This window comes from Pseudorasbora parva, chromosome 3 (assembly GCF_024679245.1).
Source record: "Pseudorasbora parva isolate DD20220531a chromosome 3, ASM2467924v1, whole genome shotgun sequence".
In the NCBI taxonomy this organism is placed as follows: domain Eukaryota; kingdom Metazoa; phylum Chordata; class Actinopteri; order Cypriniformes; family Gobionidae; genus Pseudorasbora; species Pseudorasbora parva.
In genome coordinates, this window is record NC_090174.1 from 28,063,180 (window position 1) to 28,207,358 (window position 144,179).

The window sequence follows — 144,179 nt, forward strand, 5'->3', positions numbered from 1 at the left end:
AGTGCACAGATGTTATAACAAAAAGAGATTAATCTATAAAATGTAAATTCTCATTTTTACTAGTTACAGATTATTTTATTGCAATTATTATTATAATTATACTGCAATCTAATATTTTCTTTTTACACAAAAACCAATGCTTATATTTTAAGGATTTTGTTTTTCAACACAAATTACAGATAAGGCATCCAAAATACAATTTATAACTTATTAATATATATTATTATGTAAAATTTATATTAGCTATAGAGACAGAGCGACAAGTCATAATATGAAAGCCACGCCCACCGGGGTGAGGGGAGGGGGTGGTGTAGGGGAAACAAACCGTCTCCATTGACTTTCTATTGCGGGAAGCGGCCTCCTTGTCATTTCAGACCTATTGCACACACAAAAAACAATGTCTAAAAGCTGATATGTGAAGAGGTGTACAGAAAACAAGCTAAAAAAAAAACCAGGAACAAAAACCCAGATGTTTTTATAAGCTGTTGACCCAAAAAAACAAGTTTTTAAGGACTAAAGTGTATACAGGCACTTGAGACAGAGCGCAACATGCTGTATTACACTAAGAACTACGCCCACTGGAGGGGAAAGTAATCAGCGACAGGAAATATAATATATAATATATAAAACTGACATTTGGATATTTGAGAAAAGGTTTACTGCACACGTAGGCATACTGAGACATACTGAGTGTCAGGATCCCAAAATTGACCCATTCTTCTTGCTGAAGCTTCACGTCTTACTGCCTGTATCTACTTTTGTCTCCTTAAACGCTCGTTTTTTAGGGTCGACAGCTTATAAAAACTTATGCATTTTTTTAGCTTGTGTGCTATACACCTTGTCACATATCAGCTTTTAGACATTGCCCTGTTTTTTGTTATAAGTAAAAAAAGACAAGGTGACCGCTTCACGCAATACAAAATCAATGGAGCGTTAGAATGTTTCCTCCCCCCGGTGTAGGCGTGGCCTAAATACGCTATGTCTCTATTATTGTTCAATAAATAATATTTTATAATATTGGCATACCTGATTTAGAGAAACAGTCAAGTGTTTTAGTCTGTTTCACACTGGTACACTAAATAGATGTATTATAGCAAACAAAGTTTAGTCATGTTTTCTGAGTAATATCTGCATGCACCTAATTCTGCAGAGGACATATAATACACCATTAGACAGCAATCCATATGAGAGAGAAGTCTGGTGTGAAAGGTGGATCTGGAACTGACTTCTGTCCAGGTTTTCACAACATCTCTTGTTTATCTGTCTTCACAACCTGCCATGAAATACAATTCAAACATCAACAAGGATTGTTATAAATATAATGTGAGGTTCGTACATTCACAATGCTCATTTGGCCTCGGTGGTGCAAGTGTGCAGAAAATTCTGCCGGACTGAAATTTAGTCTTTTAGTCATACCCTTCTTATACTAATGGTAACAACTTTATAACACAACAATAATTCACTCTCAAAACTACCTCTCTTTAATACTGCAAATACCACGTAGAACCAAGCATGGATGAAATCCATGTCACAAATGGAATTTACTGGATTAAGCAGAACGTTACAGAATTTGGAAATATTTTTTATGTTTAAATCAAAATAAGGGCTCTACAATGAATCAGATATTGATACAGACTAGTGTCTGAATATTAAAGCTCAAAAAGACTGGAACTGAAATCTGAAGTCTTTTTTCTGCTATGTCTATAGTATGTGAATTAGCGCTGCAGTTTTAACTACTACGAAGGCCTACTTAAAGGGGGCGTGAAACACTCAGTTTCAGTCAATCTCATGTCAATCTTGTGTACCTATAGAGTAGTACTGCATCCTTCACATCTCCGAAAAGTCTTTAGTTTTATCATATTTATAAAAGAAATATGGGCTGTACCGAGTCTTTCCAGAAAAAAACGAGCGCCTGGAAGCGTATTGTGTGGGCGGAGCTAAAGAATGACGATCGCGCAAAGCAGTGACGTCCTCAAGCGTGGAGAAACCCAACGCTATCGATCTCAGCTAATACATATATGATCCAGAATCAGATTCGGAGGCTGAAATATATTGAATAGGAGAAACAGCAACAGCAGGACGTCCGTCTCTGTGGTATGTACTGTATTTAGGGGCCTGTCAACATTTGTGTGTGTTTACTCGCAGTTTATCAGGACATGATTCGGTTTATGGACTATTATGCGACTAAACCTTAGCAGTAGCAAGCAAAACGGTTTTGCACATCAGACTAGTGTAACGCTATCCATACAAACAAAAATAGAGTCCGTTAGCGCATTTGAATGACGAAGCACGCGATAGTGTCGTTTACTGATGTTTACTCACGTGACGATAGCCAACAGCAGAGACATTTGAAGCAGTTTTACTCACCGGCTGCTTCCAAAGCAGGACCGAACCTTTATCGCTGGGACCGCTCCGTCAAAAACACACTTCTTTGGTATGATTTGGTAAAGTCCTGACAGCAGTGAACGGTGGAGATCCACTTTGCGACGCGACTAAAGCGATGTTGTGAAGCTTCCCGTCATTTCTGCGTTCAAACAGTGCAGAAACAGTGTTCACGGACGACTGGATCTGCACCTGAGAGTGTTTATGGGCGTGCATTTCCTCTCTCGCTCTAGTCGCGCGCGCACCCTACCGGGAGAAGAGCCCATACGGCCCATACAAGGACCTTCCGTTCTGTTCACGTCAAGAACTCACTGCTCAATGTTGTACTTCATGAACATTTAACCATTTAATTTGCTAGAATGATCAACATACACACAGGAATGTATGTATGTTTGTATGTATGTATGTTTGTATTAAGGATGTCCCGATCCGATCACGTGATTTCAGACTCGATCGGAATTCGATGTTACATCCCGATCAGGACTCGGATATATATGTATATTCTGGGGTAAGGTGAGCAGGGGTGCCGTGTAAAAGGTGCGCACTTGCACCACGGTTCGTCTCACATCTGATGACGCATCAATAATATGGGTTGTAACGTGAAAATAATGCTTTATGTATGTTTCTGTAGATGGATACACATGCTGGCTCCTCAGTGATACATTACAACAGCACTAATAAAAGAAAAACATGGGCAAAACGGTCTATCTGTGTAAACTTTGTTCAATTCATGCAAGTACTGCTGTATGTTCGAATATGAGTAGTCATTTTCACAATCATCCCCTGGGTATATTCGCCAGAAGACGCAAATGAGAACTCGTGCGCTGATCTGTCTCTGTGCATCATCCGAAAGTGCGCACTCGTCTCACAGTGCGCAAATATTGAGTTCTCTTTCAAGTCTTGCGCTTAAACGGACCAACTCACACAAGAAGTACGTTTACTAGGGCTGTCACTTTTTATTCGATATTCGAATATGCATTCGAACATGACGTAAAACTATCCGCAATCGAACTATAAATAAACGATCCGGTTTTTATAGTGCCATGTAGTACAATTTTTTACAGTCGGGTGCGTTAACATGGAGCACTGTAATTGGTTTAAAAGTCCAATCTGAATGAAAATGCTCCATATAAACACCTCAATCGTAATAAAAATGCCCAAACCGAATGAAATTGTAATCGGTTTGAAATGGGTGGGGTAAACCTTTTCATGAATCGATAAAACAGAACATTTCACCATATAAACGACCTGACTGGATTACTTTTGAGTGTGCGTCCTTATGTGACGTACACAGCGTGCGCCTTCAGCACTAAAGAGTGCGCGCCGCGCAGCCCGCGCTCACATGCACCAAACATGTTGACAAGAGAAGAAAGTACATTTTTCTAAGCTGAGGGATAAACTTATTTCTTAAAAAGTTATGAAGATAATGTTGGCATAATGACAAGGTCCCTAAACCTACCCATGTAAGCAAACAAACAACTACTTCAACTGCGCCTGACATTAGAATTTATTTATTTTCTTGAGATGATTATTACACTTTACAACAAATAAATAGCTTTTATAAAACTGTATAAGTCCTGGTGGCCATTGAGAGTTGCTATGGCATCCTTAAAGCCGCACTTGGCTACTTTTGCTCTCGGGGTCCCCCTACAGTTTGGAAAAAATAATGTCCTCAACTACTGTCGTAAGAGCTGTCATCCTACAACAGGGGATGCCATCGCGCGTGCATTTGTTGACATGACAACGATAGCCCTGAACTAGTGATGCGCTGGTTGTCTCATAACCCCCGGACCCCGTATGTCTATTTAATGGTCGCGGGTGCGCGGCGGGTTGTAAAAATATATACAGTGGTGCGGTGCGGGCCAAATAACTTCATAAAAGCGTCCCGCGGGTTGGTGCAGCACTTCCCCTGAACACTGCAAGAGGAGTTCAGTGTTCTTCTGGCGTCACGTGTGAAATGTCTTCATCCCAGGTAACGTTACAGTCAGTGGCATATGTTTCAGCATGTCTTATGAATATAATTTCATGGGTTTTCTTTTTTTCAAACGCCAAATAATCACGATGCTCACGTTTACAAGCCAGTGTCATTATAGTAGTCTATTGGTTAGCGTTTTACAGAATCTATATGATACTTCAGTTCAATGTTTGAGCGGTAGGTAATCACCGTAACAAGCAGGACAGCATCGGTCGGGCACGCCTCCTTCAGCTCACGCCGACGAGCAAACGCTGGTCACATGTTGATCCTCGTCCTGCCTTTAATCCCATCACTTTCTCCTTTCCTCTTATTGCTTTCCTCCAACAAAACCTTTTTTTTCTTATTTGTCTCTGCTGCTTTGGACATGACTATATTATCCGACGAACAAAGTTGGGCTCGCACGTCCGAATTTAAGGAAGTGTGGGTGTTGGTGGAAGTGACGTATATGCCGTAAAGCAGTCGAATTTTGTAGTTCTTTTTTTTCTCGGGTTACTACCCAAAACCCGAAGTTTAAAAGTACGATTAAAAACGATACAGACCCCATCAGGCTATTGCAGACGTGTCATTCAACCTATTGTAAGTCGATTTATCATCACAAGAGTCTTAAAAATATATATTATGAAGGTTGAAAAGTTACCTAGTGCTGCTCTAAACAAATTCCAGCAGCTGGAGAGGACGGCGTCTACATCTGATGCGGTAGACAAACTGAAAGTTTTGATGATTGCATAGTGGCACTTCATATCGATTAAGTTGATAACCTGCTGTTTCAAACATTAAGTTAACAATTTATTTTTCCATACAGGCTGTGGCCTGAGTCCCTTATGACTGTCAGACTGTTAATGCATTTGTGATTAAATCTTCGTTACGGCGGTGTCCGTAGATATTCAAATATATTCGAATACATTGCTTGATATTTGATATCCGTTCGAATGAGATTTTTTTTTTAAATGACAGCCCTAATGTCTACATGTCCATCTTGATGATTATCCAAGCAGAAATAAGCCCCGTTTTCACCAAAATTACCCAGAACAATTTGTACCAGGAACTTTTTTAAAGGAACTTTTCTCCCCCCCAAACCTGCAACTGTCTGCGTTTCCACCGCGATCTAAAGTTCCGTGAAGATTAGGCAAATTAGTCCCTGTGATGTAGGACTGCACGCGACTGCCCCTCCAAGTCAGTGACGGACAGTAATATTTTTTGCGCGACCGCAAAAATGAACAAAAAATGATGAAATTTTTTGTACCGATTGAAAGATTTAGTGGACTGTTTACATGAGACGTATCTAAACCAATCTGGTGTTTACATGTGATGACTTTCAATCGCAATCATTTTGTCACATGCAGTTTGTCTGCCACATCAAAAATGTCAACGCTGTTTTCTCCACCAGCTGGAATGTGTTAACTGTAGCCATAGCAACTCTTAACGGCCACCAGGACTAATACAGTATTATATAAGCTATTTCTTTGTTGTAAAGTGTAATAATCATCTCAGAATAAAAAAATACAAGTAAAAACTGCCTGGGGCAAAATACACCGTGTCATTATTCCAACATTATCTTCATAACTTACGAAATAAAAAGTTTACCCCTCAGAAAAATTAGCTTTCCTCTCTTGTAAACATGAGCGCGGCGCGCACTGTCACGTCATGTAAGGACGCACACTTATAGTAATCAGTCCGGTCATTTACATGGTGAAAAATACAAAAATTAATAACAAGTATGGAAGAGATTCAAGCTGTGCTGCTTTTGCTGGTTATGTATAGGTTTACTAAAGAGGAAATTAACAACCACAGAAAAGAGCACTAATATGCAGATTCAGCAGCATGCAGCATATTCAGAAATCTTGTAAAGCTAGATTTAAAATGACAATGTATATTATTATCAGCTATTACGGACATTGCACGTGAGATGGCTGAGACGAACGCGCGCCATCAGACAGAGAGCAAGACTGATATTTACTGAACAACGTAGACCGAACCTCGCAAAAGACTTTTAATAATGCCGGTTGAAATAAAATGCTGCGTGAGCTCAACCATTCAGCATGTTCAGCATTCAGGTCCCGCTCTCAAAAGTTCCTGAACTTTGAAAAAGTACTACCTCGCAAAAAGGGCCGTTTGGAGTGGGAAATATTTACCCGGAACTTCATTTAGACCCTGGTTACTGTGGTCAAAACACACCAAGTACCACCCAAAGTTCCTGGTTCCTGGGTAAAGTTCCTGCCGTGGAAACGCGGCTATAGTTGGAATATGCCTTAAGAGGACTTTATACAGTCGAGAAAGACGACGCAGAGCTTTCCATTAGGTCTTAAAGGGTCTTTACTGCTGTCTGTTCAATGTCTAACAAAAGATAAGGAATCACTCACTGCTCTTGATTGAATAGCTTTTGTAAGGATTAGTCTTTAATTTAAACAGTTAAATATGCAGCTATTTTACATTTGATTAGCCTACTTTATTCAATTATTCTACCTAAAAACTAATATTAGACCTATAAAAACCTGAAAAGCATTGTTAATTACACTTCAATGAAATTAAACTTCAAATATGTTTCCCCCAAAGTTAGTTTATGTCATTGAAGGCAGTTATCATCACGATGATTTCATTTCAAGTGTTTGTTTTTTAAACAAGTTTAGTTTTAGTTAGTTATCTGATGCTATAAAAACGGCTGTGTGATGTCATGATTGACAGCTGAGATCGACTCTGAGTGAAGTTGTCACTGAAGCAGTAATAGACTTTTTACAGGATTTTTGGGAGCAGATTATTTAATTTAATTAAATTTCCATAACTGTTTATTTCACACCAACATAATTAATTATTCTGCATCTGTGAGAGTATGGGTGTGCTTTTGATATCGCCATTGTACTTCCTGCTCAGTGCAACTTTCTCTTTACCCAGACTTTTTTATATTTACTGTTGCACTAAAATCCAAAAGTGAAGAATTTATGTTATTTATTACTTGATTGTTCAAGCTACCTCACAGAAGACCTCTGTTTGTTAGAGTTGTTGAATGTTAAATAAGCTGAATAAAATAAAAAATGAGGAACATCCTGATTTTTTCGCTCTTCTTTATTATTTTTTTATGTATTATAGAAGTATCGATCGGGACTCAAAATCAAATGACTCAGACTCGGACTCGAGGGCAAAAAAAAACCTGATCGGGACATCCCTAGTATGTATGTATGTATGTATGTATGTATGTATATGTTACTTACAAGTCAGATGGTTCATAGTGCTGGACAGCCAACAGAATCTAGGAACATAAACAATTTGTCACAGAGCCAACAATATGTGGTAACTTATACAATGGTTTATTAGAAATAAATTAACTAGAGCATAGAGTGATAATGCAGCAAAAAAAAAAAAGATTAATATACAGGATATACAATATATAATATCGTACGATACCAGAATTTACGTTTAGGTTTTACAGATGCATGGTTATGTGGTTAATACTTGTTTACTATGAAAGATCAAACATGAAACATGTTTGAAATAGCGCATGTGAGTGACGTCACCGATTAACGTAAAGTGCAAACTGTTTGGTTAAATGCTTAAATTAACGTTCCTTACATTCAACCATTGACAAATGGCCAGCAAAACATTAACAAACCCTCTTATCTGCACATAATGTGTGATTTAAAGCCCAAACTTTCTTAAATAAGAGCTCAGGGCTATTAGCCTAACGGTTAAGACGCTAACGGACTTTTCCCGAAGACACTAAACCATTTCTTTAAAGTAAGTTAAATATTAAACAGAAGCGTGTAAGAAAGTGTCTAGAACAGTTGTATGTTGTATGTATTTTATGTGTAATTTTAGGGACTAAACGTACCTTAAATAAGTGAAAACAACAGTGACTGACGGAGCTTTGCTGCTTGTTGTCAGACGAGCGCTGCCCCAGTTAGTGATGGGGAGTCGACTCCAAAAGAGTCGATTCCTCGACTCTGAATAGCCCCAGAGCTGGGGTCGACTCCAGTAAAGGAATCGACTCTTGGTGTCGACTTTACTGACCCTGCGTCTCAATCAGCTCCCTAGTTCACTAGTCAGGGCACTGATCAGGACATAAGTCAATGGGCTGACTCCCTGATCAGTGCCCTGACAACTGAACTAGGGAGCTGATTGAGACGCACCCAATCTCTCATCGCATGGAAGCGAACCGTGAGGTAACACCCCAGCAAACACGTTTACGTTGTGGCAACGTCTGTGGCACGTTGCATTTCTACTATGGCAACGTCGCATGTCGACGTGCTCGCAACATTGTAACAACGTAGAATTGTAAGACGCCACGGGGCTGCAGCAACGTTGTGCGCAACATTCAGCAACTTCAAGACGACATTCTGACAACTTATTTTTTTTAATGCTATTCCCCATAGTGGTTAATTTTTAATTTCAGACATTATACTTTTTATATGCCTGTTTATCCTATTATTTATGGGCCTAACAGTACATTAATTATAATCAACACCTGCAACACACTTTTGAAGAGTAAAAATGACATAGAAGTTTATTCAACTAATTCAACTTTATTATAACAGCATGAGGTAAGCGCGAAATTTATACAGATACATTTTGTAAAAATAAATAAAATAGAATAAACAAATATTTAGTTTAAGTATAGGCTAATACACCAAACACACAAAAAAGCAACGATAGGTCAGAACATTTAAGAAAAATATTTGGTCTAGTTTCGTTTTCGTAGACAAACGTGATATTTAAGGTTTTTTTGACTACTTAAAGAAAACGTCCCAGGTTGGTATTTCACAACGTTTTATTTTGGTTACATTATTTTTCTATTTTAAAAAACGCTTTTAAAAAGTCTTTAAAACGTTGTACTACAATTGCAACCAAAATACAACGTTGTGGAAAGTTGTAAAAACGTGTGTTTGCTGCGGAGGAGGTTATGGGGGAAGTTCAGAGAAGGAAAAAAATAATTAAATAATTGTATTCAATATAAAACATTTCAAGTTTATAGCCTACATCTAAAATATAAATCAGAAGTATCAATTTTATGTTGGGAAAGGGAAAGGTACAAAGGCAACTTGAGTTTGAAAACCCATAAGTTACATGACGTCTTCATCCACAGGATCAAATGAACTGTAGGCTAATACTATCAATTCTGTGTAGTAAAAAAAAAGTGACTAGTTTAATTGACTTTTTCAATTTATTATATTATATTATAATAATGTAGACTTAGGGAAAACATTTTTTTTAATCATGGTCAGTAGAGAATACAATTCTTTTAGCAGCATAATGGTGTAATCATGATATCAACCAGCAGGGGCTAACCAGCCAGGCACATTGATAATTATGACAACAACAATAATAATAATAATAATAATAATAATAATAATAATAATAATAATAACAACAACAACAAGCAGCCATTATCGGGGCCAAGCGCAAGAAAAGCAAACAAGGAAGCCAGCAGCAGACCAACTGCAAAAATAAGTAAAGATATTTGGAGACAATTTTTTTTTTAATCAAAAAAAGAGACAATAATATGTTTTGTTTATTTATAGCACCACCAACAGGCACAATCATACCAATTTTTTTGTGTGTCCTTGGAGTGAGCCCATAGACGTGTGTCAATTTTGGTGGAAATATCTCATCTTGATTTGGAGTTATAGACATTTATGTGAAAAAAACGCTTAAAAAATGACTGACACATGACTTTGATTGGATTTTACTACCCCTTACTATCAATATTTTGAGATTTGGGCATTAACATTTAGCTATCGACCTATGTTTCCGATTTTCTGACGCTGGTTTTGTCAAAAAGTAGTTTGAAAAAGTAGGTTTTTAACAAATAACAAGATGGAGGACAGATAGGTTTGCAAAATACGGCAAAATTGGGTTGAAATTTAGGTGTCCCCAACTGAGCAAGCCAAGCCAAAAGCAACGGTGGCAAGGAACCAAGACTCCTTCAGGGCCAGAATGAAGAGAAAAAAAATCTTGGGAGAAACCAGGCTCAGTCAGGGTGACAGTTCTTCTCTGGCTGACGAACAGTGTATGATTATAATTCTGGCAACATTACAGTTCAGAAGTCATATTAGATAAATAGATATTTGTAGGATTATTTGATAGATTGGAGTCATCGTGCCAGAGATGGGTTTATTAAGGATGTCTTTTCGAGTTGGTATTTACAGGGCATAGTTTAATTGACATTTCAGGGATGCATTGGTCATGTCCAGGCGCAAGTCCACCGTCTGATCAGAATACAGCCCAGTAGCAGGAAGAGTGGCAAATACAAATGAATGATGTAGTACTCCTATTTTTATATAATTAAATGCATATTGTACACCGTGGTCTGTGTTCCTAAAACCATAAGGTGGTGTTGGCACAGATGCAAGGGTCTTACATTGCTCTTTTTTTGCAGTTATAACATGTCTCTCCTTGTTTAAGGTGTCCTCAAAGGGGGTCCATAAATATATGTGTCAAAATTGTTGTAAATATCTCATTTTGTTTTAAAGTTATAGCCACTTACATTTATGAGAGCATAGGCTGTACTGATTGGATTTTGCCAATTCCTTCCAAAATGTTAGCTTTTAGCTAATTGACCTATGTAAATATTTAGCATCTCCTGTTGTGGTTTTGTTTTGATTGGCCTAACTGTTTTGAAGACATTCTCAAATGTTTATAAGGTGAAACCTGGCATGTTTGGTATTATTGGACTCAGGAGTCTAAGGAGGTGAATAATGTGAAAAACACTGGCTTGAAAATTCCAGTGTCCTCATAGACTATCATGGCACCCAGGATGAAGACAATGAATGGCCATTTTCATCTGACTAATGTTTGGGTGCGTTTATTGCCAGTTTCATGTTTTTTCGGCACTGGCAGAATATGATCTGGTTCAATTTTCGTGCAAATCGGACGAACCGTCTAGGACGAGTTTGCAAAAGTTGGTTTTTGGGGAAATTCAAAATGGCGGGAAATATAGAATGACGGAAATGATGTCATAGGGTTGGCAGGAGCTCAGAAATCTTTCGGATTGCTTTCAGATTGGCAGGAGCTCAGAAATCTAGCTAGAATTTTGTTTCTAGCACTTAAGGTTCAAAAATTATTAGCATAAACATGAGTGCAACTTTGGACAGGTGGTGGCGCTAGAGGGATTGAGTTGGAGACACCAAAATTGATGTAATAATAAGAAATCTAACGATTTCAAGAGGAGCTCCGCACCTTCTGTGCTTGGCCCCTAATAACACTAACTGCAAAGGAGTTCATCAAAGTCAAGATAATTAGTAGGGGGTTATAATCAGGCCTACTTTATTAAAATATTGTAATACATTAAATAATTATTATGTTCAAAATACATTGTTTTAATGTATTCAACTCTATTATTTTCAAATGAATATTGCTTGTTTGAATAATAGTGCCTAATAAGAGCTCAAGACAGCAAGTCTATAAAAAGTGTACATTAGCTGTGCTTTCCAGTAGAGGGAGACATTGTACTGTTGACTTGTAAGAAGCTGGACTACTGAAAGAAGTTTCATTGGAGAGTCTGAAAAACCAGGACAAGCCATGTCATTTTAGTACTTTATTATCAAGTTATAAGCTACTATCAGCAGTTATCAGTTATTATATTTGTGACTACAAGAAAAGCCACATATTAGATGCAAGACATAAGTTTATTACATAAAGGCCAGTCAAAGCTATTAAATCTACATATTGCAAAACATACATTATATACAATAAAAGTACAATTATTTCCGATAAAAACTTTTATTATATCTGACATTTCCTAAATACTGCGATTTTTAAATAGATAAAATGGCAAGTATAAAAGTAAGGACCATTTCCAATCTAGAAATATATGTATAAAACAAGTCAAAAGTCTGTATTTCAACTTGCGATATGCACTGGACATTTCTGCTGAGGTTTTGATAGAGGAGAAAAGATTTAAACTCTGAAGGCTGAAAATATTGGGCAGCATATACATGGTTCAAATATAAAACTAATACATGGTTCAAATATATAAACTCATTGTCAGGCAACATTGGCCACATCTTGGAATTATAAATTATTGAAAAGAGAGAGAGAGAGAGAGAGAGAGAGAGAGAGAGAGAGAGAGAGAGAGAGAGAGAGAGAGAGAGAGAGAGAGAGAGAGAGAGAGAGAGAGAGAGAGAGAGAGATTTGAACAAGACTATAGATAAGCTTTAGGCCACTTAAAGGAGGGAAAATACCAAGACATATTCATATATTATAAAATTACATTTCTATGAGAATAAAAATATTCTGAAGGCAACTCCATAGCCACGTTCCAGTTGACGGCTAGCTCTGATAATATGCTGGTGATTTCAGGCAGAAGAATACTTTGTTTCGAATACATTCAGTGTGAGTACAGATTTGAGGTCTTGATAGGTCTGACTCTTAGCTTGCAAGTCCATTTGTATTATATAATCTGAAAGCCGAGGAGAAAATCAAAACTAAGAAGTTTGCAAAAGTGCTCAATATAATTGCCTACTATCCATTAAGTGAGGTTTGAAGTAAGTTTTCAGTCTTTTAGCTGTAGATTTGGTTTCTAGCTGATGAAAACGGTAGGCATGGCAGAACCTGAAAAAATAGCAGCTTGGGCAGGGTGGGGTAGAAGCTTTCCAATCAAATAAGTCCCTTCCTTGTAGGACTGGGTGAAGTCTTCCTCCCAAGTCGAGGCGTACCCTGTGAGCAGATGACGGACATAAAAGCCATGATTAAGAGCCAAACGTGAGTCAGCTGTAAAATATATAACCATTATAAAAGGATTCCTTCAGACTCTAAACTCTAGTATTACAAAATAAATACTACAATAAACTACAAAAATGACATGCTCCATGCATTACAAACTTACAAATAAATATATAAACGTATTACACTAAGACCATAAATAAGATAACTAGGAATATTACAAAAAAATAAGCACCCTTAATTCCATAATATACAGACATAAGTCATTTATTTAATAAATTAATGGCAGATGGTATGAAGGATTTCTTAGAAATATTTCTTTTTGCTATGGGTACCCTATATCGTCTGCCTGACGGGAGTTTTTCAAATTCATAATGGAGAGGATGAGTAGAGTCCTGGGTTATTTGTAATGCTTTCCTCCTGGTCTGATTTGTGCAATGTTCCCCGCGCTGCCTCTGGGGGTGCAGAGTAATCTTATTGGCTATATTAATAATCTTTGTGAGCTTGCTTTTGCTTCTAGCCCCTAAATTTCCACACCAGCAAGTAATGTTATATGAAATAATGCTTTCCAGCAAACTAGTATAGATATGCTTACATTAAAATTGTTTAATTTTCTTAAAAGAAACTATTTTTGGAGTGCTTTTTTTAAAATATAGATGTAGTCTGTATGCTCCGTAAAATTAAGACTACAATCTAGGATGATTCCTAAATATTTGAAGCTATTTACAGTCTCGACATGTTGGCCCCAAATAAAAAATTGTCATTCTCCGCTGAAAAAGTCCAACAGGTCTAGATTCTTTATAATAATACTTCTTTTAAAAGAAAGAAAACATGACTACATGAATGCATTGCATATCAGCTGAATGTGAAAGTGTGGCCACTCACTGGTGACTGTGCTTTGGAGAAGTTCATATGGGCATACAGCAACACTGCTATATCCTTATGACCCGCTTCCAGAGCAATAGACAGGGCATTGCTCTCATCCTGGGGACATGAAAGCAAACATCTAAATGGTCAAACGCCTCATTAGCCTTACTTCTGGTCTCATAACAATACTGCATTATCCACTAAGAGAAATGAGCTGGACACATTACATAAACATACGTCATGTCAATTAACCATATTTGGTGGATTACCTAGTTTAAAAGGGGACTCTGCTCACTTACATTATCGCTGAGTGTGGCGTCGCAGCCCGGCTGAGCCAGCAGCAGCTTGACTATCTCAACGTGGCCATGTTCGCTTGCGCACATAAGCGCGGTCGAGCCCTCATCGTCCTGGATGTTGACGTCTGCACCGCAGGCGAGCAGAGCCTTCACCATGTCCATTCTGCCATGACTGACAGCCAGCATCAGCCCCGTCTGACCAGCCTGGATTCACAGAGATCAGCTTAGACGCTTCTTAAGTAACGCACTACTGTAGGAAAAGCTATTCGTCTACGTTAATGCTAATTTATTAACACTATCGGTGTAACCGCAGGATCACACTGACCTGGCTGGCTTTTGCATTGACATCTCCTTTGCTGAACAGCTCTTCAACCACCTTCATGTCCTTCTGGGCCTCCACGGCAGCTAGTGCTGCTAGCATGATGGGAGTATAGCCTGCCTTGTTCTGCTGATTGACATTGCAGACATCTGTGAGGGAACAAGGGAATCAGAAAGACCACTGAGCCCACCCTTGAAGTAAATGCCTTTGGAAGGAGGCCGTCTTTTGTGTGAATTTAAGAGTGGGGACATGCAGGCTATTCAGACTCAGAGTCATGGGCCGTGGAATAAGAGAAGGACCAAAGTGGGGCTTCACTGACTGGCAATGGGGCAAAGATGGCCAGAGGGTCTGAGAATGGAAGCAGACAATCGAGACAATGGGGGCCGCCCGAAAAGAGTCAGATAGTAGAGGAACACAAAGGCGTTCGGACAATGGGCTTTTATTTTCAGGAGTCGAGGCACCTCATCATGTGGTATTCAGAGAGGCTTCACATTCTGGATGTGCCTGGAGAATTTGCCATTAGATTACATACACCATTTGAGCTTGGTAAGATTTTTGGGACCCACTTTATATTAGGGGGCCTTAAATACTATGTACTAACATTTTAATTAACAATTTGATACAATGCACTTATTGTGTACATACATGTTTTTACATTGCACGTACATTTAAAAAAATACCTGGATGTAATTACACCTTACCCATATCCCACCTCAGTTTTAGCAAAAGTGTTATGTGCAAAATACAATTTGAACACAATAAGTACATTTAACTTATTTTTTAATGTAAGTTCATAGTTGTTAAGGCCACCTAATATAAAGTGGGACCGATTTTTGAAAGAAGTCTTTAATGCTCACCAAGGGTGCATTTATTTGAACAAAAATAGAGTAAAATCAGTCATTTTTTGAAAAATTATTAAAGTTTCTCATACTCATTAAAATGCTCTGATACCAACAACCGATACCACGCAGTGTGTCTATACACCCTGCGTGGTACAGTGTGTATAGTACAGTGCTTGTGATAAAGAAACATAGACGACAGAACAAACAGAGAGCAGAATGGATATCTCAGAGAAGGATATCTGTGAAGTTAATGTATTGAAATAATAGAATGTTAAAAAAATGAAAAATTGTATGCCTATATTGTATGCCTGCTGTATGTGAGCTGATAATCAAAACACATGAGTGGTTTAAGCGTGCAGCAGCACAGAAACGCAAGCTTGTCAAGCGCACATCCCTTTTTCATAAAGATTGATGTAAATTTTTTAGTTTTGTCAGATATATCAATAGTAAAGTATTTAAAATGAGGAGCATATTACTAATGTTGACTGACGGTAAAGACAGAGAAAGTGGATGCTCTTATTTGCTGATCTAAATTAAATTGTATGTGTGAGTAAAAACAAACTGTTACACGATCATTTTTCTGTACGCAAACATCCGAAACACGCTCAGAAAAACTGCCTCTCAGACAGCGTACGAAATATCCTATTGAATCGAGTTCTTTCATATTGTCTTGTGGTTAAACAGACAAATTCACACAATTATATCAAAATGCTGGGTAGGCAAGTATCCCTGTGAAACATAGTCAGTTATGTCTTAAGTGAGCGTAAACAGTTAAACTTGTGTGTAACAGTATGTTGCTTGAATGCAGCTCTTAAATCAACAACAGCCTAATAAACCTACAGCTGTCTTTGTCCTCAATAGCTATGTTTCCATCCAAAGTTGCGAATGTAACTTGTGTCGTATAAAAGCATATAAAACATTTGCGAATAAAGCACCGGTTCCATCAAGTGAGTCGAAGAGAACATAATCGTCACTTCCTGATAAACTGCCGCAAAAAAAAAAAATCACTAAGAAACATAGGAAAAGCAACCATATATAATAATTTTTGTATATAATAAATTATTTGCTGAAAGTTCTAGGAGGGAAATGTCCCGAATCCGATCTTCTTTGACAACAGACTTCTGAATGACCAAAACAGCATTTCAGACGCTTTGCAAACAGGATTTTTTCCACTGGTTAGTACAGTTATGCCATTACATCGCAAAAGTCACATGATTTGTTTTTATGCGCATCATCAAATTTATTCGGTAAATGCATTTCCATCTTAGTTTATGCACATCTTTTCGGATAAAAAATTAATCCGACTCAAACGAGCGCATAGGTTTTTGTATGCGCATTTTTAGAATTAATGCACATCTTGGCATTTCCATTCAGCATTTTTTGATGCGATATCCTAAAATGTGCATAAAAATAGTTGGATGAAAACATAGCTAGTGTTCATCTAAAAACTAGAGGAAGAGAAAATTGCTCTGCTCTTGACTGGTTTAGCCTTCTGAAGCAGCTCTAAATATTCACTGTGTTATTAAATTAAACAAAAATATGATAATGCAATAATGTAAAGAGTGAAAGTAACAGTAGTTCCTAAAATACATTTTAACATGCATGATTATGCATGAAAATAACTTAAGGTAATTTGATTCATATTATTTTGGTTCCTCTGACCAATATACAAAAATGCAATGAAAATACAGGTATCAGGACTCTGTGTCAACAAGGACTAAAAATAAAAGTTGTATCGGTGCATCCCTAGTATTAACAAGCGTCTGGTGAGCCAATCTCAAATGCACAGTTCTAACTACTGGTGTAAACGGGCCCAAAGTGTTTTGTGATGTATATGATCAAGTGACTATTCATGTCGATGCGTTCCGAACATCAACAGGCCACCCTAGTCAATCATCCACTGCTCCAAAAAGCTGACTGTAAGTGGCTTTAAAAGAAAATGTGGAATGTGAGTCAAATACTTACCAGCATCCAGCAGCTTCTTCACAATGTGGAAGTTGGAATGGGATACACTGTAATGGAGGGCTGTGTTTCCGTTGCCATCAGCCATATTTACAATGTGCTGTAGTAGGGCAGGGCAGATGCCTCGGAAAGCATTCAGGTAATCCTCCACCATCTCTGCCACGGCCGTCTTCTGACTGGACACACGGAACCACTCGTGCTGCACTGTGTTCACATATGGCCTCTGGATAACACAAAATAATCAATATGATTGAGATCAGTATGTATTACAGAGGATTTACATGGATTGTGCTCCATCGTAGGAACACTTCAACATGGAAGGAACTCCAAAATCAATTTAAAATGTAAGATTGGTAAACAGAAGCAAAACATAGAGAAACATCCAGCATCTTGTTACATAATGATCCTGATTAGTGTAAAATTATGTCCACTTGTTAGACACAGCCTTTCTGAAATTCTGAACAAATATGGCTTTGACTTGAGGCAGGACTTAATAGGCCTGTCAGTGCACAGCTGGGCACATCTCAGAGCCTCTGTTCGGGGGTCAGCAGAAATAATTGTTGATCCAACATTCTTTTACACCACGTTAACCACAAAAGAAGCCAATATCCTCCCGTTCAGGCGCAGTGAAGCAGAGCATGAAGAAACATCTAAAACTCTAATTTGCCTTGAATCGCTTGTTTGTTTTGCAAGATTGCAGACTGAGCAAAAAAAAAAGCTACACAAAAAAAACAGCAAGGCTTAAAGAGTAATTCATCAAATAATTTGACTAATCTTGAAAATCACAGATATATTTGTGCACTGAGGGTTTACACAAGGTTATATTTTCTTACCACATCTTTACTAGATAAAGTCTTGGGGTCGTTGAGATGGGATTTCAGCATGTTGCATGCAGACAGCATCTTCTCATTCAACTCATATCTGAAAAAAAAAAAAAAAAAAAAAAGCCACGTTACTAAATACAAGACACTTCTGACTGCTAACCAGTATTGAACCCTGCGAATAAAAATGCATTTTCGATCGTAAACAAAAAAACAATCATTTTGAGGTAGTCTGGGGATTTCGGACTCTAATGTAAGTGGTAACTTATCTCCATACAAGCACATAATCTGTAATACAGAGGTTGTGCCAAAAAATAATTATCCACAACTCAAGGACTTAGTCAGATTTCCGTCATGCTCTATTTTTGCCCGGTAGAACAAAAACTGCTTGGTTTAGTTTTTTTATTAACGTGACATTTTCACAAGACCATCTGTCTCTTTTTCTTTGGTTTTGTGAGTCTCTCCAAAAGTCTTCTTCTCATAAGTGTCAATTTTAAACTATTTTTTGCACCCCTTCACTTCTAATCTCTTAGCATTTTTTATTGTTGGAATGCTTGTAAAGCAGGGAAACATAACAGACCAAATGTGTTCTTTTGAAATGTCTGAATGTATTTAGAACTATCTGTCAATGTTTTGTTTAATTAGTAAATAGCTGATAATGTATAAATGGCATTTTCCATTTTGCCATCCATGTAAAATGGCATACATTTTCAGCTCTCTATTTGATCATATTGGAGATGCATTGAAATGCAAAGTGTATCTATCCAGATATGAAATAATGTTTATTCCAGGTGGAAAGATGACTACCCAGAGATTATGAAAAGTAGTATTTTAGGACTCTTTCTCATAACTCATGTCAGGCTTGGTATGCAGGATTCTTAACTGATATGATTATACAGAGCTCCCATTCCTGCCTCCAGTGAACACATTCCTCTTTTTGAAAACTATTCAAATATAACATTGCAGACATCACTTTCAAAATAGCTTAAATTCTCTTTCTAATGCAAGAGATGCTTGAATTGGTCTACAGTCATAAAAGGGCTATAACTAGCTATAAATCACTCGTTTCATCTGGATTCAAGCGTTACTGGCAGTACTTGCCTCTGCCTTTTGTCCTGGCCTAAATCTTCAGTGTCTCTATCTTCATCTACTGCTTCATTGTTCCTGAATTCTTCTTTCCTCCTTTCTCTCACATTCGCCATCTTGTCTTTCTCATCCCTTTCATCCTCTGACCCAGAGGAGCTGCTCTCTTCAGAGCTGGAGTCGTCGCTCGATGTCGTCTCATACCTAGAGATAGAAACAGCATGGAGTTGAATCTATGAATCTACACCTGTAAATTTCATAGTTCTTCATGGCAACATCTACTTTTATGTGCAGGTTACTAAGAATAAATGTATATTGCAATATTGTTGCAGCTTAAGCTAAACTACAAGTAATATTTACATTAACTGAGAAATATTTTTACTTCTCCCATGATATATATCTTTCCTAATATGAAAGAAAACCTACCCTCCATTCACACCAACAAACTGCAAGTTCTTTTTTGTGCCATTAGGTCCCTGATGACCGTCTTTCTTCATGATGGACTTTAGGGTGCTATGACTGCCTAGTAGAAGAAAGAAATGCAGGCAATCAACAATTAATGTTTTATATTGTTAAAGTAGAGCTTAAATGTTTACACTTTAAATCAAAAGTAGTCAGGTATATTCAAGCTATACATGTTATTAGTGCAACAGTTTTATTAAGGATCTGCAAGCAATATTTTGCCTCCAAAACACAAATGCTGACACCCTATAATAATTAAAAGAAAATGCATAAAGCTGACATCCTGATTTATTAAATACAGTGTTACTGCTGTCATGGGAAATGAACAAGCACAATCTACTTTAGCCAGTAACAGCTAATCAAGACCATAAGCTGGAGCTGGCTACATTACTTTATTACATCTAATAGACAAGTAGGAACGTCCAAACCTTGTTGTCGTTTTCAACAGAAGAAAATATAAAAATCGAGCACCGTAAGTTCAGATTTTTTTTTTTTTGCATATCAAACATGAGTTTTGAAGAAAAAATTACTATGTGAAGCACAAAAAAAACATCCCACAGCCTAAAGCTATGGCAAACATGTTAAGTACAGGCTTCGCTCTGCCAAATACCGAAGAGGATCGCCGCCCCTCTCCACGGAGACTGAAAAAGAACAGTTCTGAGAACTGCCAGAACATGCCCTACAGATGGACACACTCCCTCGGACAGTCTATATCTCAAACATTGCATATGATTAAGACATTCATTATCCATGTTTCTCTTATTTTGACAGGTGATAGCAGCTGAATCCCTCAAACTACTTTCCTTGAAGTTGTTAATCTGTTACATACTCTCCTAAGAGTGGCTTCATGAAAAAAAAGCCATCTGTATAAGGGAGTTCAACATGAAGGGACTCATATTGGGTGACCTTAACTACTATTTACTAACATTTAAATGAATCGCTTCATAAAATTAATTTTACATTGTACTTTTACACACACAAAAAATACCTGCATGTAATTACATCTGTAATTAATTTCTGTAGTTACATTTATAATTACACTGTTGACACTTCCCTTAAACCTAACCCTACCCTTAAACTTGCCCATACCACCACACCTGTCCTTACCTTTACCTGTATCCCTCAATATCAGCAAAAGTGTTATTTATTACAATATGAACACAGCAGGTACATTGTACTTATTTTTTGATGTAAGTACATAGTAGTTAAGGCCACCTAATATACAGTGGGACCGCATGAAGAAGTGGCTTCTTTTATAAAATGGTTAAATTGTCTTGGTCTTACAGTACTTATGTCTTAAACAACATACTAAATATTAACTACGACTGACCATAAGCGCAGAAATATTTACAAATATGTCTCATACCATGCAAGGCTGTGGACATTTGCTGGTCCATACGGCTTTTCTGTGTAGCTGTACTCTGTTCATGCGAGTCGTCAGAATAGACATTTTCTACCCGTGTGACCTCTGTTCTCACATTACTCGAGTGGGAATGGACTGCACTGACCATTTGCGTTTCTGGATAAATAGAACAAGGAGACAGAAAAAGAGCAGAAATGAGGTACAGCTATGTATTTCTGTGCATAAATTGCTTGCTTAAATTATACATCCAAGACATTATAATAGACCTCCTGCAAAAACAGAATTGTTTGAAAAGGACAACACTCAATTTCATATAAAACTGTGTCAGAGATTTGCTGTTCTGTTCAATTGTTATGGTATGAATCTGAAATCGAGTCCTAATATAAGATGGTCTTTTATTGGCATGCATAAAATTAATGTAGTGATATAACAAAAACAATTCTGAAAATAATGTCTGATATGGAGAATACCTGAGCGCATCTCCTGCTTAATCTAGAGCCATATCTGTCCACAGCAGACATGGAAACACTAAAGTCTTGGCAGCAATTTTGACTGATTCATTGGCCATAATACTCTGATGTGCATGTAGAAAATCTCTCTCACTCTCGCTTTTCCCTTTTCTAAAGAGTAGAAGGAATTGCTATTTATAACTTCAGAGCATTCCATAAAAACTTATGCTAAAAGGCTGGTATTTCTAAATAAAAGATCATAGACAAATACCATGACTAAGAACTTTTAGACTCCAATTTTTAAGCCTTTATTCCTGGAAATAAAAACAGTACTTGTGCAAATACTTAAAGAAACGTTGGATATGCTTCATGAGGCTGGCCTTATAGAGAGAAAGTCTTTACATAAGGTGTCTGTCCATTACATAACACAGTGGACCTATGAATCAGCATCAGCAAGGACAACAACTAGCCATTTAGCACAAGCTGCTGGCTTCCAAAAGAGATGAGATCACTGTTGGATTAGATCCAAAGCCCCCCATGCATTTTTCAGGGTCAGAGAGAACTCTGCCCTGTCAGATCATGTCAGGCATCATTACAGACACAAACGCACTGTGTACCCTCTTGTCTCGTCCCTATTCCTCAACATACTCAGCAGAGGCCCAAGTGTAAATATAGCAACCGTGTTTTATACTAAATATTCAGCGATATTCTTCTTCCTTCTGCTTCTTTGGTTCCGGAATGTAAAATGAAAAGTAACCAAAATGGACAGTGAAATATTTATCATTTTGATCATTAAAATAAAATATTTTTCCCCAGAAAAGAAAAAAAAAACAGACCAGAATAATGAGGTAATTGCAATACGCCAAAAAAAAGCTGTTTAGCATAGGTCCTTAAACGCTGAGTGTATAGGAATCAAGCAAACTGCAACTAACCTTTCGCAGTGTTGTCTGATTTCTCCTGCTGCCTTAGAAGGTCCACATTGCAGAGTTCCTCAACACTTCCATACTTCATAACTGAATTGATGGATGATAGAGTAGTAACTAGCTCACTGTTGATGGAGCTAAACTGGGATTGTTGAGGTGGGCCAAATGCATCTGCCAGCTCGCTGTAGTTCTGAGCAAGCAACATTTGCTGTTCCTGCAAAAGCTTCTGCACTCTCTCTATGTAGTGATCAAGTCCAACACCTTCCCCAGCCTGTGATTGGATGGGTTCTGCTGATGATATAGATCCCACAGACATACTCTTAACTTGGGTCGGGGAAGGAGACTGAGATGGGCCACAGGCAATGTTCCTTGTCTTCTGACCGACTAAAAAGTTCTCATGTATGTTCATGTGACCAACCCCAGCCTCTTTGGTTTTGCAAGATGCTGATGTGTCAAGCATAACCTCTTCAGATGCTGTAGTACCTACAGAAACTGAGCGTGTTTTCAATGTGGCCGGCACATCTTTTACAAGACCATCCCCAATGGCTATTGTACGAGTCTCCACTGGTACAGTGCTCACTTGTTTGTCTTTTGAGCATGGTTGTGTATTAGTGCAGGAATCAGTAAGAATGACCATGTCTGTATTGGTTAACTTGCCTATTGTTTCGATTTCTGTATTTGTGTACTGTGTAGCACACATGGGTAAGACCATGACTCCAAAGTCAGTTCTGTGAACTTCATCTGTTGCTGAGCTCTGGGTTGCCATCTCCATGATGGGCCTGACCATTACATCCACTGAACAATCTCCACATCCAATAGACCTAAACTCCTTGGCTTGTTCAGCCTCTCTTTTACAAAGTCCTAAACCTTCGGCCGTTAACTCAGTGTTGATCCCCATTTCACATACATTTAATTCCACTCCCACACTCTGGTTGCACATCACAACCTGCCTGCCGACACATTGATCCTGAACCTCCGGACGTTCTTGTACAACCCACCGCTCCATTGGCAACTCTGGCCCAACCAAAACATGCCTTGCATCTGGTCTGCAAGTAATTCCTACTGAATTCATTTTTTGGACATGATTTGTGCTTGCGTCATTAAACTCAACATGGTTGCCCACACCTTGGCTCTCTGTGGACACTTTGGCCTCCACTGAAGTGCTGTACATCTCTGGCTTTGCCATCACACCCTTGTCTGTTTTTTTCCTCGATCCAGCCTCTTGAAGTTGAAGCTTTAGCTTTCCCATCTCCATTTGGTGGGTGGTCTCCTTAAGTTGGACCTCCAGTCTGTAGATCTTCTCTTTGAGAGCTTCGATGGTCTGGTGCTGCATCTCGATTTCAGCTTCTGCCTCACTGCTCATGCCTAGCATGGCTTCAGTCACACCAACTCCTGTGCTCCTCACCTCCTGCTCTGTTCCAACAGCCACATCCCTGCTTTTCCCAGGCGACTTTCGGTAAACCACCACGTCGTTCATGTTCTCATCAGCTCCAACACCAATGGACTTGCTCTCACGACTCCGCCGCTCGATGTTTTGGTTAATTTTTTGCTCTGTTTGGTGTAAGCTGTGCTTTTTTCCCTCACCATTATCCTGTATGTTCCTCTCCAGAGCCTCCACTTCAGCTGTCAGTTGCCTGAACTCTTGTAGCCTTTGTGTGCTCTGCTCAGTGTTCTCAATCTCCTCAATATGAAGTTCAGAGCCTGTCCTCATTTGGGTCAGGGGCTCATATTGATCAGCACTGCCAACACTATAGGAGCGCTTCCTAAAACCTCCACACTGGCCCTGCCCTGCTACCTTGGAGTTCTTCATCTGGGACACTAGTTGCCTTTTCTCTTCTTGCAAGACTGATATTTTTACTTGAAGAATTGGGATGGTCTTTACCTGCTCTTCCAGTTCTTTTAGTCTCTTTAGAGCTACTACCATCTGTTCTCGAATATGCTGGAGGTGCAAGGGACTAACATTGGTCACTGGTGTGGTCATTCCTGAGCTAAGGGGACTGTGGCGGATTGAACTACCCATAGACGATGTGAAGTAGGGGTTGTACTCGCCATTGCCTAGATGTCCATTATGTTGGAAAGAATGTGAGCTAGGGGAAATCTGGCTTGGCCCATAGGAACCACTGTAAGAGGACAGTGAACTGGAAGAGCCCATTCCGCCAAAACTGGCCAGTCGCCTGCGAGGTGGTTCGTTGACTGGGGGCTGCATTAGGAGCCGATCTTGCTCCAGTCGCCTTCGAGTCTCCATCAGGGTTTTCTCCACCTGGGGGTTATGGCGAAGGAGACGGGGAGAAGGTGGTGGCAGCAGCTGCTTGGTCTCAGGGACGTTCACAAAGGCTTGGGGAGCTTCATGAACTTGGGCAGTATGGCCAGGGGGGGCAACCTGGTTCTGAGGTGTGAAGTAGATGAGTGGCTGTTTGGACTCATCGCTGTTGGAAGAGGACAAGGAGTCTGTTGAAGTCCACTCAGTCTGGCCACTGCAACTGCTCCGAGGAGGAGGCACAGACTTGATCACTTTTGGCTTCCTCTGGATGTTTAGCTTCTTGATGGTGTTGCCCCTCTCAATGTCATCAACATACTTAAGGAAGTCCAAGTCTAGCTGATAACCATATGGGGTTTCCAAGCAGTAAGGGTCCTTCTCATCATCATCTTTTTCTGCGAGAGAGAGAGAGAGAGAGAGAGAGAGAGAGAGAGAGAGAGAGAGAGAGAGAGAGAGAGAGAGAGAGAGAGAGAGAGAGAGAGAGAGAGAGAGAGAGAGAGAGAGAGAGAGAGAGAGAGAGAGAGAGAGAGAGAGAGAGAGAGAGAGAGAGAGAGAGAGAGAGAGAAATTTGTTATGTTATCTAATCATTGTACCATTTAATAAATTAATACAAAAATATAGGTTTTAAATATTTGAAATTAAGTACATAATCAGTTCTTAAAATTGGTTACTTTTTTAAACACTTTATAACAAAAAACACTCTAAAAATCTTCCTTTTGACAAAATGGTTCTTTGGTCAGAGTCCTTGGTACATTAAGACATATTTATAAAGTTTGAAACCAACTCTTATGGTTCCAAAGGTGTGATAGCGGTGTGATCATAACTGTCATACCCAGTAATCATAACAGTGCAAGTCAGTCATTCCAATACCACTTTAAACTTGTACAATACATTGCTAAGATTTTTCCAAAAACAGTCAAATCACTAACTAAAAAAACAAAGTTGAACTCTACATCTATCGGTTTACAACATTAAATGTAAAGATGTATTCCACACAATTTCATGGCAAAACAAACTCCATGTGTTTGCTGAGCATTTGTAAGGTGGGGGCAAGTGGGGGTGGGGTTAAGGGAAAACAAGCTAATATCTCTTTCTACCCAAAGATCAATTAGGTTTGATGCAATTGGCAATATTTGAACATTTCACTCACTCACTATGGCAGACAAGAAATACCTTGTCAGAAAGGCAAAAAACATTTTTGTTTCTTTTCAGCTAGAAGCCAAGGAATATCCATCAACAGAGCTTATATCACAGTCCAAATTCCACAACGGACAGAGAATTCCTGCCGTCAGTTAGACAGATTAACTCTCTGAAAGCCAAGACACTTTCAGATGATTTAGAGAGCAGACAGTGCATTAAGTACAAACAACAAACCATTGAACATTTTCTTGGTATGCTTTAAGGACATGTAACATGCATAAAAGTTTACTTCACCATGTAACACTCATTCAAACATTGCCTATATACATTTAATTGAAAGAGGTTTTGAGAAGGTTAAGGTAACCGAATCCCTCATTGTTTAAGCGTCACTTACCCAAAGTCAAACTGCAATTCTCATGCAGCGGCGCCTGTTCCCTTACAAGCCGTAATAGTTTTATAACTAGAACAAGCTGGAGGCTGCCTCCCCTCACTCACTGAGCACTTTCTCAACCTTCACTCCATAAGGGGAAAAATTCCACTATTGGTGTAAACTTAGCCCAGCTCAGCGCCGCCTGTGATAGGCTAGCTGCCTCCACCAATCATGCAGCACTCACACTGTTTCTTCTGTCTTGCCTTTCTGAATGTGTTCTTTAAACACTTTGTAACCCCTTAAAACAGTGGTCCCTTTTTAAACACTCTTTCCAGGCATGTATTTGTCATATTAAGGAGCCTAAACTCACCAGACACATAATACAAGGTTCAGTTAAGCTTTTGCTGCTCCTTAATGTGAACTATGTTTAGGATTTTAAAAAAAAACATTCATGTCACCATATCTTGGTGTTTTTATCGGTAATGACAATTAAGGATTGCATGGTTAGTAGACCAAAGAGAGACATTTTTTAAATACTCTGACCAAAATAAAAAGCCTTATTCTTTATTTAGCCAAGTAACAATCAACAGCACTGACAATCCCTATTTTACTGTATTTGCACAGCAACAATCGCTAGCTTGTTAAGCACACCAGCTAGCTTTGCTGACTATAGCAAGAGCACAACAGCAATGTCATGGAGAGAGAGACAGGGTTGTCTGGTACGAGGAACAGACACTTAGGCAGCTGAGCGCTGACCTCACCGGGAGGGGGGTTGTAAACCTGTGACACTAAAGAGACGAGTGAGAAGCAAGGGAAACGAATGAAAGCAGTGTGAGAAACGGCTCCAAGAATAATCCACCCACACTCTCTTTTAGCAGTCTAGAATTACACTACCCACCATCAGACACAAAAACAGCCTAGAGGATGTTCAGATCAAAATAGTTTATGCTACGGGCAACGTACTGAACCAAACTTACTCTATGTTGGAAAGCACTTTAAACAGTGTAAGCTAGACCAGATTAAAGTTCAGCAACGGGCTGGCAGAGAGTAAAATGCTAAAAAAAAAAAAAAAAAAAGAGACCAAACTGAGACAGCACTTAAAAAATTAATTATAAAGACATGCATACTCCGCCTGCATGACATGCACAAAAAAATAAAAAGAGATTAAACTATTACGTGGCTAAAACCAAAACCAAGGATATAGTAGTAAGAGAGAAAAGAGAAAATAAGACACGTTTCTGACAGGTGGACAAACAAACGTGACACACGACCATTTGGCATGGCTATTGTCACAAAGTTATTTCTGGACAAAATTAGCAGAATGATCCCTGTGTAAATGGAGTTTATAAGTAGCCTACATAAGAAGTGACGTTGTCCAATCTGGTTTTGTCCAAACCATTTAAAAAGGTCAAAAATTTGCCTGATTTGGTAGAGGAAATGGTTTGGGGAATCCCATAGTAATATTTCACATATACATATATATATATATATATACATACATACATACATACATATATATATATATATATATATATATATATATATATATATATATATATATATATATATATATATATATATATATATATATATATATATATATATATATATATATATATATATATATATATAAATAATAGTATTTTTCTCTCCCCTTTGTGTTGCATGTTCACTTGGAAATTGCCAAAGGACAGGATGGTGTGCGTTCTCTAAAATTCTCACAAGACATTTTTGACCAAATGTAACCGTGTCGTGTAAACAACTTAAAATAGATGTCCACAGAAGACAGCCCTGCTATTTTCCTGCTTGATCTGTGCACTGCTTTTACAACAACAACAAAACAAACAAAAAAAGAGATTGACAAAGAAGAATTAGTACAAGCGTCACTCACAATCTTTGAGTTTAAAAGGTCGTGGCATGGCTTATCTACTGTGTCCAGCAAAAACTGTCTGACTAAATGTCCAAAGACATTTCATCAAGTAGCTGCTAAATATTTGAGCGATCAGCATAACGTTGTCACCAGAAACTGGGCTGCCTTGCAAAAGTAAAACATTTTAACTAGACTGTTATCTAAAATCTGTAGTTCCGATGTGTTTTTTGGCCTCTTTTATGTTCTGCCGATTACACTTCAGGTCTATTTCAATACAACCCTCCTGAGAGTATTCAGTACCAATTACAAACACCTGAGGACAATGTTTTCAGTTCTCATATAACACAATGAAATCTCTGCGGATCTCAGAGTTCACAATCACCTTAGGCACGAGATCTGCTGAATGTTAGCAATGTAAATAAATAGATGCCTATATGAAAGTCCGACCTCAGATGCCCAAATCGATGATGTAAGAGAAAAAACATAAAACTTCATAAATCAGCTTGTTTTGCTAACCATAAAATTGAATATGAATATTTGAGAGATCTGGATGTCAGGAATGACCACCAAACACCCAAGTTATCTTTCACAGTATAATTGTCCAGCAGGAAAATACATAGAAAATAATGTGAGAAAACAAAACCTTATAGATTTATTTTAAGGTTACCCAATATTTTTCTTTACAAATTTGTTTTAACAGAATATGCTAGCCACTTCTCAAACAGAATCTATTTAACAACAGCTAACCCTTGTACATTCCACAGATTACAATATGTTTGCACAAACATTTATATTTTTTACTTTTACCTGAATAGAGCAAAAGATGCAAGAAACCGTAACTTAAACAGTTACATATGAGCACTTTGGAAGTAAATAAATCCGATAAAAACCATTATGAAATTTGTTTAAATTTTTTTTTTACACATTTTTCAAAACACTGGGTTCACTATAAAGCTTAGTTCAGTTACAGTAGTATTAGTCGACAGCACACAAGAGTCAACACATTTACTGCAGTTATAAATAGTTGAATATATGGAAGGAAGACACAACCAATCACAATTCAATATGCAAATATTACAATAAAAGAAGCCTGTAAGGCCCAGTTGGCACTTGCGAATGTATGGATATTTCGGTCAGCTTTGAAACATGCAACTGGCATATTTATGCAGTCATTTCAGACTTCTGCATTACAAAACCTAAAAAACAACACATCAATGGCCTCCAGATCTTTACAATATCAGACTGCCAGTGCAATAGCAATGCAGGTTACAGCACTACCTTCTGTACTGATGCTATAGAATTGGACAGAACCTGTTCTAAAAGACCATCCAATGGAGTCCCTTTCAAAAATGAAAAATGAAACCTGAAAAAATACAAATGACCATTTCCTTTTAAAGCAAATCAGCAAAACACAACTCTCATGAATATCAGTAATTAAGTATCTACAACACTTTATCCATTTTACTTAGTCTACCGTCCTAGAGCACTGAATATAATACCGTTTTGTCTTACTAGGACAGGAGATTGACTGTAGCAGGCTAGCATTACTGGTCTGAGCATATCAGAGTCTTCTCTCAAACACACACGCACGCACGCACACACACAGAGAGAGAGAGAGAGAAGAGAAAACAGAGGCCCTTTTTCTCACTCTGGCCTGGTATTTCCTGACCCGGCCCATGGAAACCACGTCAGCTTTCCAGTTTAATTATCCCAGAAATACACGTCATCTTCAAGACCACACAAACAAACATGCAGGCCATTAAACAAGCACAACAATAATGCTGGAACAGATACAGATGTATCTCTAAGAATACTCCTGCCATGAAAGAACAGAGCAACCAAGAGAAAGAGTGAAAAGGTCCAGTATTAAAGCATATGAACTAAACCTGCAGTACACCCCAGACCAATGCACATCCAGCCAATACTAGCAGTAACTGAACCAAGAATATCTGAAGGAATTACATGCAGGGATTGTTGAAGACAACAGGCTTCAAATTACAATTAGAAGGGCTGAATCATAGTCCTGGTTTGATTCACTCTCTCATCATTACATAATATATGCATACGTTTTCAGACATTCTATGATTCAGTTGATATACGGGTGATTCACACAAAAGGCATCAACAAATATCCTTTTTATACATTAAAAGCAAGGTCTGAATTGTTTGCGATCTTTCATTTCAAAAGCTTTACTGACAATTAGTCCTGGAAATAAATACTGCAGTAGATTGACCAGAATGCCCTATTTTACTGTCATGAGTGAATTTTTTGTAGAAAATTCCAACACTAGAATAATACAGAGTTTGCAAAACCCCACAAAATGCTGTGGGGAGACAACCAATAAAACAAAGACCTGCAACAAACTTTATTATAAAAGTATGAATATTAAAATATGACCATGGAGAAAAAAACAAAACAAAAAAAACAGTTGAGGCCACCTTAAGTACTTAAAAAATCTAACCCTATATAACAACTGCCAAAACGAGGGATAAATGCAGAGGAACATTAAAAGGTCTAAGATATTTTCAATACATTTAAAGGTGCACTATGTAGTATTTTTGCAGTAAAATATCCAAAAAACACCAGGCCGGTGTTATACATTTTGTTCAGTTGAGTACCTACAATATCCCAGATGTTTCCAACTATTTGTAAATTGTGAGAAAATTGCTATTTTAACTAAGCCTGTCAATTGCGTCATATCTGCGCTACCATCGGTTTCGGGTTTTATTTGGCAGGAGCGCTTTACTCTTAGCAGTGTGAACAAGTGAACGCATGGAGTAAAGTCATAACATCATTTTCAACACACATAAATGTATCTAATATGATAAACATGCTTTACCTCATAATCATAACCGGAAGAGCAGATCAGTGCAGGCGCCCGGCGAATGCGTCTTGTCCCATCATAATAAAAGTACCAGTGTTCACGAGGCGGGATTTTGTGTAACAATCGCTCCAGCGGCCGTGCTCAGCTCCACAACAATCGGTCCTGCTCTGCTTCATACTACAGTAACGTTAATAACCACATGCATGAACGTGATTTCTGCCCGAGTCCTATTTTCCACCGGCTGTGAGGTGAAGACCACATGTCCAAAGATGCTGCGCTAAAACTTTACGTCATCAAACTACACATTTGTTTTGAATAGGCGCCCTCCAGTGGGCAGAAAGTTACATAGTGCACCTTTAAGAACACTGTACAAACGGCACACACAGACACTCACACACTCAGGCCCGCGCCGAGTGAAGTTTGAATTCTCCGCTGTAATCAAGGGCTGAATCCGAAATCGCCCTCTATAACATTATTTTGAAGGGAGGAGTAATGGTTTCCACGACCATAGTGGACGTTATTGAGTGCACTCATTCAATCTCACATTGCACCGCAATAACGAGTGTACAGCCGATGTACACACAACGGGTGTCTGACTTATCAATCGTCTTCATTCACTCCTTCAATTGAAGTATAATAATAATACATTTTATTTATAACGCACTGTTCATTCCGAAAAATCTCAGTGCAAAAATGGAAAAAGGGAAAAATAACAAAAATGAATAAAAAAGTAAAAATATAGAATAATACAATCAACACATAAAAGCCTTTCTGAACAGAAAAGTCTTCAGTTCAGCTTTAAACTGGTCCAGGCTCTGTACTGCTCTCAGCTCACTGGGGACAAGGTTCCAAAGCAGCGGTGCAGCAGAGCAGAAACCTTGGTCTCCCATGGTACGAAGCCTGGTGGTGGGGACTTGAAGAAGCAGCTGGCCTGAAGATTTGGATTTCAGACTGATGAGTTCCTATAGCCTAGATATGGTGGTGCATGTCCGGTGATGCATTTGTGTGAATACAGGAGGTTTTTGTAGTTGATCCGGGATGAAACGGGAAGCCAGTGCCATGAGTGTAGGATGGGAGTTATGTGATCATATTTATGGACTCTCATAAGAACTCTGGCAGCACTGTTCTGGATGTATTGAAGCATCTAGATATTTCTGCCAGAAATCCCACAGAAGAGGTCCAGGAGGATGGTATACCCACATTGTCGAATGCCGCTGATAGGTTGAGGAGAATGAGCAGCGATGGTGATCTTGAATCAGCTGTCATTAGTAGGTCATTTGTCACCCAAAACCACTGCTCAGAGATGTATTATAGTGATCCACCAGTCCGCCCGTCCACTGTTGCAGATAATGAGCAGTAGATGTTTTGTTGAAGGTCTACAGTGATGGAAGTTGGGTGATAACGTGAATGATGTGTCAGTGGGCGTTTTCGGATTCAGCCTTGCGATCTCAGCTGTGCTCTCACAACAGTGCAACAGTGAAAAGGGACCCCTCTATAAACAGTGTTGTGCCACGTTCCGAAATCAAAATTCATATCATAACAAAAATAAATACAGGTATTCGGTATGAACCGGTATACCGCCAAGCACTACTGACAATTGCACACTTTTTTGAACATTTTCCAAAACAAGTGCTTAAAAATCTCATTACCACAATCATCCATAATTTGAAACACTAAAATAATATATAACCTATTTTTAATTTAAAGGGGTCATTAACTGAGAAATCAACTTTCCTTTGAGCTTTTGATATATAAAATGCCATGGTAATATAAGAGTATCATGTAAGTTTCAGAGCTAAAAACATCCTTGTTAGTCAAAGAAAAGCTTTTATTTATACCAGGGCCAGGAAACAATCTCAGAATATGCCACACCATGACATCATGTGCTGAAGCACTGCCTCAGAAAAAGAACAACGCCTGATTCCGAAGCCCTGCCCACCACCTCGTGTCACTAACATGACAGGCTAAACCGCATCGAATTTCTATCTAAGCCGTAAACATACCACATAAGCTTAATTTGGATTCTAATATTATGAATGCATGGATGAACTTTATTTTTAATGAACAGCCAGCTAACGAGAGGAGGACATTGAGCATTGTTAACCACGGATTCATTTATAAACGAGACTGGATTTGCAGACAGGATTTGTAACATTTTTATTTGATTTTGACCGATTTCTCATTACTGCAACACCTTCCACAATTCACAACCTTTATATAATCACACACACACACACACACACACACACACACACACACACACACACACACACACACACACACACACACACACACACACACACACACACACACAAAATATATATACACACAATATAAGTCTAAAAGTAATAGTGGACTAAAAGCCACCAAACTTCCATTTTAAGCTTTGGTTTTGCTTTACAAAACTAAACTTGTACCTAATGTTGAATTCATGTACTCAATTTATCCACTGATACAAAACATTTTTAGCCTAGAAATCTAGACGCACCCTAGCGGCAGCAAATTTAATTTGCCCGCAAGTGTCGTCTAGGAACTCTCAATACCCTTCTGAGCTGTATTCCTCACAATCTGGACGGACCAATCACATCATGTATAGAGTCGGTGGGCGGGGCCATAATGACGACGGCCGAGTTGCGTTTGCGTGCTTCTAGTAAACACAGAAACTAGCGAACGGCGGCGGTCTTTCGAATCAGCTTTGACCGCGACTCTGGAAGACTTGGAGTTAAGCTTTTCTCTGAGAAAAGAACAAAGAGCGGCACTGAAGTCATTCTTAAAAAGGGGAAGATGTGTTCTGAGTTTAGCCGAGCGGATACGGTGAATGTTTAATCTATCAACAAGCTCTGTTTCACCTTCGTTGCTCTGGTTGGTGTAGCGCTATCCTATCGTGTGCAGAGGGAGTTTGAATAGACAACCGTTTATCCCGCCCCTCAGATTGAGCCCTGTCTATGGTGAGTTTCCAGACCAAACATCTTGATGTGGGTCTGGCTTGTCAGGCTAAAACATTTTAACAGTCACATTCAATCCCAGGCTATTAAAAACACTTCTAAATGTTCAAGTTTCTACACTCTAGAACAGGATGAATGCTTGACTTTGCAGACACTCAATACACAAAGAAACTGAAAATATGTTTATAAGGTTACTAAGGAACCAGATCACTTAAATAAAGAAGACCATTGTAACTTAACTGAAATCAAGTAATACTAGTGTCCAACAATTTAGCACGTCCATTAGACCTTCAATCGTTACATGCTAATCAGCTAGAACTCTAGACTTTATAATGGCACAGCTTGGCAGGCTTGTTTAACACCAAGTGCTCTGGCTCGTAGTTTTCTGTGGAGGTGCCACATGGAAAGAGTCCAAGACAACAAAATCTTTTTAGGCTTTTTACTTAAATGCATTTTATTGTATAAATATCAAAGGTGAAGGTTCACTGACAACCAAAATGCCCAAAAGAGATACAATATCATGAAGGAAGAAGCCATCTATTGACTGATTTCCCTAATCTACAACAAAAACTACAATGTCTACTTGACATCAAAGTACTAACAAAATGACCTTTTGTCAACAAGCTGACTGCATGGCAAAAAAAAGAGAAAAACCCATTAATTCAATTTTTTCACTGCATCACTCAATATAAAGCAACTGACAATTATTTTTATTACTCAAGTTTTTGCGCTCTCACTTTATTGTCAGAAGGAATGTGCAGCGGAATTTGTGGATGTTGAGGTTGTGTGTTCGGAGCTCTGCAAGGCTGACACGCAATATTTCACAGCATGCTGTGAAAATCACTCTACTGTCCCATTTAAGAAATGCAGGGCTGCAAAAATTGTGGGCTTGAATCCTCAGTGCTCAACAATAAGAAAATTGTCTCAAACCTCACAATCATGTATTGTCTGGCTATCACCAGGCCAAGCTCTATTTAAGATTGAACATTGGTCGGGGAGTCTGCTCTGTATTTTCTACTGCACAAGAGGAGTGATAAACGTGCATTATTCAAATGACTCTGTAAGCAACTGGATAGTCCTTCAACCAATCAGATCACAAGAGGCGTGATCAACGTTCAACGACCCATCGCTTCTCAATCCATCATCATGTTAAATCCGTCAATAGCGCACCTGATGGATAAGCCAGTCTGTGATTGGTTCCCACAAAAGTGTAACAGAAGCAGTAGAAATGAATGTACAGGTTTCCAGACTGAGTTTCAGGGCAAAATCAAATCACCAGCAGATCAGGCTGGGTTTACCCAGTTTAAAGCATGTGTTCAGTCATGTTGATATATCTATTCTAATCCTCGGCTCAGGCCTTCATTTGGCAAAACTTCAAGGAACTCCACACACACACACACACACACACACACACACACAAAAACTCCCCTAAAGTTATTCAATTTGACTGTATTTGAATCCATTCAGCCAATCTCCGGATCTGGTGGTAGCAAATTTAACATAGCTTAGCATAATTCATTGATTCTGATTAGACCGTTAGCATCTGGCTCAAAAAAATTACCAAAGAGTTTCTATATTTTTCCTATATAAAACTTTTAGAGTATACTTTCAAGCCATATCGGTCTAGAAAATCACAACTTTTCATTTTCTGTCTTAGTACATGATGTGAATACAGAAGCAGACATGTGCCGGTATCACATTTTCATGCTGCGATTAATTGCTTAAGCTTTTATCATGGTGTACGGTATTATCACGATATTGAAGTTACAAAAAAGTGTTGTTATAGTATAACAGATTTAAGAACTTTTTGTAATAAAAATAACTCTGAATGTTTAAATAAAATAATACAATGCACCAAAAATATATAAAAGCAAACATTTCAAACAGATTAAAGTGCAAAAGAATTAGGCTATAAAGAACAACACGTTACACATTACAATAAGGTCTCATTATTTAATGCTTTAATTAAAATTGAGCAATAGCTACATGTTATAGAAAGTGTTTGTTTTTGTTTGTTGTTGTTAATGTTAGTTAAGAAATACAAATGATCATTGTTAGTTTTATCTTAATTTTATTAAAGGTCTTTTGATTTAAATGTTATTAAACAGTAACTAAGTAATTAACATTAGCCTACTTAGAATAATTCATTCTTTTTAAAAATATTTTTCATTGTCAGTTTGGTAAAAATGTATTACCACGTTAACAAATGAAGCTGTACGTCTCAAAGTTTTACTAAACATTAACAAATAATCAGAATATTTCTAATCATTTGGGCATGTTACAGTCCAGATTAAAATATAAAAAATGTTAAGTTTGAAAATAAATAGCCTATTAAGTCTTTTAAGTATAACATATTTAGTGCTGTGATGAACAACATTGAGATTACAAAAATGAACCGGCCCAACAAAGAGCCACTGAGTGAGGGACTGTTAGGTGGGAGTGTTTGGAGAAACCTATTTAACAGCAAGTATTATTTTGGAAAATCCATTTGGTGACTCTACTGGTGCAGAAATTACACACTTTTGTTTTAACTGAGAATAACTGCCCTCTCAGAAAAAAAGACCCAGTTCTGTCACTGGGGCGGTACCCTAAGGTACAAAAGTGAAAAGGTACATTTATGTACCTTACTAACCCCTAAATGGTACATATTAATACCTTAAAAGGTACATATCAGTACTTTAAGAGTGCATATTAGTACCTTTTTGGTTTTGTACCTTAGGGTACCACCCCAGTGACAGCAATGTACCTTTTTTTCTGGCAATGTGTAGGCATAAACACTAATGATTCATTAGGGAACAGAACAATCATGCTAATTAAATGGGAGGGGTGTTACCTGAGGCATTGCCGTTAATGTGCATGGTTTGGGCCATGTCCGCAGACACTCGTTCGAAATCCCACAGAGAGCCTGAATGCACTCATGCAAATGTCATGCATCAAATCAGCTTGCCATGCAACCTGCAAACTGGACAAAACAACAAAAACAAAATGTCAGACACAATAGCACATGCACGTTTCACAACAACTTTTACACATATTATACATACAAACAATCCAAAGTCAATGTGAGGTTGTGGAAACAAACCATGGACTGAGATCTGATATAGGTGAGGTCTACGTGACGAACCTCAGTGTTGCAATTTTGTGCTCGTTTCTTAAACCTTGTGGGTAGTTTAACCAAAACATGAGCTTTCATTGAGGTCATTTAATATTTAACATCAAATAGAACTCTAACCTTCAAATGGTGGGCATGTAGAAGTAACCTTGTGACACATCTGACGCTCTCATAAAAAAAAAAAAGGTACAAAAGCCATCACTGTTTCAAAAGGTGCATTTTAGTACCTTATTTTCTGCTAAAGGATGCATATTAGTACTGTAAAGGTACATTGAAAGAGTACCAGTAGCTGCAGATTGAAAATACACCCAATAGAAACACGTCAATCTCACAAAAAATTCCAAATCGCAAAACAAGTTTTAATGCACGCACAAGGTGATTTTTCAGGCAATTCAAAAAAGGAATATTTAGCAAAACTACAATGGAAGATTTTGCATTTACATTGACTTTAGTCGCATAACATCGGTTAATGGAAACCACATTATTTTGCAATATTTTTTATATCAACATTTAAAAAATATTGCAATGTTTTGCGTAAATATGCAATGGAAACCAGGCTTGTGACAGCTTTTGTACCATTTTTTGATGGTAGATATGTTATAGTTCATCTAAAAAAAAAAAGATAATTTTATTATAAAAGCAAACTGAGAGACAAGAAACAAACTGATAGCCTAACACAGTCGCATACTTCTTCACCTTATAAGAGCTGTGAAATGAAACTGCACCTCATTCTAAATTAGCACTGGGACTGGAAGGAACTAAAGACGGACTAACTCGACCAATCAGACATGTTGGGCAAGCAGCTCACATATCTTCTCAAACTACATATCTGGTGCCAAAACAAACTTGTTTTTGTGTGAAGGAGAAGCCATTTATCTTTACATGTTGGAGCATCAGTAATATCACAAACTAAGATTCAGCATGACTTAAAGCATTTGGGCAGCAGATCGGGATTGTTTAAGCAAAGCAGTGGCGGAGCCGCAAACACGCATGTGTGCAGCAGATACAGTGGTGGGTCTCATAAACCCCTGGTGGAAGAACGGCAGGAAGAGGAACCAGTGGGAGGTCTCCCATGTTCTCTGCAGAACACAGACTTGGGAAGCTAGTAAAAACAATGATTGGAACAGTCCTGAGTATTACGAAACAACAGGACGTGTTAAGGAATTTCCTCCATCTTGCACAAAAAAAACACAAACACACATATTACAACAACAGCATGGCTCAGTTTTAGCAGAAACATACAGCACAGCCAAAGTTCCCAGCCAAACTGAGGTAACCACTTAGAAATGTTGTGCAAGTTTAAATTGTTTTTTTTTTATATATGACTGGAAGACAAAGGACAACTTTTCCTCGATAAACAGAGTTCATCAATAAATCACTTCAGTCTGTACAAACAATGAGACATTTTTCAATACTGTGTAGACCCGACCGTTGTTTCGTCTTAAGATAATCACTCCATCTCAACAAAGAGGCAAAAATGTACCAAGTTAATTGGATGAAAATATGCATATGTGGCTGAAAGTCAACTCTGAGCTTGTCAAAACATGCTAAAATGCTGCCATTAAAATGAATGAGTAAATTCAAATATATTTAAAACCCAGAATGCTTGATTTTTTTTTATGTCAGATTAGTTTGCATACACTTCAAGGGTCAGCTCTGGTTCAGACAAAAATTTACAAACAAAGAAATATTAGTTTTCATGCTGCGAAGGTGCAAAGTATATATATATTTTTTTTTTTCCAGTGCAGATGTGACCTACCTTGTTCAGTCATTCTTAAACGTCTTCAACATCTAGTCACGGAATGAAGCTACTACGGCCTTGCAGTCACCTATAAGCCAAAGCATCCACGCAAAGTGGAGTGTATATTACAGCTAAGATTAGCTAACTTTCTCAGATGTCACTGGTCCTATAAGAGGAAAGGATGCATCCGTCCGTGTTGAACAGATCAGTGACCAGACCATTAACAAGAGCCCCTCGGTGTAAAGCAAAAGATGTCCGATAAAACACTCTTTCAATGTCAAGTCCTCTACTGGCTCAATGGCATCAACAAGATTGCTTGTTAATAGCAAACAGGGTCAGCCTGTTACAGATTGACGTGTAACTGCAGGTAGATCCTTCTTACCGATAGCGAAAAGAAACGGAAAGGTGTGTTTCATAATTTTTTTACTCATATGGTGTCACTCCCTGTTCTCAACACCCTGTTAGCAAAGTCTGCACTAGTAGAATATGAGTAAATCCTTCTCCAAAAACAAAAGGAGAAATGCACAGACAACACCTCTGAACATGCAATATGGCCCGTCTGAATCAATATACCACTGAATTAGTAAACTGTTTACGGCAAGGACAGATGTTCTCATAAATTTGTTTTTGCCATTAACTCTATAAAAGATAAATAAATACAGGCTCAAAATGACTGACAACTCCTGAAAAACACATCACTGATAAATTAATTTGTTATCAAAGAGGGCACAAAAAAAGCAATTTAACTATAATAAAATGGTCACATTTAAATTAATTTTATGTTTGCTCTAAACTATTCAGTTTCAGTCCCTAAAGGGGGATACAAAGCCTTGTTGCAGTCCATATTTTATGCTAGTTTCTTAAAAGAATTTCATGACGAGAGATGAGAGGGAAAGTGACACAGGATATACAGGAATTACACAAGAGAACGTGGCATGCTAGTGGGAGGTTTAGCACATCTCCAGAGGTGAGGGCAGGGTGGCATGACGAGGCAGTCATCTGACACAACACAATCGCCAGAGGCAGCATTTAAACACGGAGTGCAGGTCCGTACAAGGCTCTGTATTCAAAACACACACACACACACACACACACACACACACACACACACACACACACACACACACACACACACACACACACACACACACACACACACACACACACACACACACACACACACACACACACACACACACACACACACACACACACACACACACACACACACACACACACACACACCTGCTGGAGACAGATCTAAAATGGGAGTGGTAGGTGTATTGCGAAAAATGCACAAACACCTACTTTCCTTGTCGCATGTCATTAATTTAAATGTTCTGTCTTTTAACCACACCTTCCACGGAATTCATTGTAAACTGGTAAAAGAAAAACATTGAATTCCACGCTATATTTAGTTATGGACCTAAAAAGTCTAAAACAATTTATAAAGTAATAAGAAAGATTTATTGAGCAGCCAGCAATTAATCATATTAGCATAATTTCTAAATGTTCATGATCAATGAGGATATCCATCCATCCATCCACCCTTGCAAAAATCTCTTGAATGAATGATTCAATAACAAATACATTTTTATTTCACTTGTCGGCAACTACTGGCGTAATAATGTAATTGATACAATTTTTATTTAAAGTGTCAAGTTTTAAAAGGTGATTTACTGTTTTTCGATCACGGCCGTAGGCATCCGTGTTTATATCTGAACTATAACACTTTATCCCAGTACAATAATAATGATACTGTGTGGTTGAAAACGTTTGTGAAGCTGCTTCATACCTAAACATGACAACTGCTCTCTCTGGGTCAGCGGCATCAGAAACGCGGATCTGAATGATCGTATAGGCTACTTGTCAAAGATTTAATAGACACAGCCGAATCGTTTACATTAATAATTAAGATTGCGTTGGTGTTTGAATAGAGATTATGATCTTTTAACAATTAATTATGCAGCTCTATGTGACAGCTATGTATATGACAGATATGGTGAAGAAGAAGAGTATCAGTTTCTCATTCAAAGCTAACATATGGCTCCAAAAGCCTTGAAATACAGCACTTGAGTGCGGGGCTACTTGAATGAGTTGTGTCCATTTTTGAGTATGGAAAGTTGGGGGTCACCGGTTTAAAAGTTTTTTTTTTCTTTTACACAAAACAAGTGATATAGGGTGAAATAAGAGATTTTAAGTTTAAGTCACCATCCAAAAAGCTTTTCAAACTAACCACTCTAAACCCAAGACCACCTAGAGAGCCTCATGCGGTTATCACAAAATTCCAGATAATGGGTCAAAGTAACGTGATCTTCACCTCCTCAGGGGAAGGCCGCTTCGGATATTGCTGTTGTAGTTTGAGGTGGAGCTGCAGGTGTGTCCATTGATAATTTTCAGCGAGGGTCTATAATGTGACACAACCTGTCAGAAAATCAAGATTAATCACCAAGCAAAAGACAAGTTAAAATGTATGATGCTACTTCCCTTCGAACCAATTTGCCAGAAACACACTCGCATGTAAAAACTCCCTTTGGATCTTTTACACCAGTGATTAAGAGAGTGGGGGGGGAAAGCCTAATGTACTCTCATAAACACCATTTCCCCCTTCCCATCAGCCAAAGTCATTATGAAGACAAGAGGGGAGGAAAGGGGGATTTGCCAGCAGCAACTTGACCATGAAAACAAGCAGCTGAATTTCATTACAGCGTTGAGCTTTGAATAAGCCAGAACTAAAGAACTTCAGAAAAGAGAGGGGCTGAACACACCTGTGCATTCATTTTAGCTTCTGGCAGGGGGGCCAAAGGTCTGACCCGGGCTCAAATGCCCCCCAACCATTACTTACGACAACCATTCTGATCCCCCTTCTTCTAAATCCAGCTTCAAAGCTTATAATTATCTTGACAGGCACAGAGGGGCTTCTGAAACTGCAGACCACTTTTATTCGGTCTGGTTTTTTTCACCATAAGCAATGTAAAACCTAAAGAAATCCACTTCGCATGCAAATTAGACAAACACTAAAACCCTGCAGTGCTGCATGGGTTTATTAAATAAATAATTAGATCAAATAAATTCAACCACATTGTCATTACCCGGTTCATCTGAATCAAGTGTATCCAGGATATCCCAAGAATTCGACATCAACTTGCTGGAAAAGTCAAACCTCAAACGGTGAGTGCAAACTCCTGCAAGCGGATGATGCACGAGACAGCCAGTTCTGAACTGAAGATCAGACCGAACGGTCCCAAACCCCATCTAGGTCAGCTAAATATAAAGAACCCTGAAGAGAAAGTGACTTAATCATAACCACAGACCTGTTCGCATGGGCTGTAGACCCTATTTTTATCATTATCACCCTCCTGTCTGTTCGCCTTAAACGGCGCCCTGTGATACAGCTGTAGAGTCACTATTAAGTGAAGGCAAAGTGTTTGCTTATCAGTAAGGACATCACTCCCTCTTCCTGCTTTCATATACTCCCTGAAACTTAAAAACTGTATGTGCAATATATATGGACTATGTGGAATAAACAAATGCATTGATACTTTTGGAATCAATAAACTACTTCAAAGCTTAGCTTAGAGGAGGACAAAAAGTATATTATATGGACACCATTTAGAACAAATGAGTCTGATTCAATGCGAGATATGAAAAGTCAATTTGTGCCTTTCCAAACCACCTTATCTAGTGTTGTCAAAGGTTAAATAGGTTGTTGACCTTCGTACGTCATGCTGACAGAGTAATTGGGGTTAATAGATTGTTGTGGAATGCCTTAATAATGAAAGATTATAGATAAACTACGGATTAAAAGTTTGTGGCCAGTAAGATTGTTTTACTGTTTTGAAAGAAGTCTCTTATGCTCACCAAGGCTGCATCTATTTGATCAAATATACACTATAAAATGCAAGTTAAATGTGATTTACTTAATGTAGTTTATTTATGTGATGGGAAAGCCATTACTCCAGTCTTCAGTGTCACATGATGCGTTAGAAATCATCTTCGTATACCGCTTTTGTGTTCAAGAAACATTAATGCTGAAAAAAGTTCTGCTTATTTTTGTGGAAACTGATTTTTTTCCCCAGATGAATGGAAAGTTCAAAAGAATTTTATGTTATTTTTAAACAGAAAACTTTTGTAACATTATAAAATGTCTTTATTGTCACTGTCAATGAAATGTTGTTTAATCTTACTGACCCCAAACGTTTAAACAGTGTATAGCAAGACTCATTCATCTGAAATCGTTGAGCTAATAAATCATGCATATCAATGGTCATAAATAACCCGAAAACATTACAACACCGCAGTTTTACTGAAGAGTGTCAAGAGGTCTTGAAGAGCGAGACAATGCTTGCAGTAACTTCAGATTTCAAAGAACTGCTTTTGAAGAAGAGCTGAGATCTTTACTTTGTTATCTAAAACTCTTCTCTTCATGATAACAGAAAGGGTTGCATGGGCTAATATAAATAGCAGAATATTTGAAAAGAAGTAACGTTCCGTCAAAAGTAACAAGCTGACCAAATGAAGTAAAATACCACACAAAAATGTTTATAATTGAAAACTAATAAACTATTTTGTTTTATTTTATTCTTATTAGCTCACATCTGCACAAAATATGTTTAGAACTGAACTCCAGATCAAGCTAACAGAGAAAGTCTGACTGTGTCTTGTTTTGGTCTTTCCAATATTATTATTTCCCTAAAATGAATCCTAATAGGCAGTCTGACTTTAGAGACAGGCTGATTTTCAGAGTTTACTGAAATAAACCCATAAATCACAGAGAACTGTAAAACCAGCTAAATGAAATGTTAACAGAGGATTCTTTTAACCAAATAGTTCCAAGAGGATCCATCACAACACACTTTCAACTTCTCTTCTCATTAAACACAGCAGTGAATACGCATCAACTTATGTCTGCTCGCAGACCGAGGACATAATAGAACTTCTCAATGCAGACTAAATCAAGTGCAATTTTCTGACAACACTGCCATCTACAGGTCTGTATTCTTCAAACATTTGCAGTAAATGGGTGCATGAGGATATAAATACACTAAAATTATTTAATAAGAAGCACAAATACAATTAAAATATGAAACTATAATGCTTTGTCCATATCCAGGAAATCACCAAAATAATTTCAATTAAATTACTAACTAAACACACGCAAAGAAAAACATACATACCAAAAAAGCAACAGTCCATTTGTCTCACTGCTCCCATCAGAGAAGATTTTTTTTTTGAGTCTTGTAAAACATGCACGAAATCACCCGCAGTAAGTGTTCACTCCACGGATTGCTGCAGAGCACACTCACTGCCTCATTTAACAATGACCCAGCCCTTCCACTCCACAGGGTGTATAGGAAGAGAGTGGGTAGTCCCTATCAGCCACACACACTCGCTATCTTTACCCTCTTTTCTCTGACAGATGGTTGTCTTTTTCAACTCATCTTATTCTACCACTTTTGGAACTGAATAAAACTATGTGCGTTTTTCATTCTCCTCACCTCTGTCCAAGCGTGCATTTGACCAAGGGCAGGCTGGAGCCAGTTATTTGTTTAGCTCTCCAGTGGAGCCAGGCAGACTGAGAGGCCCAGCGGCCGACCGGTCTCCTCATGATAAAGAGCCTTGAGAGGGCTGGAGGCCAAGGGAGCCTCCCAGAGTTACGGACACAGAATGCTGCACTACCGCGCTTTATTCATCAGAATGCATGTCAAATTATAGTGCAGGATTAAGATTAAATTGTTTGGTTCTTTGTGTTAGAGAATTGTGTCTAAGAAGACAAGTTCTAGTCAACCTTGGGAAAAGGATCAGAGCAAATGGACACAAGATCCCCTCAGAGGACCATTTATGGGAATCAAATAATAATCCTCTGTATTAATATGAATAATACAAATCAATTAGTAAAACATATTTTAATATCTTTATATATTTTCAATATTTACTATACATATGTAAATAAAATTTAAGTAATTTATTATGTTTATATGTAACAATTATAATTATCTATATATCTAATCTATATAACCAGCTTTAGATAGAGAGATACATCAAAGGTGTATGTTTTGCTACATTTCCCACCTACTTGCTAATTCCAAATTAAGATTTACGGTTTACAAGACAAATAATAAAAAAATAAAAATCATTGGAAACCCAAAGGGCGCTCCTTGTTGACAGACTGCAGGAATGTTTTAGACAGCAGTTACAAAGAAGCAGGAGAAATTCCAATGCTAAACACACCTTGCCAGCCTTAATTAGAGCTGTGCTTAAAGGCTAAAGGGTTTTGTTTGGCTTAACCACTTGAGCTGGCTAGGCTATAATGGTGCTAATGAGAAAGGGCCCATTCCAGGGGGTGTGAAGAGGGGGGTGGATTTGGCTTGGAAATGCAAGGAATAGGCACAGGACATAAACCCTAAAAAAAACTTTAAAAAAAACAATTACCAGCAGAAGGGACTGGTTCAACATATACAAACTCAGGTAAATTTCATTTAACTGCTTCAGGACTGTTGGCTTTAGCACAATCATCCCACCAGGTTGTCTGAAATGCGTTAAAAATCAATTTTCTCTCATGCTTACTATGATTCTGAAGCCTCCACAGCGGTTCCGTTGCCCGAAATCAGCACAACAAAGACCTAGAGCATCCTCTGTGAAAGTTTGGGAAATCATTCATCTGCTATGCTTTTAATCGAGTGAGCAACCGTAAAGGAGGCAACAATATGTTTCAGGGAGGTACTCCGATACGCTTTGTAAAACTCACCCTAATAGATGCCAACAACAGAAAGCAGGAAAGCAACAAGTGGCTCAACCGCAGCTACCAAATCAGCTTCCAGATTGAAAAAGAGACGCAATAACAACAAATGAACATTAATGTGTCAAATGATCTTGGCAGTGGCTTGATGTATTCCCTCTGAATTCATTTTCCAATCCTCATCCACTCTTTATGCACAGCCATCTGTTGAGCGGAGACTGGACCAGCTGTTCAACCCTAATATTTGAGTCTCAGAGTCAGATTGGATATCCACTAGCCGGTCAGTACTCTAGTAATGTTTTTGTCTCCAGTCGTAGAGATGGTCCAGAGAGACTTGTGAGGGGACGTCATGGCCAAAGATGGCCATTAAATGGCTTCCTTCAGCCATTCATGCTGATATTGAGCAGACCAATATGCTATGAGCTTATCAGCAGGAACAGAGAGATGCTCTTTAAGGTTGAATGATACGCAGAAGAAAGTATTCCCATGGCTAATTGATAAGCCGTATAAAGTTATCTGTAACTGAAAGACCCAGGGAGAGCTTGGTGGGAAAAGAAATGAAGTAGAAACCTTAACAAATCTGACCCACCAAACGCACTTTGCGAAGAAAAAAAAAAAAAAAAGAAAAAAAAAAAAAAAAAAGATATCTGGTGTCTGAAATAGGTTTAGAGATTTGGGGTTGTTTACTGGCAGCAAGTGTGGGAAAGACGTAGATAATTGTGTTGTCACAGTGAAGTGATTTGTCTCACCACACAGTCGAGGAAGAGAAACTGTGAGGATCCCATCTGGGTAAGCCATTGGTAGACGAAGCCAGTTTGAGGAAACCCCCACGTTTAAACCCTCTAACTGCCATCCAAAACTGACACTCACTTTTCCACCCATCCCATTCTCCCCATGGGATCTGTCGGACTGTCAGAACACTGAAGCTTGCTCTGTAAAACCTTTCATGACTAGAACGAATGCACTAGACACAAACTGGCAGTAAATATTTTAATTGCTTCCTTTATAACAGGCAGGAATAGGATGAACAATAGTGTGAGGGGGTGCATAAATACTTACCATATCGGCATATATTATCATTCGATCATTGATGTCCAGTAAGATGTTTTACCTTTATTCAGCAAGGTTGTATTAATTTGACAGTAAAGGCATTTTTTTTTTTACAAAAGTTTTCTATTTCAATAAATGGGTTGTTGACATGACATTTTCAATGTCACAAGATACAAAATAAATAATTTGTATTGTCATTTAAAATTCAGTAAATGGTTTAACATTTATTTTTTTACATTGACCTTTTGTTATAATTTTTTTAAGAAGTGTTTTGAGCCAAATCTCACATTTTGCTGATCACATATTAATCTTATGCCGACTGTCTCAAACATGGTTCATTTAATTACAACGTTTATAAATGTAAAAAAATACCTCAGGCATTATTTTACAAGTGTCTATTTTAGTAAATGACAATTTGTTTTTTTTTCTTTCTACGTCCATAGGACACATTTCAGTAAAAAAATAAAAAATAAACGGTGAAAGAATGGACAAAGACCCCTTATATTTTCTCAAACATCAGACTTAACACTACATAATATGCGTTTTTCTTCAAAAGTGGTGTTTTACGAAAGCAAAACAAACGGCGTTCTTTTAATCTTTCTATTCAAAGAAACCTGAAAAAGTGTGTTAAGCAGCACGACTTATGTTAGAATGATTTTTTTACACTACAGAAGACTTGTGTTACACTGAAGACTGATGCTGAAAATTCATTTCAAATGTCATATTAAAAACTGTTATTTTAAAACGTAATATATACGTAATATAAAAATAATTTTAAATCAAAGTCGTGAGCGCATAAGAGACTTCAAAAACAATAAAAACTCCAAACTTTTGAACAATAGTGTATAATAACCCATAATAACCCAACTGGGAGTCATAAACAAGACATGAAAAGAAGCTGTTTAGACTACAAAACAAGAATAACTGAAATGGTTTGCTGAGGACAGCAAAATATTCATTTACCAGATTCAAGTGTGTGTGGTGCTTTCCCTAGCTCTTTTGAAAGAGATATTATAGTCTGTAAATGAACCCTTATGTGTGCTCAAACTGAAAGATAAAAGGAGTGTTGTGGTTGACAGCATGTCAGCAGCTTCTAACCATTGACAAATTCAGTATGTTCACAAAAGGTCTCGGTCTGAGGATTCACACACAAGCAACTAAAGTAAAACCACAAACAAGCCTCTAAATAAACACTCATGGAAGAAAAATTGAGGCCAAACTGACTTAAAACAACAGCCTTCTGTCATTTGTTTGCCCAAAATGGCTGAAAACAAAAAGATCACCTGTTGGTGAGATGTGAGAAGACCCACAGTTTTCAGACTCAGAGCTTATTATCTCTATGAATAAAGCATGCAGGAAATGAGGAGAAGCACTGCCTAGGGAAAGAAAGCGATATTGATGTCGACTGATCTGCTGACATTTAAAAGAATAAAAAGAACACAACAAACACGGGCATAGGAATGTATCAACATACACGGATGAAGAAGCAGCTGGTTCTCTGCCGTAGTCACATCCATGATATCTGACATACTATGAAATTAACTGTCCCCTTCAGCTAAAGCTGAATTGCAAATGGACATGATGATGCCTGTTTAATGTTTCTGACGCTCAGACATGTTGAATGGTGCTGCTGACAGCTGTGACTAGTCATTGCAAACTTTTCAGAGTGCACACGTGCAGCTGATCAGAAATACACACACAGAGCAATTCATTTCACCAATCCTTCTACTTGTATAAATAAAATCTGTAAGAGCTTTCAGCAAAGCTCTAAATGCAAGTAATCATTACACCAAGAACACAAAGAGATTAAAGACTTTATTTTATTAGTCCACTTCTATCGCTTTTATATGCCCAGTCCACTCCACATTTATTCATTTTTTATTATTATATGGCTCAGAATTGCAATTTTGGAAAATTGCTTCAGATTCCTTAAAAAGGAACAAAATAATCTGCTACAGCTTGCAACAATTTCTGCTGAGCTTCTTGGGACCATTTGCCTCTCCTGACTGATATTGTTTTTTTGTTGTTTGTTTATGGTGTGACGGGTCAAAGGGTCATAAGGTTATGACAATACTAGCGCAGCCTCCTGCAGATAATGCACTGTATTGTGTGGAGATCACTGGAGCTCTGCTCTCAGCAGGAAGTTGAGAGCTGTGATAAGTGAGCTCTGGAGGAGAACAGACAGCGCCATTGTGACCCTATGGGTCACTGTACGCTCACATCAAAGCAGGAATCCCACATCCAGCCCGTCCCTGTAATTACAAGAACGCAGAGAACTGGAAGAACTCATGAGAAAACTATAATATGAGAAGATGTGCAAATTATAAAAATGTGTGTGAATCGGATATTGGTAAAAGTTACAACTATTATTAATAACCTGTTACAAACATTTGAAACAATCCCATAATTCTACGCAAAAAGTATTTCAGACTTTCTACCATCTTCACATTTTAACCAGTGTCGCTAGCAAATAATTTGCATTTCTGGAAATCTTTACACTGACTGGAAAGTAAAACATACACCAATTTATTCAGTTGTACATAAAAGTATAAATAAGACAAAAATTAGCTGGAAAACATGAGTGCTCCACATATTTGTCTAGAGAATACACACAGAAAGTTAGTCTTCAATAGGGACTTGCAGATGCAATCAAATATTATTTATGTATCAATTATTTCTCTCACGATACTGTAGGTCCATGTCATTTTTTTTTTACACATTTATGTGTTTATTCATATAATTTCCTACAGGTGAACTAATGAAGCAGCTGGTTGACTAAATAAGAAAATAAAATTTGACAGGCAAAAAAGGTACACTGTCCATTGTCAATAGCATAGATGTATGAAGCACAGCTCACAAATAAGTCAGTCACTTTTAAACCAAGCAGCTTTCTGTCAGTCAGCACAATGAATATGCTTGACTAATATAAGCAAAATCTGCATTTGGGACCTTTTTTGCTCTTACGTGAAACTCTCAATTGCCTAACATTATCACCCACTGGCAAAAGCAAAATCTGTCCTTTGCGCAACATTAAGGTTGAACCACTGTATTCACGTGGACTATTTTAATGATGTCTTAACTAAAACTTTCAAGCCCTAGAAAGGTAGTTGTGTAGGCTGTTAATGGATGATCAGAAAGCTCTTGAATTTCATCAAAAATATCTTAATTTGTGTTCTGAAGATGAACGAAGGTCTAAAGGGTTTGGAACGACATGAGGATGAGTTAGCCTGACGTAGTCATTCTCCGATTCTAGTCAGAATATGAGTCTGATACTGGGGTGATTATGGGGTGTGTTTCAACCGAACCAGGAAAGAAAATGCCTTTGCACTCAATTGGACCTACAACCAATCAGAGCAATGGAGTAAGTGACGCATGTTGACTTGAGCAACCTCAGCACATAGCTGTCAACAGAACTCAATTGCACGCACGCTGGAAGAATTAGAAGAAGAGGAGTGTAAACTATCTTTGACGGTGTTGTTAAAATAATTTCAGGATACACCGACTACTTACCCAAAGGATCATAACTTTTGAGATAAATAGTAAAGGTATACATGACAAGCGCTCTTTGGTGGCGTAATTGATTATGTTACTGTTGATCGTCTGTCCATCATATAAATGCTGCCCTGACAATTTGATTGGTCCGAACAGCTCTGGTTCAAAAGTTGCTCCACATTGGATCAAGTCTAGACTGAACTTCCTGACCTCAAATGTTGTGGACGGGGGCCAAGCTCGGATCCAGGCTCGCATCCAGGTTAAGGGCGAGTAATTAAATGACAGAATTAAAATTTTGGAGTGAACTAACCCTTTCATGAAGCTTATGCTTAATTGTAGCCACATAGAACCGGCAACAATGTTAGCACTGCCACAGTAACCAACATCTTTACCACCATCATTAGTGCACTGTATGGCATTTTGTATGTCGGTCTGCTCGAGCACAACATCCCTTCCATAGCCAAGAATCAAACATCATTGCCAGACTGTTTCCAGCCATTTCGTAATTGTAGGATAGTGCTTGACTGCACAGGGGTTGCCGTCTGTAACACAGAGAGGCATGACACAGAGCCAATTGTACTGAACAGACCACACTGAAGGCTTTAATTGGTGTAGCTCCCAATGGAGTAATTACCTTTGGCTTTGACAGTGACCTGTATGGTGGAAGTAACTCAAACAAGGCTATAACAGGTGACTGTGGACTTCACCACCTACAACCAGGTGATATGGTTATGGCAGACAAGGGATTCACAATTCTCAGTTGCTGAACATCCCGTCTTTCCTTGTCAATGGACAGTTCACACAAAAGGAAGTGAACAATAACAAACTAATCTCCAGTTTGGAGCGTTCCATGGAAGACCCACAGAGAAACTGGAGAGAACTGCGCATGGGCACTGACATTACTTATGACGAGCAGAACGAGCTGTTCTTTCCGTTGAAAAAAATGTCACAAATGAGAGCACCGTCATTCTAAAATTCTCTTTCCACTCATCGTCTGTGAAGTGGAGAAGGACAACATCCCACCAGTTCTTGTTTCGGTCACCTAATTCTCAGACACCTTGTTTTGGGTGGGGGAATGGCTGTTTTAACTGCTTGATAAATATAAGCAGCATGGCGTAACGGTTCATACACTGTAAAAAATATTTTGAAAAAAAGTGACCTGGTTGCCTTAAAATTTTGAGTTCATTGAAATTAAAATGTTGAGTTAATACAATGAACATTTTTTGAGATTCAACAACCTTTATTAAAATATTATTAAAAGATTTTGTAAGCATATTGGGTAATTGTGTGTTTTATTTCTGATTACGCAGTGAAACATGCCAAATAGTGCTATCTTCATGATTTATCAAGTTTTTTATGTGGTTCAGATACAATAATATTTTGAGTTTCTATTTATTAAACAAATTTCCTTCATTGTATCAACTCAAATTTTTAATTTCAATAAACTCAAAATTAAGGCTTTTTTAAGTTAAACCAACAAAAACCACAATTTTTTTCTACAATGTATGCTCGCCGTCTCCTAATAAGGACCCAAAATAGATAAATATTAAGTCTGCTTTTTAAAACAAATAAAAGGAGGATGGTTAGTATGCAGCAACAGTGGGGAAACTCTGTATATATGGCAAATCAATGTTCAGACTCATCAAGCAGAATGAATTTATTCAGACTAAAGTAAAAAACTGTCCATGGGAATGTAGCTACTGATTCATAAAATTGATTTTTTTCCCTCTAAATTTTGCATTCTAAAGAGATTTTTCTTGCCAATTTTTTGCCTAAAACTTTGGACCCAGTAATCTACCAAACCCACACAATGGGCAGCTGGAGAGGAGTCATATGCTCCTTCTGGTCTATAAGCTGCCAGGGTCCATTAAACATTGCACCCCAAGTGGACTGATCTTGTAGAACACAGCTCAGCTCATGACCTTGACGCTAGAGGAATGCCTGGGAATGAGCTCAGTAATTGCGAGCATGGCTTAACGAATCAATGAACACTGATCAAATTAGGAGAAGCATTGTCTATCGACTGTAAAGCTGACTCCAGGGACAATCTCTCACCGTGGACATGTGGAGGAGTCTGTAAATAGACCCCTCAATAGACGTTCTGTCACGTAGCCACACAAACGCGTAATGTTTGGGTTTGGAGCTGTTAGAGGGACTTGCACGTAATCTGGTATTACTCAGAGGGGAAATAATGAATCTGTAAAAATAAATAAGATTCTTAAATTCTGATACTTAAGGCTGGTTTAATGGGACTTATGATGGATTATCAAAGATCAGTTGAAAAGTAGGATGAAGATTTGTGAACCTTATGAAGTAAACACTTAAAAAGCTTTTTTTTTTTAAAAATTATTAATTCAAAGCTGAATCCTTTTAAACGTGACCAGTTCCCTGTTGCTTAGAGGCTTTTCCAGATCAAGACAGTATTAATCTTCTTCTCAGGGAGAGATCTGTCACTGTACAGCAGACTTGTCTGCCAAGGCCTGAGGTTAAGGAATTTTTAATCAAGTCATCACAACACAAGCCCCTGGGAGAGTTTTAAAGTCCAAACCCTCTCACATAATACAAAAATAATTCAAGTATCTGTGCCTCAGAAAATAAAAGTGATGTTTATGTGAAAGTCTGAACAGTTAAAATTTTTACACTGGCTAAACAAAGCAGTAATACACATGTATCATGTTTTGATCAATTAAACATTTTCAGTGTGTTTTTTTTTAAGATACAATATTGCCAAGATACATTGTGATTGTGATCATTTTTCATATTTCCATAAGAATGCACTCATTAAAGATTTTATCGGGTACATTTACTTTTTCTCTTGGCAAGAAAAAAAGACTTGACACAATACAGTAAGCAAATTCAAATACATAAAATGTAACAAATTCCTTGAGATTATTTTGAGAATAAATCTACATATTTGCATCATGCACATCTGCGAATGCACTCTCTCTGCAATGTCACGATTGCACTAACTTGGAAGTGCAACTTCACTGTGCTGTCGCTTTTTAAAGGGAGGCTCTTATGACATTTCATGCATTCTGACCAAGCGGCAACCTCCCACAATTTCTCTTGAAGCCAATACGGAAGGGACTTACACTGCAATTCATCGACTGGCCATTAGGGATAGGCTCCAGAAGGGAGCAGAATCTCATTGAGCCCCATTTTAAAATCCCCAACTTTACAGCAGAAAAAAAAAACATTTCCAGCCTAGTACAAATTGTGTTTTTTTTAACTCATTCGTTTACATGATATAAAGCCTTAAAGTTCTGCATAATTAATGTCACATCAACCAGAGCGAGAGCAAGAGTGTGCCCATCAATGAGCTTCGTTTGGGTTATGGGAGCCATCGGCAGAACAGTCATTTAATTTTTAGACCACAAAATCAACAATGTCACTAAAGAAGAGTGTTTCTGGTTGTGAGGGAAAGTAAACCTTGTTTATCTTCCCAAATAACCCAGCAATAAGGAAACAGTGGATGCAGTTTGTGTTCCCAGAAACAACACAAACGTACAGTGAATCAAAAGTTATCCAGAGAAATCTTTGATGAAAATCCGTCTTTAATAAAAATGATAAAACTAAGTACTCTTAGGTTACATAAAGCATGAAATACTACTCTATAGGTACTCAAGATTAACATAAGATCGGCAAAAACTGTGTGTTATGTACCCTTTAAAGGTAGGGTAAGTGCTTTCTGGTAACCATTGTTGTCATTTCAAATCACAAAAACAAACACGCCCCTACCCCCAAAAAGGGTCTCAGCCCTTATAGCTCCGCCCCACACATACGTAACCCAGGCAACGACTATGGCAGAATCTGTGTGTTTCTAATCCAGGTTGAATATTCCATGAAAAAGTGAATATCCATCACAAAAACCGTTTTCATGAACAACTTGATAGAACACAAGCCGACAGTCCAACTAATGAACATATTACAATTATTACAAGACTAGAGTTGTAGCGATCACAATAACACAAACCGTTCTCATGACAACGCGAAAGAACAAGCTCGATAGTCCAGCTAACGACATATTACAATTATGACCGGATAAGGGTTATATAGATCATGAAAAGAGGAGACAAACATATATTAGGAGTATAGTATCTTACTTGTCGGACACAGTTTGTGAGCTGATGCTTGAAGCAGACAGTGAGGAGATTTAGATATACAGTGTGAAAAGTCTTTCATCGCTGAAGTGAGTGACAATACGATCGCAAATGAACAAACAAGCGAACATGACACGCGAGCATATTCAAGCAAAAGCCAGCATATATTAGTTCTCGGCTACTGTCCGTCATGTGTGTTGTGTGTTTTGAATAATGACTTGACCTGAGCTCTCTTCTCACCAACAATAATAGACACGCATCTTACCTGCTGATTGGCTAAAAGTTTGTTATTGCACTCAGGCCGAGTCAATTTTGTAAAACAGTTTTGAAATAACACTTACCCCACCTTTAAGCCAAACTAAAACAACTTGGTTGGCTCCTGACAACATAAGATGACCCATTGGTGTGAGTGGACAGTTTAAAATCACCTTACCTGTTAATTACATTTAGCTATTTACGTGCTAGGTTATGTGAAAGTAGAATTTACATGAGGACTGTGAGACTTGCTCATCTCTTAATGTATTTTTTATACTACTCAATGAATACGCATACAAATGAGCCACCTATTTTCTCATGAGACTGGTAACCTGTGACTGCTAACTGCCCCTTAGGTTTAATAAACATGCACTGACATGAGCAAAACCCCAAAATTCAGAAATCAGTGACAAAGATTTTTTCCATAGAATTTCCTTATTCTAATAAAAAAAATATTTTGCATATTTTATATTTTATTTATAATGTCCATTGCAAAATGACACATGCTGAGCCCCATACCCTCAGAAATATTTGAAATCAATAAGCTAAAAGGCTTGTGTTGACGCGCAGGTGGCCTGTTCATTTCAATAAACAAAGCAGGTGGTGAGATCCTGCTCGGCCGTTTAAACAAATGCACAAAACTTTGTTGTGATTTTTCTTTCAGTAATCTTTAACTTGTTTGATTTTTTTTCTCGAAAGCATGAAGGGAAGGATGAAGAGACACATTAGAAGTTTGAATCCAAATGGAAATTTGGTTACCTAGGTGAACCTGCCCCTATTAGTGAAAACAGAAACCTGAGAAGACTATTATAAACTGGGCTTTGCTTTGGCTCGGCATGGTGCTCAGAAAGGCCAAGCACTAAATCCCACACAGAGACAGACACAGACAGCCTGGTTATTTCAGATTAATATCAAGCAGAAACATGACAGTATCAAATTCAGCTTGAAATTAGTGAATACGGGGGACAAACAAATGCAAGAGAGACAATTTCAGGTTAGGTTAGCATGTTATCAATTCAGATATATTATATATATATATATATATATATATATATATATATATATATATATATATATATATATATATATATATATATATATATATATATATATATATATTAATTATTATTATTTTTTTTTTAAATCACACATTAGAACATAAAGCATGTTTGAACATAAAGAGCTCAACATTAGGAACAATCTTGTGGCAGCTTGTACCGGTTAAGATAAGATCAATGAGAAATCAAGCCAAATGTTAAATTTTTAGCAATTAACAGGGTGTACACAACAAGTATTTGCAGGAAGTCAACACAAGGAAAAATAGCACTATATGGATATGGAACAGCATGAGAGTGTAAGTAAACAATGTCGATGAGCCGTCATTTTAGAGTGAACTGTTTAACTACTCTACTAAAACTGGTTAGCTGGATATCTAGAAGCTTATTTCAGAGGGAGGAAAGCAGACAACAGCTGCAAACAGAAAGCATGGCTTAGAGGAGAAAGGACAGTCTGATGTGGACAGAGATCATAACATGGATTTTTAATATGTTCCATGTAACTCACTTATAATGTTAATAAAAGTTATTTGCACAAAACATAGTGGGCGCCACCAGGGTGCATGCACTAAAAAATTTTTTTACACGGAAGCGGTATGAGACCTTCTTTAGACTAAGAGTTTGACTATTAAAGGGTGTCCTTCCCATTTTCAGCATTAAAAATCAACCAATTATGTAAGTTAGTTTAGATCATTTATTGATTGATTTTTATTTAATGATTTAATGCATTGAGCACTGCTGTAGTATAACATAACTCTCAACAGCAGAGCAAATTTCTAAAGATATGGCCAGATGTGCAGTCTATTAATAAAATTAGAGCAACAGCACTAGAAAAATGCCCAAGCGTTTCACAGTACACCGAAAATAATGACTTTGTGGTATGGCAAAATCTATTACATTAATTCATGTAATTTATACATTGTAAAATCAAGATTAAGTTGGAACTATATACATCTTTTAAAATGTACACAATTTATTAATGTAATAAATTAATTAATCGTATAATATATTTACAAATACTATTTGAAGTTTTATAGTCACAGCACATTCACCTAAAAATATTAAGTACATTTTAATCTGAAAAGCAAAGTGCATTTGAAAATGCGCACAGATTTTTTGGTTTTTTTTTTTTTACAAAAAGATCCCACTTGTTCAGTGGTGGCAGAGACAGCCATTTTGGGATGTTGCTTTTATGTGGCTGACTTATTCTCAATAAGTTTTGACTTTTAACTGAAGTGAGTTTTAATCACAATAACGGTTGCTAAAGCTACATAAGCTCTTATTGAGAATTAATAGAGTATTTTTAGGTCACCATTATGGTGATCAGTGTTTTCTTTAGTTGGGCAGTTTGATGACTTTTTAATGTCAGTGTTTCTCTGCCTACTGTATCTGGGTTTGCTATGGCAAGAAAAGCTGAGAAAACATGATCAGATGCTGTTGGCTGCTTGATGATCAGAATATGATCATTGTGTAGTGGCTTAATTCGTTTTATTAGACGTTTTATAACAGACTGTACACTAAGCACTTTGATCTCCTGCGAGATTCTCACACACAGAGATCAAGATTCAGCCTATGAATCTCAACATTGGTGACATGCTTAATGCCACAATGCATTCTGGGTGCATCACACAAAACTCATCCATGGCTCCCAGAATGCATTGTGGCATGAAGCATGTCACCTTTTAAAATTAAATTTACTTGATTACTTTTAATAAATACAACCTGCTAAATTAAATATAATTAAGTAACAATAACTTAATGTCTTTGCAAACATTTTACATTTTATACATTTTACTTGGGCGGCAGTGGCTCAGTGGTTCATGTAGGTTGTCTACAAACCGAAAGGTTGGTGGTTCAATCCCCGGTTCCACCTAGCCAAGTGTCGAGGTGTCCATGAGAAAGACAGCTAACCCCAGCTGCTCCCGACGAGCTGGATGGCGCCTTAAATGGCTGATTTCGCGTCGGTGTATGAATGGGTGAATGTGAGGCAAGATGTAAAGCGCTTTGGATGGCCATAGGGTCTGTTAAAAGCGCTATATAAATGCAGTCCATTTACTTGATACTGGCAAGTAATGTGTACTTGATATCACAGCAGTAAAATTTACTAAGAAAAATTGAGTGCAAATTGTTATTTACTTGCATTTTACATAAAAAAATAAGTGGTTCTAGTAAGTAAATATTACTTAGAAATAGCCAGAGTAAAGATTACAAGCACTTTCTGAGTGGAAAAAGTTGCCTAGCTTTTTTTAAGTAAATGTCACTCCAAATTTTTTTCAGTGTACAGACTAGTGACATACAGCAAAGATGAATAAGTAGAATAAGTAAAAACTATAATGCAACCAAGCCAAATTATGAAAAAAAAAAAAAGATTAATTCATTACTTAGCTGGGTCTTCAAGCCCACCACCACCACGTGTCACCTCACCTCTCGATCCGAGCTTTTCACCTCAACGAGAAATCTCGTCACATTTTAATATCACAAGATCTCTTCACATCCCTACTAACTAGGGAATTGTTATTCAATTTCTATATCCAATATGCTCATGTCACGTGACAAATTAATGAATGACTCAGTCCCAAAGACTCGAGAGGTGAACTAATCATTTCTGTTTCTTGTACAAAACCAATGGGATGTTGCGCATGCTTGTTCAACATAAAATGAATAAATCACGCTCGGAGAAAACTTCTTGTTCATAAGATTCTTTCAAAATGAACTCATTTCATGATCAACCCATCACTAACTGGCACTTAAAGCACACACATAACAGTGATGCTAATGCCAACCAAACCACTAGGCCTACAGACTGCATCTTAGAAAAATGGTAAGTTCTGAAAGGAAAATTATTGAGGCTTTCATTGTACAGTCAGCACAACAAACACTAATTGCTGAAAGGATGTTACACAAAACGACCTGTTCTTGAATATTTAAGAACATATCATCCCGTCTTAATTACTTAAAAGTTTTATTGCTTTCAGAAAAATCAGCAGCATGTAACCATTGGATACCTAAAGGTAGTGTGTAGGAAGACATTAGTCTAGCTGACATTGATGGGGTAACTCAAGCAGTCTGACTGGCTGAGGTAGACGCCTTTACCTGAAACCTGAGATCAGTGGTCAGTCAACCAAGCTCTCTGTAGACTGTCAGTTTGCCGCAACACATACAGTCAAATGTGGGCTGTTAAATACATTAGAGTTTACATATATACACACACAGCCTAAATAATGGTCTATTTGCTACTTTGTAAGCAAGGAATGTTTACCATTCCCAATCATATCAATGCCAGCTGCTCAGCTGATACTATTTTTTGGAATTCTGCAATCTTTGTTCAAGGTCGCCCAGTACTGCTATAATAAATTAAATAAATCGAAAACAAAACTCAAAACGGTTTTAAAACTTGTGAGTTATGAAAATATATGATCCAGAACCTTTACACACACAACGTGTGCCATTGTAAACACTAAGTTTATCTCTAACAGCCTTGTTTTAATCTGTGTTAAATTCAATTTGCCGTCAACCTGGCTATATAGTCCACATTCTTAACAACAAAAGACTAGCTACTTCATGACTAGTGTTAAAATGTATAAAGAAAGATCTCAAACAAGACACATTTCCATAAATGTTGATGGGCACTCAATTGAGCAGTGTCTGCCACTCGCAATTTCTCACACCCAGGACTATTTGTGATTTGCCTTTCTTCTTTAGTAAAGTTGTACGTTCCTCAGACCTGCCTGTTCCTGCCCAAAACCTTCAGCTTAGTATTCATTGACGCTATCCTTCACTGCATTCCATTGAGCACTGAACTTCAGAAGTCAGTGGGGAGATCAGGAGGGTTCATTGCCTGAATATCTTTTCCTCACTTCAATCAGACCTGCTCGAATCCTTTTATAAAATATCTATGGCGAATGATCGACTCAGTTGCTGAATTTAGAACCACTGCTCCTACTACTACTACATTTATCATACATTTCTATGGCATGAATAGTAACAGTATGCGGTTCTGAATACAGCAAGTGTCTTTTTTTGCTCCTGTCCACATTACCTTTATCATGAACAGCCATCAAAACAACCAATTAGAGCAGGCATCATCAAGCACAACATTTCTGAGAGTTCCCAGGAGGCATTCCAAGTGTAGATTTGATGGGACAAATTCAAATTCAGTGTCATTGTGCTGTGCAACAGTAATGTTGCTGATTTTTAAGTCAAGTTAAAATAATGAAGTTGAATAATGTTATAAACACAACAATCTCACACAAAAACATCTTCCTTGTTGTTAGAAAATGTATTACAAATTTAAAAAATATGCATTCTGAAATCTGCTCAAGATTTTTGATATCCTCCTGAATGGAATGAAAGCTAAAAAATAAATAAATAAATAAAACGAGTCTATACCCATCATACTGTGTTTTTCTGTATTCTGCACTTTGGCGCACACATTAAGAAACACATTTTCATCTCTGAATAGGTATATACATGACAAATTGTGTAATGGAAAATTTGAAGGACATCTGGAGTCACCTATGTCTAGCAAGCCAAGGCCATTTGCAATATGATTAAAGGCTGGAATATGTTGGGAGACTTTAGCACAAACTTTTGCTCCAATTTACAGTCTGGACAAGTTGATGGAAGTCATAACCAGTCTTTAGATTTTAGCCAATTATATATTCTTCCAGCATATTAACCTTTAATCATACAGCAAATGGTTTTGGCTTGCTCCTATAGACATAAGTGATGCTGTGTCCCTCAAATAATCCATTATGTAATGCGTCATGTATATTTCCACAGACGGCTCATTCTGATAGAAAATAGTCTACCATTCGACATATGTTAACTTTACTGTCAAATGGCACAGTAAAGAGTACACCATACTTTCAAAAATGAACGTCACTTGCAAATGTGGGTATGTCGTACGTCATGAAGAACAAAAGAACTCTGTGAAACAACTGACATGTTGAGAATGTAGGAGTTTTTCCTCTGCACCCACTACATCCCAACTGCATCTTTGCTCAGACCTCAGAGTCCCTTTTCTCTCATCACCTGACAAGATCTTCACACTGCTACATGTGAAAGAAACTTTCATATTGATCAACATCTACCTTAATTTTGATGAAAAGTAAAGATAAATCATGTTGAAGAGCAATACAAAGAAACTGCTTAGATATACCTGAATTTGAAACAACTGTGTTGACTGTTATCACTTCTAAAAACGGATAGTGAAGTGATGTCATCGGCCTTACATTGATGAAATAAATAAGGGCCACCATTTGTCTCATTCTGATATTTTAAAAAAATGCATTTAATTATACAACCTGCTGGACATACTGTGAACATCTTATCATATGAAAATGAAATCCAATGGGAAAAATTACACTTTAAACTCTGCCCAAGTTGAGGAAGAAGACTCTTAACTTGTATGAAACATTATATGATATCCATTCATGTTCAACATGTAGCCTAAACATAAACCAGTGGATGGATGGGTAAAGTGTTTCTCTACCTCCTATCCTATTGCCTATAAAGACGGACTCTAGCGGCGGCAAATCTAATCTACCGCGAGTATCGTCTAGCAACTCTCAATACAAGTCTGAGCTGTAAAAAACTAACTCAGGCCAACCACATGGTGTATAGAGTCGTTGGGCGGGGCTTTGCATAATGACAGCCAGGTTGCGCTCGCGTGCTACTAGTAAACACAAACTGGCAAACGGCGGTCTTTCGAATCAGCTTTGACCGCGACTGTGGAAGACTTGGGAGTTGAGCTTTTCTCTGCGAAAAAAACAAACAATGGCACTGAAGTCATTCTTAAAAAGGGAAGATGTGTTCGGAGTTTTGCCGACCTGATAAAGCGAATGTTTAATCTATCAACGAGCTCTGCTTCACGTTGCTCTGGTTGGTGTAGCGCTATCCTATCACGTGCAAAGAGAGTTTGAAAGACAAGCCCTGTCAATAGTGAGTTTCCAGACCAAACATCTTGATGTAGGTCTGGCTTGTCAGGCTACCTACCCTAAGAAATTAATCCAAAACTCTTAAAAGGACTACAATAAAGTCACTGTGTTAGGCAGCAACAGTCTCCTCCGGTCAGGACAATGAACTTAAAAGTGCTGAGAGCTCTCTGGGATGCAGTAAACCTGATCCTTTGTTTCTCAATTTTACTGGAATGCTTCTAGCTAAATAAAATAATCGTCAAATGACCAGGTGTTCCTCTTAATCCAGAGGACTGGACTGAGTGTCAGAATGCAGCATGCCATTCAATCTGTCCATTCAGGTTAACAAAGGAAAGGACCACTTTTGCAAAGCAGTTTAAGTTTGAGATCCAGTGCTAAGAATGTAGAGACAGACAACCTAAACAAGCAATTCCACAGGTTTGATGCATCACAAAAGCCATTTTTTTCCTTCATTTTGCTCTTCTAATTAAGATTATTTACTAAATATTTGTTTTGGTAAGCAAAGAGGAAAGCCTTAATCCAATGCACTACTGACCCAAGAAAGCTATTCTGAGGTTGAGCCTTTCGTGGATGCTCAAAGCAAAAGCAAAGCAAAATTCCATAAAATTGCCAATGGCACTTATTTTCTCTTTTGTTATAAAATATTGCAATCATTAATTGAATGAGGAAATAAGAAGTTCCCACAGGACTTGAATTGTCTATGATATTAAATTCCTAATTAATATGTAAACATGAACGTCTAGACAGCATCCTCAGCTAAAAGTCATTCTGGAGTTTATCTTGATTCTAGTCAGCATTAGTGTCTTGAATACTGTCCAACAAGCTGATGGTCCCTGATTGGATATGACCAGTTAAAGCAGGGGTGAAATGCTGTTTCATGCATACTGAGCTTTTTACACTGTTAAAGACTTGGATTCCCATCCTAAACATGGACAAAGTTTCAAAAACTAAGTTGGACGTTTGATGGAGTATTTCTTAAAAATACTCCTTCCGGTTTCTCACAAGTTTCGGAGAGTTTTTTTCGAGTATGGGTCCGCTTGACGTTAATAGAGCGGAATGTCCTTGTATGGGCTGTACGGGCTCTTCTCCCGGTAGGGTGCGTGCGCGCGTGACTAGAGCGAGAGAGGAAATGCACGCCCATAAACACTGCTCTCAAGCTGCAGCTCCACTAGTCCGCGCAACACCTCTGTGGATCCGCACTCAGAGATGGGCATAAATACATGGAAATGTATTTAAAATACAAATACAGTATTTTGTATTTCGAAAATACACCAAATACATGTGAAATTGGCAATTCAGTGCAGGTATCCCTATTAGGCTGAAATCTATCTGGGCCTATTCTGAATGCCAAAAAGCATTTAGATGTGTGCAACTGCTTAGAAACTTTCGTTTTCAATTTAAATTTGAATTTCCTTTCACGGCAGTTATAATAACAAATTACATCAATAACTCATTCGCCCTCGCTTCTTTTTCCACTCCAACATTCCAATTATTCCTGCCCACTAAAAGCTGCACAGATGTGCTTGCCCCAATAGGCCTATTTATGGAAACGATTTAGAAAAAGTTCCATCGATTCACATTTTATCAGTGCTACGAATCTACGATATTTATTGTCATATGATATCACCCATCCCTAACAGGCAGTGATGTTAAAGCTACACTGTGTGATATTTTCCCCCATATAGTGGTGAAAAGGTATATGACCATCCAGTGAATATTAGTTTCTTTTCCTCTCAATTCCGATTTTGTTTTAACTCCTACGGTGGCCGATTTAGTCCAAGATTAACATGGCTTCCAGTTCAACCTTTTCCATGAGTGTTCCTTCAAGCGATGAGGTTACTTTAGAAAACTATTATAATGTGCAGTTATTTAATTTGTCAGTATATAGCAGTCTCAAGCAATCCCCCTCTTCACATTCGACACTGTGCCATCGAGAGTTAAAACGCGAAAGGCGAAGCTTGAATTTACGGGTATGTCCCTCTTTGGCTAATGTACTTTCAAGATGGAGGGGCAACATGGTGACCAGCATTCGAACCCCTCACCCGTACGTTTTTTTTTTTAATGGCATATTATAAACTTACGAGAATACTTTATTACTTGAAAGAAGTAAATATACATTAATGAGCACATATTTTTGAAAAAACTAAGGGGTTTTAGCTAAAAATAAACTAAAAAAGTTACACAGTGTAGCTTTAATACTTAAAACACATTTGACAAGCTACTTTAATCAACAAGTAGAATTGACCATGACATCCTCACCTAATGCCGCCTTCACGTGCTATCGGAAATTTGATAATTCCCACTTCTGAAGTCGTGATTACGAGCTCATCGCATTCAAATTTTGAAATGTGAGGGCATTCATGTGCAATTTTTACCTCGGAAACTCGTAAATACGATAATTCCGAGAGCACGTGAAGGCAGCATTATTCCAACAATTTTGTAAAGTTGCCGATCCAAGGCTGGGTTGTACAGCTGCGGCTCACATGAATGAATGTTGGGGGGAGGGGCGTGTCTGGTCTGAACTAGTAGATGCATGAAAACAGCTCCTGATAAAGAGGTTGACTGGCTCAAAGTATTTTGAGTATTTTGAAAATACAAAAATACTCATCTTAAATGTATTTAAATACAAATTACATTAGATTTTTTCCAAAGGCTTTAAAATACAAAATACAAAATAGTATTTTGTATTTCAAATACGTATTTTGAATACATGTATTTGAAATACTGCCCATCCCTGCCCGCACTCCACTTTATTCCTATGGGTGACGTCAAGCGACTTTAACGCATCCGCATAGCATTCTGGAAAGTTGTATTGTTGAAACAAATGTATTGTTTGTATGACAAATGTTATAAATGCAGATGATACAGTGTGTTTTCATTCATTTTTATCCTCGTTATAACATGTTGTAATTAGTTCCACTGCAATTTCTAGTAACAATTCAAATCATTTAAAAATTAAACCGCTAATTAAAACGTTTTAGTTGAATTAATTATAAAAATGGGTTGAGTAAACGTACATTTTAAAGTTGAAGTCAGGTTTTAGCCAACTAAAAATTATTAATTCAATTAACTTTAAAAATAATTGAGCAAACGTACATTTTAATGTTGAAGTCAAGTTTGAGCCAATTAAAAAAAAAATTAATTCAGGTAACAATTTCTAGAACGAAATTGAGTGAAGGTAAAAAAATCTGTGGAACTAATTACTAAATAATAATTAGTTGAAAGCACTTGAAATTTTTTACAGTGCATCTCTTCCTCAAATACACCCCCTCCTTGAGGCTAGCAGGAAAAAAAGGGTGCGTTATTATGAGAAAAGGCTTTAACTGAAGGGACATTTACTGAATATGATGGAAAATGACTGATTTGATTTACATCATTCCACCAAGAGAAAGAACAAAGTTGATGAGGCATCAAGGTGATTAAAACACTGCATACAAATGAAGGCAACTGAATGCAAACAACTCCAGGAATAGTGGAAAACTATTTTCCACCAGGAAGTCAAAAAATTAAGTGTTTTAAAGAGATAGAAAGCAGCATTTACTCTTAAGGAAGGATTACTAGAGCAAGGAGAGTTGAATAATATTAAAATTAAGAACCTTATTTTACTGAACCTACTTGAATGAACTTGCACCGATAACCGATGACTTATTTAAATGCAGGATTGCATTCCTGTCTGCATATTGTTTAAAGAAACAAGTTTATGACACAAATCATAAACTAGACAGTGAGTGAATTTGAAGATAGTTTAGATGCAATATACTTTTTAAAGAAACTAATAATTTTATTTAGAAATTATGCATTAAATTGATCAGAAAGTGATAGTAAAGACATTTCTTATGTTATAAAAGATGTATATTTTAAGTAAATGATTATCTCTATTCATCTAAAATTCCTGACCGTTTCCACAAAAATATTAAGCAGCATAATCCTTTTCAACATTTCATAATAAGACGTGTCTTGAGCACCAAATCAACATATTACAAGGATTTCTGAATGATCATGAAAATTCAGCTTTGCCATCGCAGGAACAAATTACATTTTAAAATATAATAAATAAATAAAATTATTTATATATATATATATATATATATATATATATATATATATATATATATATATATATATATATATATATATATATATATATATATATATATATATATATATATATATATATATATATATATATATATAGCATTTTAATAATCCTATGAATGCATAATCGAATTTTAATGTGAATCATCTTGAATCGAATCGTTCTGAATTGCAAAAAAAACGTTCTTGAATCGAAAACCTATGAATCGATTCGCTGCCTACCCAAAGATTCACAGCCCTAATATATTATATATATATATATATATATATTATATATATATATATATATATATATATATATATATATATATATATATATATATATATATATATATATAAAGCCTTTCAGACCATAAAAGACTTCATTCGAAAGCATTAAAACCAAGCATTTTGAACAGCTGAAGTAATTAAACAGAAATAAAATCTTGCTTTTCGAGAATAAACTTTATGTACAACAAAACAAATCTATTAGAAGCAGTTTTAGAAACCAGCCTAAAGTCATGGTAACCCATCCACAATATAGTGAGAGATTCTAGAGATGTTTGGTAGGCTTGGAGCGAGCTATGTTAAAGGGGGTAGATTAGATTTGCAAACAATTCTAACCAAGCAGCAAAGTGGAAGTAATTTCCTCTGTATAAACAGGCGCCCGCGACAGTGTGGATTTTACAGCCTGAGAGAGAGAGGGATGTAGGTGACAGTTCCCTTCACCATGAACTGAGCTTTGATCCCAACGTGGAAAGCTTTCTCAGCAAGGTGCAAATTGAGGAGGCTTCTGCCATATGTCCACAAAGGCTTGAACATACACATCTTCGTTTCCACAGTTGTTTAAAACCTGCGTGGATTTCCTTTCTTCTGCGAAAAAAGATATTTTGAAGAACGTCTAAGCACCATTTTTTGTCTCACAGAAGATAGTCAATCATAGAAGTTTGGAACAACATGAGGGCGAGTAAATGACTTCTGGGTCTATCTATCCTTTTTAACTGTAGTTGTAGCGGTAAGTAATCGGAAACCAAGCCGGCTGTTGCTAACAAATTCATGTACAAACCAAATAGAAGAGGATAAATATTTAATGAGGGACACCATGTGTATAGAACATCCCATTGTTTTCAAATTGACAGGAGCATGTATGTGTTAACATGGGCAGAAAGTGAAATTCACATACAGCTGCACACTGCATCTTCTTATTTGAAATGGCCACATTGCCACCCATGAACAGCACTCAGCTCCAAAGAAAACGTCAGGCAAACTTGCTTTTAACAATAAGAATCCCTGTGGAAAGCAAGCATAAAGGCAGACAGGAATCTCAAATATGGTCTTTCATTATGTCTTTGGTGAAAGGAGCTTTAGAAGACTTTCATCTAGAAACAGTTCCCTCTTTAAACAACTGGGATTGCCTCCAAAAGATGTCTCTGCATCACAAAGCCTTCTTCCATTCATAGTTTCGGAGCAGAACCGAACAGTTTACACCCTGTGGACGTGCCAATTTTCCTCTGGATTAGCCCCTTTCAAAATTTACTATGTCAAGTTTAATGTGGTCTAAGAGGTCACAGGCTCCTTGAGGAGCACAACTGGAATAGGAGAGGAATCCAATCCAACAAAGAAGAATTTAAAAATTGTCTGCTGTTGAAACGACTGGTGAATGCATCCAGTAAATGATATTTGAACGGGGAACAGGCTCCCTTGTTTAAGACCGACCAAACAGAGGTTTCATTTCTGGTGGTGATAATATTTGTAGGTCGCTGACAATCCTTTTCACTAGAGTATAATGATGTCTTTGTGAGAGTCTCTCGCAGACTGTACATGGCAGTGATGCCAACCTGGAAGAATGAGCATGCCAACACTGCACGCACAATGCACAAGTTATATCTCAGTGTTTCAGACTAAAAGTCCTCTCTCGGACCTTGATGAAAAGATGCACTATGAAAAAATCATGTCATGTATAAAATGACAGTCGCAGAAGTTACATCTGGTTATTTTAAAGTTTAAATAAATAAATAGTAATGATGTGCTTATTTAGGGCATTTAATGTTATATATTACGTTGTTTAGTGAATGTTTATGCCATCACTTTAGTGTCACATGAGTTACCCTGATGGAGTTTTGTCTTTGTTTGTATGACGCGGTGTGCTGTCTAGTCTTTGTTTGTAATGTCACGGTTTATTGATATGTCATTTGTGGTGAACTTTGATTCATCAGGTAGCATTCTGTTTTAGGTCACCTGCATTATTAAGGTGGTTTTCAGTATATTTTAAGGTGCACAGCAGATTTAGGTAGTACAACTAGGAATACGTTTTCCTGGACACTAAGGTGACGATAAATAAATTAGTGAAAAAACAATTTCATGAAACTTCTATTCAATAACTAAAACCATCATCAAACAGCTTCAGGACATCCGTCATTTACAGTGAGGTTATCATGAAAATCAGTTAAAACTTCCTGAAATGTGCACAGGAAAGGCGACCATCACAATTACTTCCTGTCGAGCGACCTGTGGACTGCATCTGAAAAGTTTCTAAATTTGCTGGACTTCATGTATACAGGGAAATTTATTTCTACTAGGGGAGACCGGGAGTGTCATAACAATCATTAAGAAAATAGCTACAGGGATATATCATACATTTAACACATTTCTTTCACAAACTGACACATTTCTATGTATTCTATTAATGTAACACAACCCATCTGGCAGTGGGGGAAGTTGTAACACCATGCACTCACTTTACTTATACAGTTTAGGTCTAAGTTGTAGATTTTTAAACTACTTTAATTATTTAACAAACAAATAGGCTATAGTAACATTTTATCAAAGTTAAGACAAAAACAGAGTTACAGACCTTGAAACAGTGTAACCATGCTCTCCCTTACTCAGCTGGGAGAACTAAACCTAAACTAAGCATTTAGCAGACAACTTGTATCCCATACACCAAAATAAATAATTAACAAACATAAAACTCAAACGCATGGTGTAGCGGGACAAAAAATAAGAGCGCATGCATGCTTCCTGACACAAAGGATATACATGCAAAACTCTCTATTTACATAATTTATATCGAACAGGTGTGTAAAACACGGGGTCACAATCATCGGTTCACTGGCTAGTCTCAACACACAACATCAGAAGAAAACTCTTTTTCCCACACAGATCTGACCCTGTTAACCATTAAAATGATATTGCAATCTCTCTTATCTTGCTTTGAGAAGTAACAGGAGTCGTGCGACATGCATCTACAATCGCCCACGGCATTTATTCTGTCGTTGGTACTGCAGCTTACTTTCGTTGTTTTTTATACCACTGTAACAATTGATTTGTTTTCTCATTATATTTAACCTAAGGCATTTTTTTCAGCTTAACATATCCCACAGAAAACCACAAGTGTTTGCAGACCTGCTGTAGCTGCTGGATCAGGTTTCGCACGCGCCCTGAAGTGAGCTATAAAGTCTAGTTTATAAGTACGCGGTCAGCGGTTTTTAAAAAGGAACACTGAATTACCTTTTTGGTTTTTTTTCCCAAAGAAGTTTGTTTGTACGTCCCTCTCCCGTCCCTGCGCTCCCTTCGTAAAAGTCCCGGTGAAGTGTCCTCTTCGCTCATGCGCACAAGAGCAGCACGGATCGTGCTTCACCAAACCCGGGCGCACAATACATGTTCCCTGACGTGAGAGCGTGACGTACAAATAAGTACACAAAGGCAGGTGCTCCTCTTACTGCTTAGCTACTATATCAACAGGCCCACTGGAAATATTGACCAAAAACTAACCAAAGCCTGAATGTTCTCACTTCTGTTCTAATTATTAAACTCATTTATAAACTATATGTTCTGACAGTTTTATTTATGTATTTATTTATTTATTATTTTTAATGACCTAATGTGGAGCTGAATAAGTAACCAACCAGAAAACTTGCATGTGGAGATACAGTTTTGGTCAAAGGTTTACATTTAGAACTGCCCTAAAAAAGCTACAAAATACAAACTAAAACTGAAATTATATTATATTAATTTATGAGCTATTTTTAACCAAATTATTATAATAATTATTAGGCTATTTTAAGTTTGTGCTAATTATATAGCTATAGATTTCCTGGGGCACATGCTCAAGTCAGGCTAACAACATGCACTTTGGTTTTACTAAATGTTAAATCTTTAATATGATCCAAAACTTTCCAAAACCTAAACGTTTAAACTCATTTATTCAAAAACTAAATGTTCTGAAAAAAAACTACAACATTACTGAATTTTTAAAAGTGACCCCATTCAAAAGTTTATATATGCATTACCTGAATGATCCATGATAATTATTTTAGTTTGTTTGCGGCTGATCGCTGGTTTGAGGTTAGATGTAGCTTCAGATAGTATAGGTCTAGGCCATTACAGTGTTAACCAGTTTCTTGAATTGAACTGGCTGCATGGACATACCATACAGTGTGAGAGAATTTCTGAAGATATTATAAAGTCTAACAGCAGCATCTTGAATGCTTTCACATGGACATAGTAGTTCTGGCAATCCAGGAAGGGAAAAAAAATATTAATGAAAAAAAATATTAATAAAAAAAAAGGGTCTAGTTAACAGCCTTGGATGGTGGTAGTTCTTATTACTCTTTATTTGAATATTCAGTCTGTTTTTATTCAAAGTTTATGAGAACTTGCTGAAATGGTCTCATCATGCCTCTCAGCCACCCCTTACTCACAAATACACTTGACCTGGAACATATATGGCTCTTTTTTAAGGAAAAAGAAAGACCAGTTTGCTAAACCCTGGAATGGATCTTAGCCTGAACTCAAACTGGGTCGACATTGGTTTCCTCCAAGTGTCCTCTGCCTCCTCCCTCTGAATACCTTATAATGGGTTCCCATGTTTTATGGCAAAAGTGTTTGCGTGTATTTATGTGGCATGTATCTGTGTATGCTTGTGTGTGCGCATATGTGTGTATTTTATATTTGTTTTATATGTTATTATACTTAACTGCAGAAGGAACTATACGAAAAATACAGAGGATCTTTTGATTCTATTTCTTCAAAGTTATTTGTACTTAATGACTTCTCCAATAAATAAAAAACTTAATCAGGGCTGACCTCTAGTGGTTACTATAGGTAATTCAGCATAGCGTCAGAATAAACAAAATGTAACCAACCACCACCCACCCACCCACCCACCCCACAAATTAAAGGCACAATATGTAAAATTTGGGGATTAAACTATCCAAAATCCATTAGAACAATGTTATATATTTCGTTGACTTGTGTACTTAAATGTTTCCAAGAATGTTTAAATCCAGAGAAATAAGCCATTTTAAACAGGACACGTGCCGTGTTAATGCTTCGCCTATCAATGACATCCTAATGTTGATAAATCTTTAATATTTTCTTTTCCACCAGCTTTAAAGGTGAAGACAACAACTCCCATGATTCAAGCCAATGCATCATCAAGCTATGTCTTTGTTTTGAATAAGCGAAAATTACATATTGGGCTTTTAAACACCTGGCAAGGCCTATCTAAAACAGTAAGACTTAAATTGTTTACAAAACTCTTGTATTGTATCTTTCTCGTTGTGTGGAAAATTATGAATATTCACAGCGTAAATGTTTTTGCATGATAATTCCCTATAGCCAAGTAGCCCTGCATGGCTGTAAATTGCATATAGCCCACAGCTTAGCCTACTTTTCATACGGTCTGTTTTGAGAAATGTCTGTTTTTGAGAAATGTCTGAAGTTTGTTTCAGTAAATCTCTTGCACATCTACCTCTATTTTCAGGTGAACTGAGAAAAAAATGAATTAAACCAAGTTCTAAATCCAGCCAATAAACCAGCCTGACCAGTATGGGAGACAAACTAAAACCTACAGAACAAACATGAACTGTAAAAAAAAATTGTTGGATTTTGTTGGTTTAACTTATAAAAGTAAGTTTATTGAAATAAAAAATTTGAGTTGATACACCGAAGGAAATTTGTTTAATGGATAGAAAATCTAAATATTATTGTATCTGAACCACATAAAAAAATTCGATAAATCATGAAAATAGCATTTGGCATGTTTCACTGCGTCATCAGAAATAAAACACACACAATTATCCAATATGCTTACAAAAACTTTTAATAATATATTAATAAAGGTTGTCGAATCTCACATTTTTTTATTGTATTAACTCTTTTATTGTAGTAACTTTTATTGTATTAATTTTATTTAAATGAACTAAAAATTAAGGCAACCAGGTAACTTTTTTTCTAAAAAATGTTTTACAGTGTGGCAGATTGAAGACTTTGCCTTACATTTATAGTTGACAATTCTCTGAAAAGCAACTCATTTTAAACCATTCTCTGAAGGACATTTTGGTTTTAAATATTATAACATTACACAACAGAAGAAAGAACCTGATTTCACCCTAAAAAATGCTGTCATTCGTATAGTGCGCTAATGACAGCTCGCCAGCCAAACGTGATCATGATGACACAGCAGAGATCAGGCATGAGGGGGGCTTTCACTCACTGCCCAGTTTCCACAATGCAACATTGTTTTGAAACTTCCACGCAGTCAGTCACACACACCTCTAAACCTCTGGCTGCGCACTTCTCATTGGTTTAGCTGTCCAACGCTCCATACACCCCTTTCCAGCACCGTTTCCGCCTTCATATTTTGTTGTTGTTTCCGCGATTGAATGAGTTGCATGAATTGATCATTCATTTAACTGCGAGTTTTTCTTTGTTTACATTAGCGCGAGTTATCTTTAAATCTGCAGTCATGTCAGACCGAGGATCGTTTGACACCAATGTTGTGACTTTGACGAGATTTCTGCTTGAAGAGGGCAGGAAAGCCAAAGGCACGGGCGAGCTGACAACACTTCTGAACGCGATGTGCACGGCTGTAAAAGCCATCTCGAGCGCTGTCAGGAAAGCAGGTATTGCGCACCTGTGAGTAGCATATTTCTCATGCACACCTTTGACACATCGATTGGGACTCCAAAGCGTTGAGTTGCAAAAACAAACTTGCTTGTTTAAGTTTAAAAACAGTATCGCATTTCATTACTAGCCTCCACACGAAAACGTGATTTCACCAAGTTCCTGGATCAAATCCTTGTTGATCCTGGAACAACATTTCAATCAGCCAATCCGATTTGAGGGACAACAAGATTAATATAATTAACAACATGTACTTACTATAGGGTATATTTTAGGGTTATTGGCTGGTAATAATGCATAATTCACTGTTATAACCAGAGGTGGACAGTAGTGAAGTATTTTTACTTTCCAAGTAAATTTATTTTTCAAGTATACTGTATCAGTGTTCTTCTTTGGAAACCGTTTACTTCTCAACATTCAACATAATAGTCCTGTAATTCCTCAAATAAAAGCCTGTAGTCAATTAAATGCCTTTCATTTAGAGCAGAACTAAAAAACCTTTGTACTTCTATTGCCTTTTCAAAAAATGTCCTTTTATATCACAAGTTTGTTTATTATTATGCAGTGTATCCATTACATAGATTATGTTTGCAGTGTCACATGAGCAAACAGTGCTGCTGTTATACTGGAAGTAGTGTGATGTTGCTTTTATACGACACTTCTGTAAAGAAGCATTGAGAAATAATACCCAAAAACTCCTTTAAGACCCTCTGATATAAATCAACTGATGACTTTGAAATATTTCTGGCAGGTATGGCATTGCAGGAAGCACCAATGTGACAGGTGACCAGGTTAAGAAGCTGGACATCCTTTCCAATGACCTCGTCATAAACATGATCAAATCCTCATTCACCTCATGTGTACTGGTCACTGAGGAAAATGACAGTGCAATCATTGTGGAGCCAGATAGACGGGTAAGGTACTCCTGTAAGTGTTTAATTATAAATCCTTTTGTCAAGATATATTTTGTTGAAAGTGTTTACCAGAACATAGACTTTGAGTTCACAGCAACTTTTCACAGACTATTCCAAGAATGGAAAAGTGTGTGTTTCCAGATATACTTGCATTTCCTGTGCAGAACATTGAGACTTAGTCACATGACTCTAACTGATTTCAGCTGCTAGGTAGAGATGCATGCCTGTAGATCTTAACTTGTTTGGAGTGAAATTCAGGCCTTTACCTGCATTGTTGCTCAGAAATCTAATCGGAGATTCAAGAATAGGGAACTTAGATACATGTGCAAAGATGTACTATTAATTGGGGTCCCATAGTCATAGAAAACCAGGGCATTCAGGGAGTTTTAAAAAGGCCTTTTCCAGTCCTGGATATTACACAGTTAATAATATCGTAAACATCATGGAAATTTAATTCCATGGAAACTTGGAAATGTAATTAGTTCTCTGCTCTTGAGAAAATCGAGTTCACTTTTTATAAAATGACTTGTTAAAAACTATCCACTAATCATACATAACTAAAAGTCATGGAAATACATTAGGCAAAAGCTGAGGGAACCTCATATGAAGTTAAAATAAGACACAAGCCAGGTGTGCGCATGCGTGTGTGTGTGTGTGTGTGTGTGTGTGTGTGTGTGTGTGTGTGTGTGTGTGTGTGTGTGTGTGTGTGTGTGTGTGTGTGTGTGTGTGTGTGTGTGTGTGTGTGTGTGTGTGTGTGTGTGTGTCTGTCTGTGTAAGGTTAAAGGAGGATTTCATATGAAAGAGCAACATCATTCAATTTCTGTAATGCAAGTCAAGATGCACCATTACTTTAAAAATATTTAATTACAACTTCTTGCATGTGTTCAAGGGTAAATATGTGGTTTGCTTTGACCCTCTTGATGGTTCATCCAACATTGACTGCCTTGCTTCGATTGGGACCATATTTGCCATCTACAGAAAGGTAAGACTGAATATATGTAATAGATTTGCAAGTATACAGCCCATGACAGTCAGGTGGATTCCACCGTAGTATCTTAACACACTTTAATGCCTGCTCTGTTCACAGTGCACAGACAGCGAGCCGTCTGAGAAAGATGCCCTGCAGTCTGGTAGAAACATAGTGGCAGCTGGATATGCACTGTACGGCAGTGCCACCATGATTGTCCTCTCCACTGGTCAGGGAGTCAACTGCTTCATGTTAGATCCAGTGAGTCAGTTTTTCTTACACTATTTTTGACACATCACTTTTGGGATCATTTAGCAGTGAATAAGTCGGTATTACAAAGTTTATTCAGTCTACACAAAGCAAGCCAAGAATGTGCAGCTATGTGTAGTTAATAATTTGCAGCTTGAAATGATATGATTCATACGGCTATATGAGACAACTGTATACACTCTTAGAAACAGGTGAATCTTTTAGGGGAATAAAATTCAGTCTGTTTATCATAAAGCAATTGTGCCCCCTCATAAAATTTGGACTAAACCATCAAATTCATATGGATTAAGTTTACGATCGCTTTATGAACTTTTTGAATCGTCAAAGTGGTAGTTGCGTAGGCTGTCAATGGAGAATACAGAACTGGCTCAGATTTGATTCAAAATATCTTCATTTGTATTTCAAATATGAACAAAAGTCTTATGGGTTTGGAACAACACAAGGGTGATTAAATGAGGACAGAATGTTCAGTTTTGGGTGACCTAACCCTTTAAGACTGTCATTACTGTAAATATGTCTATTCTCCTCCTTTTTTTAACTGAGGATAAAGTTATTTACTGTAGTGATTGACAGATCTTACACATGCATTAATGCATTTATATGTTAGGCTATTGGGGAGTTCATTCTGGTGGACAGAGATGTGAAGATTAAGAAGAAGGGGAAGATCTACAGTCTGAATGAAGGTTATGCCCTTTATTTCGATCCTGCCGTCACAGAGTACCTGCAGAAGAAAAAGTTCCCGGAGGTTCAGTATGCATTTTTTCCTAAAAAATATATATTTTTAATTAGCAAAAACATGGTACATCTGAAAATAAACATTGATTATTTTATAATATCCAGCTACTAAAGAGCACGCATGGAGTATAACTATACAAATGTGTTCAGGATGGTAGTGCTCCCTATGGAGCCCGTTATGTAGGCTCAATGGTGGCGGATGTGCATCGGACGCTTGTTTATGGAGGAATCTTCCTTTACCCTGCAAATGTGAAGAGCCCCAAAGGAAAGGTACTTTCCTAAACATTGTTTACATTCACTGTTGACATGGACGCCAATAAATCAACTGGGTTTTTTTCTGAAATGCTCTTAAAGGGTTAGTTCATTCAAAAATGAAATTGAAGTTATTAATGACTCACCCTAATGTCGTTCCGTTCATCTTCAGAACACAGTTTAAGATATTTTATATTTAGTCTGACAGCGTATCTAAGTGTATGCACACTATACTGTCCATGTCCAGAAAGGGAATAAAAACATCATCAAAGTAGTCCATATGTGACATCAGTTAGTTAGAATCTCTTGAAGCATTGAAAAAACATTTTGGTCCAAAAATAACAAAAACTACAACTTAATTCAACATTGTCTTCTCTTGTTGTTTGTGTTCAATCCTCAAATAAAGATTCAAACGGTTATGAATCAGCGAATCGATCAATGATTCGGATCGCCAGTGTCACGTGATTTCAGCAGTTTGGCATGCGATCCGAATCATTGATCGATTCACTGATTCACAAGCATTTTAATCTTTATTGGAGGTTTTAACACAAACAAGGAAGAGAAGACAATGCTGAATAAAGTCGTAGTTTTTGTTATTTTTGGACCAAAATGTATTTTCGATGCTTCAAGAGATTCTAATTAACTGATGTCAAATATGGACTACTTTGATGATGTTTTTATTCCCTTTCTGGAAATGGACAGTATAGTGTGCACACACTTGGATACGCTGTTGGACTAAATATAAAATATCTTAAAATGTGTTCTGAAGATGAACGGAGGTCTTACGGGTGTGGAACGACATTAGGGTGAGTCATTAAAGGTCCCGTTCTTTGCGTGTTTTCGAAGCTTTGATTATGTTTACAGTGTGCAACATAACACAAGTTCATGTTTCGCGTGTAAAACACAGTATTTTTCACACAATTGACTTATCTGTACAGCGCTTTCCTCTGTCCTAAAAACGGCCTGATGATTTCCTTGTTCTATGAAGTCCCTTCTTCAGAAATACGTAACGAGCTCTGATTGGGCCAGCGCTTCCCGTGTTGTGATTGGACAACAGCTTAGCGCACTTTGCCCGGAAAGGTCCTGCCTCTTACCATAACAGGGAGATGCAAGCGCTGAATGCGCGCTCTTCTCCACGTGGGAGAGCAACAAGACCACGCCCCCTATTTTGTGTGTTCTTGTGGGCGGAGGGTTAGTCAACAAACGGTTCTAGTGACGCCATTACATCCCTGCACTTCCTGCTGTAGTCCAAACCGGCCGTTCACTGTAGGCTTTGAAAGGGAACTTCTGTTAAAGGGGGGGTGAAATGCTGTTTCATGCATACTGATCTTTTTACACTGTTAAAGACTTGGATTCCCATCCTAAACATAGACAAAGTTTCAAAAACTGATGTTGGACGTTTGATGGAGTATTTCTGTGTCAAAAATACTCCTTCCGGTTTCTCACAAGTTTCGGAGAGTTTTTTCGAGAATGGGTCCACTTGACGTGAATAGAACGTAAGGTCCTTGTATAGGCCGTACGGGCTCTTCTCCCGGTAGGGTGCGTGTGACTAGAGCGAGAGAGAGGAAATGCATGCCGTAAACAGTCTCTCAGGTGCAGATCCAGTCGTCCATGAACACTTATGTGGCACCCCGCGCTCCACTTTATTCCTATGGGTGACGTCGAGCGACTTCAACGCTTCAGCACAGCATTCCGGGAAGGCAGCGCTGCATTTGAACCGATTTGAACGCAGAAATGATGGGAAGCTTCACAACATCGCGTGAGTCGCGTCTCAAAGTGGATCTCCACCGTTCACTGCTGTCAGGACTTCACCAAATCATACCAAAGAAGTGTGTTTTTGACGGAGCGGTCCCAGCGATAAAGGTTCGGTCCTGCTTTGGAAGCAGCCGGTGAGTAAATCTGCTTCGAATATCTATGCTGTTGGCTCGTCGTGTGAGTAAACATCAGTAAACGATACGATCGCATGCTTCGTCATTCAAATGCACTAACGGTTACTCCATTGTTGTTCTGTATAACGTTACACTAATCTGACGTGCAAAACCGTTTTGCTTGCTACTTCTAAGGTCTAGTCGCATACAATAGTCCATAAACCGAATCATGTCCTCAAAAACTGCTTGTAAAGACACAGAAATGTTGACAGGCCCATAAATACAGTACATACCACAGAGACGGACGTCCTGATGTTGCCGTTTCTCCTGTTCAATTTATTTTTACCTCAGATTTGATTGTGGATCATTATCTGTATTAGCTGAGATAGCCATTGGGTTTCTCCACGCTTGAGGACGTTATTGCTTTGTTTGTGATCGTCATTCTTTAGCTCCGCCCACACGATACGCCTCCAGGCGCTCGCTTTTGGGTGAACTAACCCTTTAAACACTTATAATCTGAAAACAGTCATATATTCAGTTATATATACTATCATTTACTCATAATGTACGGGAATATTGTGTAATTTAGACTAGGATGATAGTTGAATCATTGCAGATAGATTATTTATTGCTCATATTTGGACACCTAAGCTGCACCTTCTAAAGAAGAACTTCTAGAACCAACCAAACTTTTCCCAACAAATTCCAATGAAGTTCATTCAGAGTAACCAAAGGTGCAATGCAAGTGTAATGTATTGTTTTTATTAATTTATGACATTCATATATTCACTTAGTGTCCAGATAGTTTTGGGGACACTGTGCTATTTAATGAAATGCATGAAGGAAGTGAAAACATGAAAAGTGTATATGACCTTTGCTCCAGTTCTTTTGTTTGGTGTCAAATCTACAGGTGTGTCTGTGTTTATTCTCTCTTATCCGTAAGACCTGAAAGGGGATCCATTACATTACAGATACTTGTGTAAACACCTTTGTGCCGTGCTGTTACTTCACAGTATCATACTTCAAATACCATAGTGAGAAAGCTTTTAATGCTTCACTCACCTGCGTGTCTGCTACGGCTCCTTCTAGGGCTTATAGAGGGAGCTAGCAATAGGAGGAAGCCAAAACTAAATGTTCCTGGATAAATAATGTGGGTGGGACTGGTAGAGACTTGTAAAATTCTTTCACCCTCTTTAGCTCAGACTTCTCTATGAGTGCAACCCCATGGCCTTCATAATGGAGCAGGCCGGAGGAATGGCCACCACAGGGACCACAAACATCCTGGACATCCAGCCTGATAACATCCATCAACGGGAACCTGTGGTGATGGGCTCCCCTGATGATGTCAAAGAGTACATCTCCATCTTTCAGAAACACCATAAATGAAGGTCATAATACATAATACTAAATAATACTTGACACTCCAGAATAAGAGACTAAAATATATTCTTACTTTCAAAGTACCTCTGCAATGTAGCTCTAATTCCCTAAAACCAAATTTTTTTATATACTTTATACCTCCATGAAGAAGTATTTTAGAGCACACGGACTAAGCAGTGATTATTCTTTTAGCAAAAAACTTGAGACCAAAACGTTTACTTTTAGAGAAACGCAGTATATTCTGTTACTATCTCATTTCTGTCTGTACAGATCAAATATTCACTTGTGCCTTTAATGCACCCTATTGAGGGAAGCTGTGAATAAAGTTCTTGGCAAAACAAAATACCTTGTAAGATGCATTTGTTCTGTGTTATGAACACATACATTAAAGTAGACATGAAACGGAAGTTGTGATAGTGTTTTCTTCCGTTGTGATGCAAATCCGAGTAAAGTGGCTTCTCGAATAAGATTTTTTTTATTTTTCCATGGGGATCTGATTGGATTGTTGTGCTTGGCTATTGCTGGGAGTGACAGGTTGATCTCGCACTTCGCAACAGTTAACACGTCATCAGAGAAGAGGTCACTGCAAGAGGGAGAGGAAGTTATTTTGATTAAAAGTTACAATCATTGGCACACAACTAAAAAAATAAATAATAATGTGTATGGGTAATCCTATACAATTCAAGATTGCTTTATTGGCATGAATGTAAAAATACAATACAATAACACAGTATAACATAACTTGAACTTAAATAAACGGTGTAACAAATTAGAACATTTGATACCACAGTGTTTTAACATATATACACACACACACACACATACTGGGGGTCACTGTGGTGGACAGTAGGGACACAAACTGAGGTCAGATGCATTACACACACACTCACCTGCTGTCTCTCAGGCTGTGGCACGCACACACGTGTCTCGCAGCCAGTGCTATTGTTGTGTATTGTTCTATTTCAGTCATGGCTGTAAAGTTATTTATTAATGTATTAAATTGATTAAAGTAGAGGTCTCTTATAGAAATGTATGTGTTACAGTGAAGGAGAAAGTGCGTCTCTGTCTCGATCTCTCCTGTCCTACAGTGAACACACACCCTTTGCTCTCTGGGTAACCAGCTCTTTCTGTGTCTGCCCGTCTCGATGGCCAGACTGCTCACTGAGCCTGTACTTGGTCAGGATCCGTCTCTGCTTTGTGTCTCTGATACTCTGGAGATATTTTTCTAATTCATAATTTGATTTTGGAGTTCGATAGAATTGTAATTTACTTTGTGTTTTAGTTTCCTCATCCCAATGTTCCAGATATATATTCTTCAATTGTTTGATAATTTGGTTTGTTCTGATGTTTAGTGTGAGAAACAATGCTGGTCTGAGACTGGTGTGTGTTAGTAGAGTTAGTCTGGTTAGTAAGTCTCAGAACCAGCCGACTGAGGGGACTTGTTTCGGGGTTCAGTTCTTGGGTGTAACGCTTTAAAATGTAGCGATCCTGTAGGACTTGATTTTAGGTGTATCCAGAATTTGAGGGATCTTTTTTTTGCATATTAATAATCAATGGGAATTGCCTAATTCTGCCCTACATGCATTATTGGGGGTTTTTCTTTGTAATTTTAGGATAATTTTGCAGAATTCAGTGTGTAGGGCTTCTTTTGGATGCCTGTCCCATCTAGTGTAGCTCTGATCACTGAGTGGACCCCAAACCTCACTTCCATACAGCGCTATCAAGCTATCAAATATTTTAATCCAGATTGGAATTGGTAATTGAATGGTTTGGAATTTTTTCTTAGTGGCGTATAGAGCTCTTCGAGCTTTGTCTTTGAGAGCATTCACTGCCAAACTGAAACTCCCCGATGCAGTGATGACCAGGCCGAGGTAAGTGTACTGCATTGTGTGCTCTAGGGCGGTGCTGCCTAGACTGAACTGGTGTCTGTGTTCCTGACATCTGGGCTCTCTCTCTCTCTCTCTCTCTCTCTCTCTCTCTCTCTCTCTCTCTCTCTCTCTCTCTCTCTCTCTCTCTCTCTCTCTCTCTCTCTCTCTCTCTCTCTCTCTCTCTCTTATCTATTTAAAACTATTTCAAATTTAAAGCTTAAAGCTGTTAAAACTATTTTAAACTTACTGTAGAGGATAAAACAGACCTGACCCATCAAGGCATGGACTCCACTAGATCCCTGAAGGTGTGCTGTGGTATCTGGCACCAAGTTTACATTTACATTTACATTTAATCATTTAGCAGACGCTTTTATCCAAAGCGACTTACAAAAAAGGGGAGAGTAATAGAAGCAACGGAACAGACAAGGCCAAAAACCTGTAAGAGCTGTAAGAAATCTCAATTAATTAGCACAATACACAACATTTTTTTTTTTTTTTTTTTTTTTTTTAAAGACAGACATCTACAACAAAACTCACGTCCGCAAAGTGCCGAACACTGGATTTTGATAGCTAAGATAGCTACAACCCATTAGGACTAAGGCTGTTGCCCCAGCTGTTGTCGTTAATGCAGATTCAGTGGCCCAATGGGTTGGTTTTGTATTCTAGCTAAACGCGCAGCAATAGCCATCTACAACAAAAACTCACGAACGCAATATACAGAACACTGGATTCTGATAGTTATGATAACTATGTAACATACCCGCCTGAAGGCACAAATCCGGATGAGAGACGTAGATATGATCCAGGAGTGTGCGCTTTTGGTCGTTGCTGTGGTGATCAGTAAGTGCTATTCTGTATTGGTCAAGTGCAAATGGAAAAGATGTGTCTTAAGATGTTTTTTAAGAATGGCTACAGACTCGGCAGCACGAATTGAGATCGGCAGGTCATTCCACCAGGTAGGAACGGTCCAGGAAAATGTCCGTGAGAGCGATTTCATGCCTCTTTGGGATGGAACCACGAGGCGCCGCTCGCTCGCAGAACGCAAGCTTCTGGAGGGTGTGTAAGTCTGAGCAAGTGAATTTAGGTATATTGGTGCAGAGCCAGAGGTTGTTTTGTAGGCGATAACTAGTGCCTTGAATTTGATGCGAGCAGCCATTGGCAACCAGTGCAGTTTGATGAAGAGAGGCGTAACATGCGCTCTCTTCGGCTCATTAAAGACCACTCTCGTCGCTGCATTCTGGATCTGCTGCAAGGGTTTGATAGTGCATGCTGGAAGCCCAGCCAGAAGAGCATTACAATAATCCAGTCTGGAGAGAACAAGAGCTTGAACCAGGAGTTGTGCAGCCTGTTCTGATAGGAAGGGTCTAATCTTTCTAATGTTGTATAAAGCAAATCTGCAGGACCGGGCTGTTGCAGTAATGTGGTCAGTGAAGTTTAACTGGTCATCAATCACAACTCCAAGGTTTCTTGCTGTCCTTGATGGAGTTATGGTCGATGAACCAAGCTGAATGGAGAAATTTTGATGAAGTGCTGGGTTGGTTGAGAAAACAAGTAATTCTGTCTTTGCAAGATTGAGTTTAAGATGATGCTCTTTCATCCAGTCAGAAATGTCTGTCAGACAGGCAGCGATACGAACACTGACTGTAGGATCATCTGGTTGAAATGAGAAGTAGAGTTGAGTGTCATCCGCATAGCAGTGATAGGAGAAGCCGTGTTTCTGAATGACAGAACCTAATGATGACATGTAGATGGAGAAGAGAAGTGGTCCAAGGACTGAGCCCTGTGGAACCCCAGTAGCTAGATTATGAGACTTAGACACTTCACCTCTCCATGACACCCTGTAGGACCTACCAGAGAGGTAAGACCTGAACCACTGGAGAGCAGATCCTGAGATCCCCGTCCTCTTAAGTGTTGACAGGAGGATCTGGTGGTTAACTGTGTCAAAAGCAGCAGACAGATCCAGCAGAATGAGCACTGAGGATTTGGAAGCTGCTTTTGCCAGTCTCAGTGCCTCAGTTACCGAGAGCAAGGCAGTCTCAGTCGAATGGCCGCTTTTGAAGCCGGATTGGTTGTTGTCTAGGAGGTTGTCCCGTTCAAGAAACATAGAGAGTTGATTGAACACAACTCGCTCAAGGGTCTTTGCAATGAAAGGCAGAAGGGATACCGGTCGGTAGTTTTCTAAAAGTGCTGGATTCAGAGAGGGTTTCTTAAGCAGTGGGGTTACCCGAGCCTGCTTAAATGCTGTGGGAAAGGTGCCCGTGTGAAGAGAAGTGTTGACAATGTGAGTGAGTGCAGGAGTGATTGAAGAAGAAATAGCCTGAAGGAGGTGAGTGGGAATAGGATCAAGTGGACAGGTAGTAGGGTGATTGGAAAGGATGAGTTTAGAAATATCTGCCTCGGAGAGTGGAGAGAAGGATGGAAGCGTGTTCGTGTTAGTTGTTGAGATGTGCGTGTCAGTTAGTGATGAGGAGAACTGTTTGCTAATGAGAGCTGTTTTGTTGGTGAAAAATGATGCAAAGTCATCAGCTGTAAGAGTTGATGAAGGAGGGGGAGGAGGTGGACAAAGGAGAGAGGAGAATGTTTAAAAGAGTTGGCGAGAGTCAGAGCAATTGTTGATTTTGTTGTGGTAGTATGTTGTTTTAGCAGTGGAGACATTTGTAGAGAAAGAAGAGAGAAGAGACTGATAAAAGGCAAGGTCAGTATTGTTTTTAGATTTATGCCATTTCCTCTCTGCCGCCCTGAGTCCAGAGCGATGTTCACGGAGAACTTCAGACAGCCAGGGGGCAGATGGGGTGGGGCGGGTTGGTCTGGATGAAAGGGGGCAAAAACTGTCTAAGGAGGATGTTAGAGTGGAGCAAAGAGTGTCGGTAGCACTGTTAGTGTCCAGTGCTGAGAACTGAGCAGGTGGAGGGAGTGAAGATGAAACCATAGTGGATAGGCGAGAGGGAGAGTGTGAGCGTAGATTACGCCGAAAGGTAATCTGTGTAGGAGTACGTTTTGTATCAGGAGTCAGTATGAGGTTAAGAGTGATGAGAAAGTGGTCTGAGGTGTGTAATGGAGTAACTAAAGTGTTGTCTGTGGAGCAGTTGCGTGTGTAGACCAGGTCTAATTGGTTACCTGATCTATGAGTAGCCGTAGTAGATACTAACTTAAGGTCAAATGAAGTCAGTAGAGTGCTGAAGTCTGCAGCTAGGTGTTTATCAAGATGGATGTTGAAGTCGCCAAGCAGAATCAGTGGAGTGCCATCCTCAGGGAAGCTAGAAAGTAACACATCCAACTCCTCCACAAAGTTACCGAGGTGACCTGGAGGACGATAGACCACTACCACATGGATTTTAACAGGGTGAGTAATAGTGATTGAGTGCGATTCAAATGAATTGGCCGGTAGAGACGGTAATGGATCAAATTTCCAATCATTTGAGATAAGCAAACCAGTACCGCCACCCCTCCCAATAGGCCGAGGAGTGTGTGAAAAAGTATAATTGCTTGAGAGGGCTGCAGGAGTGGCAGTGTCCTCTGGTTTGATCCAGGTCTCAGTTAGGGCCACGAGGCTAAGCTGAGAATGAGTCCCAATAGATGAAATAAAGTCTGCTTTGTTTACAGCCGACTGGCAATTCCAGAGACCAATTGGAATAAAGAGTAAAGTAGCAGAGGATGTTAGGATATAGCGCAAAGTATTAGGATTACGGCGTCTCGTGCGTACGGAGCGTGATTTACGAGTGCTAGTAGTTATAGTTGAGATTTGAAAGCACATGGTGAAAAGGCCAGATAGGAATTAGAGCCGAACACAAATAATGAAAAGGAAGATGATACTCAAGTGCCTTGCCGGGGTCCTTTCTCGGGAGGAGTTGCACTGGGAAGAGTTGAAGTCTTTACACTCGTCGGTCTTGCACAGGGAAGAGTTGAAGTCTTTACACTCGTCGGTCTTGCACTGGGAAGAGTTGAAGTCTTTACACTCGTCGGTCTTCACACAAGGAGGGCTTCACACTGCCGCTTCCGCTGCCGCGGACTATCACGCTATTTATACTCACTTGAGTATCGTTATTGAAAGCAGCTGGGAACGCCCCCAACAAACTCGCTTCCCAACGTGGCAATGACCAAACAAATGCTAACTCAACAAATGCTAACTCCCACACACACCGAGAGAATATACCAAAACTAATAATACACACCTCAGCACTACACAGACACACTTATCCAACAACAAATGAACAAACAATCAAATGAGAAAAGTTACAAACACTTACAAAGTAGTTGTCTATCAGTCAATTGAATTGCTCCTCTCTAGCCAAAATGTTTCAAACACACAAGGCTTTTAATACCTCGCTGGCCACGCTCCCCAACAAACTCGCTTCCCAACGTGGCACTGACCAAACAAATGCTAACTCAACAAATGCTAACTCCCACACACACCGAGAGAATATACCAAAACTAATAATACACACCTCAGCACTACACAGACACACTTATCCAACAACAAATGAACAAACAATCAAATGAGAAAAGTTACAAACACTTACAGAGTAGTTGTCTATCAGTCAATTGAATTGCTCCTCTCTAGCCAAAATTTTTCAAACACACAAGGCTTTTAATACCTCGCTGGCCACGCCCCCAACAAACTCGCTTCCAACGTGGCAATGACCAAACAAATGCTAACTCAACAAATGCTAACTCCCACACACACCGAGAGAATATACCAAAACTAATAATACACACCTCAGCACTACACAGACACACTTATCCAACAACAAATGAACAAACAATCAAATGAGAAAAGTTACAAACACTTACAGAGTAGTTGTCTATCAGTCAATTGAATTGCTCCTCTCTAGCCACAATGTTTCAAACACACAAGGCTTTTAATACCTCGCTGGCCACGCCCCCAACAAACTCGCTTCCCAACGTGGCAATGACCAAACAAATGCTAACTCAACAAATGCTAACTCCCACACACACCGAGAGAATATACCAAAACTAATAATACACACCTCAGCACTACACAGACACACTTATCCAACAACAAATGAACAAACAATCAAATGAGAAAAGTTACAAACACTTACAGAGTAGTTGTCTATCAGTCAATTGAATTGCTCCTCTCTAGTTGATAAGTTGATAGCAGCAGATCCTTTAAGTCCTGTAAGTTGCAAGGTGGGTCCTCCATGGATCACACATTTGTTTGTTCAGCACATCCCACATCAACGGTTCTTCACTGTTCCTTGGGCCACTTTTCATATATATACTGACCACTGCAGAACAGGAAATGTCAACTATCAATGGTGAGAGTTTTGGAGATGCTCTGAGTCGTCTAGCGATCATAATTTGGCCCTAGTCAAACTTGCTCAAATCCTTACACTTGCCTATTTGTCCTGCTTCTAACACATCAACTTTGAGGACGAAATGTTAATGTGATTTCTGACTAATATATCCCACCCACTAACAGGTGCCGTGATGAAGAGATAAACAGTGTCATTCACTTGTCAGTGGTCATAATGTTATGCCTAATCGGTGTATTTAGCACTACCTTTAATGCTTAACTTGAACAAGAAAATAATTATTCGTCCTAAAATGTTAAATAAATCTCAAAGAAAGCATTCAATTGATCTTTATTGTACATGTCCACACATTGTTAACACAAATGTAATGTTTTAAAACAAATTATAAGTAAACTGTTTGTGTTTCTTGTAAATTATTGCTTCATTTTTTGCAACCTTATAATTCCAAGTGGAAAGTGATTTTATTTTTTTAATCATTAGAAGGTTTTATCTGCAGTCGACCTGTTCCAAAAATCCCCATTTACAAATGTAAGAGGATTTTGATATTGTACATTTAGAATACATTTACGGTATCTGCCATTTTCATATATGAAAGAGACGTGTTCCCCATTCACTTTTTGCTATATGCAATGCATAAACTTTGAAGCTCAATATTTCAAAATCTCCTAACTTTATTAAGCAGATAGGTGGTGAATTGTCCATTTTTAATTCATGATGACTTAACAATTTATTGATGCTTTAATCATGTGTCATTGTAATGAGAAAACAGTTTTATGTTAACAATATTATTTGTGAATGAAAAAGGCTAATTCCTACATAAATAGAGATTTTAATACAAGACCTACTGTACAAAACATTCAAGAGACCAAATGAAGAGCAGATGACCTTTTCTGTAAAGGCCAGAAGGTGCACAGTGCCCAGTTGAAATTTGAGACACATTTTGGGGTGCTGCTCTATATGACCTTTTCCAAAATATAAATGCAAGTGAATCTGTTAATTTCAAGATGTTAATGATAATTATTTGTAATATATTGCAGTATAAAACAAAATGTGGGTATAGAAAGGATCTGAGAAAGGCTAGCCTATGTTCAGTGATTTCTCCTGTGTTGGAGCCCACTGATTTTGGGCTCTAAAGCACCCACATTTAAGGCAATAAGAGCATGAGGCAATGCTTGTTTGGAAATATGTCTGTCAAATCTGTTGAATCTGGAGAGGGACGTCTATAGCGGCGCTTAAATATATTGCGTAAACAGTGCTTCTTGAGGGTTGAAGTTTAAATAAAGTCCTCGGAAAGCATGTTAATGGCACTTTTCAGTGCTGTGAATCAAATATAATGCATGAGCAGCATGCTATTTATCCATTTCCTTTAAATGTGTTTGATGTGTTTAGTCACAGTTCTGGGTTTGATTTTTAGTTATGGAGACACATTTACATAAAAATAAATACACAGTTTTATTAATGCGATTCATTTAACAGACCTCCGATGTTCATTAGGACATGGTTGTCACAAACAATCATGAGCTTTGATTTGTGACCCGTGACCTTCTAACCCCTGAGTATGTGTCATGTGCCCACATTGAACATAAATAATAAGCTGAGAGCCAAGGAACGTGCTTTATAAGTGGGGCTCTTTGAGCTCTGGCTCTACTAGCATTCAGACTATACTACTGTCACTTGATCTGCTTCACCAATATAACCTTGGCCTTCATCCACTCACTGTGTATGTAAAAAGACTGCCTAGAGTCTGTTCATTTAGTCTCTGCCTGCCCAACTGCTGCAACACTCGGATACTGTAAGAATGTCGGATCAGTCGGTCTTTGATGTGGACGTATGGACCCTCACTCGCTTTGTGATGGAGACGGGACGGAAGGCGAAAGGGTCCACCGGAGAACTCACACAGCTCATTAATTCCTTGTTAACTTCTATTAAAGCTATTTCGTCTGCTGTCAGGAAAGCTGGACTCGTTCACCTGTAAGTTTCATTGAATTTTCATATATGCATTATGAGAATGAATATGCTTTACTGTGTTGTGAACGCATGCTTTGACTGTAGGAAGCAGAAGAGGGTGAAAGTTCATTCAGCTCAGCCAATAATATGGGTTAAGGTTATAGGTTTAGTGGTAGGTTCAGGGTTAGTACACTATAATAAGTAGTTAGTATCGGACAAACTCAATTTAATTCAAACACAAATTGAGGGCAGGATTACCATCCAACAAATATGTGTAGCCCCCCAAAAAACCTGAATTCATGCAATAAAAAATGTAATTGATTTGGTCCAAAATTACAACTCAGTTTCATCAAATACAATTTAAATTGTATTTATATACTTGTCGAACTTAAATTAAAAGATTTAATTGGAAAATCAATTATAAGAAGTTTCCTTCATCATCATACACAATGTACATAATGAAAATATTCTTCAGCATAATGGTAACCACAAAATTCAAAACTCCTCTAAATGTCTAACTTAACATTAAACACTAATATTAACTTAAAAAAAAAAAAAAACTTTAAAGGGTTAGTTCACCCAAAAATGAAATTGATCTCATTAATGATTCACCCTAATGTCGTTCCACACCCGTAAGACCTCCGTTCATCATCGGAACACAGTTTAAGATATTTTATATTTTAGTCCCAGAGCATAATGCAGTCAATGCACACTTCACTGTCCATGTCCAGAAAGGGAATAAAAACATCATCAAAGTAGTCCATATGTGACATCAGTTAGTTAATTAGAATCTCTTGAAGCATCGAAAATACATTTTGGTCCAAAAATATCAAAAACTATGATTTTATTCAGCATTGTCTTCTCTTCCATGTGCCTCCAAAAATAATCAAACAATGATCGATCAAAGATTCGGGTCGCCAATGTCACGTGATTTCAGCAGTTTGGCGCCAACTGATGTCACATATGGACTACTTTGATGATGTTTTTATTCCCTTTCTGGACATGGACAGTGAAGTGGGCATTGACTGCATTATGCTCTGGGACTAAAATATAAAATATCTTAAACTGTGTTCCGATGATGAACGAAGGTCTTACGGGTGTGGAACGACATTAGGGTGAGTCATTAATGACATAAATTTCATTTTTGGGTGAACTAACCCTTTAATCCCTAAATTTCAAGTAAAACACTTTTTTTCAACACAGAGAAAAAAAGTGTCAAAAGTGTACCTTTAGGGGTACAACAGCTTGTCACTAGGGTAGTAACGTTACCGTTAAAAGGACATCTATGTACCTTACCACAAGAAGCCTAAAGGTACCACAAAAAAGCCTTACCCCTAAAGGTACACTTAAAACCTTTTTTCTCTGTGTGACTAAGGAAACACCACTGTTTTGGCATTTGAACCTCAGTATCTGCTTTTGAATGATGTTAATATGCTCTGGTTTCACTGAACACAGTCACGGCCTTGCCGGGCAGGTGAACGTCACAGGCGATGACCAGAAGAAGTTGGATGTGCTTTCCAATGATCTGGTCATCAATATGCTGCAGGCCTCTTATGGCACCTGTTTGATGGTTTCTGAGGAGAACAAGGACGTCATCTACACACCTGCTGAAAAAAGAGTATGAGCATTGTGATAAGTCTTGGTTATGAACATATACAGTATTTTACTGTTAAAGAGAAAGCTCTGTCATTATTTACTTATACCATCATGTCATTCTAAACTTGTAGGATGTTTTTCTTTCCACAAAAGATAGGTTTATGCCGCTCTTTTCATAAAGAGCAAATAAAGAGAGTCAGTCAAGCTCCTAGTGCATATTAAAAGCTTCACAATGAGTTTAGTCCACATTTTCTGGAAACAAACAAACAAACAAACAAACAACAACAACAACAAAATAAATTTTAAATCACTGCTAACTGAAAACGTTGTTTATCTTTTTTATTCTATATTGAATATGTGCATATTTGATTTTGGCATTTCATGATCGGTTACGTAACTTCACGTCTAACATCATGAGTGTCAAACTTGTCATATTTGGATTAGCGGATAAATTGAGCCATGATCATTAAGATATCACAGCTTAATCCCTTAGTTTTGTGCAATAGACCCCATGGTGTCATGTTTACGATTTTGTTATGAACCAAAGGTAGAATGAATAGAAAGTTTTTATTTCAGCAATGAACGCTAATCTAACAAGTAAATATGAATGTGCTTATATAATAAAATGGTTCTGCTGCTCGTTAGAAACATTGCTGTTGGATAAAAGAGAGAATAGCTCAGAATGTGTTGTTTAAAATGTTGAGCTTGCTTTGGATGACTGAAGACAAATAAATCCAAGACTGATTTCTGATGTTTAGAATGCTGTCTTTAAATTCCTGATAGTTCCTGGTATTCATGCCAGCAGATTTTTACTCTCTTGAAATGAATAATAAAAATAATAATAATATGTATTTTATCAAAATGGTTAGAATAGGATAAAGTAGGCCTATAATTAGTTTCCACAAATACAGCCAAAGGGCAATGTTAAAATGTTAATAGTGAAGTAAAATAAAATTGCACATCTGAAAGCATAAGTAAATACAACTTTATAAATGCCTGTGTGGTTTGAAAATAAGTTATGGCTGCTGAAAACTATTTATGTCAGTCTATTGTACAGTGCTAATGTATATTTGTTGAAGTTTATTTAGATAATTACCACATGAGGTCGCTGTCTCATTCCGATGCGTACTCACTTCAGGCTGCTGTTTGTCACAGGGAAAGTATATAGTCTGTTTCGATCCTCTGGATGGATCCTCCAACATTGACTGTCTGGCCCCCATAGGCACCATCTTCGCCATCTACAAAAGGGTGAGTGTTTGACATGGTGTTTGCACTGCATCTGTTGACTGCAAGATTGGAGTTGCATGTGCATTTGGTGTAGCCTACTACTTTTGGTGCATGCGAGAAACCCATGAGCAAATGCAATAATAATACTACTAATAATAATAATAATAATAATAATAATAATAATAATAATAATAATAATAGAATTGTGTTTCCATGTGTGTGGGATGGATTGGTTTGATGTTTGGTGTTCTTGTGCTACTTTTCCATGCAGATTGACGAGGTATGCTGGCTGCATTTGACCCTGCCTGATGACAAATATTGGCTAAGCAATGAATTGAATATCATTTTTAATTTATTTTATTAAGTGCACTATAATGAATAGAAACGGCACAACTACCTTATTAATCTATTATTGAACGATTATATATATATATATATATATATATATATATATATATATATATATATATATATATATATATATATATATATATATATATATATATAATTTTATTTTTTTTCCTTACTACTAGTACTTCACTTAGAACTACAGTAACAAAACATGTACTCTAGGTGGTGTCATTGGTTTTGTTAAATGCTGATGTGCATGTACAATTTTATTTCCTTTAACGGTCCATAATCACGATGAGGCTATTCACTCTAGTCTTTGTAGACAGACAGCTGATTCAGTTTTTTTTTCTTCCTGTTTCAGGCCTCAGATGGAGAACCGACCGTCAAGGACGCCCTACAACCTGGCAATCAGATCGTGTGTGCGGGTTACGCTCTTTACGGCAGCGCCACGGTAGTGGCTCTCAGCACAGGAGCTGGAGTAAACTTCTTCATGCTGGACCCAGTACGCACAAAAAGTTCAATCTGCTGAAATGATAGACTGAATAATAATGATAGGACTTTATGAAATAAATATTAAAGTAGGTTATAACTCGAGATATTTATGGCCACTGTCTATTCAAGTAATTCAAGTGAATAGTTTAGGCTACAGTTTAACGACTTTAGGCTACAGATTACGAGCAAAATGACAGACACCGAACATAATATTGTCTTAAAAAGAAAACTAGTTATGTAGTAAACTGTGAAACTTTTTTTATTATGGTTATTCAATGTGTTACCTACTGAGAGTAATTGTTTCACTTCTCTTTATAGTTTAACATTTTTAGAATTTTGGGGGGGCACTTCTTTTTTTCAATTTCGGATAAACGTCTTGAATAATTTGTGGCTGTAGTGGACCAGTTTTGATTCCTCATCTTTGGTTAATTTATATTTAGTTTACGCGTTCTATTACAACATACAGTAGGCTAGGCTACAGTTGTGTGTCATTGTATGAGCTCATGATTTTTTTGGTGTTCCTCTTCTTCAGGCAATTGGTGAATTCATTCTGACAGACAGAAATGTGAAGATCAAGAAAAAGGGGAAGATTTACAGTATCAACGAGGGATATGCTAAGTACTTTGAGCCTGCAGTCAATGAGTATTTAAAGCACAAGAAATACCCAGAGGTGGGTTCCACATCATACATATACAAAGTATTTGCTTAGCCTGTTTACATATATTATTTTGAGAATGACTTATTGCTGCTTGCTGAGATTTTCTGAGCTAAGTGTGTCCGTAAAATCACAACACTTACAGAGAACAAATCAAACTGTTGAGTGTACAAGGAGATTTGCTGGGCACAACACATCATGTGACAGAGCCTTACTCACATGTTCATGACATGTTGCGACAGAACAGGGAATGTTGCTTAGCTGGCCTGAAGATCACTTAGTTTTAAAACAAAGTGAGTCTGAATAATGCTTGCTGACTGATCAACAGCTTGCATGACAGCAAGGCCGTGCTTAGCATCAGCTGATGTTTACACGTTACATATGCTGGAAAGTGATGAGCGGCTTCCTCTGCAGAATGAGTCCTGTTCTGTTTCCTGACCTGGAACTATAGACTCAGCATATGTAACTGATTCAAGAGCGACTGGGTGCAGTGTGATCACAAAATATGCAGAGTATGAATTTTCTGTGGGTCAGCTAGTTAATTATTAAAGTTTTTTGTAGAGAATAGATGTGAGATTTTGTGGTTCCAGGAATACATGTTTTTGTTTCTTCATTTTAAGATCATCTTAAGCAGTCTGACGGTGATAAGAAGGAAAAGTAAACAAAACCCCTGAAGGCCTTGTCTTAGATAAAATACTGCATTACAAAATGGGAAATTTGCTAATCAGGTATATTGTTATCAAGTCGTTTTCGTAGAAGTGTTGTCAGAAACATGCTATCTTTCTAAAGAAAGAGGCATTTAATTTGATGATAGATGTGTGGGTTACACTTCATTTTAATGTGTCCTTGTTATACAAATAAGTACTGAGAAAAATTAACTAACAAAACTTGCTTACTATATAATTAGGATTTGGAGTAGGGTTTGGTTTTGGGTTACTAACTAGTACATGTAAGAAGGGTAACAGGTACTCTGTCAAATAAAGAGCCACCGGTGTGTTTTAGCTGTCCAGCTGGGTTTCAGTTTCCTGGAACTTCTCACACTACTTCCTGCTTTCCTATCCTCTTTTATTGAAGCACATGTGACCTTTGTTCCCAGCCATTTTGTTTTTTAGATTGTTTGCACACTGTGATGCAAGTCAAATGTATTTTCAGTTTGTTTACAAATCCAAGCCTAGAAAGATCATGTATAATCAAATTTTCTAATTCAAAGCACAAATATATGAAGAAAGTTTGAGGTTTTGTTCATTCATGAATACTGATGACATATCCTGATATTATATTTGATATAATGTAACTGTCTCACAGGATGGCAGTGCCCCGTATGGTGCCAGGTATGTTGGGTCGATGGTGTCTGATATACACCGTACCATCGCCTATGGTGGCATATTCATGTACCCAGCCAATGAGAAGAGTCCAAAAGGAAAGGTGAGATCACGTGTTTTCAGATATTCAGGGCAAACAGTGGAAACTGGTCATATAAAAATCTGGTGATAGTAATATGATAAAATAATGAGTATTAAGATTTTTATTATGTTATGTTACAGTAAAGTGTTTGACATCAGGTTAATCTTATGGTTGTGTTCAGTGTAATTTTGGTATTATTTATGTATTATAGAATTTTTTATTAGCTGTTATTTTTTATATATTATTTTTTTTTATTTTAGTTTAAAGGGTTAGTTTACCCAAAAATGAAATTGATGTCATTATTGACTCACCCTAATGTCGCTCCATACCCGTAAGACCTTTGTTCATCATCGGAACACAGTTTAAGATATTTTATATTTTAGTCCCAGAGCATATCTAAGTGTATGCACACTATACTGTCCATGTCCAGAAAGGGAATAAAAACATCATCAAAGTAGTCCATATGTGACATCAGTTAGTTAATTAGAATCTCTTGAAGCATCGAAAATACATTTTGGTCCAAAAATAGCAAAAACTACGACTTTATTCAGCATTGTCTTCTCTACCTTGTTTGTGTTCAATCCTCAAATAAAGATTCAAACGGTTGTGAATCAGTGAATCGATCGATGATCACAGTGTCACGCCAGTGTCATGTGATTTCAGCAGTTTGGCACGCTATCCGAATCATTGATCGATTCACTGATTCACAACCGTTTAAATCAATTTATCAATTCAAGAGTAGCATAAGGTACAGAGTACAGTGAAGTTATGTTTACTACAGACCTTATTTGACTCATCAATTGAAAAACTGTTATAAAAATCCATAGGAACATCTCAAAGTGAAACACTAATGAGTAAAGGCTGGCCCACATATAAAGATTTAAAAAAATTGTACAAGCATTTTTAAAATGTGAGAGACCACAAACATGATGATTAAAAAAAATATAACCGTTTTAGAGTAAACATACATGGAGGATGACAGGAAAGAAGAAACGTTGATAATAGACCTTGCCGTGTTCCTGTGGTTTTTTTATGCCCTTCCCTACATCATTGCTCATGTTGCATGAGTTCCTACAACTGGTGGAACCTTTCTAATGGGCTGAACTGGAACGCCCTTGAATTTTTTTCTAAGCAATATACACCTATATACATTCTAAATATATATTGGTGTGTTTGGAGTGCTTCAAATATCAAAATAATATTTCACAGTTGTTTGTGGTGGGGGTAAATTAAACGCGATCTGCGGTGAGTGACGTCACAATCGTGTGTGATTGTGGTATTTGGAGCTTCCTGAAGTGTACATATGAAGTAGACTTGCTCCGTTGGTCAAAATCGAGGGTCTGTCCATATAAACTTTACTTGCCCACTTCCCAAAGTGGAACGCACTTCAAGATGGCGGTGTGAATTTGGATTTTTCTGCCGACGAAACACTGCAAAAATATTTTTCCAAGAAATTTCTGGATAATCATGGCTTTACCAAGGATTGTCGTAGGGGAGAATTGGGCCCAAAATCGGCTCAATTATCTTGTAGTGTGTGAGTGCCTTTAGTCTTCAGAGTTTTGGTGTCAAACCTCTTAACAGTATTTACATATTAATTTTAGCTTTAGTTAACAATAACAACACTGCAGCAGACTAGGTCACTTCATCATAAGGCATAAGAACACTTCAAGTCTATGCACTGTTTTATACTGTAGGTTACTTTATGGTTTACAGCAGGTGCAGGCAGGTTGTATTCTGATAACAGATAACCTCTAATTTGAGGTTGAAGAGCTGTGTCATTCCTGACAATGAGAAGTGACCAAACACAAACTGGAGCAAATACACACTATAGCATGAAAGCAGTGACCCACATATAGTTATCTGCAGTTAATGCAGTTTTCAAGAAATATCAGTGTATAAACTTTAGTATGCATTTACACAGTCTAGTTTCTCTGTTCTACATAGATAAGACTGAAATGAATCCATTCTGAATAAACTCAAAAAATACTCAATGACCCAAATTGACAATTGATAAGAGAAAATGAAACATATCGGCCTCAAACTCGTAAAAGAGGTAAAACTAGGATAAGTCTTCACGGTTTAGACCCTTTGAAAAATAAACTTCCATTGTGGGTTTATCGGCGTTATGTAACTTCTGTGGCTCTCTTTTTTCTCACATGTTTCATGCTCAGCTGAGGTTGCTGTACGAGTGTAACCCCATAGCCTTCCTGATCGAGCAGGCCGGAGGCATCGCCACGACAGGCACCCAGCGCGTCCTGGATATTATTCCCGAGGGACTGCACCAGAGAGCGCCCTTTGTGGCGGGCTCTCCAGATGATGTGGAGGAGTACTTGTCATTTGTCAAGAAACAGAAAAAATAGAGATCTGGGCTGTGATTTGACACATTGAAAACCCACACGACATCGAGTTAACATACAAAACATCACAGTAGCTTTTTTTTTAAGCAAGCTTTTGCTTTTGTAAACAGAATCACATTAAATTTTCAGTATTTTAAATCCTTTCTTTCTTTCCTTATTTCACGAACCACACATTCAAGCTCTTTCCAGTTCAGATTTGGTCTTTTGCAATCCGTCTTCCTTCCTCACTTATTTTATGTGAACATATTGTGCCTTCAGCAATGTGTTGTTTGTTAGTTGGTAAAGCGTATAAACCCTCTCGCTCTAACAGACCCCTCCCTGCTAGTACAAGAGCCAAAACCCCATTAATCTCCACCCCACAAGTTTTAGTTTGCTGATCATGATGACGGCACATGTTTAATGGCAACTTGCCAAGAGATAAACAAATAGGACACATCGTATTGCTCGAGCAAATGAACAGCCCTCTAGTTAATGTTCACCTCTCCTGAAGATCACAACACATACAGTGAAGAAAGAAATGGAATGTGACCGTATGTTTGAAAACAAAATGTAAACCCTCGTGAACATGACATTGATCCCAGATATGCTGCTGCTTAGGTTTAAGTTGTAGAAAGCAGTACTGAAAATCAGTACCATTTAGTCTAACCAACTAACTTCCTGTTTAAATAGGCTTTAAGGGATGGTATGTTGGTATAATTTTCTAACCCTCAAGTTGTTCCAGACCTGTACGAGTTACTTTCTTCTGTTGAACACAGTAAAACACTATGGAAGTCAATGGGTGTCATCAACAAATTAAATTTCCTGAACGGATGAATAAAACTGAACTGAACCGTCACAGGAAGTCATTGGCTACCGTCTCCTTTCTGGATACCAACATTCTTCCAAATATCTACTTTTGTGTTCAGCAGAAGACAGACACTCATACAGATTTGGAACAACGCGAGTGTGAGTAAAGGAAGACAATTTTATTTTTTGGGGGAACTGTGTTTAATTGCACTAGTTTTAATTTGTTTGCTAATCACAAGTCAACAAAATTTAGGTGATAAGAATACATTTGTTTTGCAAATGACATGTAAAGCTACAGCGACAGATACATACTATGGGTCAAAGGTTTGGAACTTTTTTTGAAAATAGTATCTTATTCTCACCAAGGTTGCATTTATTTGATAAGAAATACTTTGAAATATTCCAGTATTACAATTTAAAAGATCTGATTTCTATTTGAATTTATTTTAAAATGTAAATTATTGCTGTAATGTCAAAGCTGAATTTTTAGCATCATTACTCCAGTCCTCAGTGTCACATGATCCTTCAGAAATCATTCTAATATGCTGATTTTTTTTTTTTTTTTTTAAACAGTAATGTATACGGTTATGGGCAAAACTATGTTTTTATAATATATATATAAATAAAAAAATGCATTTATATAATTTTATATATAAAACCATTGTAATATAAATCCAAGCCAAACGAAAAAAGTTACATGTTTAAAAGTTTATTTGATCATACAGAACGTAGAAATAAAAAACACATTTGTACATTGACTCAAACTAAAGAATATGTATTTACATTGAGGCAAAAATCAACTAAATCAAAGCCATTAAAATGACCAAAAAAAAAACAATTGCATATAGTCCCTAAAACAGTGTCACACAATGCCTAGAGGTTTCTCTCCGTCTCAATCAGGCTGTGAGACACAGTCCCCTGTGTTAGGAGACTCCTTTTTTACTACACTAGTGGATTTCAGTGAACCACTCGGGTATCCAAGACTCGAGTCTCGATATTAGAGGTATCTTCCTTAGACAAGAGGGTAGCTAGCTGCTGTAGCAATACCACAGTGGTTGTGTCTGTCCTTTGCCATGTAGATATATCCTTTATCACCCCAGTTCTCACTCCAGCTACAACACAGAAGAGCCACATTGGGTTAAAAACACTGGCTTTAAACATTTGCCGTTCATGGTTTTATATGAATGTACAGTATTAATGATCTTCTTACCTGTTCTTGACAATCCAGTACTTCTTGCCATCAACATCCTCGCCCTCAAAACCATAACCAACGGCAAGAACGCCATGATCCAGCTCCTCGCTGCTGCACTCTTTCTCAAAGTAGATGCCTATAACAAGAGATACACACATCTTTTAGTTTACATCAACAGGGTTCCATTTACTCTACTGTCTTAACTCGGTCTTTTAGTAAGCTTAACAACCAGTGGTGAGAAATATGCACACCTGACTGGTAGAATTGGAAAGACTCGTGTCCAGCATCAATAGCCACAGACACTGGTCCCACAGCAGCAATAGCTTTCATCAGAGCACGCTCCTTTCCAGCGGGAATGTCAACGAATCCGGTGTCATTGGCTGCGCTGTTTTTGGGATCGTAATGGCAGGGTTGATCGTCCTGAAAACAAATGTAAAATAAAGCATTTGTTACGGTAATCTTTTATGTAATTAATCAGAAGAAATTCAGAAGAATAAAAAGTCATGTAACTTACAGTTCCCAAGTAGGGGTAGGACTCCTCTGAGTCCAGGCCACTTTGGTCCTTGATGTACTGGAAGGCCTGGTCCATAAGACCTCCGTTACAGCCCTCATTGCCTTCCGGACGGGAGCAGTCCACCAGGTTCTGCTCGCTCAGGGACACCAGTTTTCCAGTCTTCCTGAACATCTGACCCTCCATGGCTCCGGTTGTGCTGAAGGCCCAGCAAGAACCGCACTCACCCTGAAAAGATCACATTTGAAAATGTTTTAGAACAGCGATTATAAAATGGGGCATTATAATTTCAGCATACAATATTTAAGATATTTCTTATATTGGTTCCCCCTACATCATGTCAAATGTCCTTAAAAAACTTGGATATATGAAGAAGCCAAATTTTAAAAATGTGATTTCTAGAACTGGAAAAGTCATGTAAATTAATAAACCATGGGTATTTTTGAATAACTGCTACTTTTCACAAGTAATGGAAAGCTCTAAAATATTTTATTGTGTAGAAACTGTGAATAACAAGTTATTTTATTTTTTTAAATTGTTTAGTTATTTTAAATATTACTTTTTTAATTTATAGAATCTTTGATTGCACATAGATTAAAATGAGTTTTGAAAACTAGGGTTAGTGGACCTTTGAATATTATTGTGAACAAGTTTAGGGTCCAATTCTTACTTTTAACTAGCTTATTAGAATGCATATTAATAGGATATTGACTGTTTATTAGTACTTATAAAGTACATATTTATGACTTATTCTGCTTGACCATATTCTACATCCCTTAATCCTACCCAATACCTAAACTTAAATGCAAAAAAACGACCTTACTAAATATTAATATGCAGTAATAAGGAGTTTATTGAGGCAAAAGTTGTGGTTAATAGTGAGAATTGGACCCTAATCTAAAGTGACCAAAATATTAGTAGTTTACTAAATAGTTGACCACTAGTTTAGACAAATGCTATGCACAAATAGGCTAAAAAGCATATTTAAGTGTCCAAATAGATTAAATGCAAATGGTGTATGTGGTTTATTTATGACACATTTTATCGGGAAAAACAACTTACACTTCCCCATTCATCATATAGGTCTAATTTCCATAGTGGTCAGACCAGTTTTTTGTTTGTGTGTGTGTGCGCATATTCAACGATATATCATTTCTAGCTATTTAAGATAACGGCAGCCATCTCACCTGATCTTTCACAGGAGTCACATATCCCTTCTCTCTCCAGTCCAACTTGTTTGGGACCTCCAGGAAGTTGGGTTCCATGAAGAAGGATCCAGTGAATCGTCTCTCCTTCTTGTGCTTGAAGCCATTCATCACCTGCCTGAACTCCTCATGAGTCTGTAAATAGAAAATATATTGATGAATGCTGAAAGAAGTTCATAAAGCAGTAAGCATACGCCTCAAAAAAACATCAGTCTTACCATGTCGCCAAAGTGGTTCATTCCGAGTCTGTAAGTGTGTTTGCCCATGGAGTGCTCGAGATTGTGCATTTCGATCTTATTCAAGTTTTTCTCCCAAACCATTCGCCTCCACCCCTCCTCCTTCTGTGTTGAAAGAGATAACACGAGTTCGACGTCTTGTTCCATTTTCAAGTTGTTCATGTTATTTTAAAGCCAGCAATGAACCTTTAACACTCACTTCATGGTATTTTTTACTATGCCAGTTCTTCCACTGCTCCCAATGGTCGTCTAACTGCTTGTCCAGAGTAGGAGCAGCAAATACTGCACTGAGGCACAATGTGAACGCTGCCAAATATACCCTCATGATCAAAACACTGCAGGGGGGAAACAACAACAGATCAGACATGTTGCAAAAAGTGACCATGAACTGTTTTATTTCTAAATGTTCTGAATGGAGACATTTTAGTACAAATATTCAATGTCTGGTGGATCAGGTTGGGGGGGGGGGGGATCTAAATTATGAGAAAAAAAAGTCAAAATTGTGATAAATAAATTTAAAAATAAAATAAATAAATAGAGAATTATGGGAATAATGCGACCTTTTAAAACCAGAATTACTGTCATAATTTCGACTCTCTCGACACGTTCTTATGAGTAAACAAGTCAGAATTCAAATGTTTTATCTAATGGTGCAAATGTTTAAATAGCTTGAAATGTAAAGCCAAATATTCGTTAGTAGTCACCACAATGCTGTATAATTAAACGTTTATGTATATTTAAAAGAACAGGCGTATATTTCCACAGTGTCTTGAGATCAGATTACCGCCACGACATATTTGTTTACACCGTGTAAAGATGCACCAGCTGGCAGATGTAGTTAATAACGTTCTTTTAAATAGTAATAAAAGCCACCTAGAGTAATGCAACTGGACGCGTAAGTTAAATAAAAAAGACAGACTGACCTATGCCGTCGAAGAAAAACGAATCTAAATAGATATCTGTAACGTTTTATCTTCGAAAAAAATATGTGTCCACAGCACGGGCCTCCGGACAGACTGGTCTGAATACAGAAGAGAATACGATGTTCCTCTTGTAGCACAAGTCACGGGATCTGGGTGGTTGCAGCCCAGTTTCCCAGGAAAAGAAAACAAAGAGCGAAACCAGGCCGCGGAAATCGAAAAAGAAACCATTGCAACAATTTTTAGATAAATGGATATAGAGAAAAGCACTGTGTTTAACCCAGCTATAAAAACCAAGGTGTAACGTTATCGTTAACCGTGTGTCTCAAGGATGTATTTTGCATTAACGTTACAGTTCATAAGAATCTATCAGCAACAGAGCGACCTAACAAGCTCCATCAGTTCTGTAGCTAAAAAAATATTTAACAAAATAGTTTTTAAGTGTCCATATAACGTTAGACGCGTTTTTTTTATTATTATTATTATTTTTTTTTAATAAACGCAAAAACAACAAGCTCTCGGAAAGCTTTAAAAACTCCTGACTCACCCTGTCGTCCTGAATCCTGAAGAGAATATTTTGTCGCCGACGCCAGCCACAAGTTTATACTGCAGCTGAAGGCAAATTCCTCAATTTCTCATTGGTCGAGACTCCTTTCAATCCCGCCCCCCGACAACACGTCAGTTGCAGAGCATGTGACCCACCGGCACGTGATGAGTTCCCGACAGATGATATTACTCATGAAGAAAAATAAAACAATGTGGCTAAATAAACTACCGTAAAGATTTGTATAGGCTACCTTATTATTATTAACCAGCAAGTAGTGCTTATACACCCAAAGTGTTCAAAGATAGGCTCTTTACACAACTTGAAATCTATTACAATTGAATGAGAAATGTTAGATGTAATTACCAAACCACAATTCTAACACCTGACTAGATAATTTGTGAATAAATACATTTAAAACGCTTATATACTTAATTATAAAAGACCATAAAACAAAATTAGCTCTTTATTTTAATAGGTAGCCTAGTCTCATATTTTCACAAGGAAGGAACTATACAATACAATAAGTAAACGATATGAATGCATTAAACTGCATGGCCTTGCACACTCACTCTCACATCGAAACCACCAAGATCAGTGAATATTGAATTTAGGCCACTATCAGCATATCTATGTGATGAGGACGTCAGTGCATCTTATCTAATCCTATAACTTGACTCTGTAACAACATTCCACATTGTTTACATTCATTGTCAAGATTTGTGGCAGGTCAGAATTAGAGTGCTCCTGAATCTACATAACAACAAGAGGAAACATACTGATTAATGGGCATGGCTGTCACAAGCAGTGCACAAGCTGTGGATGGGAAGATTGCTCAGTTATCACTTATCACGCATCAACCAATCTCTTCAGCAGTGATCAAAAAGGAGCAGTTAAAAGAAATAGCCTACAATTGATCAAGTGTGAGCAATATACGCCAAACACGACTCTGTGTTGCATTAGTAGCCTATTACATTGTCACTAAATAGTTTGTGTGTGTGTCTGTCAGCTAAACTCTTAAAAACAAAGGTTGTTTTGGCATGGATGGTTCCTTTAAAGGGATAGTCCACCCAAAAATTAGGATTCTACCATTTACTCACTCTAAAGTTGTTCCAAACCTGTATGACTTTTTTTCTGCTGAACTTAAAGTAAGAAATTTGGAAGAATGTTTGTAACCAAGCAGATCTGAATGGGGTGACAAACACATTCTTACGGGTTTGGAACAACTTGAGGGTTAGTGAATGATATAATTTTCATTCTTGGGTGAACTATCTCTTTAAGAACCTTTAACATCAATTGATAAAGATTCTTTGAATTGGAAAAATACCTCTAAAAAGAAATAAGCAAACATCAAAGCTTCAATATATTATGTTGAAATAGAGGTGTGGTAATTCCGTTTGCTGAATAATACAAGCTCTGTCATGCCACATGATCTGACTCCTCAAAAAAACAAAAAAACAAGCACATGACTGAATATTCATTGTGTAATCATTATCATATTTAAAGTTGCTTTAGTGGGCCCTGCTTCTCACGGTTGATTTGAAGGCATCCGTGGGAGAGTCGCCTTCATGCAAAGGCCATTTTACTCTGAATGTACAATACATTTGAAAATAAAATACACGGAATGTTACTGGGACAGGTTTAATAGCATATTAAACAAGTTAGACCAAGTAATCAGCTATAGGGGAATACTTCCTGTCCTTGCAATTTTCATGACACTCTTTCATGAAACGTCTCTTTCCTTCAGATCTTTTCTCTCAGTTTCTCAGCTCATCTCTGCTAGTGTTTATTTTTTGTTGTGTGCTCCCATAGAACTATGAACGTTTCTAACTTTTATGTCTTCAGATAGTATATTTTCTTTGTACAGTGCCCTTAAGTTAGGGTGCTTCATAAATGAAATGTATTATTATTCTCCTAAAAAAGATTTTCAAAAAGCAAAATGTAAAATAGCGCAAACAACACTTGAAAATATTGGGGGGAAAAACATTCATGAGAATCATTGAGTAAACAATTTATTATATATAAAAAAGTAGTACACGGTAAAGATGAAGGAAGTATTAAGGACATGGCATTCAGAGACATGCGAACATAATATAAATAGAGAAATAATGTGAAGGTCTTGTGCAAAGAGATGACTGTACAAGTCTTAAATACACCAGGATAAATTTTCCTCTGATTTACCCTGCTAAAGTCTTCGAGTGGGGAAATCACAAACCTTGACCACAGCTAAACAGAGAAAGAGCTCCATAACACATGGACTAAATCACAATATAAAAATGTGCCTTTTGGAATGAGAGAACAAAATATGCCTGATTCCCTTTTAGAAATGTTCAAGATTTTAAGCCTGCAAGGGGAAAGAAGGAGGGTTGGAGGATAGATCTGTCCCAAAATATAATATGGAACAGTTCTTGTTTTGTTTTTTTTACATAAAAAAACATAATGAAACTGTCTCCTTTGAAGGAGAGCCAGAGACAGCCATGTGTTTAGACGCAACAGGGTCTTTGCTGCCATCTACAGTATTCAATTTGTCACTACATTTGTGTCCATTATGCCACTTTCATTACAACCAGACAGGTATTCCTAACTGAGGAACGGCATCGATACAGATGTTGACATATTTTATGACTTTTGTTTTTTAATTTTTCAGTGTAAAGAATACACATGACTAAGTGTTCAAAATGAATTGGTCTTAAACACTCAACAACAGTGTAAATATGTGAAACCGAATATATTAAGCTGAACAATTGCAACAAAGATCATGCTTATCAATACACTGAAGCAGACATTTTTTAAATAAAAAAATAAAGAATGAAATCGTATTTGTCATGTAAGTGCCTTGATTATTTTATCATTTCCATCTGATAGGTAGTTAGAACAGTAATATTTCTCAGAAGTGAATGTGACAAGTATAAGTGTGAACGGGACAAATGTGAAGGATTTCAGAAACCAGATTTTAAAATAACTGACCATGTATTTTTGCTTTTAAAGGAATGTTTAGTATGTTGTCTTGTGCTTTATCAGTCAAATCATGTCTGACAAATTATGCCTTTTGGTTGCAATAAGAAACATTTAGGTAGTAAATGTAACCTACACAATTTCCTATGTTTGGCAACAAGAATAAATCTATTGTTGCGTAATAGATATGTTCATTAAAAGCTTCGTAAGACAGGTAAACACTGAAGCACCTGCAGGGGTGCACATCCAATTTTGAAATCTAAAATGATGGCTCTTTGTCAACAGTTAACCATCTTCAAGGCACTCAATAGCTTGAGTCATTTATTAAATAATGTTGCCAAGCACTTAGTGATCTATCATTCGGTCATCAAATTTAGTGTAATTTCTCTTTAACAGCTGTCTGATTATATAAAAGGATTCATTCGATAAGAACGTTTTGAGAAAGGCCATCTACAGTTGTTTCACCTTGGGAATGCAAGACAGTCGATAAAAGATTTGCAGGAAGAAAAAAAAAGTTACATCATAAAATTAGGCACCTTTTGAGAGACACCAAGGATGAACATTCAGAAATCGCGAAGGGCAACAAAATGGACATGAAAAGAGTATCTGATTCAAATACTTCAGTCTCAGGACACCAGGGAGGTTTGATTTTTAACACCACTCTGCCGGTTAATTGCACGTTTCTCTATAGACACCAGTGACGTCCTAACGAGAGATCACAGAACTGATGGAGTTGTAGGACGTGCCGCCCCCGTTACACACTGGGCTGTAGGGCTCCGGTGGGGATCCCAGAATCTCCGTGTTGACTCGGAACACTGGCGCAGCTCTGAGGAGGAAATCTGCAGCGTCCCGACGGCCAAGTTCTCGCAGCTTAGCGACCAAAATGCCTATGCTTGAATCGGGTCGTTGGCTCCACTCCTGCAGGAGCGTGGCTGTGGGGCTGAGAAGGGAAAGGGGGTCTGCAGGCGGAGTCCCGTTGGTGCCAGAACTGTATTTAGCAGCGAGCTCGCTAAGCCCCAAGTTCATGGCAAGCAGGCACCAGTCCTTTCCGAGGGCATCAGGTGGGTCCAGCAGGCGGCAGAGCTTGCGTCGAGCCAGGTGACTGACTTCAGCCGCGGCCACTTCCCCGCCAAGGCTGCCTTGTTTGTAGACCTGGATGCAACCTAATGCTACGATACTGACAAAGCTCTCACGGTAGCCACCCATTGTGTTTGACAGCGCGTTCTCGCCTCGCGCCTGAGCACGGAAAAAGTCCCTCGGCTGGTAGAGCATGACAGGGCCGTGGTGTTCCCGCAGCTGCTGAGGGCTTAGATAATGTCTGGCGGTGAGCAAACCGGGTAATGTAGCAGCTAAGAGACCCTCCGCCATTCCGCACAATGTGTCCAACAAAGCATAGCAACGTCCGGGATCTGTGTCAGGTCCTCGTAACTGTACCTCCATGCCCTGCCCGTGGTTCACAAGCAGAACCAGAGCCTCAGCACCACCGAGTCCGACCCGCGCTCCACCGCTCCACAACTTCACATCCTCGGGCTCGAAATCAGGCTTCTGTTGCCGGCCCCACCGGCATAAGTTCACTTGGAACTTGTGGAAAAGTCCACAAGGGAATGGTGCCAAGTGCTCCGCGGGGACCACGCGCACTCCACCATAAAGCAAAGTGTCCTCGCCTTCGATGTCTTCCTCATCCGTCCAGGTGTGCTGTAGGCCACCCGTTCGTATCAGGGCAGGGATGTCCACCATTCCCGGGTTGGCTAAATCACGGGCACATACGTCCATGGCGTCGAGCACCTGGAGAAGTTCATCGATGTCGCCTTCGGTGACGAGGTTTTGGAGTTCTTCCACACGGTAGCGGCCTCGGTAGTGGTGGATCGCTTTGGGGGTTTCAATTGAGAGGAGCTTTCCAAGTACGTTACTACAAAGCCAGCGAGGATCTAACAGGACGACATCCTGGACAGTCTCACTCTGCATGATGTTAATCTAGAGCAAAAAAAAGAAAATAGATATGATTTAGTTCAGGTAAATGGGTGATTCTGTTTACCTTTTAAAGGTCTGTTCTTATCAAGATGAATATTCAGTGCAAGTACATTTTTTATTTAAATAACCGGATGTTAATGTTTCTGTACAGACCAACACAAACACAGGCTGAGTGTTTTTTTTTTTAATGTAGAGATGTTCTAAACTCTTTTCCACATCACCAGGAAGAAAACCGATAAGATTCACACTTTTGTCACATGCTCAGAGCTGCTGAAGTTACACAAAACTTCAACTTGGTGGCGCTCATGAACAGACTATTTTGTGTCAGTGATTAGGAGAGGAAGAATGTGGAATCAGCTCTCTGTACTCTTGTATTTGCTACTGTTTGATAAAAACCACAGTGAAAAAAAATCTGAATGGCTATTTGAAAACATGTACATTACTGTTACAATTCTTTTTTCTCTCCTGACAAGCGGGTGTTAAAACAAAGTTGCATGCTGTTTTTTTTTAAAGCACCACCTAGTCAGTAATTGAATATGTATTTTCATTCAGCCTGTTTGGTGTTTTTTATGCATTAGTCTGAACAGAACTGACATATCACTTGTGAAAATCTGAGCCAAATATTTGTGGTGAATATTTGTGTTGTGTTGGTAAAACTAGGAGAAAAAGGGACCTCAGGGTCTTTTCTGACGCAAAAAGGTCAGAAAAGGACTCAAATAATTTGTTTTCCCTTTGTCCAAATGGCATGAGACTTTGTAACCTTGTCCATGCTCTCTAGATCTACAAATAAAAAAAAAGAAGAATTGGATTGATATCTGTTTTTATGTTCGTGTGACAAAAAAAGTCACACTCAGGGTCTTTCGCTTAGAAAATGGACAAAATTCATCCTCAAAAACAGAAACAACACAGAACACGCATACAGAAATGAAGTGGCACACAATGCATAAAACATCCACAATGCAAAATGATCTCGCACACACGCACACACGCACACACGCACACACGCACACGCACACACACACACACACACAGTGTATTTTTTTACTCAATATGTAATATAATTCATTTCTGTTCATTTTTGTTCTGTTACAGTTAGTAACTGAAGTGTAGATTACATTTGTAGTTATAAGAAAATCAGATGTTTGAAATACATGATAAACTCTAAAGACTCGAAAGAAATCTTATAAGAAATCTCTAAAGAAAGAAAACAAGACTTTTCTCTTGTTCCGGTTTGATTGTAATCATAACTGTAACATCATTGAAAAAATATCATTTAGATGCAGCTCTGCAGCAATTTACTGGTAAAAGTCATTTTATGTTAATTTTAAAACTATTTTCCCAAAAAAATGGGCAAAAAATTTACACTAAACCATGTTAAATTATCCATGTTATCCCCACAAATGAAAGTTAGAAATTTGTGTCTTTTATGAAGTGAATTTACATAAAAAACAGATTTTGTGTGAAAATCCATTAAAAATATATTTATATAAATGTGAAAATTATTATAAATACTCCAAAAACAGCAAAGATGTTGAGTAAAACAATAATAGAGTAAAATTACATTTGTTCTAAAAAAAAAAAAAACCCAATTGTTTTGTTACAAAATTACATTTTGTCATGGGCGTCGGAACCATTGTGTGTGGGTGCTAAGTGGGCCCACCCACTTTTTAAGACCAATGATATTGGACCCACTAACTTTTATCGTCTCTAATTCAGCAAATGTCTGCTTACCTTGACTACCCCTTAACCGAGAAACTTATTAAGAAACTTATTATTAAACACATGTTAAATGCTTTATTTCTCCTTTTCTAATATTTCTCTTTTTTTTATTGAAAATAAATACCTTTCCGATCTGATATGTGATGGGGAAAGGGAATAGAGCGAGAGTGGCAAAAGGCGGATTCGAACCTATGCTCGATATGCGTCAAAACTTGATGCCATGCGTCTTACCCCTACTCTATAGCCACAGTAAATAATTTAGTGATTTCTGTAATTTTGTATGGCCCAATCAATCGTTTAGTAAACGGCACTTTTTCTGTCTGGATACGGAGAATAAAAAACATGCAACTTATTCATTATCATTATCTGTGAACCTGTAGATTTCTATGGCAGTTAAATGAATATAGCCTTTTTATTAGACTATTGGTATTGACTGGTTTGAGGTCTTTTTTGGTATAGGAAAGGGATATGGCCTTAAACGCACTATAATGCAGGAAATCACATCTATGAAATCTTTTTTTTTTCTGTGGGGGAAACCCCAGACCCCTGCAAAACAATTTCCCCACCTATCATATTTTGCCTTAGCTACTGACCCAACCACTTTTTATTTGCTTCCGACGCCCATGCATTTTGTTACCTGGGGTTTGTGGAGACCCTAAGTGTACTTCCCAAAAGAATGCCGGAGAAGGATTAAAATGATATATTTTTTCAAATAAATGTTATAAATCATCAGTATATGTATATCAGTAATAAGGTCACAGTTTAGATCTATTTAGATGTATTGTATGAGCTTGATAGCCCAAGAATGGAATGCAATCACACAGGCTGACATGAATTGTCATCTTTGGGTGAATTATTCTTTAAAGAGAAATGACATAACAGATTAAATACAGTGGAGCTGAAGCCCCATAAACAGGGTATCTTATGTAAGTAAATGTTAATAAAGCTGAATCACAGCCTGGCATTTTAGCCCATCAACATCAAAACATTCCCTAAAATGTGTTTAAGTGTTGCTGCTGAAAATGCAAATGACTAATATTGATGAGAATGACTCATTCACCTGCCCTCTCTATCGGTGAAGCTGTTGTTGTAATGGTTGTGGGTGGTCAATAGACTGAAAAAGCCCCTATTCAGTTGCTGACGCCCACCAGCTCATTTGGCTCCACGTAAAACATGTTTGTAGATGTTCTGCATTGTAGACTGTAGAGTGTTTTGAAATAATGGATGTGGCATTAATGACGGGGGCGTGTACGATAATATAGCAGAATGCATGAAAATAATAATTTTAATTAATGATACGATGCAACCACCTCAAACACACTTTATACCAACAGCAATATACCCGTAATTCAAACGTGCACACATATTTAATCATTTGCTCATCACCGCACACACACACACACACACACACACACATTTTCACTGGGCTGCCCACCCACACACACACACACACACAAACACACCTCTCCCATGCTGTGAAGTTGTGAAGCCAGTTCCCGCAGATCCTCTTCGCTGGCTAGAGGGTTGATTTGTTCTTGCACATCCACAACAAACTGTTGCCATGACATCAGCTGGTTTGGCCCATTCAGTTTCCGCCAGGAAGGCAGAGTGGACAACAGTTTCTCTGCCAACTGAGTCATCGGCCTGCAGGTCTGTCAAAATGAGACAGATAGAAAAGCCATTTTTACCTTTCTGAAGGAAACATGAGAGCGTACTTGTCAAAGGGGTTGTCAAGTTGGTTCATAGTGGTTCTTAAAATCATATGCAGTTGTTATGGTGTTTTGAGTGGTTGCTAGGTAGTTACTTTCTAGCCCAAGTCAAAAGAGTGGACCCCGAAGTCTTTAAAATTCTCATCTCAAAATATTATCTAAATATAAGTTTAAAATGTTTTTTTCCCCATTAACTGAAAGTAAGAGCAATAATAGAAAACACCCCTTATAAATGAATGCCAGACTTCCTCAAAAATAATATAGTAAATACTTCTTGAAATAGTATTTTTTTCTTTATAATATACTGTACTGTACACAAAAATCCATTCCAGACACAATATAAAGGCAGATGAGAAAGAAAGCGTAACAGGTACGTGTAGGAGTGCGTGAAAGCGAGAGATGTAGGAGGTTGGATCTGAGTGTCAGTGTTTGATATTGTGAATTTCTGAGAGAAAACTGTGTGTGATGGTTATTTGGTAAAGAGAAGAAAGCATACATCAGAAAACATGACATATAATCAGAGTTTCATAATTATTCAAATGAGCCCTGTATTGTTGTAGTCAAGACCTAATCCGAGACCGAGACCAATGTGTGTTGAGACCAAGACAAGACCAAGACCAAGACCAAGGCAGGGCGAGACTGAGTCAAGACCAAGACCAGACCAGCACTCCTTAAATTCATAAAGATCCACATTACTGCCTGAGAAATCACTTATTTTTAATCAATAAACATAATTAGAATGATACACTATTTATAGAGCTGTTACACCAAACAAATGAAATCATTAACAACAAAATTCATCTTTGCACTGGAGGTGGTACAGAAGATGCATCTGAATTGCTAAATTACATATGCATAAATAATGTTGAGAATAATGATGTTTGTATAAGAGCAATATAATGTTTGCAGTCATGCTCAAATTTGTGAAAACAGCTCTCTTGCTTTTGTGATATTGCCTATTCATATCACATATTATAATATCACAATACAGATCTCACACAAATGCTTTTTTGCAACAATATTTTGAATTTTGTGAGCATTTAAAAAAAAGAAAGAAATTCATTTTGGAAATCCAATTTTTGGCACAATAATTTAAGTATAAGTAAGTTATTGATTGCATCTGAAGCAATAAGTTTTACGTCCAATCACATTAATAAAGGGCTAGTTCACCCAAACATGAAAATTCTCTCATTAATTACTTATCCTCATGTCGTTCAACACCCGTAAGACCTTTGTTCATCCTTCAAACACAAATGAAGATATTTTTGTTAGAATCAGTTGGTTCAGAAAGGCCTTCACAGACACTAATGCAATTTCCTCTCTCAAGACCCATAACAGGCACTAAAAACGTCATTACAAAGCCAATTTCACTACAGTGGTTCTACAATCATTTTATGAAGTGACGAGAATAGTTATTATGCGCAAAAAAACTACAACTAAATAACGACTTGTATAGTGATGGCTGATTTCAAAACACCACTTCGTAAAGCCTCTAAGCATTCTGAATCAGGATATCGATTCACGATTCTATTGACTGATTCATTAAGCTCCAAGACTTTATGAAGCAGTGTTTTGAAATCGGCCCATCACTATACAAGTTGTTATTTAGGGAGTTTTTTTGCGCACAAAAACTATTAAAAGTAGTAGAACCACTGTAGTGAGATGGACATTGTAATGACATCATTAGTGCCTTTTATGAGTCTTGAGAGAGGAAATGGCATTGGTGTCAATGGAGGCCTTTCTGAGCCAACGGATTTCAAAAAAAATAATCTCTTAATTTGTGTTCCGAAGAAGAACAAAGGTCTTATGGGTGTCGAACAACATGAGGGTAAGTAATTAATGACAATTTAAATTTTTGGGTCAACTAAGCCTTTAATAATTAAATCAGACAATGCCCCGGCAATTTAGTAATATCCCAGCAGTTGTGGTCTTGAAACAAAATCCTGAGTCCGCTAAATTTGAGACCGAGACAAGCTAGAATACAAATGTGGTCGAGACAGAGACAAATTTTTTGTCTTGACTACTGCAACACTAGAGCCCTGCCTCCACTTCCTCAGCCAGCTCAGAGTTTATATCACTCAACTTTACTCAAGTTACTGTAGTAAACACTGCACAATGGTATTGCTCTTTACAGCGTCGGACACATACAGGTAATTCATATGATTAGTCTTTTGCTAAAATGTTATCAAACAGTTATCGTTATTTTGCCTTTTTCGCAGCTTTAATTGGTCAAGGACCACCTAAGAGGACGTTTGACTGACATGTAACGCAACCAATCACAGTTTGATTTGTTCTGCGTCATGTTTAGGGAAAATGTCGATGTCCCTGCAATAACAGACCCTCGTGCCTCTATAAATGATTCCTTCAAGAACGTTGTTCAAGTTTACTGCACCAAAGGAACTGCGAACCTCATATACTTTTGAAGATCCAGCGCTTAATTGATCCTGGTATGCACTCATTGAACATCTCAGATCGTCAGAAGAGAAAGTTGATCATAACACCGTAATATACATCATATACATAATTCACCCACTATATTGCTAAATGTACATGATCTTTCATATTAACAGAAAAATATAACCTTGCTTCCCTTGAGACTCCCCTACTTTGCAGCATAGGTAATGATAATTTGCTAAAGCCCATCAACACATCGACCAGATTGATTACAAGGTAGTTTGTGACGTAAGAAACACTGTCGATTTCAAACAGCGTTTTTTTGAGACATAGATTGAGAATTCTCAGCAATGCTGTTGACTGATGAATTTGCACATGGTTAATGCATATATTAATATCACATAGACATATAAACAACATTAAAAACTTGATTTTCACCACAGGGGGTCTGTAAAATATTTTTTTAGAAATCTAAAACACCCAAAAGAGCAATGTCTTTAGAATATTCAGAAGGTCTTTTCATTATTAATGTGAATCATCAATGATAAAATGGGGGATTCAGGTCGTTTAATGTGAATGCTACATTTAGGCAGTTGAAACCGTGAGGTGCCGGGATGTGCAGTATAGTGGAGAACGATCTTACAGAGACGATGGCGTTGCGGAGCTCTAACAGAAGGTTTCTCAGCAGCTTCATGTCTTTGGAGTTGGACGCTCCCGCATCCATGACAAAGAGCTTCTCAGCAATCTGCAGATCATTCCCAAACCTGACAAAAAATGAATCAGCATAATAGTCAATTTAAAAGAAACAAAGCACATTCAAAGCTGAGTAGTTCTACTGAATTGAATCATTTTAGCGTATAATGATGTTTAATCAACCAAATTGCTTTAATGGAGTATGATTTAATCTGTGCTACATAGATTAAAAGGATCACTCTAGGGCAAATATTGTTCTTGAAGGTCCCTTACATCCAAATCAACAGTTCATATTGATTTAATCACCTGTTTCTGACTTCCCTAAGCAGAGATCTCTCCTTGTCATAGCTGAACTCTCCCCCAAACGACCGGGGCAGATTCACAATGTCAGCATGTGTGGCCACCAACACCACTCGCAGTGGATTCCTGATCTTCCCTCCAAAGACTGCGGACACAACAGAGCACCAGTCTTATCCTCTGTTCTCAACATCTTTAATCTCAATGCAAAATTTCAACTCGTAATTCTAAAAAGCTAGATTCCTAGACTGATGCACTGCCTCTAATGAAGTCTCTTTTTGGCATTATTCATAACACTATGGATGTGCCTGCTACAGTACTTACACAAATTCCTCAACCACCACTACAGTGCAAGCAAAGGCAAGTCGGGCTGAAATTACCGGAGAGAGTTTGAGAGAGACAAGAATGAGAAAACTACAAACAGCATCAATGAAGCACACAGAATGGACAACAGTGAAACAGTGATGCATGGACAACAAAACTACATGCACAAGCTTGCTTTTTTCATAGGGTTGTCAAAGACCTTGTTAATGTAGTACAAATGGTCATATATAAGAATGAATGTGTTTTTTGGAGAATTGGTTCAGAAATAGCAAAAGCAACAGAGACACAACGAAACATAATTGGAGGGAGTCTTGAGATGCTTTCAAAAGTGTAACTGATTTTAAAAGAGCATCTTAAAAATACGACATGGCGGCAAGGCGGTTTTTGTAGCTTACTAACATCATAAATATTAGTAAATGCTGATTTGACTTATGGAAAAGAGAATTTAAACAGTATGGGTAAAAGAGGGGCAGAGACTGATGAATAAAATTAGGCCTTAACAAAAATGCTCTAAATACAGATATGTTACAGTGTAATGCAATAAATGCAGATATGTTACAGAGTATTTCCATGAAAAAAATCAAATGTCTATTACCGTACTGAAAAAAACCAAGGGAACTAAGTTACTAACCATAAATATTATAAAAGTATAAGCATATATATTTGAATCCAGAAACAATTGTATAACTTCTTCTAAGACCTCTTAAATCAACTGTAAGACTGTAATTATTGTAATGGAAATACCTCAAGAAAGATTTTAAACAGGAATTGAAAGCGAGACTGGGAGGGATAGACATACAGTACATCTCTTTAGTGGGTTGTACTGTAACGTAATGTGTTTTTGGATTATTCTGCTGATGAAACACTGCAAAAAATATCTTTCAGAGAAATTTCAGACAAAAACCCCAGACAATAGAAGCTGTGAAAAAATAAGTGATGTAGGAGCTTTATACAGCAGATGCCATTGAGTTATGTTAAGTCTATCCCTCCCAGCCTCGCTTTCATACCTGTCACGGTGCTGTTCTGAAAAAGGTCAATTGCACAATGCTGTCACACACACATACCGATGTTGTCCTCTGGCAGCATGAGAGCCTTTAGGCAGTTGAGCCAGAATGTGACCTGGTTGAGTTGAGTCTCATAAGGCTCCTCCAGGCTGAATAAGACCAGATGAATCGCTGTGGCGTCATTTGCAGCAAAGTAGTCATATGAGCAGTAGTAGACGGGATTACCAGAGAACTCCCATATGCTGAAGTCTCCAACACCTGGAAATGCACCCATGTACAAAAAAAAAAACGAAGAAAAAAAAAACATAAGGATCTTTTGACAATGAAGGCTGCTGAAAAATCAATCACAGGAATACATTTGTATAATATTACTAATAATAAATTATAATACTTTATTTTTGATCAAATAAATGCAGCCTTGGTGAGCATAAGAGACTTGTTTCAAAAACATTAAAGAATATTCAGTTTATTATTTATTATCTTATATTTATTTATTAATATTATTTTATTATCTAAAAATCAGATAACTACCTGATGTATGTATGTATAGTAAAATGTATTCAACGTATGCATTTATAGTCAAACCAAAATGTATTCAGAAACCATCAACATTTTCTCACATCATCACAGTTTATTCGCTATAGTTTAGAAAATGGTAATAAATATGAAAAGCACTGGTATGACAACCAATCAGCTGTCAGCTGGTAACAATTAGATTATACCAATTTAGGTCAACCAATGAACAAGCAATGCTTCATTTTGTTCTGTCTGTGGTGTAAAAGGTGACATTAACAATTAAAGAAGAAAAAAAAAACACTAAACATGGTCAGGTCAAAGTCTCTGAATAATTTTGGTCCCAATTTTTATCAATTTTACTGGTAGTCCACTGTATGAAGATTGTTTGGGTATAATATGTCAGTTTACTCTATTGCTATTCTGACTTACATAAATGAACTATAGTGTTCTGCACCCTAGTAAATATATATATATATATATATATATATATATATATGGTATCTGAATAATTTTTATATGTAGAGAGAGAGAGAGAGAGAGAGAGAGAGAGAGAGAGAGAGAGAGAGAGAGAGAGAGAGAGAGAGAGAGAGAGAGAGAGAGAGACGTTCACCATTGACATTGGCGTTCTGGATGTCGATGGCTTTGGTGGCGGTGTCGTCAGTCGTGGAGAGAGCATTATGAACAGGACTGAAGACCTCCAACACTCCTTTAGTCAAACTGGGCTCAAACATCATACTGCGGCTACGTACACTTACATTCTCACAACCTGGGTAAAGGTTAGAGATACTGACAGACACTACAGGCACACAACACACACAGGGAAGCACAAAAGAAGAAGAAAAGACTGTAAACTACATGGAATTTTAGGACTCCTTATAACAACAAATACAATATAAATATATTTGTGACTGAATAATAAATGATGTCTAAAATCTTTCATGACCTGTGGAAACCCACCACATGGGGGAGCTCTTTGCTAAAGGTCTGATTCCAGCTTTCCCAGGGTTTACAGGAATATAAATATTTAGTAGAGGTGTCTATAGAAGCTTTTCTCTACAGATTGTTTCTCTACAGAAAAATTATCTGCATATAGTAAGGGAAATGTTGCTTAGTTGGTTAAAGATATAAAAAAGCTGTCATCTCATCTCATCTTTTTCGGTAATTGAAAAAGATGAGCCCCACAAAGGATGATCCAATATGACCACGTATATACATAATTAAAGAGCTTCTGATTCCTGACAAAAACCACAGAAGTGCAAAGAGCCATTTTAGTTTGTCAAAATAACATGAGTCAGATGACTCAAAACTCTTTTTTTATACCCTACAAACGTGTTAGTCGCGCTGCGCTGCATATGTCTCGCACAATCAACGCCTTCCTCTGAACTTTGGTTCTTTCTGAAAAAACTCACAGAAGCCTTCCTCGGTTTGGCTGCGGTTGTATTTGTGAAGGGGGAAAAAGCTTCATAAGTAATGCATTATATTGACGTGATTCCGTCTGGCAAAGATCGCGCTATATGACGTGTGTGTTAATCTGGGAACGAGTGAGGAAAGCGAACAAAGTTGTCACAGTTTCATACTTCGAGTTGCCAAGCTTAATTGTCAGCTTTTCTATAGATACAGAAGGAAGAAACATCCCTCTACCTGCAGGTTTGGAGGTGACTGGAGAGGCTGGGTGTCGTACAGGGTTGGTCAGTCTGGTCCTTCTCCTCCTGAAGAAACTCCGTAAGATGCCACACTTTAAAGACTCCACCAGAGTACTCTTCCCTGCTCCCGAGTGGCCGAACAGCTTGAGTTTAACGCGAGGTTGAAGGGTCTGTGTAGGCCTCAGATGCTGGATGTAAACACTCTTATGGTTGTCCTGTAAGAGCAGTCACAAAGGGCATGTAAATTAACACAATCCAATGGCATTACTACATGACATATGGAGCAATGACATAATGGTAATGTGAATGAGAATGTGCAGTGAATCCTAATGAGTGTAATTTATAGGCTCTTAATAGCTTGTATTCTGGGTCCGCTGACTGAGCATAATACACATTTTGAAGCAAATAGCAAGATGCTGGATGCCATATATAAAATCATGTATGCGACGGTCAAATAAAATGACTTTCAAAATCTAGATAAACCATACATCTAAGCAATAGATCAAATCTGAGCGATTGCAGCATTTAAATGACCAGGATTTAATAGAAAGTGATGTAAACTGAAGGTCAAATTAGAAGTGATTGAAATATGTGAACATATGGAAAAAACATTTATTTTTAGTCACCATGAAAATGTTTTTGCCACAGTAAAGGACTACGCAAGAGCTTCAGAATGCCATCTGGGATTTTATTGGGATTAATTGGGAGATCTGGCGCTAAGTTTCACATTGATGGGAGATGTACAGATTTACATGGTATTCCATGGGTCTATGCCCAACAAATCATAGTAAGAACATGACACTATAGGGTGTATTTTCCCTATTCATTTCCCTATCTTCATTAAAGAGTGGTAAGCCATAAAACCAACCAACCAGCTATAAGATGAATCACAAAATATTTGAAAATCAGACAAAAGGCACTGTTCTTTCAATGCTGCTGTTAAACCCGATTATTCAAAAATAAGTTGAAATACTGCAGACTGATGGCTACAGCAAAGGCATATGTAGCTCACAGTGGGTCTGTTTTTAATGTTTTAAATTATCTTCCAAGTCCAATATGGAGAATATGTATGGTACTTTTACTTCAGTTTTGTTTGCCCTGTTTTGTTAGTCATTATGGTTTAGAGCTGCCCATAAAGTCCACTGGACATTAAAACATTAAAGGTCCCTTTCTTCGCGTGTTTTCGAAGCTTTACAGCTTTATGTTTACAGTGTGCAATATAACATGAGTTCATGTTTCGCGTGTAAAAAACAGTATTTTTCACACAATTGACTTATCTATCTGTACAGCGCTGTTTCCTCTGTCCTAAAAACAGCCTGATGATTTCATTGTGAAGTCCCTCCTTCAGAAATACGTAACGAGTTCTGATTGGGCCAGCGCTTCCCGTGTTGTGATTGGACAGCAGCTTAGCACACTTTGCCCGGAAAGGTCCTGCCTCTTAACATAACGGGGAGATGCAAGCGCTGAATGCGCGCTCTTCTCCACGTGGGAGAGCAACAAGACAACGCCCCTTTTTTGCGTGTTCTTGTGGGCGGAGGGTTAAGGGGGTCGCACACCGGACGCGGAGCTCGGCGGCGCGCCGCGCAGCGTCTCAGGTATCGCACACCAGACGCGCACATTTTAAAAGGCTACGTTTATTATGCATTACCCCAAAATATGTTTAGACTTTATTCAAGCTGTTGAACTCAGAATGTAAAACAAATGTGTCTTGTAGCAAAGGTTGAAATCAGTATACCTTAACGATAATATACTTTTAATATAAAGCCTTGAAATGGCGCTCTGTGGCGCGGCAGGATTTAGAACAACTTCCTGAGTCGCCGCGGACAGGCGCTGAATGCCGCCACCGGTGTGCGTACACTCATTGAAAACAATGTGTTCGAATTTTAAAGACGTGGCGCGCCGCCGAGCTCCGCGTCCGGTGTGCGACCCCCTTAAGTCAACAAACGGTTCTAGTGACGTCATTACATCCCTGCACTTCCTGCTGTAGTCCAAACCGGCCGTTCGCTGTAGGCTTTGAAAGGGAACTTCTGTTAAATAAAATATCTCGCTTGGCATTGAACTTTGAGCTTTATAATTTTAAAGGTATTATTTATGCTCTAACAGCAACATTACACACTAACTAAAGATTGAAAGATGGAATCGCGAAGAACGGGACCTTTAAATAGCTTCAAAATGCAGTTTAGCTATACATTCTTATATACTGTATTATAAAACACAGCTGCTGCATGGCATATAATCATAGCCAATCTGAGCATATTTTGTGGTGTAATACATAGCTACGGGCCAGATTTTATAATGCAAAGATTTCAGTGTCTTTGCATTAATTCTAAATATATTTCGATATGATCTTTCGGACCAGCAGCAGATCAATGGGTTAAAAATGATATGTTATGCAAGCCAAACATTTATTTTTGAAATAGCTAAATCAGTTCTTCTGCATACAGGGGGATGAAAGGCATTATTGAGAGCAAAGCATCTTTTGCAGGTGTCATAAAAAAGGCAGCAAGGATCTTATAATCCTTAACAAAGCATTCATGTAATGCAAATGAAAGTCTCTTGAGTCTTGGTGAGATGAATAATAAACAAAGACTCACACCTTTTTCAGCTTGGCCAGCAGCACTGCTACATGCTCCTGCTGCTCTGCAGTCGCGAGATCCTCTGCTGTCTTTCCATCCTGCAAGAGACAATGACAGTGATGGATAAACTGCAGCGACAGAACATTACAGGCAATGCGGGGCCGTTCAGCGTCCAGTGACACAGATGAATGAGTAAAGCTAGATAAATAAAAGTCCATCAGCCTTTCATCTGCTTAGTATCACCAGACCACTACACTGATGAATAGCTGATAGATAGAGAGAAATAGAGAATGAGTGAGAGAGTCTGCAGTATAGAGGTGTAAAAGAGAAAGTGAAAAGCTAACTAGGGAAAGTGAGAAAGAAAGAAAAGAGAGAATATCACAGCTCAACAGTGTGACTCACAGTATGCTACAAAAGCTGCTTGAGACAGCAGGTACAGTGATGATTATGGCTGAAATGAATGAAAGGTGTAATGCTGCCTTCAGCTCACATCAGATGATCGTATATTCGATAACATATATGTATGTTAACAGTCAAAAATGATGGTTATCAGATATTCTCTTTATAACACTCATTTGTGACAGCTTCATGGGATAGCATGTGATTTCCATTCCACCTGACTGCTGCACTCATTGAAGTGAGTTGTGATACAGTGGATAACATTTTTCTCAACAGCTCCCAACTATTCACACACCCCCTCTCACTTCTGCCGCTATCTGTCTGTCCGCCCATGGAAACAGTCTCTGGTAGCACCATACAGTTCAGGTAAAGTCCATTACATCAGAGAAAAATGTGCCTCAATATAAAATAATTTCTTTGAGATTTTAACTTGAGATATACAATACACGCTACTATAGGGTGTAACGATACCCCATATCTCGATACTGAACTCACAATATGATATTATTGCAATACTCCCAGACATATGGTAAAAGGTTAACAAAATTGCACAGTTAATTGAAAATGCTAATTTTAGTATTACATTGACGGCTGGAAATAAATAGGCTTGGACTTGGTGCTGGTAACCCAATGAACAGGAAAATGGTGTCACCTGAATAAAAATATTCACGATTCTGAAGCTGAAACTACAGAATTACTTTAGCCAAATATGGACCCCATTGCATTATTATACATTATATTCAACTATAGTAGTTTAATATAGTACTTACACTAAAACTCTGTAAACTCTGTAACTTTTTCCTCACACAGTAATTTTTATTTTGAGTGAACTATCCTCAATACATATTGTTTCTTTTTTATTGTGATATATTGTGACAATATATTGTTACACCCCTATATGCTACAGTTTAAACGTTTGGGGTTGATAAGATAAAAAATAATAAATAAAACAGTAAAAACAGAAAAGTGTTTTCTTCCTTTCTTTTTTTGTAATTTATTTCTGTAATGTCAAATCTGAATTTTCAGCATCATTACTTCAGACTTCAGTGTCACATGATCCTTCAGAAATCATTCTAATATGCTGATTTGGTGATATGCTGACCATCAATGTTGAAGAATATTTTCGTGGAAACCGACTGATTAACAAATTAACAATCCTGATAAATTGGAAAGACTGGAAGCTTTATATTATAATTTGGCACTAATGGGCAAACCCCACATGTCATTTCTATCTAGAGACCCCCCTGGAAAATGACTCATTTAAGTCGGTTAATGAGGCCCAACCAATCTACATTTCTAATCATTTTATGGACCAGCAATAGAATGATAAAAAAATAAAGAAATCATTAATTACACACCTAATGCACTTTCTTTGCTTTTCATTTTTTCGCAAGCACTAAAAAAAGCTTTCCGTCTTTGTGTGGAAGTGAGAGAGAGAGCAAGAGAGAGAGAGAGAGAGCGAGAGAGAGAGAGAACCCAACACATCTGTGACTACTTTATTACAAATTGACGCACATAAGAACATAAGAAGAGGTTTTGCACATGTGATTGTGAAATCAGCAATAGGAGAGGGGTTGTAGAGGGAAAAAGGAAGTATACTTCACAAAAAGGTTATATGTAAAAATGGCATAAAAACATACAAACGTCATAGCAACTCTGCAATACTGTACACAAACCTCAAGGCAGTCTTGGTAATCTGAAAAAATAAAAAAATAAAATCTGTTTACCCAAAACCCACAAGAGTCACAGCCCTTGACCAAACCCATTAATGATTTAACACCTCAGGTTGCATGTACACAATCTCACACACAGCGGCGCAAACCCACACAAAACACCTGGGGCCACAAGCACAAGCGAACCACACAACCAGAAACAGCTGTGTTCCTCCTTAAACAGACGGGGACAAATGAACCAGCCTCCCTCTGGAAGAGAGTCCCTACACACCCCCATGAAAAACCAGAGCGAAGGAGGATGTGATGAACACAGCAGAGGTGTTAAAGCACCGATGAAAAGGATAGAAATGCTGCACTATAATTACTCTTATCTAACGTGCCTTTCCTACCAATTAAACTCTGAGATATGACTACAAATTCTGCCGTACAAAACAGCCCATTTTCCTATCCACAGGCTCTTTTTGTGTCCGTCTGCTCGTCTCCAGCTCATACTATGTGTCCCCATGAGGGTGGGCTTGTATTCATTTATTGATTTGTGGTTGTCTCCCAAAAGATTAAAAGATGCCTGGAAATCTCAAGGCTGAATGGAGCATCCTGACATGAGGGAACCCAATCTTGTTTGACACATTGAGACCACAGCTTGTCATTATCGTATTGGAAAGGGAGACATGAAAAAAATATGGTAGTTGTTTAGAAGAGATGAACAAAAACAATTTAAAGTAGATTTTTTATATTTTCTGAATGATGCTTCATGATGCTTGGGTGTCATCTGTGGGGTTTAGTTCGTTGCTATGTAGTTGCTAAGGTGTTTTTGACATTTTACCATCAGTCAGGTGAAAATAATGTCTTATAAATACACTGTTCAAACGTTTGTATCAATAGGATAAAAAAAAAAAAGAATGTCATTTATGTTCAGCAAATATTCATTAAATTGATCAAGTGACAGTAATTTATTTATAATGTATATTGTATATATTTATAAAAAAACATTTATTCAAATAAATGTTGCTTTTGTGAACTTTCTATCCATCAAATAATCCTGAAATTGTGATTTCATCATGATTTCCTCAATATTCCTCAAAAAATATACAGCAGCAAAATGAAACATTTCATAAGCAGCAAATCAGCATGTCAAAATGATTACTGAAAGATCATGTGACACCGAAGACTGGAGAAATGATGCTGAAAATTCAGCTTTGCCACAACAGTGATTAATTACATTTTAAAGTATGTTAAAATTAAAAACAATTATTTTGACCTAATAATATTTTGCAATATATTGTTACTGTTTTTACTTTTTTTTTTTTTTAACACTATAAGGTCCCATTAGTCAACATTAGTTAATGCATTATCTAACATTAACTAACAATACATTTGTTACAACATTTATTAAACTTTTGTAAATGTTAGTTAATAAAAATACTAAAGTGCATTGTTAATTCATGTTAGCGCAGGTCCATTAAATAATAGTAACTATTACTAGTAATTACTAGTAGTGTACTAGTAAACATTAGTACATTGGTACATTAGTAAACATTGATTTAACTAAGATTAATAAATGCTTTTGAAATAAGTATATATATATATATATATATATATATATATATATATATATATATATATATATATATATATATATATATATATATATATATATATATATAAATAAACACTCCAAACGTTTTTATAATACTATATAGCCTAACAAATCTCAAAAAAGAGCGAAATACAAAGACCGAAGGATACATTAATCAGCAGCTTCCTATATGAGGAAGCCTTTTTTTTTTCTTAAGCCACTGGCCCATATGCCTCTGGCAATGAATTATGGATTCTCAAAATTCCTGTGTGCTGTAACATGCATTGTGCATCAGCAGCTATACAATATTAACACAGACGAAAAGCACTTTGAGATGGGGTTGAGGCAAGGTGTGTGAGCGAGAGGCATGTGAGCTGGCTGTGGGGGTTATTGATTAGAAACATACCATGTTTAGGACGACTTGGGCATTCATTGGGACAAGTTGTCCTTCACCAGTGAAACAATGATTCTCTGAAGAAAATGTGAGAATCATTTTCATGATGCTTTGGCAGTTTTATTAAGCTTCACTCTGGAAATTATATTGCACTGGGCTGACAGCATACTGAAAAAGGTACACCTTTAAATTAAAGAAAGAAAGAAAAAAAATGCAAAAATCTCTGAACACTTGATAAAGGCAGGCAGATATCTCCACACAAATGCATATTACGAACCAGTCATCCAAGAAGGATGATGATGATGGAGGACATGCACACAATCATACAAGAACACATAAACCTACAGAAACCAACACACACCCTATATGAAACGAGATGCAGTTGATTGAAAGATTAAGGATAAAGGAGAGAAATGGTAATCTAGGCTGTCATGAATGATAAATGAACACTTGTTTAAAGAGAAGAAGAGCCTGCAATTTGATTAATGTGCGAAGAGGGCAGGACACTACATCATTAGTATTGCACCTCAGTCTAACACAAAAAGAAGACAGTGGTTGAACAGAACCCCCAAAAAGCTTTTATAGCATACTGTAAATAAGCCTAAATAATACATCGCCTGTAAATAATACTGTAAAAACAAACCTCTTATGCTCACCAAGGCTATATGTATCAATTACAGTAAAAACAGTAATATTGGGAAACATTACTACAATTTACAACTTTACTGGTTTTTAGTTTAACATATTTTAAAATGATAATTTATTCCAGTGATGGTAAAGCTGAATTGAATCATCTGAATTTTCACATGATCCTTCAGAAATCAGTCTTAATATGATGATTTGCTGCTCAAGAAACATTTCTGATTATTATCAATATTGAGCTGTTGTGCTGCTTAATATATTTTTGTGGCAACCATGATACATATTTTATAACATTATATGTCGGACTGTTACTTTTGATTAAAAAAAATCTTACTGGCCCCAAACTTTTGTATGGTAGGGTATATACATGTATATTTTTAATGAATAATAAATGTATAATATAGTTACAAATGATGTCTGAATTATTCACATCAAACCCTGAAGGATGTGGAACTTACATTAGTGATAGCCTCAGTGTTGGCTCCTGTAACGCAGAGATGACGCACCACCTCCAGACCACCATTACTAGCTGCCAGGTGAAGAGGTGTTCTCCCAAACTACAGAAAAATAAAAAACAAACATCTCTAACTGCTCTCTTTCTGAGAATGATTCATCACAAATGGTAACTAGAAAACAATTAGGTAAAAAAAGGCCTTTGTCAGAAATGTGTTCAAGTGTAAACCACATGAATAAAAGCGCAACATTTTAATGATTCCATTTCACATGACTATCATTCTGATCCGTTTGACCCATAAAGCCCTCATTTAGAAGAAACACAAATCTTCTTCCAGCTGTAATAGAAGTGTCATTTAAAAAAATCACACAGTAGTAGCAACTTGGCATGTATGACTGCATGTAAAAATTATATAATATAATGGCAAGTAAAAATTTTAAGAAAATTACAACCAAGTAAATGGGGTCAGTTGAGGGGACTTGAAAAAACAAGTGGATGATAATTCAAAACTAAAAAGAAAAAGTGCTTCTTTAAAAGCCATAATTAATACTTGAATAAGATAAAAAGCAAAGACTGGTTCATAGGCTAAGTTTTTAAAGCTAACTAAAACTGATGTTTTTATTTAGTTAAATTTTGAAATAAAGTTCAAATATATATAAATATTAAAACAAACAGCATTAAAATTACTAACTGAAAATAAATACAAACTAAAGCTGAAATAATGAAAAAAAAAATCCAGAGAACTGGAAATATACAAAAAAAGCTATAATTGTATGTCAGTAGATAAAAAAATGAATCACGCTTATCATGAAACTAACATCATTCATCTTGTTTAACACAATCATTTTGCTATATCCATCAAAGTTAACCATCAGATTGAAGGTTGATTCTCACAAAACTGTATTTTCAGGTTAATTTAGCAATGAAAAAAGGATACTTGAATACTTTAAAAGGACACTAAATGATATAAAGAATCCACAATTCATACATTTATGCACACCAAAGCATCCATGAAAAAAACTTCTGACCCAAGAACAAAACTTTTCAGAATTCACAGTGAATAGTATGTGTAGAGTACAATAGCAAAGAGCTTGTTTACATTTTATACAAGTCAAGGACCACATGTTTGTGCATCAATATAACGTGCTTACTGTAAAACTCCTGTACGTCAACGCAAACATCTTTTCCTTGATCACAACGATCCTAATGTTGGGGAAAGGGGGAACCTTCTGCTGCCAAAACAGCCCTGACCCATCGAGGCATGGGCATTTAAGTCCCAAAAGCATCACACTGCCTCTGCCATCTTGCCTTCTTCCCATAGTGCATTCTGGTGCCATGTGTTCCCCAGTTAAATGACGCAGCTGGTCATCCATGTGATGTAAAAGAAAACGCAATTAATCAGACCAGGCCACCTTATTCCATTGCTCCGTGGTCCAGTTCTGATGCTCACGTGCCCACTGTTGGCGCTTTCGGTGGGGGACAGGGGTCAGCATGGGCACCATGACTGGTCTGCGGCTATGTAGCCCTCTACGCAACAAATTGTGATGCACTGTGTATTCTGACACCTTTCTATCAGAACCAGCATTAACTTCTTGAGCAGTTTGAGCTACAGTAGTTCATCTGTTTGATGGGTCACATGGGCCAACCTTTGCTCCCCACGTACATCAATGAGCCTTGGCCGCCCATGATACTGTCGCTGGTTCACCACTGTTCCTTCCTTGGAGTACTTTTGATAGATACTGACCACTGCAGACCAAGAACACCCCACAAGAGCTGCAGTTTTGGAGATGCTCTGACCTAGTTGTCTAGCCATCAGAATTTGGCCCTTGTTAAACTCGCTCAAATCCTTTTTCCTGCTTTTAACACATCAACTTTGAGGATAAAATGTTAACTTGCAGCCTAATATATCCCACCCACTAACAGGTGCCATGATGAAGAGATAATCAATGTTATTAATTTCACCTGTCAGTAATCATAATTTTATTCCTGATTGGCATGTGTGTGTGTATATATATATTAGGGATGCTACAATACTCAATATAATATTGAACCGCTAGGTACGGCATTGACGGTTCAATACCTGTTGGTGAATTGCGATTTTTCCGGTTTTGCATTTGATTAATTATTTCTATTTCTCTCAGTTTGAAATATTTCTCTCAGTTTATTTCGGCTCTTTTTGAGTGTGCCTGTGAGTCTACGCGCTGATATGAGCAAATATACAATCATATGCACTAAAGTTAAGGGGTGTTTAGCCGCGTTTTAAAGCCTTGTCGGTAAAATATTAAACGTTTTGCATTGAGCGCGCGCACTAAACGCCTGTCAAACACACGTGATTACTGGACAGCCTTACTGCGCTACTGTCAAACACACACAAGGTTAACATATAAACACAGTCGGTTAAGTCTAAAGTGAAAGTAAAATCGCGCGTCTGTATATGAGATGTGACCAGGTCTTCAATTGACAGCAGCGCAGCCTAATCCTTAAAGGGACAGTTCACCACTTTTTTGTAAAAAAACAAAAAACCTTTAATACAGTAGATTTTAATCAAAGTTGTATATTGAAGACTATGTAGTTTTAATTTTAGCCTACATTTATTCATTTAATTTCATACTTAAATGCTACTGTACATCTCTGAGCTGCCACTGTAAATCTTTAAATATATAAATATTTATTTTATATTATACAATACACTGGGAATGTGTAAAAGGGTTTTTAAAGTAAAGATTTAAGTTTAAGTAAGGGTTTTCAAGTCTTTTAAGTAAAATAAAGAAAGAGTATTGCAATACAAATATTTTCTCCCTTACCTTTTTCTGTTCCTGTCGCCTAAGAATAGAATAGCAAAAAAAACTGAGAACTGAAAAATGTGGTTAAAAACCGAGGTATGTATTGAACCATGGACTAACTGTATTGTTGCATCCCTAATATGTATGTGTGTATATATATATATATATATATATATATATATATATATATATATATATATATATATATATATATATATATATATATATATATATATACACATACACATATACATACAGGTTCTTCTAAAAAATTAGCATATTGTGATAAAGTTAATTATTTTCCATAAAAATTAAACTTTCATATATTTTAGATTCGTTGCACACCAACTGAAATATTTCAGATCTTTTTTTGTTTTAATACTGATGATTTTGGCATACAGCTCATGAAAAAACAAAATTCCTATCTCAAACAATTAGCATATCACTAAAGGTTCTCTAAACGAGCTATTAACCCTTTAAGACCTAAGGGTATTTTTACAATTAATTTTTCGCCTGGTTTAATTTACTAAAAAGCTTGTAAAACATCAACCCTGTTGTGCACAGACAATTGACACACCTCTTTTTTTTCAAGACAAGTTGCACTGTCAGTATATTTGTGTTGCATTGATGTCACCTGAATGTAAAAAAAGTTATGGGACCATAAAGACAAATGAAAACATAAAACGGAAATTGAATCACTCAAATATTTATTGAAAACACACACAAATAAATAAAAGCTAAGCATATTTCCTCTGGAAAACAGTTTGTTCAAGTCTTTGGAGTCCTGGAACTCAGGAATAAACATAAGAACTTATACAGAACAAAAACTATTTACATTTTTCCAAAAAAAGTCCAGGCGTTTTTGGCCTATTTTGGATATTTACAGGTGCCAAGCCTCAAAACAGTTCCTATCAGGAATCAAACAGAGGGCCACATCACAGGCTTTGCATTTCCAGGGGGTGGCCTGTTTGACCTGCCTTGTCTGTTTGCAATTCACACATTGCCTTCTACCATAGGATACCACAATAACAGAGCTGGGGTTCATGCGTAATGACGCACACCAACGTGGCTGACGGATCAGCCTGTCATTGGTCAAAGCCTCACGCAAAGCGTCATGAGATATCCAAAATGGCAGCTAGCATCGAGCTAGCGGCAAAAATGACGGAACATTTATAAATTATGGACATCAAGCGGATAAATCTTGGATGTAAGCGTTTTGATTTATTGCTGAACAACTCCGAAAAGATGCACATGTTCCAGGCTGGATAGAAAACCTTCTGTAAAGGCTACAAAGACACCAAAGACACCCCCGTGATGGCTAGCTCGTTAGCTTTCTGCTGGGAAAAACGGTAAGAAAATCGATAAAACTTTCATTAAATAATATAAATATTTATCGGAGGTCCCGTGTGACGTCGCGGACGATGCCGTCGGGCTCTGAGGGTTAACCTAATCATCTGAATCAACTAATTAACTCTAAACACCTGCAAAAGATTCCTGAGGCTTTTTTTTAAACTCCCAGCCTGGTTCATTACTCAAAACCGCAATCATGGGTAAGACTGCCGACCCGACCCTGTCCAGAAGGCCATCATTGACACCCTTAAGCGAGAGGGTTAGACACAGAAAGAAATTTCTGAACGAATAGGCTGTTCCCAGAGTGCTGTATCAAGGCACCTCAGTGGGAAGTCTGTGGGAAGGAAAAAGTGTGGCGTAGAAACATCCAGAGCCACCGTGCACAGACGTGTGCAGGAAATGGGCTACGGTGCCGCATTCCCCAGGTCAAGCCACTTTTGGGCTACAGAGAAGCAGCACTGGACTTTTGCTCAATGGTCCAAAGTACTTTTTTCGGATGAAAGCAAATTTTGCATGTCATTCGGAAATCAAGGTGCCAGAGTCTGGAGGAAGACTGGGGAGAAGGAAATGCCCAAATGCCTGAAGTCCAGTGTCAAGTACCCACAGTCAGTGATGGTCGGCGGTGCCATGTCAGCTGCTGGTGTTGGTCCACTGTGTTTTATCAAGGACAGGGTCAATGCAGCTAGCTATCAGGAGATTTTGGAGCACTTCATGCTTCCATCTGCTGAAAAGCTTTATGGAGATGAAGATTTCGTTTTTCAGCACGACCTGGCACCTGCTCACAGTGCCAAAACCACTGGTAAATGGTTTACTGACCATGGTATTACTGTGCTCAATTGGCCTGCCAACTCCTGACCTGAACCCCATAGAGAATCTGTGGGATATTGTGAAGAGAAAGTTGAGAGATGCAAGACCCAACACTGGATGAGCTTAAGGCCGCTATTGAAGCATCCTGGGCCTCCATAACACCTCAGCAGTGCCACAGGCTGATCGCCTCCATGCCACGCCGCATTGAAGCAGTCATTTCTGCAAAAGGATTCCCGACCAAGTACTGAGTGCATAACTGAACATATCTATTTGAAGGTTGACTTTTTTTGTATTAAAAACACTTTTCTTTTATTGGTCGGATGAAATATGCTAATTTTTTGAGGTTTTCATGAGCTGTATGCCAAAATCATCAGTATTAAAACAATAAAAGACCTGAAATATTTCAGTTGGTGTGCAATGAATCTAAAATATATGAAAGTTTAATTTTTATCATTACATTATAGAAAATAATGAACTTTATCACAATATGCTATTTTTTTGAGAAATATATTATTTCAATATACTTTGAAATATACTTATTTCAAAAGCATTTATTAATCTTATTTCAGTGATTACTAATGTACCAATTTACTAATGTTTACTAATACAATACTAGTAATTACTAGTAATATTTACTATTATGTAATGGAACATAAAAATAACATACTGGGGCCAAAAACCCTATATATTTATATAGAAGGTTCTCCATCCTAGTTTGAAACTCACTTTGTTGGGAATATCCAAGTTGGCTTTAGCAGCACAGAGCTGTGTGACCACAGGCATGTTGCCGTCTTTGCAAGCGATGTGAAGGGGTGTGTTGCCGTGACGATCCTGGTGGTCCACATAGCAGTGATGGCTGAGCAGACACTTCACTACTTCAATCTGACATCTCCTCACCGCCAGATGCAGAGCGATGTGACCGTCCTGAAACATACAGATGCAAACAAACCATGATAAGGATAGTCAATAATTATTTTGACCTTGAATGATCCATAAAACGCCCAACCAGTGCAGTTGTTAATGGTTAATATTGTATAAGTGTCTGTGTTCACCTTATCAGCAGAGTCCATGTCTGCCCCATGCTCCAGGAGACACTCCACAATGTCCTTGAAGCCACGGGCAGAAGCGGTAAGTAACGGGCTCTCACCCTCACGGTTCCGGGCGTTGACATCACAGCCAGCCTCGCACAGGGCTCTGGCCACCGCAGAGTAACCGTGCCAGGCTGCACAGTGTAGAGGTGTCTCCTGCTCCTGTGGAGGCATGAAAACAGTCTTTGGCATTCAGACCAAGAGCTCATGAATAACCTTGAACACACCGAGCTAACAAAACAACATTAGTCTGTGTCAAGGCCATTTCACGTGACGAATTGCTCTTAATTAGCCTGCAACCCTTGCTGACACCTCCAATGAATGTAACAATTTTAAATATACAATACATGGCTGTGTCTGCCTCCTGGACTGGAATAAGAAAATTGGGTTTCTTCAACAGAGCAGGATATTAAAAGTGGGATGGACACATCAAATGCTGATAATAGTAAAATCAACCAATTTAAAATTGATTCTGTAATGCTATTAAATAATTTGGTTGTGCACATTTGTTATCATCAATCTAATAATTGAACACGCACACATCATCTTAAAACGATTATCTTTATTGCATTTCTCTGAAGTGGTGCTTCAGGCTCATTAATTTAAAGTACAGCAAGTTTTTTTTAAATAGTAACTATTTTTTATTTTGTCTGTTAGTCAATGGAAGCAATATTTCCAAACACACAAGAGACTATGTGCATGTGAAAGTTACTGCTGTGAGCTCATAGTGCTGAACAAATGAAGTGAGGCACGGACATGATTACTTTTCAGCACTCATGTCACGTCAGCACTTGCGAAACCATTTATTAAAATCACAGTTCTTACTGTCACCAAGGACACCCCGAGATTATCTTTTATAAAAGAACATTTTCTTCTTTCAAGTTGAACATTATTAGGGATACTTTCAAATACAATACCGTTCATAAGTTTGGGGTTGGTAAGATTTGGGGAAGGTATGCATTTATTTGAATAAAATACAGTAAAAACAGTAATATTGTGAAATATTATTACAATTTCAAAAACGTTCACACCAATTTTATGTTATAAATGTGATTTATTCCAGTGATGATCCTTACTCCAATCTTCAGTCACAGGATCCTTCAGAAACCATTCTAATATGCTGATTTGATGCTTAAGAAAATGTTTTATTATTATCAATGTTCAATGACATTGACTATGAAAACAGTTGTGCTGCTTGATATTTTGTGAATTTTTGTGGATCAAAAATAAAAATCTTTTGTAATATTCTAAACTTCTTTACTGTAAGTTTTGAAATATGTAATGCATTGTTTTAAAACGTAAACAATGTAGTTAAACAATAATAAAAACAACTTGAATTCTTAATTATTTTTGAAGTAATATTTTTTTAATACTTTGAGAAAAGATGCACTCAATTTCTTCATTAAAGGAACTGTATGTCAGAAATATATTTCAATTAATCATAAAATGGCCCTGATATGTCACTAGACATTAGGAAATCATGTTCATTTCAAATACTTATATTACTTTCATTGTTCAGATCAGTGTGTGTGCATGTGTGTGTGTGTGTGTGTATGTTTGACACATACCCGGTCCAGTAGGTCAGGGTTGGCATGGATGCTGCAAAGGTATTGGACTACATCCACGTTACCATAGCGAGCTGCCACATGCAGAGCAGTTTCTCCAGACTAGAACAGAATGTCAAACATTACTCACATTATGAATATCATGCTGACGTCTGCCCGTAATTCAGTGATGAGCAGGCATTGTATTAATGTGATTACACTTTGATGATCTGAAAAAAAAAAAATGCAATGACCATGTGTATATGCCCATCTGGGAAACGATCAAAAATGCTGAACAAGACGGTAAGAAACAGCTATGAACTTCATTAAAGCATTTCCCTGATGCCAAAGAAGGGTCAGAGGAACTCAAAAAGCCTGCGTAAACAGAACGTGACCAGTTTAAGGGAGATCTCTGTGTGTGCTGAGAATTGCCAAAGCCAGTCCCAAATCAGCTTTGCGTCGGATCTGAGCACAGTGCACCTCCTAGCAACAGTTTAGGCTGAGGCAGACATTTTAAGAACTCAATTTACACCCCTAATGAAGCTGTGGACACTCCAAGTATGATCCTGTATGGCACTCCCAACAAACTCAACAACACTTTACCCCGCGATTTCGCTTGACTGAGCGCACTTCACTGACTAGCGAGGCAGTCAACAAACAGTCAACAATTATTTCATACAACGGCCAACCTCAGGCCAGTGAGTAACCATAGCAACTGCAAATTACCAATGGGAAATAGAGAGGCATGTGAACTCAATAGGAAAGGTTTTTCTGGAGAAAAGGTGCAGGATGGGGAAAGCCTTTCAAAAATTGAATCTCTCTTCTCTCCCTGGTGTGGTGATTGTTGTGTGTGTGTGTGTGTGTGTGTGTGTGTGTGTGTGTGTGTGTGTGTACGCGTGTCTGTAAGAGTGATGGAAGCACCTTATCTTGGATGTCCAGAGGGCACTTCTTTTCATGCAAGAATCTCAAGGTCCCCACATGGCCATGTCGGGCAGCGTAGTAGATAGCATTGGCTCCAGTCTGAAGAAAAGAATGGCATCTTGAGCAGAATTGTACGTATTTGCAGTCATTTTGCATATTTGATGTCTATCATACCAATATTTACCATTGAAACTCTGTTAAAACTACTGGTATGTAAAGCATTTCTTTGGTACGATTCAATATTTCTGGAGCATTTTGTCTGAAGTGTGCTTTTTTATTGAATTAAATTAAAAAAAAAAATTCAGCAAAGACATTCAAATGATCAAAAGTGTGCACCAAATCTTTTCGACCCCAAACATTTGAATGCTAGAATAACTTATTTTTAAATTTTCTTGTACATGAATTAAAGGGGAGAATAAAGTCACCTTATCAAAGGCTTGAATCTCCGCCCCTTTTTTCATTAGCACATCAATGATCTGGACGTTTCCACAGCCCGCAGCGATCAGGAGCGGAGGGGTCCCATGCTGAAGTATGCACACACACAAAAACAAACAGAAACACACACACAAACAGGAATCATTGTATTGAATATAACAAGGCATTAATAGCTCCTTGAAGCTTTCGAAAGCAGCTTTAATTAAACCTATAATTCCGAGTCAGTATGAACATGGCAATTCACGTTAGCCTGATTCAGTGTTCGCACAGCAGTTTTAATTGGCGAAGAGCGATCGCAGTGGTTGGTAAAAATAATTCTTGCAGGCGCAACACTGAAATTGTTTCTTAAGACTGGCGATAAACTCCTCTAAATGAATAAATGCATGAGAGTCATGATGGGAATAGTTGTCACTGTGCATATATAAACACAGATAGCGCTGGACAGCTCTGAGCAATGCAATTAAAAGCACGCTTGTCTCTTCACATCAGTGAGCAGATTACAGTTTCATCAACCTCGGCCCCATTCCCTCCTTGTACACAAACACTTTTCCTGTCACAACACACGCACGCACTATATTTGTGTGGACTCTTCATAGGTGTATTGGTTTTTATACTGTACAATCTGTATATTATATTCCATAACCCTACATCTAGTCACAGAAAACTTTCAGCATTTTTACATTTTAACTCAAGATAGTCTCCCTGAAAACACATCTTTCTAAAGAGAACCTATTATGCCCTTTTACAAAGTCTTGATTTAGTTTTTTGGGGTCTACTAGAATTAGACTGGCACCGCTCACCTACGTACTTCCACTCAATTTTCATTTTCCTTCAGTACTCCGTCTGGGATGGCGCTATATTCTCTGGTTTTCATAGATCAAATTTTAACTGGTCCAATCAGCGAACAGAGGGAGTGGCTGAGAATGATGACATTGATGTCATGTGCTAGATTATGATAACATGCGTCACGACTACGTTAGCGATTGGTTATGGCAGATCCAGAAAGGTTTTGGGCAGATCCAATAGTTTTTAAGGAAGTCAATGTTAGTCAATGGAGAGTGGCCAGACTCTCTGTACAAATGAAATGTAAGATTCTGGTAGGGCCAGGGTATACTAGAATATGTTTTCATGCCTGAATAGAATTTGAATTACTTTTCTAAATTTTATTTTGTAGCAGGACCTCTCTTTCCAGTCTGACAGTAAGGCATTATTAAGTTCCAGTCTCTATAGCTATGTTTCCATCCACCTATTTTTATGCGCATTTTGGGATATCGCATTAAAAACTGCTGGATGGAATCGCCAAGATACAAATAAATTCTTAAAAATGCGCATAAAAACTTGAGTTGGATAAAAAAAGATTATCCAATAAGAAAACATTTGCATAAAGTACAATGGAATCACCTTTACTGAATAAATTCCTCAATGTGCATCAAAAAAGGACATGGCTTTGCGATGGGACAGCATAACTGGACTAACCAGCTGACCGATCTTGTAAATGCTGTTTTGGTTGTTCTGAAAAGCCTGAGCTAAGTCTGTCGTCAAAGTGTTTTGGTATAATTTCCTCCCATAGCTCTCTTGACTGCATTCCCAAACAGCAGCATCTGCCTCCGAAAGCAAGATAACACGTTTATTGTTTTTTATCTGCATGCTCTGAGAAGCAAGTCATTTATTATATATGAAAACTATTATATACAGTGGCTTCTCCTACTTTTCTTAGTGATATTTAGCAGCAGTTTATCAGGAAGTGAAGATTATGTTCTCTTCGACTCACTGGATTGAAACGGTGCTGTATTCAGAAAAGTTTTGTGAGATATTTTAATGGTGTGCATAAGTTATACTGTATTTGCAATTTTGGAAGGAAAAATAGCTATTGAAATTATTCCTTACGAAAAGCACAATGTGCTTTGATTGAACAGCTGGACCAGGAGTGTTGTGATTGGTCAACCGCTTTAAACCGAGTTTCAACCGAGTTTCAACACACTACTAAAGGCATCCTGACCAGGCCTCGCCCCTTTATTTTGCGTACACCATGGGAAGGAAATCAGGAATATTTAATGAGGAATATTGTATAGTGTACGTTCATGGAAGAAAAATCTACAACTACAATTGAGGTGTTTTAGAGAGTTCAGAAACCGTGCTTACTGATATAGAGAATAACTCCCCTTGGAGTGGACTTTGTAATGTTGCAGACCTTTTTCAGGCTCAAAACATTACTTTTAAAAATTAATAAATAAGTTCATCTTGATATACGCATGTTTAAATATTTTTACTGGCAAAAAATACTGATTAAGATTTTTTTGTGTAGTGTTCTCTTGCAAATATCTGGAAGATTAGCATAATAATGGTAGTTCTGCCCCGAGCCTCTTTCATTCTATTCAAAATGCCCATTGTGAAGGTGACCATGCAAAGCACAGCCTCACTTGAATGGGGTGAGATATGGTCCAGCGACTGTTTCTCAGTCACATACCGCACATCTCGGTGTCAGTGCTGAAAACGACAATGTAAGCTCAGACGTCATGGGCGTACAGTGACACCGATACACTTATCAGCTCAATCAAGCTCAGGTTGGCTACTGATCACTTGGACCGAGTCGGAGTCAAGTATAAGCTTTTCACTCTATCATTTTCCTTCCACATATCACCTCTATAAGACTTGCTTTGCCTCTCTCACCTTGTTAGGTTGATTGATATCATAGCTGGTCAGGGATCCAAGCAGGTGTTTCAGACCTGGAACGTTGTCGTCGTTGATTGCATGGATTATAGCCTTCATGACAAATGAGTCCTCCTCATCCTGTAAAAAAACAAACAAACAAAACCACATATTATATTATATATATATATATATATATATATATATATATATATATATATATATATATATATATATATATATATAATGCTGGATGGAATCGCCAAGATACAAATAAATAAAAAAAATATACATATATACATACATACATACACACAAGCAAACATATTTCAGTATAATATACTACTGTTGAAAAGTTTGGGGTCAGTAATGCTTTTTTGTTTTGTTTTTTTAAGGAAATATTTTATTTAGCAAGGTGCTGATGCATGTAATATATCGAACATGACAATATAGAATTATTACACATTGTTACATGTAGATTTCTATTCCAATTTTTTTTACTATTAATTAAAGAATCCTGAAAAGAAGTATCAGTTTCCACAAAACTATTAAGCAGCAGAACTGTTACCAACATCATTAAAAATGATTCTTAAGCAGCAAATCAGCATATTAGAGTGATTTATGAAGAATCATGTGACACTGAAGACTGGGGTAATGATTCTGAAAATTCAGCTTTGTGTCACAAGAATAAATGACATTTTAAAATATATATAATTTATATCAAATGTGTACTGTTATTACTGTATTTTTAATTAAATAAATGCAGCCTTGGTGAGCGTAAGAGACTTTTTTTTAGAAACCATAGATCTCACTGACACCAAACTTTTGATGGGTATTGTATTTATACATTTATTTAAATTAATACTTTTTGTATACATTTGGGCTTTTTTATATACAGCTCTGACTTGATTTGTTTGTGAATTCTAATAAATGACGAGCTCAACTTCAGATGAAAAACCGCCAACATGACAGTATTTAAGCTATTATACAATGAGCTTTAGAAGCAAAAACAACAGCAAGCCTCCTTTGACAGTCACACTTTGAGCAAATCCTTTTACGCTCAGTAGTACTACAGTTGGTCTTATCAGCAAATACACAGCGTGAAGTCCTAATCCTATTGAATAATGCAGACGAGGGGCGGTGCACAGACGCCGCTTTCTCTTCACCGCTCGACCGCTGCTTAGTGAGCTTTGTGACCCAACCACCTCTAAACTGCATCTGACAGTTCAGATGTGTATGTCAGAAGACTCAAATACAGTACATGGCTAGAGGGAAACTGGACTGGCCATGAGGGACAGAATAGAACGAGGGAGTATGTGTGCTTGTGTTTAGTGAAGGAGGGTACTAGAATAACACCCAGATAGACCCACATATGCATTTCATACCAGACGAGTGTATCCAATTACACAAAACGCACGCTTGAAAACACTACAAACAGCCGGAGGCTTCTAAAGGGAGTGATGCTAGAGTCACTCGTGGATTAAAAAACATGACTCCTATGGGATTTTGTGTCATTTTATGTGACCTTTAGGTGATTTTTGTGTTCATGAATTCTGGTGCAAATTTGTTACATTCCAAAAACAGAGATAGTATCAGATGATTATGCCATGTACTTAAAGGGATACTTTGCCGTTTTTTCATATTAAACTATATTATTCGCTTAACTAAAACGAGTTGGCTCAGTGCGTGCACTTAATTGCTCTGACGTGCAGTGACATTCTGATAGCATTTACCTTAGCCCACTAAGCCCAGTTCATTCACTATGGTACCAAACAGAGATCAAGTTAAAAGCGACCAAACACCTCCACGTTTTCCCTATTTAAATACAGTTACATGAATAGCTGAACGACCTAGTATGGTGACACAAAATAAAAGTGGCACTTTTCTAAGCGGATTAAAAAGGAGAACTATAATGTATGGTGGAATAGCACTTCTGAGAGTACTTCGACTCGGAAAAAAATTTCAGCCAGGACTTTTTACTCGTCACCGCGCGTCAGAGCGATTAAGTGCACGCACTCAGACGGATTTTCTTAGGTAAGAACGCTGTAAATACACTTAAGTGCACATACTGTAAAATAAAGTGCAATCTCATTTTAATTTAAATTGGAATTTAAAATGCATTCACAATATGGCACAAAAATCACACAAAAAATGATTTTGAACGAATTCTCAGTTAAGCTAAATTTATTGATTAAAAATGCAGTGAAAACTGTAATCTTGTAAAATATTAATATAATTTAAAATAGGGGTTATCTATTTTCAATGTAATTTATTTCTGTAAGATGAATTTTCAACAGCAAATACTCCAGTCTTCAGTTACATGATCTTTAAGATGCTTTTCTTATTATTTTTAATGTTGAAAACAGTTGTGCTACTTAATATTTTTGTTTGATGAATAGAGAGTTCAAAAGAACAGCATTTTTCCCCAAACATAACTCATTTTTAGAAGTCTTTACTGTTACTTTCAAAACAATATTAATGCATAATTGCTAAAAATATATATTCATTTCTTTAAGAAAGTCATGTATAGATGAATTATCGGAATGATAAAGTATGTCACATCTCAATTATTGCTGCTGACACCCTTCCTGTATAAAACTCACCCATTTCCTGCTCTCAAAGAACCCTCCAAATGAATCACATATTTAAGTACACTATAAAGGTTGAAATGTTTCTTATGGTTACATTATCGTAATACATAGATATTCGATTTATACAATTATTTCAGGTGAGGGTTGAGTGCATGGGGTAACAAAGAAAACGTTTATTTCATAGCAATTTAACAGAAGTGTGACTAGTAGGGGAAGACAGAGACAGTAAGCAGTAAACTTTTGATAATTTATGTAGCCTAACAGCAATAACACTTCACTCTTCAGGCTTATCACATATCACTAAGCAAATATCTGGACAGTGGAAAGATCATGCAAAACCTCACATGACCATACGAGTGTCGATGAATGTGCTTATATTAGTTTGGAAGAGTTATCTAACTTTATGGCAAACAAATTATAGTGTTTTTTTTCATTGCACAAATTTAAAAGAAATATTGCATCTCATTGTGTTTTCAAATTCTTATTACAAGCTTCTTCTTTTTTTAAATACACTTCTTGAAAGGCGACTTTAACTGTGAGCTCTTACCAGTGTGTCATCACTGCGTGCCACACTCATGTTGCTCCTAGACAGGAATGAGCGGGAGAGCCGGTTACACAGAGATATGAGACGAACCGATTGCTGAGGAAGACATAAAACAAACAAACAAACATATTAAATGATGATATGGAGCAGATGATATTCGTGACATCTTCTGTAGAACAGTTTTTTTTTTTAAATCTAAAGCATCAAACAGCAATTAGAACTCTTTTTGAAAAGATTAAATGACATTTCAGCTCTTCAAATAACATATTAACCAACTATTGTGTGTTTTTTATATGAACTTAATTTGGCATATGAGGGCATTGTACCCGTGCTTCTTTGTTTCATAGCTTGTTTCATATCCAAGGGCTTGTTTTTCCATCCAGCTTTTTGCAAAAAACTTTATGTAGTTAAATGTCTCATAGCAGAACATGATTAAAATGAAATGAAAAAAATGCACCTTCCACTTTCTTCTGGCAGCAAACTTCTTAAATTTCTCCATATTCACAGCTGATTCCTTACGACTCAGTGCCTGCTGCGTGTCCTTTGGCTTAAAAAAGACATTGACGCATTTAACCAAACGTTCAGGTAATAAAATGTGTTTGATAAGTGCTTCATATGTAGTAGTTGTTGGACAAACCTTGATCCAGGGATGTTGAAGACTGTCCAGGATTGTCATTCTTTTTCTGCAAACATGAAAACATAATTTTCACTTACACATATACATTTTTTAGTATATATGTAATAAACATAGGCTGGGAGTCTGTAAATCTCTCTTCGTCATGATACTTTCCAACATTTAACTTAAAAAAATAAGCTCCCCCGAATAACATTTGATGGACCTTTGACGGACAAATGAGAATGCATTCTATATACAAATTTAAAGATGGTTATCGCAACGTACACACAGATGGAATTGTGGGATTGGGCTCTGGAATGTTGCATATCAACTTTTGTGACAATGTTTAGACCTAAACAGAAGTTATACTATGAATGTCACATTTTAGTGAAGTACCGAGAGAACTTCCACTGAACTAGTTTTAGTTCTTTTTAAAAAAGGTGAACGAGGTGAGCCCACAGTGAAAAAAAAAACGAGCAGCAAACCAGCAGAGATGCAATTTAGTAGACAAATATGGAACCAAATGAACAGGAATTACTGTTAATGTCTCCACCTTCTTGTGCAAAGCTCCTGTTCCTGTTTGTTGACAACCCACATCCTCAGTTATTATGATTTGTGATGAAAATGTTCTTTGCAGTTTGCACTGATACAGACAGTATAACCAGTCAATTTACAAACTGTTAATTATTATCATGGGCGTCGGAACCATTGTGTGTGGGTGGGACAAGACCCACCCACTTTTTAAGACCAATGATATTGGACCCTCTCACTTTTATCGTCTCCTGCACACTGTGCGATTTTTCAAAATCCTTTGCGAATGTCCCTTGTCAGACTGTCCGAACATGATCCCCGCTGTAAGCCATGTCAGACTGTAAGATCTCAGTTGGCATTAATGTCAGACTGCACGATAGTGACGGCGCGCTAAAAACGGACGCGCGCAAGAAAACTCATCAGGAGTTTTATATCATCAATGAATGACGCGTACATTGACTACCCCTTAACCGAGAAACTTATTAAGGAACTCATTATTAAACACATGTTAAATGCTTTATTTCCCCTTTTCTAATATTTTCTATTTTTTTTGTTGAAAATAAATACCTTTCCGATCTGATATGTGATGAGGAAAGGGAATAGAGCGAGAGTGGCAAAAGGCTGATTCGAACCTATGCTCGATATGCGTCAAAACTTAATGCCATGTGTCTTACCCCTACTCTATAGCCACGGTAAATAATTTAGTGATTTCTGTAATTTTGTATGGCCCAATCAATCGTTTAGTAAACGGCACTTTTTCTGTCTGGACACGGAGCATAAAAAACATGCAACTTATTCATTATCATTATCTGTGAACCTGTAGATTTCTATGGCAGTTAAATGAATATAGCCTTTTTATTAGACTATTGGTATTGACTGGTTTGAGGTCTTTATTGGTATAGGAAAGGGATATGGCCTTAAACGCACCATAATGCAGGAAATCACATCTATGAAATCATTTTTTTTTCTGGGGGAGAACCGCCAGACCCCCCGCAAAACTATTGCCCCACCTATCAGATTTTATACTGACCCATCCACTTTTTATTTGCTTCCGACGCCCATGATTATTATTATTGATATTTCTAAAAACTTTCCATCATCCTTTAGCCAGAGATACATATGATCACGCTCTTATTCATGCAAATGCTTTTAAACCATTCAAATGGGACAAGACACAAAAGAGAACTCCGTGTGGTACAGGCGTGTGTCTGTGAATCTCCTGTCTGTGTGACACACACGTCTCGTGCGCTACTCATATCACTTTCAGTTCTCTTTCACAGACAAAAAATTATGCCAACAATGCCCATTTTACTGAGTATCATCATAAGCACAGTCTTATGAGTTATATAAAGTCTTGCCTTAACATAAAAGATTGTTAGACAATAGGATGTGTGTGTCAGATCTAAGCCAGGTCTTAAAGTGACTTTAAGTCTGTCCTTAATAACTCTCTGCTCTTGACTGAATAACTTTTGTAGCTTGAATAACAACTTATCTATATTTAATTTATGATTTGTGAAGTGTAAACTGTTAGATTTTTATATAAAATAAAATTGAAATGGAAATGAAAACAAAAAAACAACTAGCATCAAAACTCTACCAAACCACCTCAAATCATCAGAAGCTACTTCAATGGTCCTCACTTTGGATCTTTGATCAGTAACCGTGCGATGAAGTCTTTGGCCAGAGCACTGGTGTGGTTGAAGTACTCCTCATCGAACTCGTAGTCCACAGCAGACACATTAGCAAGTGTCTCCTGCTTATTTTCACCCAGGAAAGGTGAGGCACCACTAAGCCTGAAGATACAGAGGAAAAAAGAACATTTATCTATCATTTATGATAAATGCTGTCAGGAGATTAACCTGATTGAATATTGTAAATATTTCTGGATTATTATTGTAGAGTTACAGAAAAGTCTCGAAAAGTGTGAGAAAAAGAAAAGAATGGCAAAATAGGAATGCAAGTAGACCGACAGAATTAGACGTGAATATGGTTTGTGATATCAACCTGATAAAAAGCTCTATTTGAATTTGCCAATGATGAAAGACGAGTGGGAGGAACAGCTCTGAGATAGACAGAACTTTCCAGCTCTCTTTAGACTGCTAATATTAGCACATGTTGATGGACGGATAGTGATGGACAGATAAGATAGAGAAGAACAGACTTTTTTGTGATCAAATGGAGCTCTATAAAATCCTTGTAGGCTTGACCTTATTGTTATTTAAGTAATGTAATTTTGAACATAGGGTGTAATATGAGCTGTATATTTCCTGACACAGGTTTCGTGAGATTCACCTGTTTACGGTTTACGTCAGAGATATGGGGATTTGGTTCCCATCAAAACAGGAGGGTCTCCTCAGGTCTTATCACAAGCAACAGGCAAGTTCCATTGTTTATATTGCTCTGTGATATGCTTAGTTCCCTCTCACTAACACGCACACACACACACACACACACACACGCACGCACGCACGCACGCACGCACACGCACAGACAGACACACAGACACACAGACACACACACACACACACACACACACACACACACACACACACACACACACACACACACACACACACACACACACACACACACGCACACACACACGCACACACACACACACACACACACACACACACACACACACACACACGCCCACGCACAGGAACACGCACACATACAGTTAACAGCAACCTCAATGTTTCCACAGTAAGACCAACACCAGCTTTACAATTAGACACTGCACTCAGAGGTTGCTCTAATAATCATTATCCATCACTTTGACGGACTGGGTTATAAATTCCATGTCTATTTTTATATTGCAGTAAAACTCTACTGCTTGGTATTTTTATGTGACATTGCTATCACAAGAACTTCTGTGGCAAGAGCAGCCTTTCAGCGTTTTCAAGTGCTTGGATTTTACTTTTTTATTTTTTTCTGTCCGTGTTATTTAAATGTGGTAAATGAGAAAAACAGTCAATGCACCATCTGACTGTGCAGCTCATGGAAACATCAATGTCTGATGCAGCACTTGGCTAGATGGAATATTTTACAGAGCTTTACCTTTTTACTTAAAACATCAATCAATATAAGAGTTATAGAGTGACAAGAGTTTATTCTGTGACACTAGCTGACACAAAACTGCAAATTAAAGAAATAAAATCCCTTAGTTGCACTTTATTTGTTTCATATTCAGCTAAATTTGATCACCAAGCCTTCGTTTTATTGTGGAATGTGATTACAGCCATGCTTTGAGAAAAATAATTCAGTTACGAAAATGGATGCTATTTACCACCTAAGTAAAAATCCATAAATGTGTTTAGATTTCATTTGTAATGATGTATACTATATTTACAACATCACAACAACACTGATGATTATGTATACTCACAGAATATAAGTGATCACCCCAACGCTCCTAAAATTAGAAATAAAAACACAAGATTAGTTTAGGAAGCGAGCAAACAGCGAGGCCAGATAATGATATGAGATAACGCTCACTCACCACATGTCTGCTTCCAGGCCAAGAGGCTCATAGTTGACCACTTCTGGAGCTGCAAACCACAAAACAAAATCACTTACAATACAATCGTACAATATAGAAGAGATAGGAGTAAGCTGTGCCTGTTTTCACTTAGATAATCCTATTAGCAAAGAGAAATGTGAGCAAAAACTAATACACCTAATTATATTTCAGCATATATTTCAGGAAACAAAACAAAACAAAACCATATTAGAGTGTCATAACATCATATCAAGGAGTACACTAAATAACCTGATTTCAAATAAAATAAAAACAAATGAGATTCAATCAAATTCTGCTGTATATCATTCAAATTTCCATAAATCAACCAAGAAAAGATTTAAAATATGAATGAAATGAAAGAAAGGATTTAAATAGCATATGTTATTATAGCATATGTTATATAGCATATGTTATATACCTATTATAGCACCCTATTAGTCTTGGCAAGTTTATCTACACACGCAAAAAGAAGTTTGTAAATAGTCTGTGTAATATTTAGTCAAAGATATTACATATGCCCTCTGCCTGTTCTCATTCAATACTCAGATTTACTCAGAGTTGGTCGCAATTCACAGATGTAATTTATCCCACAACAACCATTTTGGGAAATTCTTTATTAATAATTTATTACTAATAT

General features: G+C 37.6%; 5 protein-coding genes across 10 annotated transcripts in view; 2 read left to right on the forward strand and 3 right to left on the reverse strand.

Moving 5' to 3' along the window:
• Nucleotides 1-11,867: 11,867 nt before the first annotated feature.
• Nucleotides 11,868-69,000, reverse strand: kank1a (KN motif and ankyrin repeat domains 1a). 3 transcript variants are annotated; one of them, XM_067438278.1, is made up of 12 exons: nucleotides 68,870-69,000; nucleotides 36,636-36,764; nucleotides 22,406-25,048; nucleotides 21,028-21,180; nucleotides 19,626-19,722; nucleotides 19,218-19,403; nucleotides 18,129-18,216; nucleotides 17,299-17,518; nucleotides 14,498-14,640; nucleotides 14,176-14,376; nucleotides 13,895-13,993; nucleotides 11,868-13,003 (listed from the first exon to the last, which is right to left on the reverse strand). In XM_067438278.1, the coding sequence occupies exons 2-12, from the start codon at nucleotides 36,670-36,672 to the stop codon at nucleotides 12,944-12,946; spliced, it is 3,927 nt and encodes a 1,308-aa protein (XP_067294379.1). In that variant the 5' UTR covers nucleotides 36,673-36,764; nucleotides 68,870-69,000; the 3' UTR covers nucleotides 11,868-12,943. The 3 variants fall into 3 exon arrangements, with proteins under 3 accessions (XP_067294379.1, XP_067294378.1, XP_067294377.1); XM_067438277.1 differs by lacking the exon at nucleotides 68,870-69,000 and adding an exon at nucleotides 36,885-36,950; XM_067438276.1 differs by lacking the exon at nucleotides 68,870-69,000 and having other exon boundaries at nucleotides 36,636-36,826.
• A 2,959-nt stretch (nucleotides 69,001-71,959) lies between these two features.
• On the forward strand, nucleotides 71,960-79,061 carry fbp1a (fructose-1,6-bisphosphatase 1a). The gene is made up of 7 exons (XM_067438279.1): nucleotides 71,960-72,280; nucleotides 73,020-73,182; nucleotides 74,072-74,164; nucleotides 74,270-74,410; nucleotides 75,027-75,164; nucleotides 75,305-75,424; nucleotides 78,472-79,061. Exons 1-7 carry the CDS (start codon nucleotides 72,111-72,113, stop codon nucleotides 78,658-78,660), a joined length of 1,014 nt encoding a protein of 337 aa, XP_067294380.1. The 5' UTR covers nucleotides 71,960-72,110; the 3' UTR covers nucleotides 78,661-79,061.
• Nucleotides 79,062-87,511: 8,450 nt separating this feature from the next.
• fbp2 (fructose-1,6-bisphosphatase 2) lies at nucleotides 87,512-95,965 on the forward strand. The gene is made up of 7 exons (XM_067440074.1): nucleotides 87,512-87,769; nucleotides 89,201-89,363; nucleotides 90,497-90,589; nucleotides 91,281-91,421; nucleotides 91,944-92,081; nucleotides 93,372-93,491; nucleotides 95,642-95,965. Exons 1-7 carry the CDS (start codon nucleotides 87,597-87,599, stop codon nucleotides 95,828-95,830), a joined length of 1,017 nt encoding a protein of 338 aa, XP_067296175.1. The 5' UTR covers nucleotides 87,512-87,596; the 3' UTR covers nucleotides 95,831-95,965.
• Nucleotides 95,966-97,306: 1,341 nt separating this feature from the next.
• On the reverse strand, nucleotides 97,307-101,300 carry ctsla (cathepsin La). 3 transcript variants are annotated; one of them, XM_067438280.1, is made up of 8 exons: nucleotides 101,225-101,300; nucleotides 99,957-100,092; nucleotides 99,740-99,862; nucleotides 99,504-99,656; nucleotides 98,320-98,544; nucleotides 98,057-98,225; nucleotides 97,824-97,941; nucleotides 97,307-97,725 (listed from the first exon to the last, which is right to left on the reverse strand). In XM_067438280.1, exons 2-8 carry the CDS (start codon nucleotides 100,080-100,082, stop codon nucleotides 97,626-97,628), a joined length of 1,014 nt encoding a protein of 337 aa, XP_067294381.1. In that variant the 5' UTR covers nucleotides 100,083-100,092; nucleotides 101,225-101,300; the 3' UTR covers nucleotides 97,307-97,625. The 3 variants fall into 3 exon arrangements, with proteins under 3 accessions (XP_067294381.1, XP_067294384.1, XP_067294382.1); XM_067438283.1 differs by lacking the exon at nucleotides 101,225-101,300 and adding an exon at nucleotides 100,687-100,810; XM_067438281.1 differs by lacking the exon at nucleotides 101,225-101,300 and adding an exon at nucleotides 100,681-100,703.
• A 1,920-nt stretch (nucleotides 101,301-103,220) lies between these two features.
• The window catches only part of dapk1 (death-associated protein kinase 1), an 88,193-nt gene continuing 47,234 nt past the window's right edge, over nucleotides 103,221-144,179 (reverse strand). For both annotated transcript variants that reach the window (XM_067438284.1, XM_067438285.1), the window contains exons 6-26: nucleotides 143,522-143,570; nucleotides 143,408-143,434; nucleotides 141,660-141,812; nucleotides 139,510-139,555; nucleotides 139,330-139,419; nucleotides 138,876-138,968; nucleotides 135,759-135,878; nucleotides 133,079-133,177; nucleotides 132,654-132,752; nucleotides 131,757-131,855; nucleotides 130,153-130,350; nucleotides 129,827-130,024; nucleotides 124,165-124,263; nucleotides 119,043-119,120; nucleotides 116,445-116,661; nucleotides 115,414-115,599; nucleotides 114,348-114,545; nucleotides 112,969-113,107; nucleotides 112,613-112,733; nucleotides 109,330-109,518; nucleotides 103,221-106,150 (exon numbers count right to left, since the gene is read on the reverse strand). In XM_067438284.1, the coding sequence (XP_067294385.1) occupies nucleotides 104,882-106,150; nucleotides 109,330-109,518; nucleotides 112,613-112,733; nucleotides 112,969-113,107; nucleotides 114,348-114,545; nucleotides 115,414-115,599; nucleotides 116,445-116,661; nucleotides 119,043-119,120; nucleotides 124,165-124,263; nucleotides 129,827-130,024; nucleotides 130,153-130,350; nucleotides 131,757-131,855; nucleotides 132,654-132,752; nucleotides 133,079-133,177; nucleotides 135,759-135,878; nucleotides 138,876-138,968; nucleotides 139,330-139,419; nucleotides 139,510-139,555; nucleotides 141,660-141,812; nucleotides 143,408-143,434; nucleotides 143,522-143,570 (3,767 nt within the window). In that variant the 3' untranslated portion in view covers nucleotides 103,221-104,881. The remainder of the gene's footprint in view (nucleotides 106,151-109,329; nucleotides 109,519-112,612; nucleotides 112,734-112,968; nucleotides 113,108-114,347; nucleotides 114,546-115,413; nucleotides 115,600-116,444; nucleotides 116,662-119,042; nucleotides 119,121-124,164; nucleotides 124,264-129,826; nucleotides 130,025-130,152; nucleotides 130,351-131,756; nucleotides 131,856-132,653; nucleotides 132,753-133,078; nucleotides 133,178-135,758; nucleotides 135,879-138,875; nucleotides 138,969-139,329; nucleotides 139,420-139,509; nucleotides 139,556-141,659; nucleotides 141,813-143,407; nucleotides 143,435-143,521; nucleotides 143,571-144,179) is intronic.

What these genes read in the sequence shown, in the direction of transcription:
- kank1a (XM_067438278.1), bottom strand. Translation starts at nt 36,672, where the DNA reads ATGGCCCAAACCATGCACATTAACGGCAATGCCTCAG. An exon ending in GGCCAGGACAAAAGGCAGAG is followed by an intron (nt 18,217 to 19,217) that starts GCAAGTACTGCC and finishes TTTTTTTTTCAG; the next exon opens with ATATGAGTTGAATGAGAAGA. An exon ending in ACGCCACACTCAGCGATAAT is followed by an intron (nt 13,994 to 14,175) that starts GTAAGTGAGCAG and finishes TCATGTCCCCAG; the next exon opens with GATGAGAGCAATGCCCTGTC.
- fbp1a (XM_067438279.1), top strand. Translation starts at nt 72,111, where the DNA reads ATGTCAGACCGAGGATCGTTTGACACCAATGTTGTGACTTTGACGAGA. An exon ending in TATTTGCCATCTACAGAAAG is followed by an intron (nt 74,165 to 74,269) that starts GTAAGACTGAAT and finishes CTCTGTTCACAG; the next exon opens with TGCACAGACAGCGAGCCGTC. An exon ending in TGAAGAGCCCCAAAGGAAAG is followed by an intron (nt 75,425 to 78,471) that starts GTACTTTCCTAA and finishes CACCCTCTTTAG; the next exon opens with CTCAGACTTCTCTATGAGTG.
- fbp2 (XM_067440074.1), top strand. Translation starts at nt 87,597, where the DNA reads ATGTCGGATCAGTCGGTCTTTGATGTGGACGTATGGACCCTCACTCGC. An exon ending in AAAGCTGGACTCGTTCACCT is followed by an intron (nt 87,770 to 89,200) that starts GTAAGTTTCATT and finishes CACTGAACACAG; the next exon opens with TCACGGCCTTGCCGGGCAGG. An exon ending in TCTTCGCCATCTACAAAAGG is followed by an intron (nt 90,590 to 91,280) that starts GTGAGTGTTTGA and finishes TTCCTGTTTCAG; the next exon opens with GCCTCAGATGGAGAACCGAC.
- ctsla (XM_067438280.1), bottom strand. Translation starts at nt 100,082, where the DNA reads ATGAGGGTATATTTGGCAGCGTTCACATTGTGCCTCAGTGCAGTATTT. An exon ending in TGAACCACTTTGGCGACATG is followed by an intron (nt 99,657 to 99,739) that starts GTAAGACTGATG and finishes TTCTATTTACAG; the next exon opens with ACTCATGAGGAGTTCAGGCA. An exon ending in TGACTCCTGTGAAAGATCAG is followed by an intron (nt 98,545 to 99,503) that starts GTGAGATGGCTG and finishes TGATCTTTTCAG; the next exon opens with GGTGAGTGCGGTTCTTGCTG.